Consider the following 142,349-nt stretch of genomic DNA (forward strand, 5'->3'; position numbering starts at 1 on the left):
AAAGTGGTCTGGAGGTGGAGAAGCATAGGAGATGAAGTTAGATTGGTGACTGGAGGTGAGATCAGGAGGGTCTTGCAGGCCAGGCAGGGCATGTTGGCTTTTCCTCTGTATATTGCAGCCATTGGGTTTGGAGCAGAAGGGCATGGTCTGACTCAGGCTTAGAGAGCCACACTCTGCCTGCTGCACCCACATAAAGCCCTGGTGCATGGTAGGTGCTTAAGAAACATTGGTGATTATTATCAATGTTCTTCAGCTGCACCATTGGACCCTGGAGCTCACTGAGGGCAGGGGCCAGAATGGTCATCTCATGCCTATTATAGTTGGTGCTAAGATAGTTGGTCCTAAGACTGTAGTGGGCTGGGGCAATCATGGAGGACTTCCTAGAAGAGCTGTAGCCTAAATGGACAGATAAGGTTCAAACTGAAGATACTAGGGGTCTATAACTGCAGACACTCCTCCAGACATGCCCTGTGAGATCACTCCACCTCTGAACCACGCCTGATACCCCACCCCACTATCCACAGGATAATACCTTGGCTTGGCATTCAAGAGTTCCTGTTTCAGAAAGTGGCCTCTTCAGGTATTGCTCTTGAAAACAATAATAAAAGATAAATAAAAGAAAAAAAGTGGCCTCAATCTACCCATCAGCTTTGCCTCTCCCAAGCAGCCAAACCCACGGCACATGTTCTACATTAACCACGCCGCACATTTGCCCATCCAGTGCCTTCGCTCACATTGTTTGCTCTGCCAGGAATTCCCTTCTCTGGCTCCACTTTCTAAACTACTGCCTATTCCTCAACACCTAGCTCGTGACCCAACTTCAGAGAAGTCCCCACCCTCTGATCGCACATCGTCACATACCTGGTGAACTATAAGCCACGTTGGATGCAGTTGGGTTTTGTCTCCTTGGATGACCATTGGGTACCAGTTACACCTCTTGCCCCGGTGTAATTATTAGTCGTGACCCTTTCACTCCCAGATATGTTCCAGCTGGATGGCAAATTAAACAGTCACCCTTCACCACCCACACCTTTCTCCACCCAACTGAAATCCTTTGGGTAGGAACCATGCCTTTGTCAGAGCCCGGCACAGTATTCTGAACGCTGGAATAAAGTCAGTCACTCATACCAGTGATCTTTGAGACACTGGACACTAAACTATGGGGAGGCAAAGCAGCAGAAACGTGTGTGCTTGTTCTCCTGCCACATGTGAAAGGAGGTGGAAGAAGGTAAGAAAAGATCATTTCAGAGAGGCCGGGTGCGGTGGCTCACACCTATAATACCAGCACTTTGGGAGGCCAAGGCGGGTGGATCACTTGAGGTCAGGAGTTTGAGACCAGCCTGGCCAACGTGGTGAAACCCTGTTTCTACTAAAAATACAAAAATTAGCCAGATGTGGTGGCGGGCGCCTGTAGTCCCAGCTACTAGGGAGGCTAAGGCAGGAGAATCGCTTGAACCCAGGAGGCGGAGGCTGCAGTGAGCCAAGATAGCACCACTGCACTCCAGCCTGGGGGACAGAATGAGACCCTGTCTCAAAAAAGAAAAAAAAATCATTTCAGAGAGTTACAAGTGACATGGAAAAAGTCATGAAGGGAGTGGTAGAGGCTTATTTTGGACAGGCTGGGCAGGGAAGGCCTCTGAAGTGGCGTTTGAGGTCTGAATGAATTGAGGGAGCCATGAGATAAGAATATCTGCAGGAGGAAAATCCCAGCTAGGGGAGAGAAAAAAGCAAGTGCTAAAATCCTGAGGCTGGAACATGCTTAGTGTGTTTAAAGAACAGCAGAGAGGCCAGTGTGGGGGGGGGCAGAGAGAGCAAAGTGGAGGTGGATGGGAGATGCTGGGAGAGATCAGCAAATGCAGGGCTTTGTTGCCTGCAATAAGGAATATATATATATATATATATACACACACACATACATATATATATATATATATATATATTTTTTTTTTTTTTTTTTTTTTGAGATGGAGTCTCACTCTTTCACTCAGGCTGGAGCACAATGGCAAATGGTGTGGTCTCAGCTTACTGCAACCTCTGCCTCCCAGGTTCAAGCTATTCTCCTGCCTCAGCCTCCTGAGTAGCTGGGATTACAGGCACCTGCCACCATACCATACCCAGCAAATCTTTCTATTTTTAGTAGGGACGGGGTTTCATTATGTTGGCCAGGCTAGTCTCGAACTCATGACCTCATGATCCACCCGCCTCAGCCTCCCAAAGTGCTTGGATTACAGGCATGAGCCACCGCGCCCAGACTATAGATACATATTTTTAACCAGTATAGGGTTTTGGATGGTGAAGTAACATGATCTAAGTTGTTTTTCCCCCAGACAGGCAATTTTTTATTTTTTATCATGCATATAGAAAACAAAAGTGTCACAGATCCCCTTGTGACTGGACAAAGCCACCTCAGGAATATTTCTCTGCTTAAAAGAAGCGTTGTCAGTTACAGTGATGTCAATTACAACCTGGCACAAAATCATCAAGACCATCAGGGTCACAGAATTCTTTCTGGAGGTTATCCTTACAGAACACGGTCACAGCTTCCAGTCTGAAGTCCAAGAAAACCGGAACTCTGCTTCTAAGTACAAGGTTATGGTAAAGGCCCCAACAACCTGACAATTGTGAATAGTCACATAAGTTCCCAAGTGGCATAAAAAATGTACACTGACAATCTTGCAAAAGTTCTCAACTAAAAGCAACAAGCAGGCCTTTACAGCATAATGCCCCAATGGGCTGAAACACAGGAGGGGATGCATAGGGTCTTACTTAAAAGCAGCAGAAGAAAAGCTTACAACATTAACTTTCTACACACACAAGGTCAGACCAAGAGAGAAAAGCTTTCAAGTTGCAGTGTTCTGTTATTCTTCTAGTTTACAAAATGTATTGGTGAATCAAAAATGTTAGCAAGGGCTGGGCACGGTGGCTCACACTTGTAATCCCAGCACTTTGGGAGGCCAAGGTGGGAGGATCCCTTGAGCCCAGGAGTTAAGACCATCCTGGGCAACAAAGCAAGACCCCGTCTCTACAAATTTTTTTTTTTTTTAAAGCTGGGCATAGTGGCATACACCTGTAGTCCCAGCTACTTGGGAGGCTGAGATGGGAGAATTACTTGAGCCCAGGAGTTCGAGGCTATGATTGCATCACTGCACTCCAGCCTGGGCAACAGAGTGAGACCCTGTCTTGAAGAAAAAAAAAATCGGACAGGCACAGTGGTTCACACCTGTAATTTTAGCACTTTGGGAGGCAAAGGTGGACAGATTGCTTAAGCCCAGGAGTTCAAGACCAGCCTGGGCAACATAGTGAGACCCTGTCTCTATTTATTAACCAAAATCAAGGGCTCTCCTCCTTCCACCATCTCTCAGTCATCCTGCCTTTTCAACTGGCTCTGGCTCCTTTTGTACTTCCCTGCCAAAAGCACCCTCCACATTATTTTGTGATAAGGCCTCCCCAGGTCCTAGGGAACAGAAGATAAGGCCTTCCATGGGAAGGGGCCTGGGTATGGTCACCACCACCCCTTCCCCTAAAATGAAATGGAGACAGACAGCTCTGCAAGCAGGGGGAGGGGGGTGGGCAGCTTAGCTCTTGTACCTAGAGGGGTTTGGACTTGGTGGAAGGGTAAGAAAGAGTTGGGGTTAGTCTAAAAGAACACAGCATAAAATGGAATATTAACTATCCCTGCCCTGGGGACTTCCTGGTCTCTGTTCAGCAGCCTTGGGCTGTCCCCTTTGGAAGATTCTAGGCCTTGCTAAAGAGGGTAAGGTATCCGGGAAGAGAGAATGCTGGCGGTCTACAGGGCAAGCCCTCCCTCTCTGGAGATGAAGAGAGGCAAACTCAACACGAAAGTCTTCTTGTTGAGTTTAAGAAAAAATCTTTTTCTTCAGTTGTTATTTTTTGTTTCTAAGCCATCATTTAAAGAAAAAAATGGTGTGAGATCTGGATATGGATAGACAGGCCCCAGGACCAGGAAGACCCCCCCCCCAGCACCCACAGCCTGGCAGGCTAACAGGTAGAGGCAGGGGGGCTGGCAGAGCACCTGGATTCTGTGGGGTCCAGTAACTGGGGCTCAGGAGGCAATCCTGTCCTTGCCCCTGCCTCACTCACATGCCCAGATAGGCCAGTTTGGCAGAGTTCCTGGGGATTAGGGGCTGTCCTGTGCATTGGCAGGTGGCCCACCTGGGTCCACAAGCAGCTATGGGGGTTCCTGTAGACCTGGGAGCGAGCAACAGGGCGATGGTTACCTGGGCAAAACTCATGGGAAAGGAGATGGCCAGGCATTGCTGGGGCATGGCACAGACCCTCACAAGCTAGTAGCAGGCTGTGATCTCAGACCACCGTGGGGCAGGAGGAGCAGTATGATCACAAAGAATGTGCTGTCCACTGCTTCATGCCCTTGACCTCACCCATGCCCAGCAGACAGCTGTGTGCTCATCCTGCCAGATACTCAAGAGTCCACTTGGTGGTAGCCTGTGGTCTTGAGGCCATGGAATGTCCAAGTCTGGGTGGCACCCGGCACCAGATGAACCCACTTCATCTTGGGTAATGAGACTCAGCTTACCACAGCCCGGATGTAGAGCTACTGTGAGCACGACCAGCACGCATGTGAAGGCCAGCAGGCTGGAGTCTTGAAGCACAGGCCTCAAAGAGGCACTGTCCTCCAAGTAGTGACTTGTGGGTGCCCTCGTCAAAATTGGCTGGGATGGCCATGGTCACAGGTCCACGCCATAAAGATTATGGCAGTGCACATCCACAGCACTGGGTGCTTAGTGTAGACGTAGCGGCATGTGACAGCCACGTGATGTTAACACAGAACAGCATGAGGCCATATGGAAACAGTAGAGACTGGCCACGAGGGCCACAATCTGAGAGCTGAGTCCACCGAACATGCAGAGCCGGAGTGCACAGAACACACAGCAGACAGCAGAGCGCCCACCACGGGCCTGAGCCCGGATCCACCACACACACGAGGCATGAGGGAGCCTTACCTAAGCTCCACATCCCAAGGCAGCACTTAGCCAGACTGGAACCCGTAGGGCCTAGAAGGGGCCTCTGTGGGCCACCATGCAAGGGCTCCCCTGGCTCTGCAGGGCCTATCCCCCAGCAGGTAGTACTGCAGGGGGTTGGGCCACAGGTCATCTTTAATAATCTGGGCAACCCTGTCGGCCTCTGGGAGGCTGTGCTGTGAAAACCAGCTGAAGAAGCTTCGGACAGTGTCCCGGTTCCTGTGTACGAGGGCCGGGGGTTCCTGGCCCCGGTGCCATCGGATGCGAGTCGCAATAGACACCACTCGGCCTGAGGCTCTGCATTCATACCCCTTCATTATCACCTTGTTCTGGAAGTAGGGGTTGCTCCAAAAGCGGAACTTGAATTTGCAACCTGTCCTGGAGTGCCTGAGCTCCCTCACCTCCAAATTCATCAGGTAGCAGAGCATGTCTTCATCTCGAAGGCTGATCATGGCTGACAGCTGCGGGTGGTTCAGGAAGGCGGTGACCCAGAAGCCCGGAATATTCTGGATGATGAAGCTCCTACGGGCAAGGTGCGACCTGTGCATCCGCCGAAACCTGCGCTCGAGCCGGAGGTAGGCCCTGTCGGCCTGGGCGCTCACGGCCTCCAGTGGGTCCACAATTAGGGCACCAAGGTTCAGGAGCCCCGGGCCCTCCTGGGCCTCCGCTCCCACCTCCTGCTTCTCCTCCCCCACCAGCTTCTCCCCCACCTGCTGCTTCTCCACCTCCTCCGCTGGCTCCTCCTGGAAGATGGCGCCCTCCTCCATGGTCGCGTCCTCGGCCTTCTCGCCGGCTCCCGCCCGAGCCCCTAGCCCCTCTGAACCACAGGTTTCTGGGGCTTCGTCCCGGACCCGGCCGTTTTCCAGGCTCGGAGTAGTCGCCGCGGAGGCAGCTTCCCCGCGCCCGAGGCAAAGGAGGGCGGTCCTGGGGCCCGCTGCGGGGTGGAGGGACCTGCGCCCCGCAGCTTCTCGGGCCCGGGCCGCGGGGGCCGTGTGCGCGTCCCCCTCCCGGGCAGGGCCGGGCGGCGGGCGCGCCGCGGCTTCCGGAGTCCCCGCCCTCTCGTCCGCCATCGCCTGCGGGAGCCTCTGACCCGGAGGGGCTCGGGGCGCGCGGGCGACTGCGGCCTAGGCGAGAGGTGCGGCAGGTGGCTGGAGGACAGAGGGCGGAAGGCTCCGCCCCACGCGTCCCCCTCTCGGATGTGATTCGCCGGGGTCCCCCGCAGCCGGGGCGAGCGGCCTGGAGGCCCGGAGGAGGGGTACGGGACTGCCCGATGGGGACGCGACCTCGGGCGCCAGACGGAACTGGCCCCAGATTCGTTGGCGCTGGCGGTGGAGGTGGGGAGAAGTGTGTACCAAGCAAGGGTCAGCTCGGAGCAAACACCAGGGGACAGGCCCAGTCCCTGGCCCTGGACAATTAAAACTTCCCCATCACAGCCACCACGCCAGGCGATTGCTCAATGTTCCCCATCTGCGGTGGGAAGGCAGGAGTCGCCCGGCTTCCACACTCCAGTGGCGCTTTTGGGCAGTTGTAGGACACTCAGCTTTGCACTGGATAAATTAACTCAGGTACATGCAGAGGGCTTAAGAGGTATCCCCTGCAAAGACTGACCAAACTTAAACTGGGAGCGGCAGATAATCTTCTGACACACAAAGGTGATCAACGCATTCATGTAGGGAAAGCAGGTGCTTGAAATATTCATGTGGGGAAAATAAGCAAGGTCAGAGTGGAAGAATCTGGGGTGAGAGAGGGTCTTAAATGCTACAAACCAGGGAGCAAGTGGGCATCTGCCTGGTTTCTCCAACAGGAGTTGGTTCCTCCTGGGCTGGCTGGCAGAAGCCTGGTGGACCTTGCTTCACTTTGTCCTAGGCCCAAAGACTACCCTTCCAAAGGTGGACTCTAGCCTGAAGTGCAGGGACTGAACCTGGTAGGCTAAGGGCTGGATTGGCCAGCCCTCGCAGTCCTTGATCCTGCAAATCTGTGTTCCTCTGGTCTCAGCTCCCAAACTGTGACCTGTGGAGGTCAGTACCTCTAATCCCCCCACCTCTGCCTGGAAGTCTTTGCCACCTCTTCCAGAAAGCTTTCAGCCTTTTCCTGACCAATGGATACAACAGTTCCCTCATCTAAGCCCTCAGACCTTACTGTGGTATACACTCCCTAGGGAGCAAGGTAGATTTCCTTAGGGTCCTAGCTAGGGTTTTAACCTATTGGGGTGGACAGTAAACATGTGTCAAGTGGAAGGCCAACGATGAAGGGTCAGCCCACTTCCTTTGTACACAAAACACCTGCACTTGTTAATGGCCCCACAGGCTCTTGGGCTGGACTCCAAGTGACTTGCACTGCTTGGCCGTGGACACTGGCTCCAGACCACAGAAAAGCCAGTTCAGTCTGAGCCCCTGATGGGAGGATTTCAGCACAAGGGTTGGTGCCCAAGATGGTGGTAACGACCTTCATTAGAGACCACCAAGCTCAGGTGAAGCCATGTAAGCCTCTCAGCAGTCTGCCTGAACCTGGTTGGACACAAGTGTAGGTAAGGTCAGGTCCTAGCTGTCACCAGCTGTGCACCTTGGGCAGTGACTAGGGTGAACATCTGTCCTTTCTTGGTCAACCAGCATCAATTCCTCATCCTAAGAGTGCCCCAAATTTCCTTTGAGAAACCACTCCTCCTGTCTCAGCCTTGTTGTCAGGGGCATATGGTAACTGGTTTGGGGATGGCACAGAATCCCATCAAGGCCAATGAAACAGGATGCTTACTGGGGCTTCTGTGGCAAGTCCTCTCCTGAGAGCCCGGAAAGGGCTGCTTCCTTCTGGTCGGCAATGTGTGAGAATGGCAGGTCTGGAATCCAGGCAGCATTCTGCTCACTCCCACACAAAGGGGAAATCTACTTTGTAGGGCCTGTGGATGAAGTCACAACTGCACAAGACAAGGCAGAGAGAAATAGGAATGCTGAGGCCAACCATGTTGGAGCCACAAGATCAAGCCTAACCTAAAGACTGCTCTACGTCTGGCATTTTCCAGTTACATGCAATTTCACTGTTTAAAGCCAGTTTGATTTTGGCTGACCCTTGCATCCAAGATGATTGATAGAATTATGCCACTTACCTCAAAGACATGCAAATAAGATATTTAACTTAAAAGTACAAAGCTTGTAGGTGCTGATGGGAGGGGTTTTTACTGTCTGCCCTACACTCACCATCATCTTGGATGCTAAAGATGTCTGGAGACTCCAATTCTTCCCAATTCCAGGCTGTCTCCAACCCTTTCCCAATCAGACAGGTTCACAACTCCCCAACACATCATTCAGAAGTTTTTAATAAACAACTTCATTATAAAAACCTTTTTTTGAAAATGTAATTCTGTAAAACATTGAAAAATCTACTTTAACAAAGATATGCCCTGTGCATTTTCTAATGGCACTTATACTTTACAATTAAAAACCTTGTTTTATATAAAGCCAAAAATACTCCAAGAGGTTATTCACTGTGTTTACAAAGTGCTAGAAGATTTCTGTCTTGTATTTTTCTCTTTAAATAATCTGGAGTTACAAAGCCTTGACCGCTGGTAGGGAGGGAGAAGCATGAGAAGTGGTGTCTCAGGAGTTCTAGTGCCAAATATGCAGAGGTGGAGAGGTGCACGTGGGAAGCGTGAGCTGAGGAAGTCAGCCGGCACACAAAGAAGTCGGCCTGGAATGTTTCCAAGCCCTCCAGGGAGGCACAAGACTATCATGGTGAATGAGCGCCCTTCCCTCACCACAGGCCCTACTCTCCAGAGGCGAAGGCCACGGCCAGTTCCTTCCACAGCAGGTTCAGAGCTCCAGGAGAGGCCAGGGTGGGGTCCCAGAGGAATCTGGACTTTTCTGGCCAACACCTGCCTAAGGCAAAGTTTCTTGTTACATAAATATCCTTGTTAAAAAGTAAAATATTGATCCTGTACAATATAACCTGTTAAAAAATCGTGCTTACAGACAGCTCCTAGATAAGAGGGGAGGTGGAGAGAGGACGGAGAAAACAGCTACCAAAAAGGCAGGGGGGAATTTAAAGGACTACTAGGGAAAGCTTTAGGGCAGTGGGAGAATTCCAACTTAGGACAATATCTACGAGCAAAAAAGTAATCACACCTGCTTCCCGGATTTCAATTAAGAAAATGCCATTTGTAAAAGGTTGGGGAGGGGGCAACCTCATTGGTGCTCCTTTCCCTGCCTCCCACCTCAAGATGATGCAGAGATCCTTTGAGCTGACACCTGGGCATGTCATCCCCTTACCCCCAGGGCTGCACTCAGCCCTGACCAGCTACTGTGTAGAGTGGGAGGGAGACAGCCCATTGCTGACAGAGGCTGGAGGTGGCAGGGAAAGGGGACATCACCCCTTTTTTTCCTGGTCCCTCATTGGTCTTTGCCATATGCCATGGCTCGTGTCCTGGGCAGATGTCCCTCAGGTTCTCATGGCCTCAGTAAGCATACTGAAGTGAGTTTGGGTACTGAGTATAGGATAAAGCTATTCTTATCCTTTGAACAACCAGGCCACTAAGGCTTTTTTCTTTTTCTTTTCCCCTCCACCCCCCAGATTTTGGGAAGGGAGGTTTAAGAAATGACTGGCTAGCTATGGTCCAAAAAAAAAAAGGTGAAGGCAGATATCATTCCTCTGTACCAGCAAAGTTCACAGTGATAGGAAAATTCCTTGTGGGTGCTGAGGACACTAAGGGAGGAGAAAAGGAAAGACAGGATAGATGGGAGGACACGGGAATGGGGAAGGCAAGGAGAAAAGACAGGAGGTGGGGGCAAGGCCCCAGTTACAAGGGTTTAAACAGTTGCTTTGCCAGTCCTATGACTTTCCCAGCATCACTTACGGGGAGAAAGAATTCGAGGGAGGGACAGGAAAGGGCAGGCAGAGAGGAAAGGACTCCTCTAACAGCCCAGGACTTTGTATTCTGCAGCCAGAGGCTCAGTGGCCTCTGTAAACTGAGGGTCTAGGGAAGGTGGCCGTTAAGGTGAGAAGGGTTGCTGGGTCTAGTAATGAAAACCAGATACAACAAGGAGGATGGCAACAGCGAGTCCCAACTGGATTCTCACATACTATCGCCTATAATACAAGTCCCAATAACATGCACAGCATGCAGGAGGTGGCTGCGTACCAAGGTAGACGCTTTTTAAAATAAACCTTAATTAGTCCCTGGGACTCACTGAAACTAATTTTTAGAAGCAAATCATCTAGTCTGATTCTAACCTTGCCAGACATTTTAATATCTGGTTTTGTTTTTTAAAAAGTATCCCAAGCTACCCTGCCTAAATCGAAACACACTTATTCCAAATTGCTTCCAATCAAGGGCTAGGGAGCTAAATTTTAAGGCTTTTACCTCAAACAAGGAGTACTGGCTTGGGCTAAAGCAGAAGCCTGAGTCCTGGACCTGCTCAGTTCCTGATGACAAACCAAGTGAACCTAGACAGAAGTTGGGTGAGGAAGAACTGGTGGGAGGCTGAGGCAGTTCCTTGGTAGTTTGTCCTGAAACCCTAGTGGAGAAGTCAGCAGGAGGCACCTACTGAGAGAAGTGCCCAGAAACTGCTGACTGCATCTGTTAAGAGTTAACAGTAAAGAGGTAGAAGTGTGTTTCTGAATCAGAGTGGAGGCGTCTCAAGGGTCCCACGATGGAGGTCCCTGAGCTGCCTCCCTTCCATGAGTGGGAAGAGTGAAGCCCATGAAGAACTGAGATGAAGCAAGGATGGGGTTCCTGGGCTCTGGGCAAGGGCTGTACTCTCTGCGGTAGGGAGCCCCACAAGTCAGAAGAGAAGAACTGATCATTTGTTGCAAGAAACCTTGCTGGATACTGGGGGAAAACTGGAGGCGGGGGCGGGGGCACAAGGAAGTAGAAGTGATTTGACGGACAGCAGAGAAGCCTATGCACAGTGGCCGAGTCCACTGTAAAGTGGAAGAGACAGAAGGGACATTGCGGATAAGGAAAATTTTGGTTTGGGACACAACAATGTACCCATAGATTAGGACTTAGCTATCTGCCCATTCCTTTCTGCAAACTCTTCTTCCAACAATTCCACAACTTCCTGGAAAAGGGACAGGTGGGAGGAAGACAAATGAAGGGCTCAGACCTCCTCCTTCGCTATCCACACCAACCCAGACTCTGCTTCCAAGACTAGTAACAACAGCTCATGATGTTCAAGGTGGGGACTAAGGGATGGGGAGGTGACGGATATGGGCATGCCTTTCATTTCTTCCCCTCTCCAGTTCAAGAGAAGGATGAGGGGGTCATAATGTACTTGGAGAAAAACAGAATTGCAGACCTGTGAGAAAACTGCTCCAATCTTCTTGCCTGTCTTCTGTGGACACTGCCGAGGCAGGCAGGAACAGATGCAGTCATGGAAGATGGCAGAGACTGGAGCAGTCCAAACTCAGTTTATTTCCCCACGGGGGAAAAATGTGACCTCAAGTGAAGAGAAGTCAGCAAGACCCGACTCCGCCTTGTAAACAGGACTCCAGTTAACACCAGGTACCAAATGGTTCAGGCTGGTGCCAACTGGAACGGACTGATGGGAATGGATTCACGGTGTGTAAACAGTGTTCACTGCAATCATTCTAAGGCTAACAGCTTGGCAAGGGAGGTGAAATGGTGTGTCTGAGGCGACTGTGTAAACGGTACCGTTGCTGGACAACACTGACTGAAAATGGAGGTGCTGGTACAGGATGCATGGGTGGGTGGGAAATAAAGGCCTTCTCTCCTGCCCATTGGTTGGAAGCAGGCTATGGAGCCAAGTGACCTTCTACAGCAGGGCCTGACCAACTGACTGCTGTGGGGTCTGCAGGTTGGGACCAGAAGGCGGGCTTCTTGGGCAATTTCTCTTGAGGTCATCCAAGGTGAAACCCTCTGTGTCTCCAAGAGGCCTCCCCATTCTCCAAAGAGGAGGAGGTTCTGGCGCTTTGGAGAGGAAGAGGGCTAAGTGTGGCTCCCGATTCAGGTCAAAAAAATAAAAGTAAAAAATACCTGAAGTCCTATGGTATGAGATCTTTTCACAGGGTTGGGGCTCAAGGCTCCTTCTGGAATTGATCCTGGAGCCTGAACCCCCAAACCAAGTGCTCCATACAGACACTGGAATTTTTTTTGAACCCAGCTCTGAAAGCTCAGCTGCCTTCATGGGGGACACGGATGGGGTGGGTACTAAGGCTCCCTAACAGAGCCAAAAACTGAGCTGAGGGCCTCTGTAGGGGCTACTGGAATGCTTGGTGGAAACGAGGCAGGGTGGTGCTACTCAGGCCAGACGTGAAGACAGGAGGCAAGGAGTGCAGAGGCCCAAAGTTCAGTGGTCCCCCAGCTCCTGGGGAATCTTGAGGCTGAGCTTGCAAAGTGGTGAGCAGGGGCTGTGCCTCGGCCTGGGAGTAGCCCATGACCAGGCCTCCTGTGGCCCCAGGTGGGTTACACGGGGGCAGGTTGAGTGGAAGAAAGCCCAGTAGGTGGGAGAAGTCCACATTAGCAGCGCAGAGGGCCTCAGAGAGGTTGGCGGGGCTCTTGGCAAGCAGTGCTTCATCTAGGAGGGCCGCAGCTGCCGCCGGCTGAGGTGAGGCGGGCTGGGGTTCAGCGGATGAGAGAGACAGGCTTCCAGGAAGCTCCGCCAGAAAACTATCCACCTCCACTTTGGGCAATTTGTCGGGCAAGTATGAGGTAGATCCAAGCTGGTATTTTGGAGGGAGCTGAGCTGGGGAAGAGATAGGTGAGGATTCCAGAGGGTAGCTCATACCCATGGGCAGCGTGTTGTGCACCAAGGAGTGTGGCATGCCCGTGCTGGGCATGGTAGGGATGTGGGCACCATACATGCCCATGGGCAACATGCCAGGGAAGGCCTTGGTCCCCATTACGTCCCGAGAGGCCATGCACAGCACAGGGCTCAGCTCTTCCTTCACACTGACTGTGGAGCTGCAGCTGAGTAGGCCTAACATGTCCACGGGCTCTGTCTTGATCTTAAGCAGCTCCTGCGAGTGGCTCTTCTTGACATGACGCGTCAGGTGGTCCTTACGGCCAAACCGCTGGGCACAGTACTGGCACAGGAAGTCCTTACGGCCTGTGTGCACCACAAGGTGCCGCCGTACATCCTTACGAGTATAGAACCGCCGGTCGCAGTGGTCACAGGGGTGCTTCTTCTCCTTGGCACCGCCTGCTACCCGGCGTGAGTGGGCCTTCAGGTGCTCTAGCAGGGCCTGGGTACTCTCAAAGGTCTGCAGGCACACCTTGCAGCTGAGGTCACCGCTGCTGGCAGCATGCATGGCCAGGTGGCGCCGGTAGCCCAGCTTCGTATTGTAATTCTTACCGCACTCAGAGCAGTGGAGGGCCTCTTTGTTAGGGTCATGGGTCTGCAGATGGTTCCGCAGATGGTCCTTGCGGTGAAACATCTTATCACAGTACATACACTGGTGGGGTTTCTGGGCTGAGTGGGTGGCCATGTGCCTGGGGGTAGAGACGGGGAGAGGGGAGAAAGCAGAAAAAGGGGAGATCACAAGGGATGACTGGACAACCAAGGTGTCCATTAACAGGAAACTAGATACAAAAACTATGGTAAAGGCTTGCAATGCAATACCAAACCAATTATATTCTACAGATATCCTTGCTTATCTGCAAAATAATGTGTACCGATATTCTTTGCAGCATTCCTTGTAGTAGCAAAAAAAAAAAATCAGAAACAATCTGATCGTCCAATCTATCAATAGGGAACTGGTTACATAAATTATAAGTCCATAAAATGACTAACTTTTCAAAAATGAGGCTTTATGTGTACTTACAGGGAACATGCTCCTAAAAGACAGGAAGTAGAAAAAAAGGAGGCAGAATAGTGGATACAGAATAGGACTCTATGTGAAAAGGGGAAAAATATATGTACATTTGCTTGTATATGCCTAAAATATTTCTGGAAGGATATACAAGAAACTGATACCAGTGGCTGCCTATGCAAAAAAGAACCAAACAGGTTATGGATGGGTGTCATGGAGAATTTTCATCATATAAGTTTTGATACCTTTTGAATTTTGAATTACGTGGATGTATTTCGTTTTTCAAACATTACATTTAAATAATTTTAAATGATACAATAAAGAGAAAATGAAATATATCTAAACTTCCAGTCTGGGCACAGTGGTGCACGCCTGTAATCACAGCACTATGGGAGGGCGAGGCAGGAGGATCGTTTGAGCCCAGGAGTTCGAGACCAGCCTGAACCATAGCAAGACCTTGTCTCTACAAAATCTTAAACATTAGATGGGCATGGCAGCACGCACCTGTAGTCCTAGCTACTCAAGAGGCTAAGGCAGGATTACCTGAGCCCAGGAATTCGAAGTTGCAGTGAGCTATGATCGCACCACTGCACTCCATCCTGGCTGACAGAGCGAGACTTCGTCTCTAAATAAATAAATTAACTTCCTTATCTAGAACAAATTTCCAAGATATGCAGGGCTAAGTCAAAAAAGGAAGTTCAATACAGTGCATGTAATACAATCTTTTTTGAAAATAAAAAAGAAAGGGAATATACATGTTTGAATGTCTTAGGAAAGATACACAAAAACCAACCCACCAGCTGCCTTTGGGGAGAGGAACAGGGACTTCAAGTGTGAGGACCATTCACTCTTCATGGCATGCCAGTTAGTACCACTTGAAGTGCTTGTCATGTAAACCAGTAACACTTAAAGAAATGTTTTAATGGTATGGCACTTCAGTGTCCCTTGGTTTACCTGATCCCATACGGTTGAAAAGTGGCTCAGAATCCAGGAACGGCAATTCACAGCTCCAGAGCATATTCAGAATCAACTCAGCACCCACTGTTTGCCAGGCTCTGCGTGAGTTGTGTCATTAACCTTGATCTCCAGACAAGGAAAGGAGTCTAAAAAATAAGGCGGCCCCCTCACCCGCCAGTTGGTAAGTAGCAGAGGCTGGATTTAAACAGGCCTTCGGAAGACCTGTGTTCAGTCAGGTATGCAACAGTTGCCTCTCTCGTACAGCACTCTGTGATCCTTTCCTCCTGGAGGGTATCAAACACACCCACTGCCCACATCCCACATGTGCATGCTCAAGAATGCTCATGCCTGTGTGGGTTACTGTCAACCTCCTGTAATGGAACTGACATGGTAATGTAGAGAGGGAGGTGCTTAGTGATCCACTATTCATTTCCCTCATTTTGCAGGTGAGGAAACTGAGGCCCAAGGAGGTTTTTTTTTTTTTTTTTTTTTTTTTTTTTGAGATGGAGTCTCGCTCTGTCACCCAGGCTGGAGTACAGTGGCCGGATCTCAGCTCACTGCAAGCTCCGCCTCCCGGGTTTACGCCATTCTCCTGCCTCAGCCTCCCGAGTAGCTGGGACTACAGGCGCCCGCCACCACACCCGGCTAATTTTTTGTATTTTTTTAGTAGAGACGGGGTTTCACCGTGTTAGCCCGGATGGTCTTGATCTCCTGACCTCGTGATCCGCCCGTCTTGGCCTCCCAAAGTGCTGGGATTACAGGCTTGAGCCACCGCGCCTGGCCCCAAGGAGGTTTAGTAACTCACCTAAGATCACACAGTAAATTATACGTGATGAGTCAGGGCTCCTGCCTCCTGACCCAGGACCTTTCCTGCAGCCGCCCACTGGTAACCAGACCATCATTAAGAAAGTCTAAGAAGGCTGGGTGCAGTGGCTCATGCCAATAATCTCAATACTTTGGGAGGCTAAAGTGGGGGGACTGCTTGAGGCCAAGAGTTTGAGACCACTCTGTGCAACACAGGGAAGAGACTCTGTCTCTAGAAAATGTACAAAAATTAGCGGGTGTGGTGGTGGTACATGCCTGTGGTCCTAGCTACTCAGGAGGCTGAGGTAGGAGGATCACTTGAGCCCAGGAGTTTGAGGCTGCAGTTAGTTATGATCACGCCACTACACTCCAGCTTGGGCAAAAGTGAGACCCTGTCTCAAAACCAAAAAAAAAAAAAAAGAAAGCCTAAGAATATGGCTTTGACTGGAGTTCCCTTAAGATATAGGAGCACACACACACACACAAAAAAAAAAAAAAAAAAAAAAAAAAAGGCCGGGCGCGGTGGCTCACGCCTGTAATCCCAGCTCTCAGGGAGGCAGAGGCGGGAGGATAGCTTGAGCCCAGGAGTTCGAGACCTGCCTGGGTAATATAGCGAGACCCCGTTCTCCACAAAAAGGAAAAAAAAAAAAAAAAAAAAAAAAAGACAAAAAAAAAAAAGTAAAAAAAGATATAGGAGCACACAGAGAATCTAAGCACTCCTGAGGACCACAGAACAACTGTCAAGAGGGCAATCCTGGCTACCACACTACCCTGTTGCCTATTTTAGTCCCTTCCTATTAACTGTTTTCCAGATGAGGAACTGAGGCTTTATGGTCATCTTGTTCATGTATTTACTTGTTTACTGTCTGTACCCACTATTAAGACCATAAACCCAAGGAGGGCCAGCACCCCCATCTGACTGGCTCACTCCTCTACCGCTTGCACCGAGCACTGTGCCTGGTACAGAGCAAGAGCTCAATAACGTTGGGTAGATGAATGGATAGTTGGATGACTGTGCATCAGGCCAATCTACCTCATTTCTAAAGGGCAAGTTCAAGGTTCCTCTAACGTGAAAAGGACAAAATCAAAATTGCCCTTTTTTTTTTTTTTTTTTTGAGACAGTCTCGCTCTGTCACCCAGGCTGGAGTACAGTGGCACAATCTCAGTTCACTGCAACCTCCTTCTTCTGGGTTCAAGTGATTCTCCTGCCACAGCCTCCCAAGTAGCTGGGACTACAGGCATGCACCACCACACCCAGCTAATTTTTAAAAATTTTTAGTAGAGATGGGGTTTTGCCATGTTGGCCAGGCTTGCCTCAAACTCCTGGCCTCAAGTGATCCGCCCACCTCAGCCTCCCAAAGTGCTGGGATTACAAGTGCAAGCCACCATGCCTGGCCCAAAATTGCTTTTGACCATGCCTGCCTGTCTTCACCAAAGCAACCAAAGCTGCTCTTCTCTATCTGCCTTATGTCAGGACTTTTACATTTAATTTCACTTTAAGTAGGGGTTCTTGGGCTTACAAGTTTCAGAAAAGCAGCTGCCCCAGTGGGCAACAGGGACACAGACATAGTTAAATGAGTAAGTAGCAGGCTGATTCAGTAGAAGAGGCACTGTAGGACCTCTGAAGCTGTGTCACCTTGGGTAAGTTATGTCCCTACTCTGAGCCTCTACTTTAAAATTTACAGACTGGGCCAAAAGGTCTACTTCTCCTTCTAAAGTCCGAATACTGATTCCTGATTCCTAACTTCTAGCTAAAATTCTGACCATCACCTGACAAAGGTGAGGAAAGCAATATTTTTAAAAAATGTTCAGGGCTAAGTACGGTGGCTCATGCCTGTAATCTCACAGCTTTGGGAAGCCAAGGCAGGAAGATCACTTGAGCCCAGGAGTTTGAGACCAGCCTGGGCAACACAGCCAGACCCCCATCTCTACAAAAAATTAAAAACATAATCAAGTGCAGTGGTTCAAGCCTGTAATCCTAGTTACCTGGGAGAATGAGGTGAGAGGATCACTTGAGCCCAGGAATGAGAGGCTGCAGTGAGCTGACTGCACCACAGTACTCTAGCCTGGATGACAGAGCAAGACTCCCATCTCTTTAAAAAAAAAGTTCAAGGCTGCCTGACATTAGCACCCAGATCGTTACTAAGAAGGTGTAAGAAGGCCGGGTGCAGTGGCTCACGCCGGTAATCCCAATAGTTTGGGAGGCAACCCATCAGATTCTAGTGTCTGAATCAAGCAATCTGAATCAATTTTTAGAGAGTGACTTCAACTGTTTGGCATTCAGGGTATACTTGTAGGACAAATTAACCTCCACTCTTCTGCCACAGGTTAAAAACCCACTCTAGGCAGAGTCTCTCTGCTTTTTCCTTCTGGGAACCACAGGGCAGGAAGAGATATGAGAGTGTCACCTACCTATACAGCTTGTATTTGGAAGCAAAAGCCTTGCCACAGTGCAGCTGAGGGCAGCTATATGGTCTCTGCTCTGGTTGCGGAAGGGTGTGAGGCCTCAGCTTCTCCCCATTTGAGAAAGGTGTCCCCGAAATTTCACATTGGCACTTCACTTGACTCTCCGCCTCCCGGCCCCGAGGCCTGGGAACTAGTTTCCAGCCCACTTCCTCCTCCTGCTTTGCATCTTGAATCCAGGGGGGGACGCTGGTGAAAAATGTGGTCATGGCAAGGCTAATGGCAATGGGCCATGTTATTGAGAAAGCCTCTCCATCCACTCCACACAGGCTCTCAGCTCTGTCACAGCCTCCAACGCAGCTTTCAGAAAACAATCTCTTCACCTGAAACATCAGAACACCTGGTGTTAGGGAGCCCAATATCATGAGAACATGGGCTCTGGAGGCAGACAGATCCCGTTCCAATCCCAGCCCTTCCACTTAGAAGCTGTGCGACTTTCAGCCAATTACTTACTTCCCTGAGTTGTTTCCTCATTTATAAAATGGGCATAATAATCTCTTAAATTGTAAAAATGTTTTGAGGATTACATGAGATCATGAATATAAAGCATTCAGCAGAAGGCTGGGCATCCATTAAGTCCTTAGTGGTAGCTACTATTACTAGTACCATTTAGGCTAATAAGAAACAAGATAAACTGAAGAACCAAAAGCCCCAAAACTTCAAACTTTTTCTTCTGGACCTCACTTTTATATCCTTTCCACTGAACCTAGAGATAGCGGTTCCTCCTTCTCATTACCCTGGCACCTCCTCGTCCACTACTTTCCACAATTCTCCTCCTCATGGAGGTGCTAAGGAGCAATAAAATGCCCAAAAGGCAAGAGAGGAGGAAGGGGAAGTCTCTGCTTAGGAAATTTACATCCTGGATAGTCAGCCCTGGTACCAGATGTGTTTCTTAGCAGTGCATCAACATCAGGAGGGTCTGTCTGGGAAGGCAACAGCAGATTCCTAGCATTTTCCCTAAACCAGGACTGGTCCCATCCTGACCACCACCACTTCTTTGGGTCTCTGTCTCAGGGCCCAGACCATCCCTCTTTAGCAAAGCCTGTCCAACACCCCTAGGTGCTGAGGGGCCCCTCCTACAGGCCCTCAGAGTACATATGCACATCTCCATTAGAAGAAGGTAGTAAGCTCGCATTGGAATTTACTCCTCTCCACCAGCCTGATTATGAGGGCTTGCATCATCTCTCTTTCATCTCTATATACCTAATATCTAAAAAGGGAACCTCAACTTTATTTCAGATAGGTTAACTAGTCACTGAATGCAGGCTGATTCTCAGGGACCAACCTATGCCCAGGTAGTTCTGGTTTAAACTGGGTTCGCAGCCATTCCCAAGTGGGAAGCCAAAATCTTAAAGTCTGATTCTTTCTCTTGTTGAATAGAAGGGGAGATGTGCAAGGATGACACAACTCCTTTCCGGATACCAATCCAGAGGAAGAGGATGGGAGTTACCACACTGACTCTCAAAAGGGGACGAGACCCACATTCATACTCTCGAGCTTACCACAGATTACCAACCACAATGCAACCTGCTACAACAGGGGGATTCCCTTTGAAGAGATCGTGCCAAAATTTGATCATGAGGCTTTTCCATGTGAAGAGAGAAAAAGGGGTGTCTGGGGATTATCCACGAGAATCTGGGGAGGGCTCCAACTGCACAAACTAGCTGTGGGCCACAGAATGCTTGCTCAGCTCATTAGCACCTGCTGCTTACAGTGATCATTCATCCAACAGACTGGCCGTGAACAAGATGATGGGATCAGCGGGTTCATGCCCCAGAGAGCTTTGCTCATCATTAACAAGAGCTACGTCCTGTTCAGGAACCATTCCTCTTGTGGAAGAAACACTGCGATGTAATATGATAAACATGTCCCCATCATGAGTGTAGATTTGTCTAGAAAGATCTGCACTAAGGTGGCTGCATTTTGCATGAATCACATGCTGAGGAGGGGTAGGTAGCACTAAAAACCAGTCCCACTTCAGCCTTCGAGTCATTATGGCATATGTGCCTGCTTCACTATAAACCTCAAAGGCCTGTGACGTCTGGCTTTCATTGTTTAAGTCCCCTCCTCCTTTGCAAGGGTGGAATTACCTGTAATACCAGCGATTACTATGCACCTTGGAATTGAGCAGACAGTGTGCTCGAGTGTGCATGTTTAGATTGGAGGGAATTACCCCTACCTTCAAAGTCAAATTCTACTCCCCCTTCATTTTGAAATCATGCACCTCAGCCTCTGGAAAGTTGGGAATGGCAGCCAGAAGGAAACAAGTCACATCAGTTTGGCTGATGTGAGAGAGGAGCCTAGCCCTGGAAACTCCACACAAACTCAGAAAGAGAACATTACGTCCCCACCTCCCACACGTCCACCTCATCTGTTCTGAACAAGCACAAACAAGACACAATAGTTTAGTAGGCTGCTACCGAAAGAGTGAGTAATGGGCTTCTAGGAAAGAGGCTGGTGGTGGCTAAGGAGCTTGTACTGATAGAACCAAAGGAGGAAAGCAGCAGCCATGCGCTCACCGTGATCTGCTTTTAATGGAGTTATGTCTTCACAAAGAGCCAACACCCTGATCCTACTCTCCTACACTTTTCAAAAGGCACAGGAAGTCCCTACCTACAGTCACCAGCAGCCTCTTGGATAACCAAAGCTGCTAGTGTTACCTATGAACCCTTTTGGGGATCTAGTCTGTCTCTCTCTCTGCCCTTTGTCTGCAAACTCCTCTGATCCAGAAACATTCCTGGGTTTGTCTCACATAATCAGAAGGTCTGTTCCTTCAGACTTGTCCTTCCTCAGCAAAACTGTGAAAGAATTCTACTTCTCTTTCAAAGCTGCTCTTCTGGTCTCACATTTTAATCTTAACGACTGTAGACTACAGAGAAGCTGACAGAACCTGTTTCCATAAAACAAACACAATCCTTCCCAGTTACTGGCATAACTCAGTATATTTGCAGCCTAAGATTCTTTCTAGTGCCTGATCTGAAAGGGGAAAGAACCTTGGACTTGCTATCAGAAGAGCTGCCACTTACTAACCGGGAAACCATAGGCAGTTTACTTTATTTCTCTGAACCTCAGTTTCCTCAGTTTCTAAAACAGGGATTTATTTTCCTTACCTGTAAGATTCGTATAGAGGATTAAGTGAAATAATACTCTTGAAAGTGGCTGATACAAAATGTGTGCTGAATACACGCAGTGCCTTCTCTGAGGTCTCAGCTGTGTCTGCCTTTTTTTCCGCATGAGGCCTGAGTAGTACTTCTTTTTTTCCTCTTTAATGTTACTTCTCAGGCCTCAGAGTGAGTTTCCTTCCTTTCCCAACCTCTCCCCCAGAATGCAGTCTTCCCCTTTTCCCTCACAACTAACCCTCGGCACATCCCCTTTAAAGAGCCCTTTACTTTACCTCCCTCTAAGCACCATATCCCGGGCCAGAGTTCTCTCTTGAGCAGACAGCCACTTTCCTATACCCTCTTCTATTATTAGGGCTCCATATCCCAAACAGGAATGCTTGCTAAAAACTCTGTATGGTCCTCTTTGGAAGCTGAAACTGAGACATATTTCTCTCCAGTCTGTCCATCCCCTGTTATGTGCCATGATGCCTGCTGCCCTCTGATGAAACTATAGTTTTTATGGTGTTACATCATTTCTATAGAAACTGCGTTCTTTCTCCATTATTAGCCTGTTTCCTCATCTGTAAAGCTAAAAATACTTACCTCACAGGCTTGCTGTAAGGATTATTTTAGTGAGGTATGCAAAGGGTTCAGCACAGGGCTTGGCCTGCTAGAAGTACCCAACAAAAGAGAGCTATTATCTTTGTCTTTGTATTGAGTTGCATGTTTCCACCTTCTGCTACCACACTCAAATTCTCCTAACTCCCCCTAAAAAACTGTTAAGAGATAACATCCCTGCACAAGGAAAGGGTTAATCTTTGAGTGTTCTTAACTAAAGAGACCCACAGAGGATTAACAGCTCCACTTCAGTGACTACCCTAAAATAGCTTTTATCCTCCTGCCCAAGAGTTACTTGGGGATCTGAAGAACTCAATTCAACACCTGCCGGAGGAAATAGACCCGGAACGTTCCTTGGGGTAGAATCTTCCCTAAAGCAGAACCTAAAATAGCAACTGGGAAATTATAAATAGACTTAGAGGAAAGAAAAAAAAAAAAAAAAAAAAAAAAAAACAGATCCTGATCTCGGAACCAGAAACAAATCCTAAAGACACACTGGTTGGCTGGAAAACAGTGAGAAGAGGGGAAATGGGAATGCTGTCGCCCCCTTCCCCCCGCCCACTCCAGAGTGGTGGGAGAATTAAATTACAGGGAGGCTGGAGAGTCTCAATGACTTGCATCATTCCAAGAAACATCAAACAGGATTAACAGGGGTTGGATTTACTCGCAGGCTGCTAATTCTTCTGTCAGTGTAGATGGGCCCTCTTTAGAGTCCCTTTGATTCACTATTTCCTCAGATTCCTGCTGCCTCCCACTCCTGGGGAGGCCTTGAACAAATGGCTGCAACTCATCACAACCCCATTTTCATGGGGAGAAAACCTGATTCGACACCCCCGCCCCCAATCTGGTGGCCTCACTTTAGGAGAGAAGGGTTAGAAACCCAAGGCCAGACTCACAGTCCCATGGCTGACAGGTGGAAAAACACACAAGCCAGGAGACAGGCTATGCTTGCAGGTGAAAGCACCGATTCCCCCACACACCTGTCCCCATATCCTCCTCCTAACAGGGCCCTTTCTCCCCACCAAGGTGGGCCACAGCCTGGTCCCAGGCCAGTTTTTAGACCACCCCACTGTGGTGTGGGAAAGGTTCAATTTCCCCGAGCCTGGGAGAGATGGGAGTAGATGAGGGCTGGAGAAGCAAGGGAAATTCAGGGAGAAGTTTGGAGGGAGTCTCCGGGATGGGAAGGAAGAGCCGGGATGGGAAGGAAGAGCCAGGATGGGAAGGAATCGTGAGCAAGTTTCCTGGGTCTCTAAGGGATCCCCACAAGAATGAGATGGGGGATTCTAAGGGTTTGAGGGCTGGGGGGTTGGGGATAGTCAGAAGTGAATCCTCCGAATTTCAAGAGGGTCTCAAAATGGGTAACAGGATGGAAGATGTCGAAAGCTTGGGAGTATGGCCACTGAGGAGGGAACTACAGGTGGGGCTTATCCGACTTCTCCAGACCCAGATATTTGAGGGAAGCCTCAAAGGGGGTTACATAAGTCTGAAAAATGAAACAGGGTACAGAGCGGGCTATCTGGAGCAGCAAAGGGGGTTATGTGGGTCTGGGTAGGCGTGTCGGAGGGAAGGAGCAGGTGCAGCTTATCTGCGTCCCCCAGACCCGGGTCCCTGGTAAGGTCAGCAGCGCGTTATCTGGGTCTCCAGGGAGCCTGGGGGTCGGGAGTGGGGGTCCCTCAGGACTGCGTCTCCAGGTCTCGGAAGGGAGGGGACCAGTGGCCTCCTCGGGTCCCCCAGACACAGGTATGGGGTCCAGGGAGAGTTTTCGTCACCCCAGGGCCTATCTGAGGCCGGGTTGGCGCAGACCGGGCCCCGGATCGGGGGTGTGGGCGACCGCGCTGAGGGGCCCGAGATGAGGAGCGCCGCCGCTCCGGGTACAGGGCGCGCGGACCCAGCGAGACGGCCTCCCGCCCCGCTCCCCGCCGTCCCCTGGGGCCCTCGCCGGCACTCACCGCGCTCGGGGCCCCGCGCTGCGGGCCGGGCCGCGCTCGGGCTCCGCCAGGCCCGCTCAGGCCCCGGTAGTGGCGGCGGTCGGGCCATTGTGCGGTGCATTGTGGGAGCCGCGCGAGCGGGCGCTCGGGTCGTGGAGGGGGCGGTGCCGCGGGATCTCTATGGTCCCGCCCGCCCGCGGGCTAGAGCGGCCGGGGCGGCGCGCGGGCGGCGCGCAGGGACCGCCGGGAGCGGGGCGGGCGCTTGCGTTCCTCCTTCTGTCCCCGACTGTTCGCCGCGGCTGTCTCGGGTTCCCGGGCCGACATGGGCGCCGCCGCGTGGGCACCGCCACTGCGCGTGCCTTTCCTGCTGCTGCTTCTGCCGCTCCCGGGGATGCCCGCGGGCTCCTGGGACCCGGCCGGTTACCTGCTCTACTGCCCCTGCATGGGTAAGGCCTCCCGAGCCCTCTGCTCAAATGGAGAAACCGAGGCCGGGAGAGGAGAAGCAACTCCTCTGATGCGCCCAGAGACACCTTCACAGGTCCAGGAGGGAACCTCAGAGCGGGACAGGGCATGCTCTTCTCTCTGCCCTAGTTGCAAGGGCACAGGGGGGCCAACGTGTCCAACCTTCCATTTGACAGATGAGAAAACTGAGGCTGGGAGAGGTTATGTGACTTGCTAGAGGTCTAAGCTAGCCCAGGGTCCAGTAAATGGAGTTACTGGGGCAGGACTTGATGTCACTGACCTACGCTGGCTCCTGGTGATTTTTCATTCATTCAGCAAATATTTATGGGGCACCTATTCTGTGCCAGGCCCTGTTCTCTGTGCTGGGAATACCGCAGTGAATAAGATAAACTCCGCGTCCTTGTAGAGCCTTCATTTTAGTTGGGGAAGACAACCAATAGAGAATAAGTAGGCCAGGCGCGGTGGCTCACTTCTGTAATCCCAGTACTTTGAGAGACCGAGGCAGGATCACTTGAAGCCAGGAGCTCGAGATCAGCCTAGGCAACATAGTGAAAATCCAATCTCAAAAAAAGAGCGTGGTATCATGTGCCTGTAGTCCCAGCTACTTGGGAAGCTGAGGTGGGAGGATCTCTTGAACTGAGGAATTCGAGGCTGCAGTGAGCTCTGATCTTGCCACTACACTGCCAGCGTGGGTGACAGAGTGAGACCCTGTCTCGAAACAAGCAAACAAACCCAGTAAGGGATAAACATAAAACAATAAGTACATAGTTTCATAGAGGATGATGAATACTAAGGGGAAATAAAGAGAGCAGGGTAGGGAGAATCTAAAGGCCATGCCAGGTGCACAGTTGAAATGGGTGTGGTGGATCATCATTGTGGAAGTGGATGATCTTAAGGCCCCCAGTGGCTTCCAGACTCCTGACCATGGCTTTCAGGGCCCTGCATGAGGTAGCCTCCACTGGCCATCTCCACAACTCCCTTCTCTGCTGATCCTCCAGCTGCAGCCACACTTATCTCCTTTGCGTTCCTCACACATGCTCAGGTCTTCCAGTCTGCACTGCTGCAGGTGGCAGTCCCTATGCCTGGAACCCTCTCCTCCATTTCTGCCTGACCACTGTTTCCCATCCTTTAGATCTCAACCTAAATGTCACCAGAAAGGATTTCACTGACCTCTACCCAAGTAGTCTCATTACCCTATCACCAAACTTTTTCCATCTCTTTCTGGCGATTATCAACATTTTTCATGTATTTGTTATATGTTTAGTGTCTCCCCAGTGAACTGTGAGTGCCTTGGGGGCAGAAGCCTTGTCCTTCTTGTTCATTCCTGTATCCCAGCACCTAGCACAGAGTCTGGCACATTGTGGCCTCTCAGTCATATCTGTGAAATGAACGAACAGATGGCACGCTGGGATTAACAAAAGGAAGTACACAGGGTCCTTGCTTCTGAGGCATTCACAGGCTGAGGAATCAGCCAGTACAAAGGCCAGGAAGTGGATAAAGATATTTGAGGAAAATTGAAGAACTGAAGTAACTCAGAGCCAAAGTGGGAGGTAAAGGAGGAGAGTGAGTATGGCAGGGGATTGGTGAAAGGAGCCCAGTGAATGAGGCATTCGAGTTGCCCTTCCATGTGCAGGTGAATGGAGATAAAGGTAGAAGGGCTCTTCTGGCTGAGGGACAGCAAGATCAGAGGCATTGGGTGGGGACGGGAATTGTAGAGCATGTTGGGGAAACAGCAAGAAGCCTGGAGTGGCAGAAGCAGTTGTTGCAGGACCTGAAGAGCCTTGGATATCAGACCCAAGAGTCCAGACTTGTTCTTATGCTGCCAGGTCCCCTAGTTCTCCTTGGTATCCCTGACTTTCTACCCCTGGCTCCACAACCTTTCTGAGCCCTGCATGCTCTATGCCTTCCATGCCCCAGGCCTCACCTCACCCACAATGTACCATTTCCAGGGCGCTTTGGGAACCAGGCCGATCACTTCTTGGGCTCTCTGGCATTTGCAAAGCTGCTAAACCGCACCTTGGCTGTCCCTCCTTGGATTGAGTACCAGCATCACAAGCCTCCCTTCACCAACGTGAGTACTTCCCCCTGACCTTGACCCTTCTCTGCCCTTCCTCAGTCTTGCTTACTTACACTTAACCCTCAAGTCCTCTGGGCTTTACCTCCCACTCCTCTGAGATTGCCCTACCTCCAGCCAGAACTGTCTTCACTGCAATAACAATGCCTAACATTTATCCAGCACCTGTTGTGTGTGGCTGCATGAGAATTAGCTCATTTCACCCTCATCACTTGCCTGTGAGGAAACCGGGGTTTACAGAGGTTAGGTAACTTGCCCAAGATCACACAGCCTGTGAGTAGGAGAGCTGGAATTCAAAGCCTTCTTTGTCTGACTCCAGAGCCTGTGACTTGAACCTAAAGCCTCCATTTCCTTCCCTGATTGGTCCTACCCTCTGTGCATTCCATTGGCCAAGGGTGGTAGATGCTCTTATCAATTTTAAAGGAGACATGCAGGCACAGGTTATTTAATAATATGTCCAAGGCCACAACCCAGGCAGTCTGGCTTCAGTGCCTCTCACCCCATCAAGGGGCTCCCTTGTCATGCGATGCTCACCGGCCCCCAGTTCCTTGCTTATTCTTTGTGTCTTCCAGTGACCCTGTGTCTTTGTTCATATTGTATCTCCCGGAGCCTGACAGTAGGAACTTAATTAATATTTGATGAATTGACTTAATAATTTTTCAGTAGACATCAGAAATAATACTTAGTGTGAACAAAACACTTAATTTCATTCTTACAACTTTTTCTCTGCATAGATTTTACTTTTTCCTTTGCATGCCAGTATTTACAGAGGTTGTGAGATGGAGTCTTTTTTTTTTTCTTTTTTTTTTGGGATGGAGTGTTGCTCTTGTTGCCCAGCATGGAGTGCAGTGGCGCGATCTCGGCTCACTGCAGCCTCCACCTCCCAGGTTCAAGCAATTCTCCAGCCTCAGCCTCCTGAGTAGCTGGGATTACAGGCATGTGCCACAGTGCCCGGCTAATTTTGTGTTTTTTGTAGAGACGGGGTTTCACTGTGTTGGTCAGGCTGGTCTCAAACTCCTGACCTCAGGTATTCCACCCGCTTCAGCTTCCCAAAGTACTGGGATTACAGGCGTGAGCCACCGCACCTAGCGTTTATGGAGGTTTTGAACAGCAGTCAAAAGCCTGAGTACCTGAGATCGTAGTCTGACTTGGGTTCTTACTAGTTACATGGCCTGGACAGGGTACTTTACCTCTTTGTGCCTCAGTTTCCTCATTTTAAAAATAAGCTGGTAATGATTCTTGTTACCGTCTTGTGGTAAGGACTGAATGAGTCAGTGACAGTAACACGCCTTCAGTGTTGTCATATGCCACCTCCCTCTTAGAAGCAACTGAGCTCATCAACGTACAGATCCTAGAGTCCTTAGTTAATAGAAACCATTGATGTTCTGATAGTTTCACACTCACTTTTTTTATTTTATTTTTTTAGATGGAGTCTCGCTCTGTTGCCAGGCTGGAGTGCAGTGGCGCGATCTCGGCTCACTTCAACCTCCGCCTACCGGGTTCAAGCGATTCTCCTGCCTCAGCCTCCCGAGTAGCTGGGACTACAGGTGCACCACCACGCCCAGCTAATTTTTGTATTTTTAATAGAGACAGAGTTTCACCATGTTGGCCAGGATGGTCTCAATCTCTTGACCACATGATCTGCCTGCCTTGGCCTCCCAAAGTGCTGGGATTATAGGCGTGAGCCACTGCGCCTGGCCTCGTACTATTAGAGTGTAGACATTGCCAATCCATCTCCCTCTGGCTTGCTTGCCTCTGTCTCTTTGCCTTCTCAGCCAGTTGTCTTTCTGAATCCCCACTTCCTTGCTTTCTGTGGCTTACTTACCTGCCTCAACAAGGCTCTTCTTTGCCACTGTTAGCATTCTCACTGAGGTCACCAGTGACCTCCAAATTGGCAGGGGTTATTTTCCAGTCTTTCTGTCACCTGACCTCCCAGTGGCACCTGACCCTGTGAGCCTCTCCTTCCTGAACTTCCCTGTTCCAAGACACCACCTGTCCCTGCTACAATCTAACCTCTCAGCATTTTCCTCTTTACGCTGTATCAGGGGCTCCTTTTTCTCCACCCACTGTTTAGATGTTAGTGTTTCTCCTCTTTCTGTTTGCTTATCAGCTATGTAACCTCAGATGTTATCAAGATTCTGTATGCTTGGGTTTCTTCATAAGTAAACTGGAGATGGTTATATTCCTGCCTCTTAGGATTAAATGTGCAAATCTATGTAAAGTGATGAGTGCAGTACCTGGCACTGTGTCAGCATGCAGTAAATATTAGTTGCTATTATTACCATTACTTGCTTTGCTATAAATGTCTGTTGACTCCTGTGGCTTTTACTCTTCTCCATGTGCCTCCCAACTTTATCTCTGGCCCAGACTCAGAATCTCCCCCAATTACAGGCCTGTGTTTCTTTTTTCTTTTTATATTTTTTGAGACAAGGTCTTACTGTTGCCCAGGCTGAAGTGCAGTGGCATGATCATCGCTCACTGCAGCCTCCTTCTCCTCAAGCAATCCTCCTACCTCAGCCTCCAAGTAGCTGGGATTACAGGCACCCACCACCACACCCGACTAATTCTGTGATTTTTAGTAGGGACAAGGTCTCGCTATGTTTCCCAGGCTGGTCTCAAACTCCTGCGTCTAAGCAGTCCTCCTGCCTCAGCCTTCCAAAGTGCTAGGATTACAGATGTGAGCCACCACACCCTGCAGAAATTTTTTTGGTTTTGTTTGTTTGTTTTTCATTTTTTTTTTTTTTTTTTTTTTTTTGAGACGGAGTCTTGCTCTGTAGCCCGGGCTGGAGTGCAGTGGCCAGATCTCAGCTCACTGCAAGCTCCACCTCCCGGGTTTACGCCATTCTCCTGCCTCAGCCTCCGGAGTAGCTGGGACTACAGGCGCCCGCCACCTCGCCCGGCTAGTTTTTTGTATTTTTAGTAGAGACGGGGTTTCACCGTGTTAGCCAGGATGGTCTCGATCTCCTGACCTCGTGATCCGCCCGTCTCGGCCTCCCAAAGTGCTGGGATTACAGGCTTGAGCCACCGCGCCCGGCCTTGTTTTTCATTTTTGATAAAGAGTCTCGCTCTGTCACCCAGGCTGAAGTGCAGTGGCACAATCTTGGCTCATCCGCCTCCCGGGTTCAAGTGATTTTCGTGCTCCACCCCTGAGTAGCTGGGACTACAGGCATGCGCCACTACACCCGGCTAACTTTTTATATTTTTAGTAAAGATGAAGTTTCACCATGTTGGCCAGGCTGGTCTCGAACTCCTGGCCTCAAGTAGTCTACCTGCCTTGGCCTTGCAAAGTGCTGGGATTACAGGAGTAAGCTACCACACCTGGCCAGAAATTTTTTTTTCTTTCTTCGAGATGGAGTTTTGCTCTTGTCACCCAAGCTGGAGTGCAGTAGCACGATCTTGGCTCACCGCAACCTCCACCTCCCGGATTCAACTGATTCTCCTGCCTCAGATCTCCCGAGTAGCTGAGATTACAAGCACCCACCACCACGCCTAGCTAATTTTTGTATTTTTAGTAGAGATGGGGTTTCACCATGTTGTCCAGGCTGGTCTCCATCTCCTGACCTCAGGTGATCCATCTGCCTCAGCCTCCCAAAGTACTGGGATTATAGGCGTGAGTGACTGCACCCAGCCAGAAATGTTTTAAAATCTAGAAAAATATGCCGAGTGCAGTGGGAGGCAGGCGAATCACTTGAGGTCAGAAGTTCAAGACCAGCCTGGCCAACATGGTGAAACCCTGTCTCTGCTAAAAATACAAAAGTTAGCTGGGTGTCACGGTGCCCACCTGTAAACTCAGCTACTCAGGAGGATGAGGCAGAAGAATTGCTTTAACCCCGGAGGCGAAGTTTGCAGTGAGCCAAGATGGCGCCATTACACTCCAACCTGGGAGACAGAGCAAGACTCCATCTCAAAAAAAAAAAAAAAAATGTAGAAAAATATAAAGATGAGGCCGGGAGCAGTGGCTCACGCCTGTAATCCCAGCACTTTGGGAGGCCGAGGCGGACGGATCACCAGGTCAGGAGTTTGAGACCAACCTGGCCAACATGGTGAAACCCCATCTCTACTATAGATACAAAAAATGAGCCGGGCGTGGTGGTGTGCGCCTGTAGCCCCAACTATTCCGGAGGCTGAGGCAGGAGAATTGCTTGAACCTGGGAGGCAGAGGTTGCAGTGAGCCGAGATCACGCCATTGCACTCCAACGTGGGTGATAGGTGAGACGCCATCTCAAAAAAAAAAAAAAAAAGAGAAAAATACATAGATGAATACAACCACCAACCATGTACCCACCATTGGAAGTGATAATTGTTAACACTTTCTCATCTTTGTTTCATCTTCTTTTTTTGTTAATAAAAGAAATAAAGCGTTACAGATAAAGTTGGTAAATGATGAAGTCTCTTTTTGACTCCTGGGGCTAGTCCTGTTCCCTAAAAACTGTTGTGGATATAGTATATTTGGTGTGACTCCTTTGATGTTCCTTCCTATACTTTCATTGTGGCACTGAGCATCCTGGTACCGATCTCCAGGTCCAAAGTGCAAGAACTTCTGTACTTCTCTAGAGCAGATAGTTAGAAGAGGAAAGTATATTAAAAAAACAAAAAAAATTTTTTTTGAGACGGAGTCTTACTCTGTGGTCCAGGCTACAGTACAGTGGCACAGTCACACATCACTGAAGCCTCAACCTCTTAGATGCAAGAAATCCTTCCATCTCAGCCTCCCTAGTAGCTGGGACTACAGGTGTGCACCACCACGCCCAGCTAATTTTTAAATTTTTTGTAGAGTCAGGGTCTCACTATGTTGTCTAGGCTGGTCTTGAACTCCTGACCTCAAGTGATCCTTCTGCCTCGGCCTCCCAGAGTGCTGAGATTACAGGCATGAGCTACCACACCTGGCCAAAAGGAGCATTTTAAATTCTATTAGATACTCACTGATTGGATCCCAAAGTGGTTGCCCCAAAATGTAGACTTCTGCTACCAGCCGTGTATAAGAGTGCCCATTTCCCCACAAGTTAGGCTTTTCAGTTTTTGCTAGTCTCATGAGTGAGAAGTAATTGATGCCTTATTATAATTGTAATTTGCTTTTTCCTAATTACTAGTAAGGTTAGACATCTTCTGAGTATGTTGGCTATTTGGGTTTCCTTTGCTGTGAGTTGTTTACCCCTAACCTTTGCCTGTATTTTTCTCTTGGCATCATTTATCTTTTTTTGTTATAGATTAGCAGGTGTTTTTTAACACAGGGATGTTACTGTTTGTTCTTTAGTTTGCAGACTCTCCCCCTAACCTGTCTCTATCTTAACTTTGGCGTCTTTTGATGAAAACTTTTCATTGTCATGTAGTCTGAACTGTCTTGATTTTGGAGTGTTTTTGTTTTTTTGAGACGGAGTCTTGCTCTGTCATCCAGGCTAGAGTGCAGTGGCATGATCTTGGCTCACTGCAAGCAACCTCTACCTCCCAGGTTCAAGTGGTTCTCCTGCCTCAGCCTCCCGAGTAGCTGGGACTACAGGTGCTCACTACCGTGCCCAGCTGATTTTATTGTATTTTTAGCAGAGACAGGATTTCGCCGTGTTGGCCAGGCTGGTCTTGAACTCCTGACCTCAAGTGATCCGCCCGCCTTGTCCTCCTAAAGTGCTGGGTTTACAGGTGTGAGCCACTACGCCTGGCCTGGAGTGTATTGTTTTAATAAATGTCTAAAGTAGCCTCTAGGGCACTGAGGTGGGACCTCTGCTCCTCCTTTTCCTGCAGCTCCATGTGTCTTACCAGAAGTACTTCAAGCTGGAGCCCCTCCAGGCTTACCATCGGGTCATCAGCTTGGAGGATTTCATGGAGAAGCTGGCACCCACCCACTGGCCCCCTGAGAAGCGGGTGGCATACTGCTTTGAGGTGGCAGCCCAGCGAAGCCCAGATAAGAAGACGTGCCCCATGAAGGTGGGTCCTGTGGGTTCGGGGTCCCTTTCTTCCTGTTCCATGTCCTCTAGGCCCCCAAGACTATGTCATGGCAAAATGCAGGGAAAGGACTTAGAGTAGAAAAACGGAGATTTAAGTCCTGTTTCTGGCATTTGTTAGTAGAGCAGCATCACCTCGGGCAGAAGACTTTGCTTCTCTGAGCCTTCATTTCTACCTACAAAATAGAGATGCCAGTCCCTGCTCTGTCTCACTCATAAAGTGTCTTGAGGGCCAGGTGAAAGAGTGCTTATAAACTGCAAAGTGTCACATCAGTACTAATAACTAATATTCACGTAGCACTTACTATATATGTCAGATACCATGCTAAGAGCTTTACGTGTATCAACTCATTTAATACTCACACTGTTCCATGAAGAGAATACTTATAATATCCCCACTTCATAGAGAGGACACTGAGGACGGCACAGAGAGGGTCAGTATCTTACTCAGGATCACACAGCAAACAAGTGGTAGAGCTGGGATTCAGCCTTAGGTAATTTGGCACCATTGTCTACCCACTTAACTTGAATACTTTCCTGCATCTCAGCAGGCAAATGAGAGGCTGTCATATCTTATTAGAAGAAATTTGTGCATTTCTGGCACTTTGGAAATAAGGCAACCCCCAAATATGTCTTTCGGTGTATGTTCTAAAGTCTTAGGAAAGTGGTTGGAAGAACCATGAAATTTGAGAAAGGAGACCTAGCTCACAGCCCCAGTAGTGCCCTTACTTGCTTGTAACCTTGGGTAAGTGTCTGACCCTCAGTGGGCCTTGGTTTCCATCTTGAAAATGAAGGCATTGGATTAGCCAATCTTGAATGTCTCTTGAAGCTCTAGTCCTTGGTTCAGGTCTGCTTCTCCCCAGACCGTCATCAGTGCTGCCGGGTCAGCAGGGTGTGACATGTGAACAGGAAAGACTTTCCTGCTGGAAACCAGAATTAAAGCCGAGGCATCTCCTCAGTCCCTGGCCCAGGAATTACAGAGTGACATTCCTCCTAGGCCATCCTGTGAGAGTGTTTTGGCCTGAGTCAAATCACCCAGGTTTTCCCACCTACTGGCCCCATCCCCAAATGGCTTTCCATCCCCCTCAGTAAGCTTTCCACCACTCTCTTTCTGCAGGAAGGAAACCCCTTTGGCCCATTCTGGGATCAGTTTCATGTGAGTTTCAACAAGTCTGAGCTTTTTACAGGCATTTCCTTCAGTGCTTCCTACAGAGAACAATGGAGCCAGAGGTACTTGGAGGGGGTAGGGTTGCTGGGTTTAGGGGAGGGGCATGGAGCTCGTGGGTATTCTGCACCTTCTGGCACTCTCTCGGTCTTCCCCACCCTGATGTATGAGACCAAAGGTGCCGGTGCTCTGTCTGTTGAACTTGGAATCCTGTGTGATCTGTTCCCATCTCCACGCCTGACACGGTGGAACGTTGACCTGCCATGAGGTTGAGAAAGAGTTTATCGGTTGATAAGGGATGTCATAAAAAGAACATTCTGCAGTCACATGAGTCTCAATTTCCTCCTCTAGGCGTGAGAATCACTCCTGTGTTACCTTACTCTTCACAAGGTGAAATTGGGAGCAGCTTCTAGAGAACATCTTCAGGTGCAGACCGAGAAATGATGTCATCTTGATAATTACTGGATGTGTTTATTAATTGCACTCCATTAGCCCCTGTTTAAAAAAAAATAGGTTAGCAGGGCATGGGCACAGGCTGTGAAACATTTATAGGGCGTCTGTCATGTCTGAGACATAATACTCAGAGGCCAGTGGTGATGTGTGAAAATGAGGATGACCGGCCCTGGTTTTCTAGGAGCTATGATCTCACAATGACAGTAATCAGCATAGTGTACTTGTCCTTAATGCTATAGCATGGCAGAAAAGATCGTGGGCTTAGAAGGCAGATATTGGTTAGGAGGTGCAAGGAACATACTAATTCATATGTGGTCAAAGCACTTGGCATTTAATAGGCCAAAGGTAAACAGATATAGAGAAATGAGTCTCACGCCTGTAATCCCAGCACTTTGGGAGGCCAAGGTGGGTGGATCACTTGAGTCTAAGAGATCAAGGCTGCAGTGAGCCATGATGGTACCCCTGCACTGCAGCCCAGGTGACAGAGCAAGGCCCTGTCTCAACAAAACAAAACAAGCACAGGCCGAGGAGTGAGACAGTCCTGAGCCCTGAGCCATCACTGATGGTATCTGCTTCGTAGTGCATGAAGTGCATATTCCGCACTAAGCAGCCAGCCAGTGTTGGCTGTCAGTGTTATTGCTCACGTGCTTTATTTTATTTAAGCCTTTGAGATAGTTCATGAAGTGGGTATTGTTATCAATTTCCATTTTATAGGCGAGGAAACTGAGCCCAGTGAAGTTAAATAACTTCCCAAGGTCATTGAGCTATTGAGTGGACAGCTCGGGTCTGTTTGTAAATCTTTATTTTATTTTATTTTTATTTTTATTTTTATGTATATATGTATGTATGTATGTATTTATTTATTTATTTATTGAGACAGAGTCTCGCTCTGTCGCCCAGGCTGGAGTGCAGTGGCGTGATCTCGGCTCACTGTAACCTCCACCTCCCGGGTTCATGCCATTCTCCTGCCTCAGCCTCCCGAGTAGCTGGGACTACAGGCGCCCACCACCACACCTGGCTAATTTTTTTGTATTTTTAGTAGAAACAGGGTTTCGCCATGTTAGCCAGGATGATCTCAAATCTCCTGACCTCGTGATCCGCCCGCCTCAGCCTCCCAGAGTGCTGGGATTACGGGCGTGAGCCACCACACCCGGCCTGTAAATCTTTAATAAATAACAACAGCTAAGATTCATTTAGTGCATTCTATGTGCCAGACACTGTTCTAAGTCTTCACAGGTATTGACTCACTTACTCTTTCCCTGAGTCTGTGGGTTGTTACTGTCATCTATGCTTTACACTTAGAGAAATTGAAACAGAAAGGAGTAAGGTCCCTTGCCCAAGGTCATGAAGCTTGAAGTTGCAGAGCTTGGTTTTGAACCCAGGAAGTCTGAATCCAAAGCACCAGTTATTTTATATATTTATATTTGAAACAGGGTCTTGCTTGTTTCCCAGGCTGGAGTACAGTAGTATGATGATAGCTCACTGTAACCTCAAATCCCTAGGTTCAAGCAATCCTCCCCACTCAGCCCCCCAAGTAACTGGGACTGCAGGCATGTGCCACCACGCCTGACTAATATTTTGTTTTGTTTTGTAGATATAGGATCTTGCTATGTTGCCCAGGCTGGTCTTAAACTCCTGGCCTCAAGTGATCCTCCCACCTCAGCCTCCCAAAGTGCTGGGATTACAAGCATGAGCTGCTGCGCCCAGTCCCAAAGCACCTGTTCTTAATCACCATGGATTAAATAGCTGTGCCTTTAACAGCTGCCAGTTCCTTTCTGGGACTTGCCTTTGCACCTAGTTCATGCGCTACTGAGGATCCTCAGTCATGGCAGATTTAAATCTTCTTCATTGTTGATCCCAGATAACACACTCCCATTCGTCTGCCTGCATGGTTCTCCCCCATTCACCTCCGAATGAACTGGAGCTGTTGCCAGAGGCAGACCTGCCCTCAAAAGATGGAGATTTGCCCATGTTGACAGTATGCCAGGGGGAAAAAAAGTGCCACCAACTCTAAAAGCAGCTCCAAAAGCAAATTCCAAAAAGCCAGAAAAAGCACACAATCCTAGTAGGAAGAGAAAGGACAATGGTGCATGGGGAGTGTTGTTGAAACACTTGTTTATTGCCCCATAGCTTTGTTTTAGTTCATTGAGTTGTAAGAATTACATGAGGGTTTGAGGAAGTTTGTGCCTTACAGCCAAGTTTTTGGGAAAGGAAAATTAGTAAGGAAGATGAGGTCCCTGGAGGGAGTTTAACGGAGTTGACAGTCTCTGGACAACTGCCTGCCTGCCTTCAACATGTACTTAAGAAGCACTTCCTGAGCGTCAAGGGCTGGTTTGGATGCTGGGGATACAGGCCAGAATAAGGCAGATAAGGTCCCTGCCCCAATGGAACTCACAGTCTAACAGGGGAGATAGTGAATAAACTTTTACATAGGATAGTTCCAGAGTGACATGGTGCTTAGAAGGATGTTAAACAGGTGGTATGTGATTGGCAGGGCTAAGACCAGAAGGATGAGATGGAGCCAGTTATGTCAGAGTTAGAGGGAAAGTAGTTCACAGCAGGAAGTCAGGAGCAAAGACCCTGAGGCAGGAATAAGCTTGGTATGGTGAGGGGGCAGAAAGAAGGCAATGTGGTACACAGTGAGTGAGAGAATGGTAGGATGTTGCTGTCATCTGTTGCTGCATAATAAATCACTACAAAACTTAGTAGCATAACAATAGTTATTATTTCTCATGGGACTGTGGGTTAACTGGGCTTAGCTGGGCAATTCTTTTGGGTTTTCATTTTTCCGTTTTCTTTATGGAATCCCTGCGTACAAAGTTTAAATTCAGGTTAAACATCTATTTCTTGGAATGAATAACCTTTATTCTGAGGCAATGAGTACCCTCAGATATGGTGGGAGATTTCTTTCTTTTTTCTTTTTCTTTTTTTTTCTTCGAGACAGGGTCTAACTCTGTTACCCAGGTTGGATTGTAGTGGCTCCATCACAGCTCACTGCAGCTTTGACCTCCCAGGCCCAAGAGCTCCTCCCACCTCAACTCCCCAAGTAGCTGGGACCACAGACACACACCCCCGTACCCATCTAATTTTGTTTATTTTTTGTATAGACAGGGTTTTGTCATCTTGCCCAGGCTGGTCTTAAACTCCTGGCTTAAAGTGATCCTCCTGCCTCGACCTCCCAAAGTGCTGGATCACAGATGTGAGCCACTATGCCTGGCGTAGAGGTTTCTTTTTTAATGAAGAAGAAAAATTTACATGTAATTCATTACTTCTCCAAAAAAAATTAACATTTTGATGTGTATACTTGTGTCCCCCACACATTTATATGTATATTATATATACACATACATATCTACACATATTAGCTTAAAATGAAATCAGTGTGTGTGTGTGTATATATATGTATAAATATATATATAATCAAATAATAATTAATTTTTTCATTTTGGTTGGGCTCAGCAGCTCATGCCTGTAATCCCAACATTTTTGGAGGCCAAAGCAGGAGAATCGCTTGAGGCTAGCCTGGTCAATATAGCAAGACCTTGTCCCTGCAAAAGAAAAATTTAAAAATTTGCCAGGCATGGTGGCATGCACCTGTAGTCCCAGCTACTGTGGATGCTGAGGCAAGAGGATTGCTTGAGCCCAGGAGTTCAAGGCTGCATTGAGCCATGATTGTGCCACTGCATTCCAGCCTAGTTGACAGAGTGAGACCCTATCTTAGAAAAGAAACACCCCGGCCAGGCGCGGTGACTCACGCCTGTAATCCTGGCACTTTGGGAGGCCGAGGTGGGCGGATCACGAGATCAGGAGTTCGAGACCAACCTGACCAACATGGTGAAGCCCCGTTTCTAAGTTAGCTGTGCATGGTGGCTCATGCCTGTAATCCCAGCTACTCAGGAGGCTGAGGCAGGAGAATTGCTTGAACCTGGGAGGCAGAGGTTGCAGTGAGCCGAGATCACACCACTGCAGTCCAGCCTGGACAACAGAGCGAGACTCCATCTGAAAGAAAAAAAAAAAGACACCCCTCCTTAATTAAAAAACTTGTCCTTTTGAGATGTAATTTGTATCAATATTTACCAGTTTGGTAAATATTGCTGGCAGGATCGATTCTAAACATTTAAAAACACAAGATTTCAAAAATTGTTACTGGTGTGTATATATGTATACTAGTGGAACTTTTTTTAACCATTTTTAAGTGTACACTTCAGTGACATTAAGTACATTCACATGTGCAAACATTACGACTATCCATCTCTAGAATTTTTTCATCTTCCCAAACAGATACTCTGCCCGTTAAACCATAACTCCCATTTCCATGTCCCCGCGGCCCCTGGTAAATGCTTTTCTACTTTCTGTCTTTGAATTTCTCTAGGTATCTCATAGGTACTTAGGTATCTTATAGAATTGGAATCATGCAATATGTATCTTTTTGTGTCTGACTTATTTCATGTGGCAAGGTTCATCAGTGTTGTAGCCTGTATCAAAATTTTAGTCCTTTTAAGACTGACTAATAGTCCATTGTATGTATATACCACATTTGTGTATCTCTTCACCTACTGATGGACACTTGAGTTAGCTGGGCAGTTCTTGCTTGTGGTCTTATGTGGCTGCAGTCAGCTGTCAGCTAGGGCTCAAGTTATCCTCCTTTTTTGGTAGAGATGGGGATCATGCTCTATTGCCCAGGTTGGTCTTGATCTCTTGGCCTCAAGTAATTATCCTGCCTTGGCCTCCCAAAGTGCTGGGATTACTTCATGAGCCACCATGCCCATCCAGGGCTCAAGTTATCTAAAGGCTTGACCATGGCTGGGCACAATGGCTTACACCTGTAATCCCAGCACTTTGGGAGACTGAGGCAGGTAGATCACTTGATCCCAGGAGTTCAAGACCAGCCTGGCCAACATGCCAAAACCCAGTCTCTACTAAAAATATAAAAAATTAGCTGGGCGTGGTGGCACACACCTGTAACCCCAGCTACTCGGGAGGCTGAGGCATGAGAATCGCTTGAACCTTGGAGGTCGAGGTTGCAGTGAGCCGAGATTGTGCCACTGCATCCCAGCCTGGGCAGCAGAGCAAAACTCTCTCAAAAAAAAAAAAAAAAAAAAAAAAGGCTAGACTGAGCTGCATGTCCAGGAAGTCCCCCTCATGTGTGGTGGGTGATGCTGCTGTCATCTGGGAGCCAAGCTGGGGCCACCAACAAGCATGTATACACATGACCTCTCCATATGGCTTGGGCTTCTTACAGCATGGCGCCTGTGTTCTGAGAGGGGACATTCAGGGAGTGAGTGTCCCAAGAGACAGAAAATAGAAACTGCGGGCTCCCTAACAACTGAATCTGGAAACCGGCACAGTGTCACTTGTGTTGGGTGCTATTGGGAGGAGGCAGAGCCCACCTAATGGGAAGGGGTTCAAAGACTTGATGACCACTTTTAATCTGCCACACAGGAAAGGAGATCAGAAGGTGGGCGGGGGTCAAAACACTCAGGTTTGTAGGCCCTGTGAGGCAATCTGCTAAGAAGCCCGTGAATGATTAGTAGGGATGAATTTGAATGTCTATGAACATTTAACATTAAACATTTCTTAAGATACAGGATACTTCCTTGCTATGCAAATTTGTCCTTGGAGAGGAGAGAAAAATGGAATCAGAGAGTGAAGCTTACTGTGCGATTAGGCAGCTGCTCCCCTTCTCTGACCTCAATGTCCCATCTATAAAATGAAGGGGATGGGCAAGATGAGTGGTTTTGAAGCTATCTTCAGAGTTTTCAAGAAGTGCTTGTCAGGCATGATGGCTCACACCTGTAATCTTAAGGGATTACAGGGAGGCCCAGGCAGGTGATCCCCTGAGCCCAGGAGTTCAAGACCAGCCTGGGCTCCATAGTGTCATCAAGAATCCAGCTGGGTGCAGTGGCTCACACCTGTAATCGCAGCACTTAGGGAGGCAGAGGCAGGCAGATCACTTGAGGTCAGGAGTTTAAAACTAGCCTGGCCAACATGGTGAAACCCCGTCTCTACCAAAAGTACCAAAAAAAAAAATTAGCCAGGCATGGTGGCACACGCCTGTAATCCCAGCTACTCAGGAAGCCAAGGTAGGAGAATCACTTAAACTTGGGAGGCGGAGGTTGCAATGAGCTGAGTTCATGCCACTGCACTCTAGCTTGGGCGACAGAGTGAGACTTCACCTCAAAAAAAAAAAAAAAATCAGGCTTCCATCTCTTTGTTCAGCCATCCAGCATTAGCTTTTGTGTCACCTCATGGGCCAAGATGGCAGATGAAGCTCCAGCCATCACATCCCAACTGGAGGGACAAAAGTTGCAAAAGGGCATATCCTCCCTTTTTAAGAAGCTTTTCCAGAAGTTCATTATAACCCTTCTGCTTACATCTCATTGGCTAGTATTAGGGCACATGGGCCATACCTACCTGCAAGAAGTACTTAGAAATGTCTGTCTGTCTTTCCCCCCTCGCCCCCCGGGGTATGTTTGGCTGATAAGAAGTGTCTTTATTTTAGGCTGCCATGTATGCAGCTGAAAACTGGGTTCTTGGGAAGGAGGGTAAGAGGTATTTCTTCTTTACCACATACTTTCTGAGGATCCTTCCAGCTCTGATGGTTCTGAGCCTGTGAATAGCCTGGCACAGCTCTAATTCAGCTGACACTTACTGCACATTGACTGTCGGAAGGCAATGGACCGTCATGCCAAACTATTCTCATGTATAATGGTCCAGGTATTTGAGCGCATGGCTTGTCATTCTCCCAGGCTGCTGCCGCCTCCCTGTGGGAACCAGAATGAGCCTGGAAGAGTGAGAGGGAGCCAGCCATGCAGAGACCTGGAGGGAAAGACAGTCCTTCATGGCAGGGACATCCAGAACAAGGCCCTGCCTTGTTCATGTCCCTGGGTCTTCTGCACTCAATATGGGGTTCATCCACTCGTGGTCCCACAAATAGACACTGGACACATAAATACATGCTGTATACAGAGAAGTCCCAGTTTGTTGGAGAATCTCAGCAGCACAGGCATGGTGGTGAAGAACCCCAGAGGTTCACTGGGCCCAGCAGCAGGAAAGCCAGCCCACTTCAGCTGGATAGCAGTAGGCAAAGAACCTGACCACGGGTGAGCAGTCACCGGGCAGGTGGAGCTGGTCAAGATTTTCTTTCCAGCCAAGGTCCCTGTTCCCCTGGCTTTCTTTCCAGACAGCGCTGTCCTACCGCACCAAGAGTGAGTGAGCAGATCAGCCTTAGCCTCTCGCTGCTTGTTGGGTCTGAGCTGATGTTGTCCCACTGGGACAGCTCTTTGCTGGTCCAGATCCAGGTAGAGGGGACACACATTCCAAGTCTGGAATTCACCAAAGGTCGACTGCAGGTGCTTTCCAAGAGGTCGGAGGGTGGCCGGGGGGCTCACATCCTGGATTTATCCCAATGTTCCAGCCCCTCTGGGAGATCTACTCTGGTTTTCCTTTGAAAATCCTTTGAGGTAGCATCTGAAAGATGAGCTGAAGACCTGGCCCTTAGTAGGTACTCAGGTAACATGAGTTCCTTCCTTTTCTAACCTCTGACAGCCTGATCTGGTCTTTCTGGTGAGGTCCCCAAATCTTTCTCGTTTATTCTAAAATATTTATCATGCCTACCATGGGATAAGGCCTGTGCTGGGGCTGGGAATCAGATTAAGCCACAGACTCAGCTCATTGTCAGGGGTGGAGGAGATGGGAGTGAGGGGTAGTAGTTAAGAATGTAGGATCTGGGCCGGGCGCGGTGGCTCAAGCCTGTAATCCCAGCACTTTGGGAGGCCGAGACGGGCGGATCACGAGGTCAGGAGATCGAGACCATCCTGGCTAACACGGTGAAACCCCGTCTCTACTAAAAAATACAAAAACTAGCCGGGCGAGGTGGCGGGCGCCTGTAGTCCCAGCTACTCGGGAGGCTGAGGCAGGAGAATGGTCTAAACCCGGGAGGCGGAGCTTGCAGTGAGCTGAGATCCGGCCACTGCACCCCAGCCTGGGCGACAGAGCGAGACTCTGTCTCAAAAAAAAAAAAAAAAAAAAAAAAAGAATGTAGGATCTGGAGCACACTGCCCGGATTTAAATCCTGGCTCCACCAATTCCTGGCTGTGCAACCTTGGGCATGTTACATAACCTCTGTTCCTCAGTTTCCTTATCTGTAAAATGAGAATGACAGTACACTTCCCTCCCAGAGCTCTTGTGAAAATCAAATTACTTAATATACGTAAGCAATCGGAGCATTGCCTGTCACATAATGAGGCCCAATAAACAATTCACAGTTATGTATATAAACAAAACTGGAGTCTAGGCCGGGCGCAGTGGCTCACGCCTGTAATCCCAGCACTTTTGGAGGCTGAGGCGGGTGGATCATCTGAGATCAGGAGTTCGAGACCAACCCGGGCAACATGGTGAAAACTCATCTCTACTAAAAATACAAAAATTAGCCGGCCATGGTGACACGTGCCTGTAATCCCAGCTACTCAGGAGGCTGAGGTAAGAGAATCACTTCAACCAGGGAGGCGGAGGTTGTAGTGAGCCGAGATCACACCACTGCACTCCATCCTGGGAGATAGAGCGAGACTCCATCTCAAAAAAAAAAAAAAAAGAAAACTGGAGTCTAGCAAGACAAGTGTCACCCAGCTGGACCATCAAGGAACACTTTCTTGTCACTGGTCCAAAGCCTGTGTAAGTGACACAGGCCTTGGATAGTGTATGTGGGAGCAATGGCAAACAGGCTGCTCAGGTCCCCAGCCTCACCAGCTGGCAGTTCCATGGGCAGAGAAGATGGCTGCGGGGCATATTGTTGTGCAGAAGGCAGCAAGAGAAGTGGGACAGGAAACCGTCCCTAAGGAGGTGAGGCTTGGGAGTTCTGACTGACCTTGGAGGTGTGGAAGGTGTTTGCTGAGCAAGCGGTCAGTGTTGGGTGTGGAGAATGAGTGGCATGTCTGTCAGAGCACTGTTGTGTGAGGGAAAGATTGGAATGACCTCACTGTCCAGCAAGAGGAAAATAGGTAGGTAAATTGCAGTTTATTTGTACAAAATGGAAAGCTTTTAGAGAAGCCAATACAACCACATGATCAACATGGCTAAGTCTCTGAAACATAAAGTTGAATTTTTAAAAAGTTGATTAGATTTGTATGTAACCTTTAACTAGGTTATATGCAATGTGATGATAATGATGATGAGAGCTAGCATTCTCTGAGCGCTTTCTGTGTGCCAAGGTACTGTTCTAAGTGCTTTGCTTTAATACATTAATCCTCTCAGCCCTATAAATGAATATATTAATTAGCTTGACTGTACTAATCATTTAACTACATACACGTATATCAAAATATATTGTATATCTTAAATATATACAACTTTTTTATTTTTTGTTTATTTATTTATTTATTTATTTATTTATTTTGAGACGGAGTCTCGCTCTGTCACCCGGGCTGGAGTGCAGTGGCCGGATCTCAGCTCACTGCAAGCTCCGCCTCCTGGGTTCGCTATTCTCCTGCCTCAGCCTCCCAAGTAGCTGGGATTACAGGCGCCCGCCACCACGCCTGGCTAATTTTTTATATTTTTAGTAGAGGTGGGGTTTCACTGTGTTAGCCAGGATGGTCTCGATCTCCCAGCCTCGTGATCGGCCCATCTTGGCCTCCCAAAGTGCTGGGATTACAGGCATGAGCCACCACGCCTAGCCAACTTTTTTTTATTTTTTTGAGACAAGGTCTCACCCTGTCACCCTGGCTGGAGTTCAGTGGCATAATCATGGCTCACTGCAGCCTCAACCTTCCAGGCTCAAGCTATTTTCCCGCGTAGTCTCCTAGGTAGCTGAGACCACGGGCACACACCACAACACTCGGCTAATTTTTTGATTTTTTTGGATAGATGGGGTGTTGCCATGTTGCCCAGGCTGGTCTTGAACTCCTGGGCTCAAGTGATCTGCCCACCTCAGCCTCCCAGAGTGCTGGGATTACAGGAGTGGCCACTACACCCAACCACAATTAAAAAAAAAAAAAAAAAAAAAACAGCTTTATGATGTGGGAACTGTTATCTGTTATCTCTATTATATGGATGAGGAACTAAGGCACAGAGTGGTGAAGTCACCTGCCCAAGTTAGCTAGTGGCATAGGTTGGAACAAAGCATTCTGGCTTAATCTACATTCCTCATCATTTCAGTCCATAGAAAGCACTCAGAAGAACCCTCCCCTCCTTTTTGATGCCTATAGTAAAAGTGTAAGCATACATTAAAACACATTACCCTCTGGGAAGGATGATGGCAGGATAAGCTTGTATTTAGGTGTGTGTATGTTTTGTTTTGTTTTGTTTTGTTTTTTTAAGCCTGAAACAAAGCAAAGTTAGTATCTGCTGATTTGGGTCATGGGTATATAAATTATTAAATTATTTTCTGTATTTGCCTGAATGGTTTGAAATATTTCATAATTCTTACTTAAAATTTTCATTAAGGTCATTGTACATTTATATACAGTTGTAAGAAATAAGACAGCAACCTCCCATGTAGCCTTTACCCAATTTCCCCCAATGGTAACATTTTGCAAAACTATAGTACAGTATCACAACCAGGATATTGACATTGATACAATTCACCCATCTTACTCAGTTTTCTTGTACTTACTTCTGAGTGTGTGAGCGCATGCCTCTGTGTGTGTGTGTGTGTGTGTGTGTATGTGTATGTGTTTAGTTCTGTGCAATTTTATTGTGTGTGGGTTTGTGTATCCACTACCATAGTTAAGACACTGAACGGTTCCATTATCACAAGGATCCTTGTGTTGCCAGTTTATAACCACACCCACCTCCCTAAACATATACACCCCATTCCTAACCTTTGCCAACCAGTAATCTCTTCTCCATTTCTGTTCTCTTCTCCATGTTATCATTTTAAAATGTTTATATAAATGGAACCATGCAATACATAACCTTTGAGATTGCCTACCCTCCCTGACCCAAGGATAATTCCCTTGACATCATCCAAATTGTTGCCTGTATTGATAGTGTGTTCCTTATTTTGGTGGGGTTCATATTCCATGATACAGGTGTACTGCGGTGTGTTTAGCCATTTACTTGTTGAGTGACATCTGGGTTGTTTCCAGTTGGGGACTATTTTGTGAATAAAGCTGCAAGGGACATTGGTATATAGGCTTGTGTGAACGTAAGTTTTCATTTTTCTTGGATAAATGCCTAAGAGTACAATTGCTGGGTCATGAGGTAACTGCATACCTAACTGCCAAACTGTTTTCCAGAATGGCTGTTCCCATTTCATACTTTTAAGGAAAGGATTTTGGCTGGCGGAAGGCACTTCCCCACTCCAGCTGGAGAGAAGTATACAGAGATCTAGAACTTGAAAGTGCATTGTGAACATGGAACAGCAAGGTGTTTCATGTTGCTGAGACGTAGTCTGGGTTTAGCTGAAGAGGGAACACAGGTTTGCTCCTCATTTGTTCAGTCAAGAAATATTAACCAGGTGCGGTGGCCCACACCTGTAATCCCAACACTGGGAGGCCTAAGTAGGCAGATCACTTGAATCCAGGAGTTCGAGACCAACCTGGGCAACATTGTGAAACCCCATCTCTATAAAAAAATATAAAAAATTAGCTGGGCCTGGTGGCACGTACCTGTAGTCCCAGCTACTCAGGAGGCTGAGGTGGGAGGGTCTTTTCTGGAGCCTGTAGCGGAGGTTGCAGTGAGCCACTACACTCCAGTGTGGGTGACAGCAAGACCCTATCTCAAAAAAGAAAAATAAAAGAAAAATATTTACCGAGCTCTTGGGTATGCCAGACACTATTCTGCGCACACTGTAACCACTGCCTTCCCACAGCAGAAACAGATGTGAAATAATTATGAGGTGTACTGTGTATGAAGGAGGAAGCAGGGGCTTGGGAGGGTGTGATAGGGGCACCTGCAGACCTCTGCTCCCTTCCATAGCGCAGGGACCCTTCCTGTCTTGTTTTCCCCCAGGCCCCAATACATAGTAGGCAATCAATAAATGTTTTTTAAATGTTGAATGAACGATTCAAATCCAGTGTACATAGTCCCTGTGAGTGTGACCTGGCTGTTGCTTCTGTAAGCAGCTGCACGTCCCAGTCCCGCCGTGTAGGTAAAAGGGCAAAGGCTTGGTCCAGACACCCCACCCTGGAGTGAATTACCGCACCACAGATTGGAAGCCAGCGTGACATATAAAAGGTTGGAATGCTCTACTGTAAAGTTTTAATGGTTAAACAAGCAAAGAGGGTTGTAAATTCCCTGCGGCGGGACAGTATTGCATATTGTGCCTGTTGCCGCCGCCACCAAGGTTCCTTATCAGCCCGTTGGTATTTCACAACCTCTCGTGCTTCTTGCATGTTACAGGGGCCCCTCCGCAGGGTCTCTGGGGCATGGTGCAACACCATCCTTTTTTCCGTGGGGGTGGCAGCCAGGCTTTCTGTGCGTTCTCTGACTTCCCTCATTCCATCTCCTGTCTAGATTTTCTCCAAAGGAACATCCGGTGCTTGCCCTGCCGGGAGCCCCGGCCCAGTTCCCTGTCCTGGAGGAACACAGACCACTACAGAAGTACATGGTATGGTCAGACGAAATGGTGAGGACGGGAGAAGCCCAGATTCACGCCCACCTTGTCCGGCCCTATGTGGGCATTCATCTACGTATTGGCTCTGACTGGGTAACTTCCCCCCTCCTCTCTCACTAGCTAACTTGGATGTGTCCCTGAGCAGGGCCCGGGCCCCGGCCTGTAGGGATTGGCCCTGCGTCCCAGCCAGAGCAGAGAGCTCTTGCTTGGCCTGGTTCGTGGGATTGTGTCCCATCATCCCACTGCAGTACACATCAAAATGTAACTCCGGAGTGCCTGCCGGCCAGCTCTCACTGTAGCAGCTGCTGTTTTATCCTCATTTTATAGATAGGTAAACTGAGAAATCATGCCAGACCCCAGGTCAGGCAGCAAGCCATAAAGAGGCCACAGTCCAGGAGTCCCCTGTCCTAGCTCAGTGTCTGGCTAGTAGACTCCGTATTGAAAAACAAACTATGGAGATGAGGCGTGGCTCCCAAGAAATGAAGATGTCATCCTTCCAGAATTTGGAGGCTGTTTAAATGTGCAGAGTCCTCGTATTCCAATGAGGTTTTCACCTCTGTGTGAAAATAACAGAATCAGTGTAGACTGTTGCCTTAATTGACTTAAGAAGATACGTACATATGTTAGAAATGCTCATTGCAGAAAACTTGAAAAATACTAAAATTAAAATTAACTCATAGCCGATTGATGAGGTAATCTTACATTTACCCACTAAATTCTCCCCTTTCCCCCCACCCCCACAAAGAAAGGGAGCCAGACCCAGGATATTTTATGAGTGGCTCCAACCAAACATTCAAGGAATAGTAATTCCCATCTATACTTTCCTACAACATGAAGAGATATAAGATGCTATTTTTTATAAAGCTAGCATAACACTAATACCAAACTCAGATAAGGTCAGCTCAGAAAATTATAGCCTATTCTCGCTTATGAACACAAATGCATAGATCCTAAGTGAAATATTAACAGGTCAAACCCAATAACATATTAGCACACAACACAAACATGTAAAATCTATCACAAGAATGTAATGAAATTTACTATATTAACACCCAAAGAAGAAAAATCATGTGATCATCTCAATAGAGGCCAAGAAAGTATTTGATAAAAGTCACCACCTGTTCATGATAAAAACTCATAACCAACCAGAAATAGAATGGACCCACCTTACCTTGATAAAGGCTATCTCTCGAAACCACAGCAGATGGCATACCTCCTGGGGAGCTGTTGGACGTGTTCCCACTGTAGTTGGGAATCAGATAAGGCTGCCTGTTAGCACTGCCACTGTTCAGAATTCAGTGAATGTCCCAGATAATGCAGTAAGACCAAGCAAAGTAATTTTTGTTTCAAAAAGCCAAAATCCCACCACCCAGAAATAACCACTGTTAACTCTTGGTGCATTTCCTCCCTCAGTGCTTTTTTTGAGACAGGGTCTCCAGACTCTGTCACCAAGGCTGGAGTGCAGTGGCAAAATCACAGTTCACTGCAGCTTCCACCTTCTGGGCTCACCTGGTCCTCCCACCTCAGCCTCCTGGGTAGCTAGGACCTCAGGCACACGTCACCACACCTGGCTAATTTTTGTATTTTTTGTAGAGATGGGGTTTTGCCATGTTGCCCAGGCTGGTCTCCAACTCCTGAGCTCAAGCCATCAGCCTAGCTCTAGGCCTCCCAAGATGCTGGGATTACAGGTGCGAGGCACTGCACCTGGTCCTCAATGTTTTCTTTAAAAATGTAGTTAGGGGCAGGGCACAGTGGTTCACGCCTGTAATCCCAGCACTTCGGGAGGCCGAGGTGGGCGGATCACGAGGTCAGGAGATAGAGACCATCCTGGCTAACACGGTGAAACCCTGTCTCTACTAGAAATACAAAAAAATTAGCCAGGCGTGGTGACAGGCGCCTGTAGTCCCAGATACTCGGGAGGCTGAAGCAGGAGAATGTCATGAACCCAGGAGGCAGAGCTTGCAGTGAGCCGAGATCACACCACTGCACTCCAGCCTGGGTGACAGAGCGAGACTCTGTCTCAAAAAAAAAAAAAAAAAAAAAAAAAAAAGCGTAGTTAGGCCAGGCACAGCTGCTCAAGCCTGTAATCTCAGCACTTTGGTAGGCCAAGGCGGGTGGGTCACCTGAGGTCAGGAGTTTAAGACCATCCTGGCCAACATGGCAAAACTTCATCTCTACTAAAAATACAAAAATTAGCTGGGCATGGTGGCAGGTGCCTATAGTTCCAGCTACTCGGGAGGCTGAGGCAGGAGAATTGCTTGAACCCGAGAGGCAGAGGTTGCAGTGAGCAGAGATCACACCACTGCACTCCAGCCTGGACAACAGAGTGAGACTCCATCGCAAAAAAAAGTAATTAGGGTCTTCCTGTATAGCCTGTCTTTTTCCACTTACCAGGGCAGTTGCCAGTATTTAACCCTGTTCCCTGCCCCCCATAGAAAAATGCCTGTGCTATGCTGAAGGACGGGACTGCAGGCTCGCACTTCATGGCCTCTCCGCAGTGTGTGGGCTACAGCCGCAGCACAGCGGCCCCCCTCACGATGACTATGTGCCTGCCTGACCTGAAGGAGATCCAGAGGGCTGTGAAGCTCTGGGTGAAGTCACTGGATGCCCAGTCGGTCTATGTTGCTACTGATTCCGAGAGTTATGTGCCTGAGCTCCAACAGTTCTTCAAAGGGAAGGTATGTGCGGGCCAGGTGGGAGTGCAGCAGGAAGGGAATGAAAGGAGGAGTCAGGGTGGTCCCACTGCCCACTGCATGCTTCATGGGCTCCCCTACAAGCCTTTTGCCTGGATCTACCATTCCTCTCCAGTTCCTACCTTCCTTCAAACCCCAGCTCAGAGGCCTCCTCCACAGTCTTTCCAGGTTTTCGTCCGCTCCTGGAGCTCGCATGTCCCCGCTGGGACCTTCTCGGCCCTGTATCATTTCTTCTCTTGGGCACTTTCTGGACTGTATGAGACTGGTGTCGAACCATGTCTTATTTCCTCCCAGGAGCTGTGGGCTCCTTGAAGGCAGGATCCAAGGCTGACTTACTGTTACATTCGTTGGTGTCTAGCCTGGTGCTTCAACCTCTTTGGGACTGAAACCCTGCTTTACCATCACCAGTGTCTAGGACAGTGCCTGACACTTAGTAGGCAGTCAGTTTGTTGAATGAGGATGTAGAGAATGGGCTCTGGGGAGAGATCCAGTATAGTGGAGGAGTTAATAACAAGAGACTCTGGAGTCAGAGAACTTGAATTTACCCACTGTGCAGCCTTGAAAAAGTTATTTGACCTCTCTGTGCTTCTGTTTCCTCATCTATAAAATGGGATTGAACAATACCTATCTCACAGGGCAGTTGTGAAGGTCAGATGTAAAGAAATTGAAACAGTTCCTGCTACAGAGTAAGTGCTCAATAAAGTTAACTATCATCAATAGTAGAAATTGGTGGCTGATGAAGGAAGCAAAGGATCTTTGTGCTTATAAACCCTTGAAGAAGCCATGAATAGTGAGTATTCAGTACAAGAGTAAATACTAGAATGTTATTGGTCAGTGCTTACTGTATCAGTGAAGAGTAATACTCAGGTAATGAGTGAGTACGTATTGATAAAATGACTGAATTAGTATTAAGCATTCCATAGGACTTTGTAGGATGAGTGAAAACCGTAAATGCTGTGCAGGCCTTAAGAGGCAGACACTGGGTGCCATTGGCTTTATATCAAGGGCCTCCCCTTCTCTCTCACCCCAAATACACAGGAAGCTCCAGTGCAGAGAGGAAGTGCTAAGTCAGCACATTCTAATCTCCTCCCCACCCACTGAACAGAAAATCAGAGCTGGGGCTGGGCACAGTGGCTCGTGCCTGTAATCCCAGGCCAAGGCAGGAGAATTGCTTGAGGCCAGGAGTTCGAGACTAGCCCGGCCTAACATAACAAGACCCCATCTCTATTAAATAAATAATTACAGAAGAAAGATATAATTAAGAGAAAATCAGAGCTGAGAGACCTCAGGGGTCGTCTAACCCAAACCCTCTTTTATAGCTGAGGAAACCAATGCCCCAAGAAAGGATAGAGTTTACCCAAGCAGTCCCAGAGCTAATTATAATGGGCATGACACAGAGTGGGTAAGTTTCAGAATGTGAGCGGAATTGTTTGGGGGATTTTGGCCATGATTAAACTGGTATTATTTCTTTGCTACAATCCAGATAGCAGGATGATGATTCTTGTTACATCAGAAATCTCTGTGGAACAGCAAAGCACTTTCAGCCCCAACTCTGCCCACATTCCCCTCACCTACCTACAACCCCCAACTACCTCTGTACTAAGCTGAAGCATTTGGAGAGTCCCAGGGAGTTTTTTTGTGAGTTTTTGGAGTCTGTATCTGTTGCACCTTGAATCTCTTGCCATTTTCTATTTCCTGTCCCTGTGCCGGTCTTCTCGTCCCTCCCTACCCCTCAACTCCCTTCTCCATGGGTTCAGAGGCCACCCTTATCCTGAACTAAGCCTTGCTCCTCCATTAAGCTGGTCCAGTGCTGAGTAGGGGTACCAATAAATAAAATGTGGTCCCGCCCTCCAGGGCTCACATTCTAGACCCAGGAAAAGAGACTGCAGGGAGCTAATAACGTGTGTCACAAGGTAGGTTCAGGAGCTTGCTAGAGAGATGGGCAGGTCCATTCATTCACCTGTCCACTCACCAGATTTTTCCTGGGGCAGGCTCTGTGCTGCACCTGGCCAGCAGTGGAGAGCAAACCGACACAGCTCTAGCCCCACTCAGGGGCAGGAGATGATGCTAATCAGAGAATCACTAAGGAGTGGAAACTATAAGCAGAGATGTGTGCTCCAAAGTAGAGCAGCAGGGTTCTGCAAGAGTGAAGAGCAGAGGACTCTGGCCTAGGCTGGAGGGCCAGGGAGCGCTTCCCCAAGGAGGTACCACTGAAGCCGAGATGCGAAGGAGAGCTAGGAGCTAACCAGGTAAAGGGAGGTGCACCCTGAACGGCACAACATGCGCAAAGGTCCTGAGGAGGGCAGGAGCCTGGGTAGGGGCTGGAGCTCAAGGAATGATGGGGGTGGGATAAGAAGAGGCCCAACGAGGGCCTTGTAGGCCACGTTCACAATATGTCACCCATATCTGAAGGGCAGTAGGACATCATTACTTGGAGGGTGGGAAGGACAGGTGCAAGGTTATCTCAAAAAGTTTCTTCTGGCTGCTCTGTGGTGAGCAGACCAGGAGAGGCAGTGAGGGGACCAGGAAGAGGCTGTTGCAGTCCATCAGGCAAGAGATTGTGATGATCGGGCCCAACGAGTGGCGGTCCCTCAAGAGAAGGGTTCACCTTTGGGGAATATCTCGGGGGTAGATTGGACAGACCTTGGGCTTGGATTTGGGGTAGATGGGAGACGGAGGCATCCAGCCCAGGACTGGAAGGTGTGGGGCTCTCTGTTCCCCTATGGTTTGGTGGGGAAGACCATCAGGCCAGGGCTTTAGGAAAAACAGAACTTGAGCTTAGCCTTAAGAGTCTCGTCAGGCCAGGCACAGTGGCTCATGCCTATAATCCCAGCTATTTGGGAGGCTGAGGCAGGAGGGTCACTTGAATCTTGGAGTTCAATACCATTCTGAGCAACATAGCAAGACCCTCTCCTCTTTAAAAATTGTTTTAAATTAACCACATCCGTGGTGGTGCACACCTGTAGTGCCAGCTACTTGGGAGGCTGAGGTGGGAGGTTGCTTGAGCCTGGGAGGTTAAGACCTGCCTGGGCAGTATAGCAAAAACCTATCTTAAAAAATAAATAAAATAAAAAAGTCTGGTCGGTATTTTAACGGGTGAAGAAACAGCATTCCAGGCAGAGGGAACAGCACAAGTGAAGGCATGAAGGCGTGAATGGTCTGTTTGGAGCTGAGGCTCCTGGAGCGGGGAACGGTGGGGTGGGCCTAAGCAACAGCTGGGCAATGCTTCCCTCAGTCACTGAACCACATCTTCCTCCTCTCTGCCCCTCCTTTTGTGTCTATAACTGCAGCCCAGGGAAGAAGGTTGGGGGTATGGATGGCAGGCCTTGGCCTGCAGCCACCCCAGCTTATATGCTCTGCCCTTCCTCCTGCAGGTGAAGGTGGTGAGCCTGAAGCCTGAGGTGGCCCAGGTGGACCTGTACATCCTCGGCCAAGCCGACCACTTTATTGGCAACTGTGTCTCCTCCTTCACTGCCTTTGTGAAGCGGGAGCGGGACCTCCAGGGGAGGCCGTCTTCTTTCTTCGGCATGGACAGGCCCCCTCAGCTGCGGGACGAGTTCTGATTCTGGCCTGAGCACCAGGCCCTCTGATCCTGGAGGGACCAGAATCTGAGCTGTTCCTTCCAGCCAGGCCTGGCAGCCAGAGGTGCTCCGGGATTGCAAACTCCTCTTCTCACCTGGCAAAGATGGAGAAGAGTGCCAGGGACCCCTGGAGGAGGGAGACGTTCCATATCCCAGGGCATAGGACTTCCACGTTCCTGGGAGCAGGAGCATCTCCCATTGCACGTACTTCCTGCTCTTCGGGGAATGTCTCACACCGGCAAAGCAGTCCAGCCTCCATCTTTCAGTCCATTCTGCTCTGAGCAGCCTGGGATGCTGAACTCTTCAGAGAGATTTTTTATAGAGAGATTTCTATAATTTTGATACAAGGTCATGACTACCCTAGAACTCTCTGTAGTTTTTGAAAATCAGTGGATTCTATTAACGTAGGTACCTAAAGTGACCTTAACTGAATGTGGATGAGGCTGGGGCTGGTGTGAGTCTTTTGGCAGCTTTTCAGGGTGTCCCCCAGTGTGGCCCTCAAGAGCCATCCCTACTGCCTGGCCAGATCCATTGTTGTCCCCCACTTCCTAGGCCATTTCTGGAGCTTGGGGGATGAACACTGTCCTGTGTTGTAAACACTATGCAAATGGAAGTTATTGGTCGTAGTGCTGTGCAGCGCTCTGTGGGCGACCAAGTGCCACTCACATAGCATGTTCCTGGCAAGGAGCACATACTATCAAGTCAGACTATCATGGTATTGTTCTCACAGTCTTTTGGTGATTGGTGGCCACTGCAAACTTAGCACCATCAAATCTCTTCTGATCTCTTGCCCCAGTGGGGCCTGGTTGGTACAATGTTGGCATTAGGTTGATATCCAAAGCCTGTTCTCCCAGCCTCCTCCTGCAGCTGGAGCCTTCAGGCCATATTCTCACAAGGGAACATTTGCCAAGGTTCTGACCACATAGAAGATGCCCAGCGCCCAGAAGCCATCGGAATTATCAGTGGAGAAGCACCTTTTGACCCTTCCCTTCCGATGTAATCTCTGCCAACACCATGAGGCTTAAGGTGCTCTAAGTCATGAGTGTTTTGGTCTCTCAGATGCTGCAGTTTTAATAATCCATGACTCCTGAGAGCCCATGGTTTAGAACCTTGTGGTTCTAAAATTCCATGTCTGACCCCTGTAGATCTTTTCCCCACCATGTCACCTCCATTGGCTTTTGATCCTGGAAAGGTGGCAGAGCCTCCACTGAGCCAGGCCAAGAGCTCCTTGCTGGGCCTTCTCCCTTGATTACCTGTGGGAGGAAACATTTTGTTGTCAGGGGCAGCCTGGGTCAGAGCTCAGAGGTCACAGGGTATCAAAGATCTCAAACACCAAAGTCAGCTTTTGCTGCATAGAGCTGCCACCCAACTCTAAGCAGGAGAAACTACAGAAAGGGCCTTGCTATTTTTCCCTTTTGGGAAAACAATGAAGTATTTTAAGTCCTGGGTGGACTGAGAGATGGTTTGCCTGTCCAGACTTGCTCTCAAGCCTCATCCAGAGAAAAAGCTGCAGATGAGGGAGACTGTACACTCTCTGCCACCACTAGGTTGTAAGCCCGTGGCTGGCTGGCTGATTTCATTTTGGAATTCATTTGCCATCCACAGCCTTACACTAGGCAAACACTTTAGAGTCTGGGACTCCGGTGGGGCCATCCAATGTTTCTTTCCCCCAAGACAGGGCCTTGGTCTGTCTCCCAGGCTGGAGTGCAGTGGCATGATCATGGCTCACTACAGCCTTGACCTCCCAGGCTCCAGCGATCCTCCCGCCTCAGCCTCTGGTAGCTGAGACTGCACACCTGGCTCCAAATCACCTTGATTCACATCAGCAGTAATAATCACTTGTGTTCTGAAAGAAAGAGCACCAGAAGTTCTAGCAAAATTCAGTTGTGTTCTGTGAGCTAGCACTTTTTCCTCTGACCCAATTTTCTTACCTATAAAATGTTCAAAGTCCCAGATCAACTAAAGCATGTATATAAGAGCACGTTGTAAACTTGAAAGAGACAAAGGCACAAATGTGGCTGTTGATTAATTTGACTGCCTCTCATTGCTTGTCACCTCCATGCCAGGCACTGTGCTTGCTAAGTGCTTTATGGGCATTCTCTTATTTATTCCCCAGCCCTGGGAAATAGGAGCTGTCATTATCCTTCTCTTTCTACACAAGGAAAAATTAATGCCCTGAGAATTCTCATAATTTTCCCAAGGCTGCCCAGCTTGTGGTGTTAAGCCAGAATTTGACCTCCCAGAGCCAGTTCCATTAGCCGCCATGCTCTGCTTCCTCTAATTCACAGAATGCACTTTCCACACTGTGTGCCATGGAGGCCTCCTATGGAAAAATGATCAGCCACCTTACCTTCTGTTGGGTACCTGCTGTGAGTCTGCCTATGCCAAAAGGATTAAGGAGGGGAGGTTACCCAAGAAAAAAAAGCCCACATGTAGCTTACAGCCCCCATTGGATAGTTACTCAGTACAACAGTCATTCAGCAGGTGTTTGTTGATCACCTACTATGTGTCAGGCTCTATGCTAGGTACTGGGAATGTGGGAGAGAATCAAGCATAAAGTCTTTGGTCTCAAGGAAGTTGCATTCTAGAAAGTAGCAGATGTAATAAATGTACTGTGGGAGGTGTTGATAAGTGCTATAAATAAATATAGAGTTTGGGAGCAAAAAGAGGGAGTGGATCTATTTTAGATAAGGAGCCCAGGTAAGACCTCTCTGAAGAACTGCCATGAAGGAGGGAGGGAGCACATTCCCGGCAGAGAAAACAGCACATGCAAAGGCCCTGAGACTGGAGTGTGTGCCTGAAGAGCAGCCAGGAGGCCAGCATGGCTGGAGAGGCAGGCTTAGGCAGGGAACCGAGCAGCAGATCAGAGCAGGCGAGCTGACATTCTGCAGCCTGGACAGCCATGGCAGGCAGCTTTTAGTTGGAGAGATACGGGAAGCCTCCTAGGGTTCTAAGTAGAAGAGGGGCATGAGCTGGTTCACGTTCTGAAGGACCTCTCTAGCTGACCAGTGCCGAGGAGGTTGGAGAGAGAAAAGGTGAAAGAGAGACCAGTGCAGGGCTGTTACAGTGTTGCAGGTGAGAGACTGGGGTGCTGGGCACCCCTAGACTAGGACTCCAGTGCCCTCCTCTCCCAAGAGACAAAGGCCATTGCATTGAAGGAAGTGGGAAATGATTAGATTCTGAACATATATAATTGTTTTTCAGTCTTTTTCAAAGATACAAATATTTACATAGTTTTAATTATGCAATATATACAGATTAATGTCCTATTGTTTTACTTAATAGTGTATCATGTTTTCCCTGTTGGTATGTAGCCTGGATAAATGCTCTTGATTATACAAAAATCTACCAAGAAGTGTTCCATAGTTTATTGTTTTCCTATTATGAGAATTTAGGCCAAGTACGGTGGCTCATGCCTGTAATCCCAGCACTTTGGGAGGCCGAGATGGACAGATCACTTGAGGTCAGGAGTTCAAGACCAGCCTGGCCAACATGGTAAACTATCTCTACTAAAAATACTACTACTACTAATAATAATAGTAGCCAGGCGTGGTGGCATATGCCTGTATTCCCAGCTACTTGGGAGGCTGAGGCAGGAGAATGGCTTGAACTTGGGAAGTGGAGGTTGCAGTGAACCAAGATGGTGCCACTGTACTCCAGCCTGGGCGACAGAGTGAGACTCCATCTCAAAAAAAACAAAGGAGACTTAATGTGTCCCTAGTTTTTCACTATGGTTATTTGAAAAAATATTTTTATTTGTAAGAGTTTTTCTTTATTTAAAATGTTCATTAGTAAAGTTGTTGGACAGAAAGCAAAAAAAAAAAAAGTTGACTAAGATAAATTCCCAGAAGTGAATTTGTTGGATCAAACACCTAAAACATTTTGTTATGGAAGAATTCAAATATAAATTTAAAATTGTGAGTAATAAAATGAACTCACAGTTTCAACAGTGACCCACATTTTACCAGTCTAGTTTAATTTACTCTCCTACACCCAAGTCTGTTTGCTAGAGTCTTAAGGAAACCCTAAACGTGTTTTGAAAGAAGAGCCAACAGGATTTGCTGACATGCTGAATGTGGACTGGTAGGGAAAGAGGAGTCCAGGGTGCTCCAAGATTCAGGGCCCAGGCACCAGGGAGTTGTCCCTGACTTGCAGAACGACCTTGAAGCAAATCCCTTCACCTCCGCATTCCTCACCTCAGCATTACAGGTGCTAATGGTCTAGGCGTGCTTCTCAAAGGGTGGACTTCAGAGGTTCCTTCCAGGGCTGGTTGATAAGGCAGATTCCCAGGAGCCACTCTGAACCTGAGAATCAGAATGTCTTGGGGGTAATGCCCAGGAATCTGCCTTTTCACAAGCACCTGCAAGTGATTTGGATGCCCAGTGGCCCAAGACCTGAAATTGTGGTCGTCAGACCAGCAGCATCAGCATCGCCTGCGGGAACTTATTAGAAAGGCAGAATCCCAGGCCGCCGCCCAGAACCACTGAGTCAGGATCTCTGGGGACGCAGCCCAGGAAGCTCTTAAGCTCTCCTGGGGCTAAAACTTGAGCAACACTGATCTGAAGGAAGTAGGGATCTCACTGTGTGGTCAGCCAGCCAATGGTAATGGAAGACCTCTGCAGCCCCTCCCTGGTGAGCCTCACGGGTTCCACCAGGTGTGGTCAACAAGGTGGCTTTGGGAACTGCCTGCTGCCCGGTTTGTATTGACCTCCATCTCCTACTGTATATTGGTAGGGGCTTTACAACCAGATGATCAAATCTCTCTCATTGTTTTAGGGTCAGACCAAATTTATATATAAGAAAAGGAAGGGAAGCCTGGGCGCAGTGGCTCACTCCTGTCATCCCAGCATTTTGGGAGTCTGAGGCAGGCCAATCGCTTGAGCCCAGGAGTTCGAAACCAGCCTCAGTAACATAGGGAAACCCTGTCTTTACAAAAAATACAAAAATTAGCCAGGCATGTGGTGTGCACCTGTATAGTCCCAGCTACTCAGGAGGCTGAGGTGGGAGGACCACTTGAGCCCAGGAGGAGGTCGAGGCAAAGTGAGCCGTGATGGCACCACTGCACGCCAGCCTGGACATTGGAGTGGGACCCCGTCTCAGAGAGAGAAAAAAAAGGAAATTCAGTTTTTCAAAATTAAGGGAATTCCATTTTTCAAAATCTATATCTGGATGGAGAAATGGAGACGCTGGTGTTCAATGGAACCAAAGCTGAAAACACTGTCCTGAAACATCATAGATCTCCACAAATCTGGAAGGGAGGGGAGAGAGAAGAAAAGAAGAAGAAAGAGGAGAAAGGACAGAGGGAGGAAGAAAGAGTTGAGTTCTCATTTCCATTTTCTGTTCAAAGAAGCTCAGCAAATAATCTATTAATAGTAACAACAACAACAACAACAATAATAAGCTTTCACTGGCCTGAAAATAAAGATCCTTCCTCTCCTCAGTTCTCCTTCTGTCCTTAGTGGAGTTGACAGAAGAAAACCCATAGCCCGGAGGCAAATCCTACACTCTGGATTCTGTTGTCAAAATGAATTCACATTCTTGCTTGAAACCTGGTTTATTTCAGGGTTGAGACCTTTCCCTTGAAATAACATTATTTAAGGGCAAGCAGGTTTGGTTTGTTTTTACATCTAATCCTTTATTGATCATCAGCCCAGGATGCCAAGCATAACCAGGTAAACCCTTCTCTGAAAAATCCACCTTTCTAAAAAAAATTGGCAACACATTGATCCATTTGACATTCATCTCCTCCAGTGTGGGGGATGTCTTCCCCTCTCTGACACTGCACAAGCTGGTTTAGGGGGTCCTGGGCAGGCACTGGCAGAAGGCAAAAATTATCTTTTCAGTTTTTCTCAATCCTGCTAACAATGCCCAAAGAGAAAGTCTCAGTTCAGTGCTGTCGTGTCATTAACTCCTCTCTACTGCTTGCTAATAATCTGTCCTTGTAACAGAGTAGACCTCAGAGTCAGACAATCTTAGTTTGCTGGAATTTAGTAACACTATTACTAAGTAAATTATTTATTTATTTATTTTTTTAATTTATTTATTGAGACAGGGTCTCACTCTGTTGCCCAGGATGGAGTACAGTGGCTCGATCTTGGCTCACTGCAGCCTCAACCTCCCAGGCTCAAGACATTCTTTCACCTCAGCCTCCTAAGCAGCTGGGATCACAGGCATGCTCCACCACACCAGCTAATTTTTGTATTTTTAGTAGAGCTGGGGTTTTGCCGTGTTGCCCAGGCTGGTCTCGAACTCCTGGCCTCAAGGGATCCTCCTGCCTCAGCCTCCCAAAGTGTTGGGATTACAGTGAGCCTCTGCACCCAGCCATTTTATTCATTTTTTGATCTTTTGTACTTGTGTATTTCTGTTTTAAAATGTGATTTAAAGTTTCCTTTTAAGAAACTTAGGTTACAAAAAGTGAGTTGGTTCAGAGAAAAAGTATCAAGTAAATGGTGTGGCTTGAATTATGACGATAAAGTTTGGGAGATCCTTACTCAGCCAACCCCTGAAGATAGCTCAAAACAATATCCAAGGGGCTTTTGTGAGAGAAACTCTCCTCACTCTTCACACCTCCACACTATTGTCTAAGCTTTCCCTCTGCTTAAAACATATCGTAAATGTTTCAAGATTCTATGAAATTCTTTTCTGAGCTCCCGTAGAACCTTGAAATTGTAATAAGTAACATGGGCTGGGTGCAGTGGTCCACGCCTGTAATCCCAGCAGTTTGGGAGGCTGAGGCAGGTGGATCGCTTGAGCCCATGATTTCGAGACCACCCTGAGCAACAAAGTGAGATCCCCCCCATCTCTACCAAAAGTCAAAAGATTAGCCAGGCATGGCGGCAAGTACCTATGATTCTAGCTACTCAGGAGGCAGAGGTGGGAGGATCACTTGAGCCCAAGAGGTTGCAGTGAGTCATGTTTGTGCCACTGTACTCCAGCCTGGGACAGAGGAAGACCCTGTCTCAAATAATAAGTAACATGTATTAAATGACTAACATGTATCATTTACCATGTGCTACAGTGTTCTAAGCACTTTACATCAATTAACTCACCTCATTAGAGAATAGCCCTAAGAGGTTGCTTTTCTTATTATCTTCATGTTACAGATAAGAGCACTGAGAACCAGTGAGGTTGAAGCACCCAGCTTGAGGTTGTAGAGCCTGTGAGTGGGAGAGCTGGGACTTGGGCCCTGGAAGCATGGCACACGAGTCAGTGCCCCAAAGCCACGCATTGTGCTGCCTCTCATGTCATGTCACCCATCAGACCAAATTATTTGCCAACTTGTTTCCCCAGCTGGACCAGAAGTGTCCCACAGGAATAGGGACCATGCCGGACGCATTTCCCAACATCAGCACCTAGCCCAGTGCTTGGTTTATAAAAGTGTCCTTTATGGCCGGGCACGGTGGCTCACGCCTATAATCCCAGCACTTTGGGAGGCCAAGCTGGGCAGATCACCTGAGATCAGGAGTTCAAGACCAGACTGACCAACATGGTGAAACCCCATCTCTACTAAAAATACAAAAATTAGCTGGGTGTGGTGGCGGGCATCTGTAATCCCAGCTACTTGGGAAGCTGAGGCAGGAGAATCACTTGATCAACCAGGAGGCAGAGGTTGCAGTGAGCTGAGATTGTGCCACTGCCCTCCAGCCTGGGTGACACAGTGACTCCATCTCAAAAAAAAAAAAAAAAAGAAGGGCGTCCTTTATACATGGGTTGAATGGGCCAGGTGCAGTGGCTCACACCTGTAATCCCAGCACTTTGGGTGGTCGAGGCAGGCGGATCACCTGAGGTCAAGAAATCAAGAACAGCCTGAGCAATGTGGCAAAATTCCATCAATACAAAATAAAAATAAAAAATTTAGCCAGGTGTGGTTCTGTGTGCCTGTGGTCCCAGCTACTTAGGAGGCTGAGGTGGGAGGATCACTTGAGCCCAGGAGGCAGATGCTGTAATGAATTGTGATGATGCTACTGCACTCCAGCCTGGGCAACAGAGCAAGACTACATAAAAAAAAAAATATATATATATATATATATATATATGTATATGCGCACGCACACACACACACACACACACAGAGATATATAAATAATATTGCCACAGTACCTGATGCATAGTAGATGGTTGATAATAAAAATGCGTTATTATTTAGGGAAATTGCATAACCTTTCTGAAATTCAGATTCTTCAGCTAGGAACCAGCAGTTGGCATGAAGCTGTCAGAGAGAGTCCAAAGTTCATGAAAATGCTTTGCCAGTCTTAGGAGGGCCTCAAATATGAAGGATTAAGCATTACTGGGGCTCTGGCAACCCTGCTAGGCATTGCCTGCTGTAAGTTTCCTTTACATCTCCCTCTGGCTTTTAAATGTTGTGTTTGCTCACAGTGAGACCATCTTCTCCCAGCTGTTGCCAGTAAGCAAACAGGAACTCTGAGCACTTTGCCTGCTGGGGAGATGAGCTGGCAGGAGAAACCCCCTCCCACCTCCAAGGGATTAGGCTTCTGAGGAGTAGGGCTTGGAGGGAGTTAAGCACCCAGGCCAACAATGTAGGGGCAGAGGATGGGAAGAGGCAGAGAACTGCTTCTTTGCAACAGGCCCTGGCCTTCTGTAAACTCTTGCCTCCTCTGCAACTGTAAAATGAGGGCTTTGGAACTGGGTCACCCTTTGGAAAGGGCATTAGGTTTGTAGTGTAAGCGTGTGGGTGCAAGGCCTAGCTTTAAAATTAATCCAGTGTGTAATTATGAGACTCAGTGTTCTGAATCTGTAAAATGAGAATACAAATTAAGACATTGAACCATTATGAATTAAGTCTTCCTCCCATGGTACTGGCATTCTAGTGGGGAAGAAACAGATAAGAAATAAATAACGAAAAATTAGCTGGAGCCAGGCGCAGTGGCTCATGCCTATAATCCCAGCACTTTGGGAGGCCAATGTGGAAGGATGGTTTGAGCCTAAGAGTTGAGACCAGCCTGGCAATGTGACAAAACCCTGTCTCTACCAAAAGAAAAAAAAAAAAAAAAGAACAAACGAAAATTAGCCAGGCATAATGGCACGTGCCTGTAGTCCTGTAAAACCAAAGGTGAGGCCAAGTGCAGTGAATCATGCCTGTAATCCCAGCACGTTAGGAGGCTGAGGTGAGAGGATCACTTGAGCCCAGGAGGTGGAGGTTGTAGTAAGCCATGATAGCACCATTGTACTCCAGCCTGGGCGACAGAGCAAGACCCTGTCTCAAAAAACAAAACAAAACAAAAACTCACCCACACTCTCATCATCCAATAATTAACGAATTTTGTTTTGGTTTTTTGTTTTGTTTTGTTTTGTTTTTTAAGACAGTCTCACTCCATCACCCAGGCTGGAGTGCAGTGGCACGATCTCAGCTCACTGCAACCTCCGCCTCTCAGGTTCAAGTGATTCTCATGCCTCAGCCTCCCAAGTAGCTGGAATTACAGTCATGTGCCACCACGCCTGGCTAATTTTTATATTTTTAATAGAGATGGGTTTTACTGTGTTGGCCAGGCTGGTCTCCAACTCCTGGCCTCAGGTGATCTGCCTGCCTTGGGCTCCCAAAGTGCAGGGATTACAGGCATGAGCCATTGTGCCCAGCCCAATTAACCACTTTTATTTTTTAAACAATTAGCTGGGGCCGGGCACGGTGGCTCATGCCTGTAATCCCAGCGCTTTGGGAGGCCAAGGCCGGTGGATCACTTGAGGTCAGGAGCTTGAGACCAGCCTGGCCAACGTGGTGAAACCCCAACTCTACTAAAACTACAAAAATTAGCCGGATGTGATGGTGTGTGCCTGTAATCCCAGCTGCTCGCGAGGCTGAGGCAGGAGAATCGCCTGAATCTGGGAGGTAGAGGTTGCAGTGAGCTGAGATCGTGCCACCACACTCCAGCCTAGGCAACAGAGCAAGACTCCATCGCAAAATAAGTAAATAAATAAAAAAATTACCTGGGCACAGTGACTCACGCCTATAATCCCAGCACTTTGGGAGGCTGAGGCTGGCAGATCACAAGGTCAAGAGATTGAGACCATCCTGGCCAACATGGTGAAACCCCGTCTCTACTAAAAATACAAAAAAGTTAGCTGGGTGTGGTGGCGTGCGCCTGTACTCCCAGCTACTCGGGAGGCTAGGAGCATTGCTTAAACCCGGGAGGCGGAGGTTGCAGTGAGCCAAGACTGTGCCACTGCACTCCAGCCTGGCAACAGAGCGAGACTGTGTCCAAAAAAAAAAAATTAGCCGGGCATAGTGGTGTTCACCTGTGGTCCCAGGTTCATGGGAGGCTGAGCTGGGACGATTGCTTGAGCCTAGGAGGTGAAGGCTGCAGTGAGCCATGATTGCACCACTGCATTCCAGCCTGGTGACAGAGTGAGACCACATCTCAAAAAAAAAAAAAAAAAATTAATGTATGAGGCGGTAACGAAGACTATGAATGAGAATGAAGAATGAAATAGAGTAAAGAGAAAGAGAGTAACTGGAATGGTCAGGGGAGGCCTCTGTGTCCAGGTCACATTTGAGCAGAGGCCTGAAGGAGTTGAGTGAGTGAGCCATGTGGGTATCTGGGGAAGACCATTTTAGGTAGAAGGAACAGCAAGTGCAGAAGTCCTGAAAGGGAGATGGTTTTGGCGTCAGGGAGGTGGGCAGGAGGTGAGGTATGACAGTGAGAGAGGCCAGATCATAGTGGACCTCACCTTTGGTTTTTCATGGGTTCTGCTTTGTTTGTTTGTTTTTGAGATTTTTATTTATTTACTTATTTTGCGATAGAGTTGTGCTCTGTTGCCTAGGCTGGAGTGTGATGGCACGATCTCAGCTCACTGCAACGTCCACCTCCCAGATTCAGGCAATTCTCCTGAATCTTCCACTCTGCCATCAAGGCTGGATTGTAGGGGTACAATCATGGCTCACTGCAGCCTCAACCTCCGAGACTCACATGATCCTCCCACCTTAGTCTCCCAAGTAGCTGGGACTACAGGCATGCACCACCATGCCTAGCTAATTTTTAAATTTTTGTAGAGATGAGGTCTTACTATGTTGCCCAGGCTGGTCTTGAACTTAAGAGTTCAAGTGATCCTCCTGCCTCAGCCTCTCAAAATGCTGGAATTATAAGCATGACTCACTATACCCAGCCTCGGCTTTGGTTTTTGTTTGTTTGTTTGTTTGTTTTTTGGGATGGAGTTTCACTTTTGTTGCCTAGGCTGGAGTGCAATGGTGCGATCTTGGTTCACCGCAATCTCCACCTCCTGGGTTCAAGCAATTTTCCTGCCTCAGACTCCTGAGTAGCTGGGATTACAGACATGTGCCACCACACCTGGCTAATTTTGTATTTTTATTAGAGACGGGGTTTCACCATGTTGGTCAGTCTGGCCTCGAACTTCCGACCTCAGGTGATCCACCTGCCTCGGCCTCCCAAAGTGCTGGGATGACAGGCGTGAGCCATCGCCTTTGGTTTTATGTGAGTGACCTGAGAAACCATTGGAAGGTTTTGAACAGAGAGGAGTGACACATCTGACTTAGGTTTTATATTAGTTATCCATTGCTGTATAACAACCCCCAAATGTAGTGTCTTAAAACAAAAATCATTTATTATCTTTCAGGTTCTGTGGGTCAGAAATTTGGAAGTAGCTTGGCTGAGCAGTTCTGGCTCAGGATGTCTCATGAGATTGTAGTCAAATATTGGCCAGGGCTACAGTCATCTGAAGGCTTGACTGTGTCTAGAGGCTTCGTTTCCAAGGTGCCTCACTCCCAGGACTGGCAAGTTGGGGCTGACCATTGGCAGGAGGCCTCAGTTCCTCTCCATGGGGTTGCTGGAAGGTCCTTGCAACATCGCGGCTATCTACCCCCAGAGAGTGATTCAAGACACCAAGACAGAAGCTGCAATGTCTTTTTTTTTTTTTTTTTGAGACAGTCTCGCTGTGTCACCCAGGCTGGAATGCAGTGGCATGATCACAGTTCACTGCAGCCTTGACCTCCTGGGCTCAAGCAGTCCTCCTGCCTCAGCCTCCAGAGTAGCTGGGACTATAGGCATGTACCACCGTGCCTGGCTTTTTTTTTTTTTTTTCAGACAGTGTCTTGCTCTATTGCTAGGCTGGAGTACAGTGGCACGATCTTGGCTCACCGCAACCTCTGCCTCCCAGGTTGAAGCGATTCTCTTGCCTCAGCCTCCCAAGTAGCTGGGACTACAGGCACATGCCACCATGCCCAGGTAATTTTTTGTATTTTCGGTAGACACAGGGTTTCACCATATTGGCCAGGATGGTCTTGATCTCTTGACCTTGTGATCCGCCCGCCTCGGCCTCCCAAAGTGCTGAGATTACAGGTGTGAGCCACCACGCCCGGCCCTGGCTAATTAAAAAAAGGAAAAAAGTTTGGTTAGAGGCTGGGTGCAGTGGCTCAAACTTGTAATCCTAGCACTTTGGGAGGCCGAGGTGGGCGGATTACCTGGGGTCGGGAGTTCAAGACTGTCCTGGCTAACATGGTGAAACCCTGTTTCTACTAAAAACACAAAAAATTAGCCGGGTGTGGTGGCAAAAGCACCCATAATCCCAGCTACTCTGGAGGCTGAGGTAGGAGAATCACTTGAACCTGGGAGGCAGAGGCTGTGGTGAGCCAAGATCAGATCACTGCACTCCAGCCTGGGCTACAGAGACTTTGTCTCAAAAAAAAAGAAAAAAGAAAAAAACCATTTTTTGGTAGAGATGGGATCTCACTGTGTGGTCTAGACTAGTATCAAACTCCTGGCCTCAAATTATACTCCAGCCTCAGTCTCCCAACTGGGATTATAGGCATGAGCCACCATGCCTTGCCATTTTTCTTGTAGCCTGTGTGCAGGCTAGCCCTATTCAATATGAGAAGGGCGTAAGTACAAGGAGGAGGTGAGATCATTGTGGACCATCTTAGAGGCAGGCTACCGAAAGTTTTTTATTTGTTTCTTTTAATTAAAATAGAATAAAGTTTACCCTTTTCTTTCTTTTTTGACGTAAAGATGTATAGGTCTATGAATGTTAACATATGAGTATATTTGCGTAACCACTACCACAAACAGGATATAGAAGAGTTCCATCACCCCTCAAAAAACCCTTGTGTTCCCCTTTGTAGTGACACACTCCTCCCACCTTAACCTGCGGTAACTACAGATCCATCATGATAGCTTTGTCTTTTTTTTTTTTTTTTTTTGAGACGGAGTTTTGCTTTTGTTGCCCAGGCTGGAATGCAGTGGTGTGGTTTCAGTTCACTACTGCAACTTCTGCCTCCTGGGTTTAAGTGAATCTCCTGCCTCCGCCTCCCAAGTAGCTGGGGTTACAGGCACCTGCCACCACGCCCAGCTAATTTTGTATTTTTAGTAGAGATGGGGTTTCTCCATATTGGTCAGGCTTGTCTCGAACTCCTGACCTCAGGTGGTCCCCCCTCCTCAGCCTCCCAAAGTGCTAGGATTACAGGAGTGAGCCACTGCACCCAGCTGATAGTTTTGTCTTTTAGAGAATGTCATAGCAATGAAATCATTATTATGTAACTTTTTGAAACTGGCTTCTTTCACTCAGAATAATGCCTTTGAGATTCATCTAAGTTGTTGCAGGAATCAGTAATTCATTTCTTTTTATTGCTGAATTATGTTCCAGTGTATGGATAGGTCACAGTTTATCAATATACCCATTGAAGGGGTTGTTTCCAATCTGGGGAAATTGTGAGTAGAGCTGTGTCTCAGTCCATTTGGGCTGCTATACCAAAGCATCATGGGCTAAGCGGCTTATAAACAACAGAAATTTATTGTTTACACTTTTATTTTATTTTATTTTATTTTATTTCATTTAATTTCATTTCATTTTGAGACAGAATCTCGCTCTGTCGCCCAGGCTGGAGTACAGTGGCACAATCTCAGCTCACTGCAAGCTCCCCCTCCTGGGTTCACGCCATTCTCCTGCCTCAGCCTCCCAAGTAGTTCGGACTACAGGCGCCCGCCACCTCGCCCAGCTAATTTGTTTTGTGTTTTTAGTAGAGACGGGGTTTCACCGTGTTAGCCAGGATGGTCTTGATCTCCTGACCTCATGATCCGCCCGCCTTGGCCTTCCAAAGTGCTGGGATTACAGGCATGAGCCACCGCGCAAGGCCTGTTTACAGCTCTTGAGAAGATCAGGGCGCCAGCAGATTCAATATCTCGTGAAACCTTGCTTTCTGATTGGTGCCTTCTCATCATGTCCTCCTCTGGTGAAAGGGACAAGGCACCCCTCTGGGGTCTTTTGTCAGGGCACTAATCCCGTTTATGAAGGCCCTGCCCTCATGCTCTAATTCCCTTCCAAAGGTCCCACATCCTAATCCCAACACCATCACCGGGGGGTTAGGATTTCAACAAATGAATTTTTATTATTATTATTATTTCTTGTCACCCAGGCTGGAGTACAGCGGCGCTATCTCGGCTCACTGCAGCCTCCGCCTTCCAGGGTCAAGCCGTTATCCTGCCTCAGCTTCCCAAGTAGCTGGGATTACAGGCACGCCACCCCCACACCCGGCTAATTTTTGTATTTTTAGGAGAGATGGGGTTTCACCATGTTGGCCGGGCTGGTCTGGAACTCCTGACCCCAGGTGATCCACCTGCCTCAGCCTCCCAAAGTGCTGGGATTACAGGTGTGAGCCACCTTGCCCAGCCAATAAATGAATTTTTGGTTTTTTTTTTTTTTGTATTTCATGGTTTGTTTTTGTTTTTGAGACAGGATCTTATTCTGTCTCCAAGCTGGAGTGCAGTGGCATGATCTCGGGACTCACTGCAACCTCCACATCCTGGGTTCAAGCAATTTTCCCACCTCAGCCTCCCAAGTAGCTGGGATTATAGGCATGCATCACCACACCTGGCTAATTTTTATATTTTTAGTAGAGACGGGGTTTTGCCATGTTGACCAGGCTGGTCTCAAACTCCTGGCCTCAAGCGATCCACCCGCCTTGACCTCCCACTTTGCTGAAATTACAGGTGTGAGCCACTGAACCTGGCCTCAACGAATGAATTCTGGGGAGACACAAACATTCAGATCTCAGCTGCTCTAAACATTCATATACCATGCTGTCAGCTAGCCTTCTGATTATACAGGTGTTACACCTTTCAATCTTGTCCTACATGTCCCTTAGGCCCTGTTTATTTGTTTATTTCTTTCCATCTATTTATTTATTTTATTTTTGAGACAGAGTCTCACTCTATCGCCCAGGCTGGAGTGCAGTGGCATGATCTTGGCTCACTGAAACTTCTGCCTCCCGGGTTCAAGCAATTCTCATGCCTCATCCTCCTAAGAACCTGGGACTACAGGCATGTGCCACCACGCCCAGCTAATTTTTGTGTATTTTAGTAGAGACAGGGTTTCACTATGTTGACCAGGCTGGTCTGAAACTCCCGATCTCAATTGATCTGCCCTCCTTAGCCTCCCAAAGTGCTGAGATTACAGGCATAAGCCACAGTGCCTAACCAATCTTTTTCTTTCTGTTGTTCAGATTAAGTAAATTCTATGGATCCATCTTCAAGTTCACAGACTTTTTCTTGTGACATCTCCATTCTGCTGTTTAGCCCATTCATTGAGTTTTTTGTTTCACTTATTCTTCAGATGTAAAATTTCCATTATATATATACATATATATGATATAATACGTCTTTATGAGAAAGCTAAAGGGAGCAAAGAGTCTTCACCCTTCCTTCTTGGAGTATTTTTTTAAATTGTGGTAAAATATGCATAACATAGCATTAACCATTTTAGCCATTTTTAAGTGTACGGTTCAATCTGTTCAGTGGCATTAATACATCCACATTGTTGTGCAACCATCACCACTATCTACCTATAGAACGTTTTTATCCTCCCAAACTGAAACTCTGGACCCATTAAACAATAATTCCCCATTTCCTCCTTGGAGTTTTTTTGTTTGTTCATTTGTTTGTTTTTTAGACACAGGGTCCCTCTCTTTCCCTAGATTGGAGTGCAGTGATCATAACTCACTGCAGACTCCAACTCCTGGGCTCAAGGGATCCTCCCACTTCTCCATGTAGCTAGGACTACAGGCATGCACCGCCATGCCTGCCTAATCTTTAATATTTTTTGTAGAGGCAGGGTCTTGCTATGTTGCCCAGGCTGGTCTTGAACTCGTGGCCCCAAGCAAGTCTTGAACTCGTGGCCCCAAGCAATTCTTCCACCTCAACCTCCAGAAGTGCTGGTGGTGATTCAGTCAGTGTTCTTCTGCCCCAGTTTGCCTGCTACTCTTGACTCTTCAGAGCCCTCAGCTGGCTGTTCCCTGGGCTCTGCACAGGGTTTACAACTGTCTTCAGCAGCAGAGACACAAAGGCTTTGAATCAATCCCTCTGGCCATCCAGCAGACAGTGGACTGAACGGGGCAAGGCTGGAAGTAAGGAGACCTGCAGGGAGGTCAGAGGAGGCTTCACAGAGGTGACCTCTGGATTGAATCTTAAAAGATAAGTGGCTGTTTTCAGACAGGCTAATTGTGGGTAGACCATTCAGGACAGAGAGATGGATGTGAGTGATGTCTTTTTTTTTTTTTTTCCTTTGAGACGGAGTCTCACTCTGTCTACCAGGCTGGAGTGCAGTGGTGCGATCTTGGCTCACTGCAACCTCTGCCTCCCGGGTTCAAGCGATTCTCATGCCTCAGCCTCCTGTGTAGCTGGAATTACAGCTGTGTGACACCACGCCCATCTAATTTTTTATTTTTAGTAGAGATGGGGTTTTCCCATGTTGGCCAGGCTGGTCTTAAACTCCTGGTCTCAAGTGGTCCGCCCACCTCGGCCTTCCAAAGGGCTGGGATTACAGGTATGAGCCACCGCGCCCAGCCCTTGAGGGCGCGCCCAGCCTTGATGTCTTGAGGGGCAAAAGACTGCAAAGTCTGGAAAGTAACACTTTGGGTTGTCTGAAGTGAAGAGGGAAAGGCTGGGCAGGAGGAAGGGTGAGTGCCATGAGAAAGGGGCCAGCGGAATGGGCTGGCACTAGATGTTGAGAGGTGAGTGGTTGATTTCTGATTTCTACGGGTTGAAGAAAAAGACCCAATAACATTTTCCACTAGTGTACAAGGAGGGGGAAGCCCCCACCCCCAGACCTGAGACAGGATGTGGGGATGCTTGTAGGTGTCTAAGGCCTTGGCAGGGAAGGTGGCATCTAATCTGGAAAGGCCAGTGGCGCAGTTCCTGTGGAGAAAGAAGGGTGTGTGATTTTGCAGCTGCTGAACGGGAATGTCATTCTGCTGCAGCCTTTCTTGGGTTGGATGATCAGGAAGAGGGGTCAAGGGGATGTCTGCTTCTGAACCCAAGAGAATAAACTGAACAATTCCCTAGGGCTTACTGTAAATGAGGGAGCAGAGGTAGGGGTAGCAGAGGTAGGAGAGGATGCGAGATCAGGTGTTTAAAGGTAGGAGTGACAAAGAGTGTTTGTTATATCCCTTCTTTGGTTTTTGTTTTCTGGGTTTGTTTTTTGTTTTTTGTTTTTCTGATTTTCAGACAGGATCTCATCCTGTCACCCAGGCTGGAGTGCAGTGGCGTGGCGTGATCTTGGCTCACTGCAGCCCTGACTCCCAGGGCTCAAGTGATCCTCCTACCTCAGACTGCTGAGTAACTGGGACTACAGGGACACACCACCATGCCCAGCTAATTTTTGTATTTGTTGTTGAGTCAGGGTTTTGCAGTGTTGCCCAGACTGGTCTCAAACTCCTGGATTCAAGCAATCTTCCTGCCTCAGCCTGCCAACATGTTGGGATTACAGGTGTGAGCTATTGCACCCAGCTTATCTCTTTTTATACTTTTTAAATGTAGTACTTTAGTCATACAGGTAAGAGTTAGAAAAAAAAAAAAAGGAAAAAAATTAGTATTAGTTATCTATTGCTGCAACTAAGTTACCCTTAAACTCAGCAGCAAAAGACAACGTTTATTATCTCACACATTTTTTGAGGACAAGGAATCTGGAATCAGCTTTGCTGGGTGATTCTGGCTCAGGGTCTTTCATGATGTTACAGTCAAAATGTCAACCGGGCTGCCATCATCTGAAGGCTTGACTGGGGCTGGAGGGTGCACTTCCAAGATGCCTCACCCATGTGGCTATTGGCTGGAGGTCTCAGTTCCTCACTGGCTGTTGACCAGAGGCCTCAGTTATTCTCCTTGTGGGCCTCTTCATAGAGATGCTATCAATTTGGCAGCTGGCTTCACTCACAGCAAGGGATCCAAGAGAAAGATCCAAGACAGAAGCTACTGTGTCTTTTATAACCTAATCTCAGAAGTGTCATATAATATCATTTCAGCCATATTCTATTGGTCACACAGACCAGTGCTGGTTCAGTGTGGGAAGAGACTACACAAGGATTTGAATACAAGTAGGTGGGGGTCATTGAAGGCCGTCTTCAAAGCTGGCGACCACAGCATGTGAAAGTATTACCAATTCAGATTCTTTTGTGAATGTAAAGAGATCACTGAGACATATTATTAATAGAGGAGAAGGCAAGTTGCCTTTTTATATAATCTCACTTAAAAAAGAAGCATGAAACCTACGTATTTCTATTATATACACATACAAATGTATAGAAAAAGATTGAGAAAGATACTCTTAAAACTGGTAATGGCCAGGCACAGTGGCTCGTGCCTATAATCCCAGCACTTTGGGAGGCAGGTGGATCACCTGAGGTCAGGAGTTCGAGACCAGCCTGGCCAATGTGGCAAAACCCCGTCTCTACTAAAAATACAAAAATTAGCCGGACATGTTGGTGTGCTCCTATAATCCCAGCTACTCAGGAGGCTGAGGCAGGAGAATCGCTTGAACCCGGGGGATGGAGGTTGTAGTGAGCTGAGATTGTACCATTGCACTCCGTCCTGGGCAACAAGGGTGAATCTCCATCTCAACAACAACAACAACAACAACAAAAAAAAACCAAAAAACTGGTAACAATGTCATCCCTGGGGAGGGAGATGGAATTGTAGGCATATTATGAAAAGGGAATCTATCAGGGCCGGGTGCGGTGGCTCACACCTGTAATCCCAGCACTTTGGGAGGCTGAGGCCGGCAGATCATGAGGTCAGGAGATCGAGACCATCCTGGCTAACACGGTGAAACCCCATCTCTACTAAAAATACAAAAAATTAGCCGGGCGTGGTGAAGGGTGCCTGAAGTCCCAGCTACTTGGGAGGCTGAGGCAGGAGAATGGCATGAACCTGGGAGGCGGAGGTTGTAGTGAACCAAGATCATGCCACTACATTCCAGCCTGGGCGACAGAGCGAGACTCTGTCTCAAGAAAAGAAAGAGGAAAGAAAAGAAAAGAAAAGAAAAGAGAACCTTTTTTTTTTTTTGAGACAAGGTCTCGCCCTGTCACCTAGCCTGGAGTGCAGTGGTGCAATCTCAGCTCACCACAACTGCTGTCTCCCAGGCTCAAGTGAGCCTCCCACCTCAGCCTCCCAAGTAACTGAGAATATAGGCACCACTACACCCAGCTAAGTTTGGTATTTTTTGTAAAGATGGGGTTTTGCCATGTTTCCTAGGCTGGTCACAAACTCCTGAGCTCAAGGGATCCGTCTGCCTCGGCCTCTTGAAGTGCTGGGATTACAGGCATGAGCCACTGTGCCTGGCCAGGACAGGCATCTTTTTTTTTTTTTTTTTTTTTGTGAGACGGAGTCTCACTCTGTCGCCCAGGCTGGAGTACAGTGGCATGATCTCAGCTCACTGCAACCTCTGCCTCCCAGGTTTAAGTGATTCTCCTGCCTCAGCCTCCTCAGTAGCTGGGATTAGAGGCACCCACCACCACGCCCAGGTAATTTTTGTATTTTTGGTAGAGACATAGTTTCACCACATTGGCCAGGCTAGTCTCAAACCCCGGACCTCAGGTGATCTGCCCTCCTCAGCCTCCCAAAGTGCTAGGATTACAGGCGTGAGCCACCATGACCCACTGGACCTATCATTTTTATACTACGTATTTTTCTTGATGGTTTGAATCATTTGCAATAACAATGTGTGTTCCTGGGTTACCGGTCTAATTTTCTGTTGCTGGATAACAAACCACCCCAAACTTAGTGGCATGAAACAACAATCCTTTTACTCCATTCACAGATTCTGTGGGTCAGGAATTTGCACAAGGCACAACATAATTGCTTTGTCTCTGCTCCCTGAGGTTTGGAGCCTGAGCTGGGAGATGAGAACAGCTGGTGATGACTCACATTTCTGGTGCCTGGGTTTGGATGACTAGCATGCTGGGCTCAGCTACAGCCATTGACTAGAACACCTACAAATGGCCTCTCACTGTGGCCTAGGCCTCCTCGCAGCATGGAAGCTGTGTCCCAAGAGGAAATATTCCAGGAAGAAGCATTTGGAGAGAGAATATTCCAAGAGAACCAGGCAGAGCTGCATGTTTATTTATGACCCAACCTCAGAAGTCATATAGCATCACTTCTGCCATACTCTGTTGGTGACATCAGCCATGAGCCACCCAGATTCAAGGAAAGGGGACATAGATTCCCCCTCCAGTGGGAGGAGTGTCAAGGAATTTGCAGCCACTTCTTTAAAAGCTGCCACATTTAGTTATATAATTTATTGTATTATTTTATTTTTGTAGAGACAGGATCTCACCGTGTGGCCCAGGCTGATCTTAAACTCCTGGCCTCAAGTGATCCTCCTGCCTCAGCCTCCTAAAGTGCTGGGATTACAGACGTGAACCACCATGCCTGGCCATGGAATTTAAAAATCTATTTTAGGCCAGGCATGGTGGCTCACGCCTGTAATCCCAGCACTTTGGGAGGCCGAGGCGGGCGGATCACCTGAGGTCAGGAGTTCAAGACCAGCCTGGCCAACATGGTGAAACTTTGTCTCTACTACAATCACAAAAATTAGCCAGGAGTGGTGGTGCACGCCTGTAATCCCAGCTACTTGGGAAGCTGAGGCACGAGACTCACTTGAATCTGGGAGGTGAAGGTTGCAGTGAGCCAAGATTGTGCCACTGCACTTCAGCCTGGGTGACAGAGTAAGACCCTGTCTCAAAAAACAAAACAAAAAAAAATGTATTTTAAACACAGAGTGAACAATAAACGTTAAGGCTGCCTTTCCTAAGATGGTGGGTCGGGAGTACCCAGGCACATGCTCACATCCCAGACTCTTAGCTCTTTCTGTCTTGTTGCCTTTATTGCTTTGAGTCTGATAATCTCAGAGAGACCTGAGATAACTTGGCAGTTGTAACTTATAATTCTTTTTTTGTTTCTTTTCAGTACCTGGAACCAAACCCTTTAGGTAAATATTTACATATAGATTCATTTGTTCCCCTTATTCCCAGAAAAGATTTGAGGAAGCTTACAGGAATTCATACAGTATAATCATATGATTAAAAATATATAAATAGATCAAGAAACCAAGGGAAAGGGAAAGGAAAGACTGAAACAGTAAGTTGAAACCAGAGGGGAAGTTAGTTCTTAAAAATATATGCTGCAAAGTCTTAAGTAAATATTTGACATTGCAGGGCTGGAAAGCATAATGTATGTTATCTGATCTAATTACCCAACTGGCTCTTGAAATCCCGCTCTGACATCCCTACAGTAGCCATCTAGCCTCAGTTTGCACATTTCCAGTCATGGGGAGCTCAGTACATTACAAGGCAATTCCAACAATTAGAAAGTATGGACCCAGGAGTCACAAATTCAAATGCTTCCAAGGGCCGGTGTGGTAGCTGTAATCCCAGCACTTTGGGAGGCTGAGGCAGGCGGATTGCCTGAGGTCGGGAGTTCGAGACCAGCCTGGCCAACATGATGAAACCTCATCTCTACTAAAAATGCAAAAACTAGCCAGGCATGGTTGTGTGCACCTGTAATCCCAATTACTCAGGAGGCTGAGGCAAGAGAATCACTTGAACCTGGAAGGTGGAGGTTCCAGTGCACTGAGATTGCGCCACTGCATTCCAGTCTAGGCAATAGAACGAGATTCTGTCTAAAACACACACACAGACACACACACACACACATACACAAATCCCCAAATGCTTCCAACAACTAGAAGAATGAGGCAGGTCAATGTGGTGGAGTGGGTGTTGGGGGACCTAAGTCAAAGTGCAACGCACACACCTCCTTTAATAGTAGCAACTGCTACTCCTCCCAGCCAATTGTTGCCATGTGGGACTCAGGTCCAGTGTAGTCGGATCTTTAGATGTTTCAAGAGAAGTTGAAAAATCCCAATTTTATAGGAAATTTCCTTTTTTTTTTTTTTTTTTTGAGACAGGGTCTCACTGTGTCACCCAGGCTGGAGTGCAGTGGCACGATCTCAGCTCACTGCGACCTCTGTCTCCCAGGCTCAAGCTCAAGCAATCCTCCCACCTCAGCCTCCTGAGTATCTGGGACTACAGGTGCACGCCACTATGCCTGGCTAATTTCTGTAGAGACAAGGTTTCACCACGTTGGTCTCAAACTCTTGAGCTCAAGTGATCCACTTGCCTTGGCTTCCCAAAGTGCTGGCGTTACAGGCATGAGCCCGTGTGCCAGGCAATTTCCCAATTTCCTGGGTTTTAAACTGGCAATTAATTCTCTATTTTATTGTATTGTATTGTATTTTTGAGACAGAGTCTCACTCTTTTGCCCAGGTTGGAGTGCAGTGACACAATCTCGGCTCACTGCAACCTCCGCCTCTCAGGTTCAAGTGATTCTTCTGCCTCAGCCTCCCGAGTAGCTGGGACTACAGGTGCCCGCTGCTACACCCAGCTAGTTTTTGTATTTTTAGTAGCGATGGGGTTTCACCATATTGGCCAGGCTGGTCTCGAACTCCCAACCTCGTGATCCGCCCACCTCGGCCTCCCAAAGTGCTGGGATTACAGGCGTGAGCCACTGCGCCCGGCCTAATTCTCTATTTTATAAAACACCAAACAGCCCAAAGGAAATACAACTGCAGACTTATGCTGTCTGTGGTTCACAGGCTTGTGAACCCAAGGCAGCCAAAGTCTCAGGCTTCAAAGCTGGGTTAAAACAGGCTTTGAATCTCACTCTGCGACTTACTCATTGCATACTTGTAGCCTCAATTCTCATCTGTAAGATGGGAACAATAATAGCACTTACCTACCTCTTTTTTCCTTTTTCAGGGACAAAGTCTTGCTCTATCTCTCACTGCAGCCTCAAACTCCTGGGCTCAAGTGATCCTCCCACCTCAGTCTCCCAAGTAGCTAGAACTACTGGTACATGCCACCATACTTGACTGAATTTTTTTTTTTTTTTTTTTTGTAGAGACAGGCTGGTCTCAGACTCCTGGGCTCAAGCAATCCTCCCACCTCAACCTCCCAAAGTGCTAAAATTATAGATGTGGCCTGGCCAACAGAGCAAAACCCCATCTCTACTAAAAATACAAAAATTAGCTGGGAGTTGTGTCGCACACCTGTAATCCCAGTTACTTGTGAGGCTGAGGCAGGAGAATCACTTGAACTTTGGAGGCAGAGGTTGCAGTGAGCTAAGATTGTGCCACTGCACTCCAGCCCGGGTGACAGAATGATATCCTGTCTCAAATAAATAAATAAATAAAGCTAAATTTTTTTTTTTTTTTTTTTTTTTTGAGACGGAGTCTTGCTCTGTAGCCCGGGCTGGAGTGCAGTGGCCGGATCTCAGCTCACTGCAAGCTCCGCCTCCCGGGTTTAGGCCATTCTCCTGCCTCAGCCTCCGGAGTAGCTGGGACTACAGGCGCCCGCCACCTCGCCCGGCTATCTCCTGACCTCGTGATCCGCCCGTCTCGGCCTCCCAAAGTGCTGGGATTACAGGCTTGAGCCACCGCGCCCGGCCAATAAAGCTAAATATTAATAACTACAATAAATAAACTATTTTTAACTGGTCACAGTGGCTCACTCCTATAATCCCAACACTTTTTGGGAGCCCAAGGCAGGTGAGTTGCTTGAGCCCAGGAGTTCAAGACCAGCCTGGGCAACATAGGGAGACCCTGTCTCTACAAAAATACCAAAATTAGCTGGGTGTGGTGGTGTGTGCCTATAGTCCCAGCTACTTGGGAGGTTGAGGTGGGAGGATAGCTTGAATCTGGATGTCAAGGCTATAGTAACCTGTGATTGTGCCACTGCACTCCAGCATGGGTGACAGAGCAAGACCCTGTCTCAAAATCAATCAACCAATCAATCAATCAGTAAAATAAATAAACTGTTTTGAGGGTCTCTCTGGGACTTTCATCCAGTAACCCCTGCTCTACCTATAAAGGCATTTTTTTTTTTTTAAGACAGAGTCTCGCTGTTGCTCAGACTGAAGTGCAGTGGCGTGATCTCAGCAATTCTCCTGTCTCAGCCTCCCGAGTAGCTGGGATTACAAGTGTGCACCACCATGCCTGGCTAATTTTTGTATTTTTAGTAGAGACAAGGTTTCACCATTTGGTCAGGCTGGTCTCAAACTCCTGATCTTAGGTGATCCACCTGCCTTGGCCCCCCAAAGTGCTGAAATTAGAGGCGTGAGCTACCCCACCCGACAAAGGCAATTTTTTTTTTTTTTTGAGAGAGAGTCTCGCTCTGTTGCCCAGGCTGGAGTGCAGTAGCGCGATCTCGGCTCACTGCAAACTCTGCCTCCCGGGTTCAAGTGATTCTCCAGCCTCAGCCTCTCCAGTAGCTGGGACTACAGGTGCATGCCACCATGCCTGGCTAATTTTTTGTATTTTTAGTAGAGACGGGGTTTTACTGTGCTGGCCAGGATGGTCTTGATCTCCTGACCTGGTGATCTGCTGGCCTCCGCCTCCCAAAGTGCTGGGAGTACAGGTGTGAGCCATTGTGCCCAGCCCAAAGGTAATTTTTTATAAGACTGGTTGAGGTACATTCCAAGGTTTCAGGACTTTGGTTTTTTGTTTGTTTGTTTTTGTTTTTTGAGACAGGGTCTCACTCTGTCACCCAGGCTGGAGTGCAGTGGTACCATCTCGGCTCACTGCAACCTCCGCCTCCTGGGTTCAAGTGATTCTCATGCCTCAGCCTCCCAAGTAGCTGGGATTACAGGCATATACCACCATGCTTGGCTAATTTTTGTATTTTTATTTTTATTTATTTATTTTTTTGAGACGGAGTCTCGCACTGTCACCTGGGCTGGAGTACAGTGGCGCGATCTCGGCTCACTGCAACCTTTGCCTCCCAGGTTTAGGCGATTCTTCTGCCTCAGCCTCGAGAGTAGCTGGGGTTACAGGTGCACACCACCACACCCGGCTAATTTTTGTATTTTTAGTAGAGACAGCATTTCATCCTATTGGCCAGGCTGCTCTTAAACTCCTGACCTCAAGTGATCTGCCTCCCTGGGCCTCCCAAACTGCTGGGATTACAGGCATGACCCACCGCGCCCAGACTGTGACTGGTTTATTTAACATAATACGCTCAAGATTCATCCATGTTGTAGCATGTGTCAGAATCTCATTCCTTTTTAAAGTTGAATAATACTCTATTTTATGTTTATGCTACATTTTGTTATCCATTCATCTGTTGAGGGACAGTGGGTTGCTTCTACATTTTTTTTTTTTTTTTTTGAGACAGAGTCTCACCCTGTCGCCCAGGCTGGAGTGCAGTGGGGCGATCTGGGCTCACTGCAAGCTCCGCCTCCTGGGTTCACACTATTCTCCTGCCTCAGCCTCCCCAGTAGCTGGGACTACAGGCGCCCGCCACCACGCCCAGCTAATTTTTTGTATTTTTAGTAGAGGTGGGGTTTCACCATGTTAGTCAGAATGGTCTCGATCTCCTGACCTCAATATCCGCCCACCTCGGCCTCCCAAAGTGCTGGGATTACAGGCGTGAGCCACTGCATCCAGCCGATTCTACATTTTGGCTATTGGGAATAATGCTGCTATGAACATGGGTATACAAAAATCTCTTTGAGACCCTGCTTTCAATTCTGTTGGGTATTTAAAGTGGAATTGCTGGATCTTATGAAAATCTATTTTTAGTTGTTTTTTTTTTTTTTTTTTTTTTGAGACGGAGTCTCGCTCTGTCGCCCAGGCTGGAGTGCAGTGGCCTGATCTCAGCTCACTGCAAGCTCCGCCTCCTGGGTTCACGCCATTCTCCTGCCTCAGCCTCCCGAGTAGCTGGGACCACAGGCGCCCGCCAGCTCGCCCGGCTAGTTTTTTGTATTTTTTAGTAGAGACGGGGTTTCACTGTGTTAGCCAGGATGGTCTCGATCTCCTGACCTTGTGATCCACCCGTCTCGGCCTCCCAAAGTGCTGGGATTACAGGCTTGAGCCACCGCGCCCGGCCCTATTTTTAGTTTTTTGAGGAACACTTCAACACCTCTACCATTTTACATTTCCACCAACAACGCGTAAGGTTTCCAATTTCTCCATCCTTGTCAACACATATTTCCTGTTTTTTTATTTTTATTTTTTATAATAATCATCTAATGGGTTTGTGGTGTTAGCTCATTGTGGTTTGATTTGCATTTCCATAATTAATAATTTTGGATATCTTTTCATGTGTTTTTTTGCCATTTCTTTTTTTTGAGATGGAGTTTCACTCTTGTTGCCCAGGCTGGAGTACAGTGGCACGATCTCTGCTGACAGCAACCTCCACCTCCTGGGTTCAAGTGATTCTCCTGCCTCGGCCCCCCAAGTAGCTGGGATTGCAGGTGCCTGCCACGAAGACCAGCTAATTTTGTATATTTAGTAGAGGTAGGGTTTCACCATGTTGGTCAGGCTGGTCTCGAACTACTGACCTCAGGTGATCCCCCCACCTTGGCCTCCCAAAGTGCTGGGATTACAGGCGTGAGCCACCAAGCCTGGCTATTTTTTTTTTTTTTTTTTGCCATTTCCATAGTTTCTTTGGAGAAATGTCTATTCAAATCCTTCACCCATTTTTTTATTCTTTGTTTTTTTGAGACAGACTTACTGTCACCCAGGCTGGAGCACAGTGGTGCAATCATGGCTCACTGCAACCTTGACCTCCCAGGATCAAATGATCGTTCTGCCTCAGCCTTCTGAGTAGCTGGGACTACAAGCTCACACCCATGCCAGGCTAATTTTTTTTCCTTGTTTTTTTTTTTTTTTTTGTAGAGACAGAGTCTTAACATGTTGCTCAGGCTGCCTTGAATTCCTGGTCTCATGCCATCTCCTGCCTTGACTTCTAAAAGTATTGGGATTACAGGTGTGAGCCACTGCACCCAGCTTTTGTCCGTTTTTTAAATTGGGTTGTTTATATGTTTGTTGTTGAGTTGTAGGAGTTCTTTTTGTTTTTTGGAAACAGAGTTTCGCTCTTGTTGCCGGGCATGATCTTGGCTCACTCCAACCTCTGCCTCCTGGGTTCAAGCGATTCTCCTCCCTCAGCCTCCCGATTAGCTGGGATTACAGGCATGTGCCACCAGGCCCGGCTAGTTTTTGTATTATTAGTAGAGATAGTTTCACCATGTTGACCAGGCTGGTCTCAAACTCCTAACCTCAGGTAATCTACCCGCTTCCCAAAGAACTGGGATTACAGGCATGAGCCACCGCACCAGGCCAGAGTTCTTTATAGAACCTGGATATTAACCCCTTAATATATGAATTGCAACTGTTTTCTCCCATTCTGTGTGTTGCCTTTTAAATTCTGTTGATTGTGTAAGAAACTTTCTTGAAGACCACCAGAGAGCAGTTAAAATTTTTTTCCTAATGAGTATAGATATCCTTTTACTTTCTTATATTTTCATGAGCATTTCCCCATATCATTGGATGCTGTTGAAAAATATCATTGTTTTCTTTCTTTCTCCCTCCATCCTTCCTTCCTTCTTTCCTCCTTCCTTCCTTCCTTCCTTCCTTCCTTCCTTCCTTCCTTCCTTCCTTCCTTCCTTTCTTTTCTTTCTTTTTCTTGAGACAGAGTCTCACTGTGTCACCAGGCTGGAGTGCAGTGGTGCGGTCTCGGCTCACTGCAACCTCTGCCTCCTGGGTTCAAGTGATTCTCCTGCCTCAGCCTCCCAAGTAGCTGGGACTACAGGTGTGCGCCACCATGCCCAGCTAATTTTTATATTTTCAGTAGAGATGGGGTTTTACCTTGTTGGCCAGCATGCTCTTGATCTCTTGACCTTTTGATCCACCCGCCTCGGCCTCCCGAAGTGCTGGGATTACAGGCGTGAGACATTGTGCCCAGCTGAAAAACATTATTTTCAATAACAGCATAATATTTCTCCTTACTGACATCTCTTAGTTTATTCTCTCCATTCCTCTAATATCGGACATAATATTTCCCTGTTGCAAATGAAGCTGAGGTGAACAAGCTTGTACCTAAATCTTTGGGAGTATGTCTCATTATTTTCTCAAAATTGATTCCTAGAAATGGAATGGGCTGACTCAAAGGTTTTTTAGTCATCACGATTTTTTTTTGAGACAGAGTCTTGCTCTGTCTCCCTGGCTGGAGTGCAGAGGCACAATCTTGGCTCACTGCAAGCTCTGCCTCCTGGGTTCACATCATTCTCCTGCCTCAGCCTCCCGAGTAGCTAGGACAACAGGTGCCCACCACCACGCCTGGCTAATTTTTTTGTATTTTTAGTAGAGACGAGGTTTCACCATGTTAGCCAGGATGGTCTTGATCTCCTGACCTCGTAATCTGCCTGCCTCGGCCTCCCAAAGTGCCGGGATTACAGGCATGAGCCACTGCACCCGGCTGTGATTTATTTTCTTACCATTTGTGGCAATTTCTCAATACCATCAGCAATGGGATGTCAGTGCTCCTTGCCAACATTGTGTATGATGCTTTTTTTCTCTCTCTCTTTTTTTTTAAACCAAAGTCTCACTGTGTCACCCAGGCTGGAGTGCCGTGGCACCATCATGGCTCACTGCAGCCTCGACCTCCTGGGCTCCAGCAATCATCCTGCCTTAGCCTCCTCAGTAGCTGGGACTACAGGCATGTGCCACCACCACACCTGGCTAATTTTTAAATTTGTTGTAGAGATTGGGGACTCACTATGTCATCCAGGCTGCTCTCAAACTCCTGGGCTCAAGCAATCCTCCTGTCTTGGCCTTCCAACATGCCGGGATTTTAGGTGTGAACAACTGAGCTCAGCCAAGTATGATGCTTAAAAAAAATCTGCTAATTTGAGAAGTAAATGATGATAATATATTTATTTTTTGTTTTTGAGACAAAGTCTCACTCCATCACCCAGGTTAAACTGCAGGGGCATGATCTTGGCTCATTGCAACCTCAAACTCCTGGGCTCAAAGGATCCTCTTGCCTCAGCCTCCCAAATAGCTGGGACTATAGGCATGCACCACCAGCTATTTTTTTTTTTTTTTTTTTTTTGAGACAGAGTCTTGCTCTGTCGCCCAGGCTGGAGTGCAATGGCGCGATCTCGGCTCACTGCAACCTCTGCCTTCCGGGTTCAAGCGATTCTCCTGCCTCAGTCTCCTGAGTAGCTGAGATTATAGGCACTCACCACCATACCCAGCTAATTTTTTGTGTTTTTAGTAGAGACCGGGTTTCACCATGTTAGCCAGGATGGTCTTGATCTGCTGACCTCATAATCTGCCTGCCTCGGCCTCCCAAAGTGCTGGGATTATAGGAGTAAGGTGGCCCACGCCACTGTGCCCAACCGCTAATTTTTTAATTTTAATTTTTAGGGATGAAGTCTCTCTACATTGCCCAGGCTGGTCTCAAACTCCTGGTCTCAAGGGATCCTCCCACCTTGGGCCCCCAGGATGCTAGGATTACAAGTATGAATTACGTCGCTTGGTCAAACGTACGTTTTTAAATAAGTGTGCCGCGGGCAGTGCACCAGCCACTGTGCTAAGCACAGATGATACAAATAAGTAACATAAAACCCGGTCCTGGGACCTACTGGGGTAGTCTTGGTCTGTCAAGGGATTTTATGACCTCCTCCTGGCTCTAAGACTTTAATATCACTGTTTTCTTGGCCAGGCACGGTGGCTCACGCCTGTAATCCCAGCATTTTGGGAGGCCAAGGCAGGTGGATCATTTGAGGTCAAGGAGTTCGAGACCAGGCTGACCACGATGGTGAAACCCTGTCTCTACTAAAAATATATTTAAAAAATTAGCTGTCCATGATGGCACATGCCTGTAATCTCAGCTACTCGGGAGGCTGGGGCAGGAGAATGGCTTGAACTCGGGAGACAGAGGTTGCAGTGAGCCGACACCGCACCATTACACTCCAGCCTTGGCTACAGAGCAAGACTGTCTCAAAAAAAAAAAAAAAAAAAAAAAAAAAAAAAGTACTGTTTTCTTTATCTCAGTGTTACTATGTATGGGCCTTACAGCTGGGAAAGCATTTCACACCCATTCCCTGGGTGAACCCTCACAGCAACCCTGAGGGAAGCAGGCAGGGAAACGAGGTCCTAAGGGTGAACTCACTTGCCCAAGGTCACACAGCCAGTTAAGTGCCTGAGGAGGAAGCAATTAGCAGCCAACTCCTGTCTGGCTTTCTTCAGAAAACATCAAAGATGTGAATTTAGAAGCCATTAGTTTGATCCTCAGCTCTTAGAGCCTCCCTCAGGTCCCAGAGTTCCATCCATTCTGAACCTGGGCACTCCGCCAAGTGAGACGCAGCAAGCACAGCTCAGGTGTTGGCTTTAGTCCAAGCCCCGCATCTTGTTTCTTCCTGAAAGGGGCGCTGGGATGCCACCTCCTTGCATTCTAATAAATAATTCCTTTTGCAGTCTTTTTATACAACCCCTCTTCAGCCCTCCTCCCCAAATGGTATTAAATTTCCAGGAAGACTGAACTCTCTCACCAGCACGACTTCTCACGTTTACAATGATTGCTTTGCTGGAGGACACCATGACCCTACTGATAAAGAAAGGAAAGACAGCCACCATTCATGGAGAACCTACTAAGTGCCAGGCATTGTCCCACAGTGTATCTTTTTTTCTTTTCTTTCTTTTTTTTTTTTTTTTTTTTTTTGAGACAGAATCTTGCTCTGTTGCCCAGGCTGGAGTGCAGTGCTATGATCTCAGCTCACTGCAGCCTCAACTTCTTGGGCTCAAGCAATCCTCCCATATCAACCTCCTGAGTAGCTGGGACTACAAGTGTGCACCACCATGGCCAGCTAATTTTTGTATTTTTTGTAGACACGGGGTTTTGCCATGTTGCCCAGGCTGATCTTAAACTGCTAAGCTTAAGCAGTCCACCCACCTTGGCCTCCCTAAGTGCTGGGATTACAGGCGTGAGTCACTGTGCCCAGCCCCAGACCATATTTTAGTTAATCCTCACAACAAACCTAAGCAGTTGCATTTCTAGCTCCACTTTGCACATGAGAAATGTGAGTCCCAGAGACGTCAAGTCATGTGCCCTGGGTCACTCAGCTAACACATAAGGAATGGAGCTGGGATTCAAACTTTAAACCGTCTGGACCCCACAGTCCATGCTTGTCATTTTCATAGTGCAGAGATGCATTGTCCAGTATGGTAACCACTAGCTGTGTGTGACCGCTTAGGCATAAATTAATTAAAATTAAATAAATACAATTCAGTTTTTCAGTAGCTCTAGACTTATTTCAAGTGCTCAGTAGCCACATGTGACTGTTGGCTGCCTTATTGGACAGCACAGATATAGAACATGTCCACCACGGTGGAAAGATCTGTTGGTCAGTGCTGCTCTCGAATGTGAGAGAAGAAAGAAAACATCATGATTTTACCCTTGCATGGGGAGCCAGGCCATCTGCCACTTGTCAGCTTTGTAGGGAGTCCATTGGAAGTTATTTCTCCTGGATGAGATCATAATAAAACCATCCATGAGGCCGGGCGCGGTGGCTCACGCCTGTAATCCCAGCACTTTGGGAGGCTGAGGTGGGCAGATCACGAGGTCAGGAGATTGAGACCATCCTGGCTAACACGGTGAAACCCCGTCTCCACTAAAAAATACACGAAAAATTAGCCGGGCGTGGTGGCGGGCACCTGTTGTCCCAGCTACTCGGGAGGCTGAGGCAGGAGAATGGCATGAACCTGGGAGGCGGAGCTTGCAGTGAGCCACGATCGCATCACTGCACTCCAGCCTGGGTGACAGAGCAAGACCCTGTCAAAAAAAAAAAAAAAAAAAATTCCTTGGGTTTCTGGGCTATGTTTTACCTTTCTCCTGGTTTGGACTCCATTCAGCCTTACCCATGATAGATGCAAGCATGTCCTTTCCCACACTCCTCTGCTGCCACCCAATCGCCAGGTATATGGTGCCTTTCTCTGTCATACAGAATTTGGGTTCTCTTAGCCACTAAAATGGCATCCTCACAGGATAACTCAGATGGGGACTGAGCAAAGTTTCATAACACAGTGGGCTTAATTCCAGCTGGGTGGTCCCTGGGTGACATGCCTGCCACTGGAAGAGGGTCCTCACTAAGTGATGTTGAGGAGGAGGGCTAATGGAGCTTCTTGCCAAAGGGGATGTCTGGTTATAAAGGGATTCTTCCCCCCCCGCTTAACAACAGAACCCCCTCCTTATGTCTGGGGACTCTTTACTTTGTGAATCAAAGGCAGTCTTCCTCCTACCATAGAAGCCAAAAGGTCAGATGTTTGTCTTTACAGCTTCTACTGCAGGTAAGAGATGGGCATGTGATCAAGGAGTGACCAATTAGGGCTTGGGTTACAGAAGTCAAGACTGGGGAATCCTTATGGAGAGGGAGGGTGAGAATGGTCTTGAGACAGTGCCCATGGCCAGGTGACCATGGTGAAAGCAGGGCAACCAGTGTTCTCACCAGACAGGTCTAGTAGTACGTGGTCCCGTGTGGCCTTGCCTTCCTTATTCCTGGCCACTTCTAGAAACTTCTTGGTGATTTTGTGGCCTTCCTGTTACCCTGCTAATAAATTCCTTTTCTGCTACCATCAGAATTGGTTTCTACTACTGACACAATGGTGCTCGCTGGAATTACACCACATCATTTGTAGGTTGGAGTTTGCTCTGGGGGAGGTAGGAAGGCAGGTCTCTGCTCTGGTCCATGTGATCTCTCCAGATCAGGACCCTTTTTTCCAGCCCCACTGGCCTCCTCTCTCTTGTTGCATCCTCATCATCTCTCCCCTTCATTGAACTGAGCAAATTTCCAGAATTGAGAGGTTTGGAAGCCCTGCTCTGACTTTTCAAAACTTCTTTCATTCCCTGAGTCTCCTCCCCAAGATTCTGGAGCTCAGAAAGTCCTTTCTCTATTTTTCAATTGAAATAACTTCCTCTGAGCAGTAAACACTTCACAGTCCAGGTTAGATGGAAAAGAGGACACAGTATGGAAAGGAAATGCTAGGAGTAGAAACATACTGGTAACATAGAAGTTACCCCATCATACTAGGGTGACCAGTCATCTTAGTTTGCCTGGACTAAGGAGTTTCTTGGGACATGGAACTTTTGGTGCTAAAACAGGGACAGACCTGTACAAACTAGAACAAGTTAGTCACCCTACACTGTACAGCTACAACTACTAATCCCATTCTAATACACAGCTTTATTCAGCTTGCCAAGGACAGAATCATCAACAATGCTTTACCAAAGTTCTTTTTTCTGCCAGGTGCAGTGAGTGGGTCATGCCTGTAATCCCAGCACTTTGGGAGGCTGAGGCAGGCGGATCACTTGAGGCCAGGAATTCAAGACCAGCCTGGCCAACATGGCAAAACCCTGCCTCTACTAAAAAATACAAAAATAAGGCAGGTATGGTGGTACATGTCTGTAATCCCAGCTACTCAGGAGGCTGAGGCATGAGAATCACCTGAACCCGGAGGTAGAGATTGCAGTGAGCTGAGATTGTGCCATGGCACTCCAACTTTAAAAAAAGAGTTGTTTTAATTTTCATTTCTTTAATATGAGTAAGCATACGTATCTTTCCTTTTCCTGTGTTTAAAAGCAATATTTTCTATTCCTTTTCTCTGAACTATCTGTTCATACCTTTTACCTACCTATTTTAAAAAAACCTACCTATTTTTAAAAAATGTGCAATTTTGTTACACGCATAGAATGTGTAATGATACAGTCAGGGTATTTAGGTTATCTATCACCCAAGTATTTATCATTTCTACGTGTTGGGTACATTTCAGGTTTTCTAGCTATTTTGAAGAACACAATACATTGTCGTTAAATAGCAGTAAAGACATCCAGTTAAACATAGTGGATTGATGACATGTATTTATTTTTTTCTCCCTCGAAACCCACCTATATGGCAATAAGGAATAAAAAAAAATGTATTAACCCAGAACATTAATAGGAATGAAAAGGAGACATGAGTGGCTCAGGAATTTCAGCAAGTTTTTGGAAAACAGAGACAGAAGGGGAAGTAGTAACTGACTTACTAGGGGAAGGAAGTTATGACCCAAATGTCTGCAGGGAATATTGATTTGATGACTAAAAGGTGAACCCAGATTCTTTCATAGAAGAGATAGACACTAAAAATAAAGATATGATGGAAATCTCCCACAGAGTAGAACAAAAGAGCCAAAAAGACGGACAATAAGAGAAAAACAGAGAAAATTAGAAACTCAGTTTGGAAAGTATAACTTCTGACTAAGAGAAATTCCAGAAAGAGAAAAAAAATGGAGGGGAAAGCCAAGTCTGGTGGCTCATTCCTGTGATCCCTACACTTTGGGAGGTGGAGGCAGGGGGATTGCTTGAGCCCAGGAGTTGGAGACCAGCTGGGCAACACAGTGAGACCCCATTTCTACAAAAAATAGAAAAATTTGCCAGGCGCGGTGGCTCAAGCCTGTAATCCCAGCACTTTGGGAGGCCGAGACGGGCGGATCACGAGGTCAGGAGATCGAGACCATCCTGGCTAACACGGTGAAACCCCGTCTCTACTAAAAAATACAAAAAACTAGCCAGGCGAGGTGGCGGGTGCCTGTAGTCCCAGCTACTCAGGAGGCTAAGGCAGGAGAATGGCGTGAACCAGGGAGGCGGAGCTTGCAGTGAGCTGAGATCCAGCCATTGCACTCCAGCCTGGGCAACAGAGCGAGACTCTGTCTCAAAAAAAAAAAAAAAAAAGAAAAGAAAAGAAAAATTACTCAGGTGTGGTGGTATGCACCTGTAGTCCCAGCTACTCGGGAGGCTGAGGTAGCAGGATCACTTGAGGCTGCACTGAGCCATGATCATACCACTGCATTCCAGCCTGTGCAACATAGCAAAACACTGTTTCAGGGGGGAAAAAAATAGGAGGGGAGAAAATTATCAAAGAAATAATACAAGAAAATTTCCTAGATTAGAGGGATACAAGTCTCCAGATTGAAAAGGCCCAGCTAACACAAGTGAGGAAAAGCCTTACTGAGGGGAATCATCATCAAATACAACATTATGGATAAAGATGATAGCCTAAAGGTTTTCAAAGATTAAAAAAAGAACAAGACACGTACACAAAAGAACAAGACAACAGGATTAAGAATGGCATTAGACGTCTTAAATCTGGGTACTAGAAACAATAATGCAATGCTTTAGAAATTCTGAGATAAAATAATTTTCTGCCTAGATTTCTTTTATCTCTCTCTCTCTCTCTCTTTTTTTTTTTTTTTTTTTTTGAGATGGAGGCTCCCTCTGTCACCCAGGCTGGAGTGCAGTGGTGCGATCTTGGCTTACTGCAACCTCTGCCTCCTGGGTTCAAGCGATTCTCCTGCCTCAGCCTCCCCGAGGAACTGGGACTACAGGCGTGCACCACCATGCCCAGCTATTTTTTTTTTTGCATTTTTAGTAGAGATGAGGTTTCACCATGTTGGCCAGCCTGGTCTCAAACTCTTGACCTCAGGTGATCTGCCTGCCTCGACCTCCCAAAGTGCTGGGATTACAGGAGTGAGCCACGGTGTCTGGCCTTCAGCCTATATTTCCTTTTTTTTTTTTTTTTTTTTTTGAGACAGAGTCTGGCTCTGCCGCCCAGGCTGGAGTGCAGTGGCCGGATCTCAGCTCACTGCAAGCTCCGCCTCCCGGGTTCACGCCATTCTCCTGCCTCAGCCTCCCGAGTAGTTGGGACTACAGGCGCCCGCCACCGCGCCCGGCTAGTTTTTTGTATTTTTTAGCAGAGACGGGGTTTCACCGTGTTAGCCAGGATGGTCTCGATCTCCTGACCTCGTGATCCGCCCGTCTCGGCCTCCCAAAGTGCTGGGATTACAGGCTTGAGCCACCGCGCCCGGCCTATATTTCTATACCCTGCTAAACTATTAATCAAGTGTGAAAACAGTATAAAGGCATATTTAGACATACAAGGACTAAATATATTTGCTTCTTTGCAACCTTTCTCAGGAATCTACAGAAAGATGTGCTGCACAGAGATGACATAGTAAATCCACAATCCAGAAGTTTGAGACACAAGGTCCAGGGCACAGGGAATCCCAACCAGGAGTAGGATGTAGGAAAGTCCAGTATGACAGCTGTGCATTAGGTCTGGAGAGCACTGGTCCGGACCAGAGCTGAAGTCTTCAGGAGAAAAAAACAAAAGAGAACTCATGAACTTTTTTTTTTTTTTTAAGTTATTGTTTTTGTGAGATGGAGTTTCACTCTTGTTGCCCAAGCTGGAGTGTAATGGGGTCATTTTGGGTCACTGCAGCCTCCACCTCCTAGGTTCAAACAATTCTCCTGCCTCAGCCTCCCATGTAGTGGGGATTACAGGCGCCTGCCACCACGCCTGGCTAATTTTTTTATTTTTAGTAGAGACGTGGTTTCTCCATGTTGGCCAGGTTGGTCTTGAACTCCTGACCTCAGGGTGATCTGCCTGCCTCAGCCTCCCAAAGTGCTGGGATTACAGGCATGAGACACCACGCCCAGCTGAATTATTTGTTATGTTACACATCTGAAAAAAATCACTCCTGGTTATTTGTCTAATTTATTAACCACATAGGAAAAAATTAACAATACCTGCAAAGAAAGCTAATGAAAGTGGGGAAAAAATGAGGCAATTATTAGCCTCAGGAAATACCAAAAGAGGCTGGGTGCAGTGTCTTTTGGTATTTCCTTTATTATTTTATTTAAAAATAAACTTCTTCACTTTAGAGAAAGTGTAAATCAAATTATGTGGGAGTTTTAATGGGCCAGGCCTGAGAATGGCACACATCACATTTAATTGGCCAGAACCTGGTCTGAACTGTAAGGAAGGCTGGGAAATACTGTCTAGCTCTGTGTCCAGCAGCAAGAAGAAATAACGTTTTTGAGAGGAAGTAGCAATATCTGCCACAACAGGCAAAAAAGTAGGGGTGGGCAGGTGAAGAAGAGCATCTCAGCTATTCATTTATTCAAGGAGCAACACATATTTATTGAGTACCTACTATTGACTAAGCTTGGTTCCAGGCTTGGTGGATACAAGAGTGAACAAATAAAAGACTGCTCTTATGCAGTTTCTATTTAGTGGGGAACAGCAGGTGTAAATTCCATGGGGGATGGAACCTGCCCTTCTAGGCCAGTGTGGCTGGAATAGAGTTTTAACAATTTTTGCAGGAAGTAATAAGGACTTCACATTTGATTCTAAGAGCAATGAGGCTCTATTAAATCGAGTATTAACCAGGAAGTGGCATGATCTGTTGTATTTATTTATTTATTTATTTATTTTAATGTTTTATATTTGAGGCAGAGTTCTGCTCTTGTTGCCCAGGCTGGAGTGCAGTGGCGCCATCTCTCTCACTGCAACCTCCGCCTCCCGGGTTCAAGCGATTCTCCTGCCTCAGCCTCCTGAGTAGCTGGGACTACAGGCATATGCCACCACACCTGGCTAATTTTTTTTAAATTTTTATTAGAGAGGAGGTTTCGCCATGTTGACCAGGCTGGTCTCGAACTCTTGACCTAAGGTGATTCACCTGCCTCGGCCTCCCAAAGTGCTGGGATTACAGGCGTGAGTCACTGCACCTGGCCGCATGATTTGTTTTAAATAATTACTCTGGCCACCTTATGGAAAATGAATTGTCCGGGCAGAGCTGGACGAAAGAATGGAAACAGAGAGAGAGACCAGATATTTCAGGCAGGCTAGAGATGAGCGTGGTCTGGCCTTGCCTGGTGCGGTTGTGAGTGATTAGATTGGGTGAAGTACAAGAAAGATACAACAAGGATGCCTGTAGGTGTTTGTATTGAGTCACTGGGGGCACCCTAAGTGGGAGTTATCTCGGTAGGACTTTGAGACACCAGTCAGATAATGGATGTGAAAGCTTTTAGGAAAGGTTGAATGGCGGCTGAAATAGCGTATGTTCCATTTTACAGATGGGAAACTGAGGCACGAGATACCAGAGGATGGAGTTAGGCCACGTTGTGCGCCACTCTACCCGCTTAGGTGGGTGAGGAGATGAAGGTGTGTTGGGCCCCGCTAAGCTCCAGCACCGAGCTGAGCCCCGCCCGGACCCCGCCAGCTGGCTTTCCCTGTCCGTTGCTCGTGTGCCAATAAAGTTATTGAAATTGACACTGGTTGCTAAGGAAGTGGGTCGCTGAGCCAGGTTGCTAAGGAAGTGAGCGGCCACTGTCTCTCCCCATCCGGGGCAGCGGGGAATGGCTGAGCCAGGGGTTCGCCGCCCCCGCCGCCGCCGCCGCCGCCGCCGCCGCCGCCGCCCGCTTTCGGCTCGGGCCGCAGGTGAGTCGGAGGGGCCGGGCGCCCGCCGAGCAGGGCTTATCCTGTGGCCGCCTGGGATTTTCCCTGCGACCCGCGCCCGCGCCTCCGCCTGGCTTTGCTGTCCCGCGAGCCGGAGCATCCTCTGCCCTGCCTCTCGGGCATCCTCTGGTCGTCCGGACGGCCTTGCCCCTCCTTCCCCGGGCGAGGTCGCGGCCCGACCCCCAGACACGGCCACCCTGGGTCGCAACCCACCTGGGGGCCCTGGAGCGGTGGTCAGGGCCCCAGTTTGGGACGAGGGCGGGGAAGCGAGAGCCTGGGGTCCGAACCACTGCGCTGTCCCGGGTTTGCTGTGTGACCTTGGGCAAGTCTTTTCCCCTCGCTGGCCTTAATTGACCTGTTTATTCAAAGGGGTGCTAACACTTGCTGCTCTGAGTGGTTAAGGTGATGAGACGTGTGTGTGAAAGTGCCCCAAATGGGGAGAGGGAGAATTTTTAGGGCACCCTAGCATGGGAGACCAAGAGGGCAGTTTGAAGTCTGAGTGAGTTAGAGACGTGGCATTTCCACTTAGTAATTGTGTGGCCCTGGGCAAGTTAATTTCTTTGAGTCTAGTTTTTCTTATCTGTGAAACGGTATAATAGACTACTGTGGAAATCAACGAGACTGGGTATGTCAAGTAGCTTGGCACATAGTAAGTGCTCAACTAGCTATTATGAGGCGTCTAGGGGAGGAGGGCAAGACTCCCAGGAGGAGATGACTTTGGGACAGGTAAGGTGTAGGTGTGTAGAGTGCCAGCCCATATGGGTAGTCCTACTGCAATGCCAACTCCCAACCCCAGTTTTACTTCTCCATTCTGCTCAGAGCAAGGGAGGTAGTGGACTTCTACAAGTAGTCCAAACTCTTTGAGGTCAATCCTTTGTAGATAGCTGGGGTCATGGTCTCATTTTCTACTTGGGCTTCGTTGATCCTTCCAGAAGAAAAAAGGCATCTTTGTGTCCTTTGGGAAGTGCTTACAGCAGTAATAACTACAAGCATATGATTAAGAAGCACTTTACCAGGCATATTGTTTCATTTAATCCTTACGTAGACTTTGCCAGGTACCTGGTGATACCATCCTCATTTTGCCAATAAGGAAACTGAGCTTCAGAAAAGCGAAGGTAAGGACCTGGTTAAGAATCTTTTTTTCTTTTCTTTTTTTTTTTTTGAGATAGAGTCTCAGTCTGTTGCCCAGGCTGGAGTGCAGTGGCACGATCTCAGCTCACTGCAACCTCCTCCTGGGTTCAAACGATTATTCTGCCTCGGCCTCCCGAGTAGCTGGGACTACAGATGTTCACCACCTTGCCCACTAATTTTTGTAGTTTTAGTAGAGACAAGGTTTTGCCATGTTGGCCAGGCTGGTCTCGAACTCCTGGCCTCAAGTGATACGCTTGCCTCAGCCTCCCAAAGTGCTGGGATTATATGCATGAGCCACCACACCCAGCCATTGCCTAAGAATTTTGTATCTATTGAGTGATGGAAGTGGAGGTGTTTCTAGGTAAATCCTGTATTTTATCCCCCATTCACTGTTGCCTCTGATTTTGCAACAGTTGCTATTATAAGGCCACAGGGGTATTCTTTTTTCTTTTGTTACTTTTAACTGACTGGAAGCTAAAAGGCAAGGAAACAAGATCTCAGGTAAAGCTTTATTTAAAGAGATACCATCCAAAGTGAGGATCTCAGAAAAGAGTTGGAATCTTTTTTTTTTTTTTTTTTTTTTGAGGTGGAGTTTTGCTGTTGTTGCCCAGGCGGGAGTGCAATGGCGCCATCTCGGCTCGCTGCAACCTCTGCCTCCCTGGTTCAAGCAATTCTCCTGCCTCAGCCTCCCAAGTAGCTGGGATTACAGGCATGTGCCACCACGCCCGGCTAATTTTGTATTTTTAGTAGAGACGGGGTTTCTCCACGCTGGTCAGACTGGTCTCAAACTCCTGACCTCAGGTGATTGCCTGTCTTGGCCTCCTAAAGTACTGGGATTACAGGCGTGAGCCACCGCGCCCAACCTGAGAGTTGGAATCTTTAAAAAAGGGCTTCTCTGTCCCTCATTCTCTCCTTGTTAAAATGAGGGGACTAGGCTAGATTATACTGAAGGCCCTTTCAGTGCTGTTTTGCAGTTGTGGTTAAAAGCCTGCAATCAGACTACCTGGGCTAAAATCTTGACTCTGCTACTTCCAAGCTGTGCGCTACTGAGCAAAGAGGTGCTACTTTACCTCTGAAATGATGGTCAATACCTCTGAAATGATGAGATGACTTTTTGGTAACGGGTCCTGTGAGGAAGAATTATTCGTAGTTCATTTTGAACCCCTTGGTGGTGTAGTTCCCTCATCTGTGAAATGGGGATAGTAATAGTACGTATCATGCATGTCTGTTCTGAGGATTTATTTGAACTTAATATATGTAAAGTGCCCAGCATATTTGATAAACATTAGCTATTGTTATTTGGGCTTAATGTGGTACTTGTACTGTATTTTCCATTTATGGCTGGTGAATGATTAAATTAAAGTATGTGATAATACCAGGTCTGTCAACCATAATGTCATTGCAAGCATGAAACAGTAGCCATCATGGCATTATATAAATGTTGATATTTTTATATGGTTGCCCCAGGAACCTGTAATCCTGTGCCACGATGGGTTGCAAAGAAAGGTGAAAGCTGGCTGGGCGTGGTGACTCATGCCTGTAATCCCAGCACTTTGGGAGGCCGAGGTGGGCGGATCACGAGGTCAGGAGATGGAGACCATCTGGCTAACACGGTGAAACCCCATCTCTACTAAAAAAAAAAAAATACAAAAAATTAGCTGGGCATGGTGGCGGGCCCCTGTAGTCCCAGTTACTCGGGAGGCTGAGGCAGGAGAATGGCGTGAACCCAGGAGGCGGAGCTTTCAGTGTAGCCGAGATCATGCCATTGCACTCCAGCCTGGGCAACAGAGCAAGACTGTGTCTCAAAAAGAAAAAGAAAAAGAAAAAGAAAGGTGAAAGCTGATGGTTTGGTAGCTCAACACCCAATTCAGTAAATATTTGCTAAATCCGCTTATGCTAGGTACATGGAGGATGTGGAGATCAATCCCATCTCCATATCCTTCAAGGAACTCAGAGCTTAATTTGCAAATTACTGCATTTGACGTCTTTAAATGAATTCATATCTTATGTTTGCCCTGGCTGCAGAGTAAAGCCACTGATTCTAATCTGTTTTGTTGTGTCCCTAGACTTCTGTTAGGTGCCTGGATTAGAAACCTCAGATTGCTTCCTAAGCCTTTTCATCCACTAATTTGCAAGTCCCTCCTCTTATGTAACAAAGAGTAACAATACTTGACAATAACAATATGGTGCCTAATGGCTTACACAAATGCTTACACTTGCTCACTCATGCTTTTACTCATTTAATCTTATCTGTGTCCCTTCAAGGAAGGTAAGGTGCAGATGAGGATCTCTGTTTTATAGTCGAGGAATCTGAAGAGAAGCCAAGAAGCCATGATGCTATTGAGTGGCCCATTTCACGTTGAAATCCAGTCTTCTGACTTCAAATTCAGTGTATTTACCACTGTCCTCCCCAGATTGTATTTATTTAGCATTTCCTGAGCACCTAGAATGTGTCAATTCTGTTTTAGCCTGGAGATATCATGGTAGAAAGGTACATGAGTTCCTTGCTCTCATGCAGCTTATATTCTACTGGCAGCAAACAGAAATATACACCAATAAATGAACAAGGGAATTTGGATAAGGAATAAGTGCTGGGGTGAAATCCCATCTCTATTAAAAATACAAAACTTAGCTGGGTGTGGTGGCACGTGCCTGTAGTCCCAGCTATTCAGGAGGCTGAGGCACAAGAATTGCTTGAACCCGGGAAGCAGAGGCTGCAGTGAGCTGAGATTGCGCCATTGCACTCCAGCCTGGGCAACAGAGTGAGACTCTGTTTCAAAAAAAAAAAAAAAAAAAAAAAAAAAAGGAAAGAAAAAAGGCCTTGCTAGGGTGGTGACATTTTTGCTGAGATTTGCTCCCAGGGAGGGGCCAGCCATTTGAAGATATGTCAGAAGGAAGAGCAAGGGTAAAGGCTGTGAGGTGGCAACAAGCTTGGTAAGTTCCAGAAACTGCAAGAAGGCTTATAATGGCTGGGACAGGTGAGTCGAAGGCAGAGTGGGGAGGTGGATGGATGTAGGGGATGGGAGTGGTGGGGAGCACTCAGATCATGCAGGGCCTTGTCTGCTAGAGTAAGGAGTTGGGATTTTGTTCTAAAAGCTGTAGAAATCTTTGGAGGTTCTGGAGAAGGGGAGTGGCATGATTTATTTTCATTTTTTTAAAAAATCACTCTGGCCTCTTTGTGGCAGTGAATTTTAGAGGGCATAGGAGTGGCAGCCAGGAGGCTAGTTAGGAGGTTAGGTGAGAGAAGATAGTGGCCTTCTAGATTGGTGGCAATGGAGATGGTAAGAGGACGGATTGGGGATGTGTTTCGGAGGTAAAACCAGCAGGATGGTGGGGTGACGGTGAGAGAATAAGGATGACTCCTGGGTTTTTGGCCTGAGCAATTAAGTAGATGTTAGAGATGCCATCTGCCTCTGAAATGATGAGAGGACTTTTTGGTAAGGGGCCCTATGAGGAAGAATTATTCATAGTTTATTTTGAACCCCTTAGAGGAGAGGCACAAGGTATACACATCATACTTTATAGTCTATGGGAAGGAAATCCCCAGATTATGCTGAGAGAAGCTAGTCAGGTACAACTGATTGCAGCTTGAAGTTCCTACTGTGAACCAAAAAAAGTCCTGCTGCTTTTCTACAGTCTGGCTCTTTGCCAGCCTGTGGAGCGGCAGGTGTGGGCTTTGCCAGGGCAGTACCCATCTGTCTTTCTGTCTTGTGCTGTTGGCATTGCAGTGCTGACTCGGGATCTTGGCTGAGGGAGCCTGGCCAGCGTTCAAAGAGGGAGCAGAATCACTAGTGAAGTTCATTCGGTGCCCCAAATGGCCACACTCTCCCTGCCAGGTTCTTTCCTGGCCACCAAGTGACAGTTCTAAAGTTTTAGAGCTTTTGACTTGAGAATCCCTGGAAAACCTATTGTATTCTACCAGAATTCCTAGAGGATTCTTGAATCTCTTCTGAGCAAGGGAATTCGAGCTTCATTGTTACACATTCCAGTAACTGTACTTGTAAATCTGGGCATTACAGGGTTGTATATTCAGCATTGTGAATAGTAAGACTAATAGTCTTATCACTGCCACTTGTTTATTTAATTAAATTTAATAAATTTATTCATTTTGGAGACAGGGACTCCCTCTGTCACCCAGGTTGGAATGCAGCAGTGTGATCCTGGCTCCCCAACAGCCTTGAATTCCTGGGTTCAAGTGATCCTTCTAGCTTAGCCTCCTGAGTGGCTGGGACTGCAGGCATATACTGTCATGCCTGGCTAATTTTTAAAAAGTGTTTTTGGGCCGGGCGTGGTGGCTCACACCTGTAATCTCAGCAGTTTGGGAGGCTGAGGCGGGCAGATCACGAGGTCAAGAGTTTGAGACCAGCCTGAACAACATGGTGAAACCCCTTCTCTACTAAAAATACAAAAATTAGCTGGGCATGGTTGTGCACACCTGTAATCCCAGCTACTCAGGAGGCTGACGCAGGAGAATTGCTTGAACCCGGGAGGTGATGGTTGCAGTGAACTGAGATCATACCACTGCACTCCAGCCTGGGCGACAGAGCGAGACTCTGTCTTAAAAAAAAAAAAAAAAAAAAATTCTGTAGATGGCTAGGCATGGTGACTCACACCTGTAATCTCAGCACTTTGGGAGGCTGAGGCATGTGGACCACCTGAGATCAGGAGTTCAAGACCAGCCTGACCAGCATGGCGAAACCCCATCTCTACTAAAAATACAAAAATTGTCAGGTGTGGTGGTGCTTGCCTGTAGTCCCAGCTACTTTGGAGGCTGAGGCGGGAGAATCACTTGAAGCCGGGAAGCAGAGGTTGCAGTGAACTGAGATTGTACCACTTCACTCCAGCCTGGGTGACAGAGTGAGACTCCATCTCAAAAAACAGAAATTTGTAGAGACGGTCATACTATATTGTCCAGGCATCTTGGCCGCAAGTGATCCACTCACCTTGGCCTCTCAAAGTGCTGGGTTACAGGCATGAGCCGCTAATTTTTTTAGAAAACCTGGTCTCATTCTGTTGCCCAGGCTGGAGTGCAGTGGTACAGTCATAGCTCATTGTAACCTCCAACTCCTGGGCTCAAGCGAGCCTCCCGCCTCAGCCATCCAAGTAGCTGAGACTACAGGTGCATGCCACTACACCCAGCTAATAAAAAAAAGAGAGACAGGGTCTTGCTATGTTGCAGGCTAGTCTCAAACTCCTGGCTTCAAGCAGTCTTCCTGCCTCGACCTCCCAAAGTGCTGGGATTACAGACATGAGCCACTGTACCTGGCCACCACTGCTGTTTGTATAACTTTGCAGTTTAGAATGCTTTTTCCTGTGCATTCTCATTTACTAATTGTCAATTGAGATTATGTGGACTACATATTATCCCCAGTTTACAGATGAAGACGTTGTGGTGTGGTCACTTGTTTTTGTCAGTAATATTAAACATTTTCTAGGTGCTGAGTTAGGGAGATCCTTGCTGCTCAAAGTGTGTTCTCTGTGACAGACGTACTGTGTCCCCAGAACCTTGTCAGAAATGCAGAACCTAGGCTGGGTGCAGTGGCTCACGCTTGTAATCCCAGCACTTTGGGAAGCCAAGGCAGGAGGATCACTGGAGGCCAGGAGGCCGAGACCAACCTGGGCAAAATAGTGAGACCTCATCTGTAGTTTTAACAAAAGAAGAAGGAAACAACAACAGGGCCTAGATCTAATAAATCAGAGCCTGCCTTTTACCAAGATCCCGGATGTTTCCTGTGCACGTTAAAGTCTGAGATGCTCTCATCTAGGTAATCAGTAGCAAACTAAGACTTACCAATGATAATGACAATGAAAGTAGTAGTCGTAGCTAAGATACATTAGCAAAGCAGTGTTGTAAGCACTTAACACATGTTGTTTCATTTAGATTTAGACCTCAGAGCAATCCTGTAACACAGGTTTCCAGAAGAGGAAAGTAGAAGCTCAGAAAAGTTCAGTAACTTCCCCACATCTGCTGACTCCAGGTCTGTTGTTCTTTCTACCATGCGCATGTTCATCTGTTTTTCAGGTGGGCAGTGACCACATCGTAGCTGTCTTGTCAAGGCCTTTCTCTTCCATACCTACGTAACTCATTTTAAATGATGACCCCCCCCCAAAAAAAAAGTGACTTCAAAGAATGTTTGAGGAAATAAAGAATGTTTGAGGAAATAAAGAATGTTTGAGGAAATCAAGGGAAAAACTTCTGAGCTAGATGGGTGTCGGTTACTTGGCTGATGAAGCCGCAAACAGATATCTCGTTTGGTAAGATAAGCTGCCTCTCACGCTTCTCAGTGATCTAACTTCAGGGCCAGGACTGCTGAAGCAGGTAGGAACTGTGAGCTTGTATTCTGAGTCATTTAGCTCTAAACTGTTTCTTGATTCTGGTGATAAATATCTACACTGGGTGAGAAGATAGTGGATAAAGTCCCATATAACACCCGCTGACTAATTGTTAAAAGATTCCATCTCACTGTGCCTCAGTTTTCTCTCTCTGCCCTGTGGGCTCATTATTTTCCTTTCAACACCTCCTATCTTTCTAGACTCTCAGAAAGATTTATTGGTCAAGGACTATGCCATTATAGGAAATTTTGACCTGAAAGGATGGTGGGAACTGGGTAAAGGCAGGATTCTGCTACTTGCTGTGTGACTTAGAGCAAGTGACTCAACCTCTCTAGGTCTCTCTTGTGTAAAAAAAAAAAATGTGTGTATATATATGTATATATCTGTAAAATAAAGACATAGGACGGTTCTCCCCAAAGCCCTTCCAGCCCCGCCCACAAGACTGAACCTTGAGTTGGGTGATATTTTGTTTTTTCTTGGTGACTTCACACTGGGCTTTCTCCCAGAGCTTTCGGGTGTGGCTTTTAGAGTGTATTTCTTGGCAGAGAGCATTACAATCAGCTCATCTTATCAGCATCACACATCTGCACAGCAGCTTGGGATGTTCATGTTTAAGGTTCAGTTAATCATGGTGACACATTGTGTCATCTCACTTCGTCACACTGATTGCGGACATTGAGCTCTTCACACAGGAAGATCTATCTTTAGCATGCTGATTTATTTAACTCATAATTTGCATTAGAGAGTGAACCAGTGATAATCATGGTGGGTGTGGCTTTTATTTTTAAAGTTTTTGGCAAGACATTTGCAGCACTTGCATTTTGTCATGCTTGAATATAGTCTATAAATGGAAATGGGCTCAAGTGAAATAGAAATTGCCATAGATTATTGGGAGCTTGGGACTTAACCACTCTAGAGTCCTTCATGTCACCTTCAGCAGTGCTTTCAGGAAGGGCTTGCTTGGCCTTTTGTTGTGTGACATAAATTAAACAGAAACTAAAAGCTCATAGCACAATCTCTAGCAGCTTAGCAGACTGTAGTAATCATTATAACACATTTCAGAACATAAGCAAAAAATCTAGCTGGCAAATCATAAAAGATTCCATCTAGGTAAGATAAAATATCAGTTCAAGTTACCTAAAGATAACCACAAGAAGATAGTCTTTGGTGGAAGTAGTTACTGGTTTTGCAAGATCTGCAATAATAAGTTAGACTCTAGCCTAAGAAATATATGTGTTGTTTTTCCTTGTTTAGTTCTTCAGCTGTCAGCCTTTTTTAAAAATGTAATTTTTTCCCGATTACAAAAATAATAAATTTCCATTGAGGAAAAAATGAGGAAAATACTGAACAGATTAAATAAGACTGACTTTAAGATCCACCACCCAGAAATAGCTACTGTTAACATTTTACTGTCCATATACAAATGTATTCCTAAATACATTTTATCTCATGGGCTTGCAGTTCTTACCTGTTTCCTCCGTTGTTGTTATTTAGGCTATTTTCAATGTTTAAACGTTATGAGTAATGCTTCAGAGAACATCTTAATGATGATTATTTTGTGCAAACCTTTGTCTGCATTACTGATGGTTTCTTTAAGCTTTAATGTTAAAATTGTAAATTACAAAGGCAACCCCCTGAAAGAATGCTTTTAACATGGCAGTGTTCACCTAAAGCTGCAAAGGCAGACATAATTACAGTTCGGTTGGGGAATATACCCAAGGTGATGATACCCTAACTCAGGTTTTGCTTACTTGACTACTTGCAGATATATTTTTAGAAAGTTGTATTCAAAGTGTATTTCCCATTTTCCATTTGGAAACGTTCACTTAACATTATGTCATAACCATTTTTCCATATTTTTGTACTTAGTTATTTAAATTTTTATTTTATTTTGGTAGAAACAGGGTCTCACTGTGTTGCTCAGGCTGGTCTCAAACTCCTAGGCTCAAGCAGTCCTCCTGCCTTGGCCTCCCAAAGTGCTCAGATTACAAGTGTGAGCCACCAGGACCAATCTATTTTTTTGTTATTTATTTATTTTTGAGATAGGGTGTCACTCTGTTGCCCAGGCTGGAGTGCTGTGGCATGATCATAGCTCATTGTAACCTCCAACTCTTGGGCTCAAGTGGTCCTTCCACCTCAGCCTTCTTGTTTTTGTTTTTTTTTTTTTGAGACGGAGTCTTGCTCTGTCGCCCAGGCTGGAGTGCAGTGGCAGGATCTCAGCTCACTGCAAGCTCCTCCTCCTGGGTTCACGCCATTCTCCTGCCTCAGCCTCCAGAGTAGCTGGGACTACAGGCGCCCGCCACCTCGCCCGGCTAGTTTTGTATTTTTTAGTAGAGACGGGGTTTCACCGTGTTAGCCAGGATGGTCTCGATCTCCTGACCTCGTGATCCGCCCTTCTCGGCCTCCCAAAGTGCTGGGATTACAGGCTTGAGCCACCGCGCCGGGCCTACCACCTCAGCCTTCTAAGCAGCCAGGACCACAGGTGCGTGCCACCACTTGTGGCTAATTTTTAAATTTTTCTTGGAGGTAGAATCTCACTATGTTGCTCAGGCTGGTCTCGAACTCCTGGCCTTAAGCGATGCTCCTGCCTCAGCCTCCCGAAGTGCTGAGACTACAAGTGTGAGCCACTACACCTTGCTATGTTTTTGTGTTTAGTAGTTATTACTATACGTTAGTAGTTTACTAGTAACTACTACACTTTCCCAGGCATTGGACATTGAAGTTGTTTCCACCTTTTTATAATCACATATAATGTGTTACACAGAATATCTCCTTCTCTCTCAGCCTCATAAGAGAACAATTCTAAATAAGTGGTTTGTGAAAAGTTTGAACTTTAAAAAATTCTAACAGAGAACTGTACATTTCCCTTCTTAGAATCCTCTAAAAGTATTTTTTTTTTTTTTTTTGAGATGGAGTCTCACTCTCTTGCCTAGGCTGGAGTGCAGTAGCACAGTCTCAGCTCACTGCAATCTCCACCTCCTGGGTTCAAGCGATTCTCCTGCCTCAGCCTCCTGAGTAGCTGGGATTACAGGTGCACACTACCACGCCCAGCTAATTTTGGTATTTTTAGTAGAGACAGGGTTTCACCATGTTGGTCAGGCTGGTCTTGAACCCCTGACCTTGAGATCCGCCTGTCTTGGCCTCCCAAAGCGCTGGGATTACAGGCTTTAGCCACGGCGCCAGGCCTAAAAGTATCTTTTTAAAAACAGCTTTAGCTGGGTGTGGTGGCTCATTCCTGTAATCCCAGCGCTTTGGGAGGCCTAAGTGGGAAGATTGCTTGAGGCCAGAAGTTTGAGACCAGCCTGGACAACATAGCGAGACCCCATCTATACAAAACATATAAAAATATACCCAGGTGCAGTGGCTTGCACCTGTACTCCCAACTACTCGGGAAGCTGAGGCGAGTTCAAGCCCAGGAGTTCAAGGCTACAGTGAACCATGATTGTGCCACTGCATTCCAGCCTGGGTGACACAGTGAATGAGTTCCTGTCTCCAAACAAAAAAACCTTTATTTAGATATATTTTACATATCATGAAGTATTTTTTTAATGTAATAGTTTTTCTCACCTTCTTTTGTGTCTTCTTTTTATCCATTTTTTCTTTCTGATGAAGAATTCCCTACAAGTAGGACCCAGAACGTAGGCCTTTGTCATTTCAACCCTTCATTATCTGAATAGGCTGTTGCATATCATTATAACATTGGACAATGAGCCAAGACAGTTCTGATGGACTTTTGAAAAGGGATTTTTCAAAAAGCATTTAACTCATCATATTAGTAAAATAAATCCTATGATTTATGGGAAATTCTGCTGGATCAACTTTGAAACTGTTTACTGTAAAGGTAGCATGCGTAGGCATGAATCTTGATAAAACAAGATTCTGATTCAGGGGATCTGAGTGGGTCCTTATATTCTGCAGAGCTGAACCAGGTGGAGTAGGAGGAGAGTTAGGGTGACACGCAAACACAACATCCTAAATTATGTTGAATGCAGTGGTGAGAGCTATTCTCTTTAAAACTCTCTTGGTTCTTCTGTGTCAAGAAGAATACTGTATTTGTTTGGTACTAGTCTGTTTTTTTTTTTTTTTTTGAAATGGAGTCTCACTCAGTCGCCCAGGCTGGAGTGCAGTGGCACAATCTCGGCTCACTGCAACCTCTGCCTCCTGGCATCAAGCAGTTCTTTACCTCAGCCTCCTGAGTAGCTGGGATTACAGGCCCCTGCCACCATGCCTGGCTAATTTTTGTATTTTTAGTAAAGACAGGGTTTCACCATCTTGGCCATGCTGATCTTAAACACCTGACCTCATGATCCACCTGCCTTGGCCTCCCAAAGGGCGGGGATTACAGGCGGGAGCTACCATGCCCGGCCACTAGTCTGTTTCTTAACAGTTGTTAAGTTCCCTTTCAAACCAATGGTGATCAAGCCTCAGGCCTCAGATAAGCTACAATATTTAGCTAGAATTTAGTAACATTGTTGTCTGTTCTTATATTTATTTTCAGTTACTTTCTATTCATAACAAGTGATACTGATTTTCCATTCATGGTAGTTATATAAAGTTTCTTTTTAAAATAAGTTTGTGTTAATAGAAGTAGATTTAAAGAAAAAACGGTAAGTAAATAATAGTGCAGTTGATGATAGACATGGCGAAAATTGTGAAGGAACAATCTGATTACTGACATTTAGGACATGCTGATGTGGAAAAAGGCCATGGACTTTGGAGCCAGGTGGACCTGGTTTCAGCTTGCTTTACCACTTATTAACTCAGTGTACCACTTTACTTCCCTGTCTAAGTCTCTGTTTTTTCCTCCTGCAAATTGGGTCAAGGTAGAGTTACCACTTGTGGGCCAGACGCTTGCTGCCTGTCTTCATCTAGTCCTTACACTGCCCCAGGCAGCAGGTGTTAGTGATATTCCCATTTTACAGATGAGGACATCAGCTCCGAGGGGTAAGAAACTTTCACAGAGCCTCAGAACTAGGAATGATAGGCTGGGCACCATGGCTCCCAGCACTTTAGGAGGCCGAGGCAAGTAGAACACCTGAGGTCAGGAGTTCGAGACCAGCCTGGCCAACATAGTGAAACCCACTCTCTACTGGAAATACAAAAGTTAGCCGTGCGTGGTGGTGGGCACCTGTAATCCCAGCTGCTTGGGAAGCTGAGGCAGGAGAATCGCTTGAACTCGGGAAGTGGAAGTTGCAGTGAGCCGAGATCGCGTTACTACACTGCAGCCTGGGTGACAGCAAGACTCCATCTCAAAAACAAACAAAACTAGGAATGATAGAGCTGGGTTTCAGTCCCAGGTGTGTCTGAATCTCTTTTTGGCTATTCAGGCTACCTCTGCCTGTTAAATACAGGTTTTGCTATGGCCCTCTGCCCATAGGATTATTCACAATAGCCAAGAGGTAGAAGCAGCCCAAATGTCCATTAATGGATAAATGGATAAAGAATATGTGGTACAGGCCAGGTGCGATGGCTCACGCTTGTAATCCCAGCACTTCAGGAGGCCAAGGCGGAAGGATTGCTTGAGCCCAGGAGTTCCAGACCAGCCTGGGCAATATAGTGAGACCTTGTTTCTATAACAAATAATAATAATAAAAAATTAGCTGAGTATGGTGGCACGTACCTGTAGTCTTAGCTACTCAAAAGGCTGAGGTGGGAGGATTGCTTGAGCTTAGGAGTTCAAGGATGCAATGAGCTGTGATTGCGCCACTGCACTCCAGTCTGGGTGTCAGAGCGAGACTGTGTCTCAAATAAATAAATAAATTAATTAATTAAAATAAATATGTATATGGTACATACATAGAATGGAATATTATTCAGCCTTAAAAAGAAGGCAGTTCTGACACATGCTTTAGTATTGATGAACCTTGAGGGCATTGTGCTAAGTGAAATAAGCCAGTCACAAAAGGACAAATACTGTTATGATTCCACTTATCCGAGGTAGCTAGAGTAGACAAAATCATGGAAACGTGGTTACCAGGTGCTGAGGAGAGGGGGAAATGAGGAATTGTTCAATGGTTGTAAAGTTTCAGTTTTGCAAGATGAAAAAGTTCTAGAAATATGTTATACAACAATGTGAATATAGTTAACACTACTGAACTATATACACTTAAAATGATTAAAAGGGTAAATTTTATATTATATGGGGTTTTTTACGGTAATTTAAAAAAAATTTAAATGATAAGCCGTTGGTTAGAGGGTGATTTTTTTTTCATTTGGAAAATCCCAATTATACATAAAACTAGAATAATGCAATGAATCATGAACCCATTACCCGCCTCCAGCAGTTCTCAGCAGTTGGCAATCCTATTTTACCTATAACCTTCCATGCACCCTACCCCTGAAAAAGATCCCGGACAGCATATAACTTTGTCTGAAAATATTCTTGTTTATCTCTAGAGGATAAGAACTTTGTTTTTAAAATAATAACATTTTTACACATAAATAACAATAATTTCTTACATTGTCTCATATCCAGTGTTCCAATTTCCTTGATTGTCTTATACTTTTTTTTTTTTTTGGAGATAGAGTCTTGCTCTGTCACCCAGGCTGGAGTACAGTGGCATGATCTAGGCCCACTGCAATCTCCGCCTCCCGGGTTCAAGCAGTTGTCTTACCAAAGCCTCCCTAGTAGCTGGGATTACAGACATGCATGCACCACACCCAGCTAATTTTTGTATTTTTAGTAGAGACAGGATTTCATCATGTTGGACAGGCGGGTCTTGAACTCCTGACCTCAAGTGATCCGCCGTCCTTGGCCTTCCAAAGTGCTGGGATTACAGGCATGAGCCACTACGCCCGGCGTCATTTTTTTTTTTCTTGAGACAAGGTCTCACTGTATCACCTAGGCTTGAGTGCAGTGGTGCAATCAGAGCTCACTACTGCCTCAAACTCCCAGGCGGCTCAAGCAAACTCCTGGGCTCAAGCAATCCTCCCAACTTAGCCTCCTGAGTAGCTGGGGCTACAGGCATACACCACCACACCCGGCTAATTTAAAAAATTTTTTTTGTAGAGACAGGGTCTTGCCATCTTGCGCAAGCTGGTCTTGAACTCCTAGGCTCAAGTGATCCTCCCGCCTTGGCCTCCCAAAGTGCTGGGGTTATGGGTGGTGAACCACCTAGCTTGGTCCTTGTACATTTCTTAACAGTTGGTTTGTTTGAATCAAGATCAAAAAAGGATCTGGACGTGGTGGCTCACCATGGTGGCTGGTATTACATGGTGGACCTGTAATACCAGCACTTTGGGAGTCCTAAGTAGGAGAATCACATAAAACCACAAGTTTGAGACCAGCCTGTGCAACAAAGCAGGACTCCCCTCTCTGCAAACTATTTTAAAAATTAGTCCAGGCATGGTGGCTCATGCCTGTAATCCCAGCACTTTGGGAGGCTGAGGCAGGTGGATCACTTGAGGTCAGGAGTTTGAGACCAGCCTGGCCAAAACAGTGAAACCCCGTCTCTACTAAAAATTAAAAAAAAAAAAAAAAAAAAAAAATTAGTCGGGTGCAGTGGCGCACACCTGTAGTCCCACCTGCTCTGGAGGCTGAGGTGAGACAATTGCTTGAGTGAGGAGTTCGAGGTTGCAGTAAGCTGAGATTCTGCCACTGCACTCCAGCCTGGGCAACAGAGCAAGACGTTGACTCTTAAAAAAACAACAGAATGTGAAGACCTTGACTCTTAAAAAACAATAGATTGTATACAACAGTCCTACCTCTGGGAGTGGATCCTACCAACTACTCCCACTTATCTAAAGGTATATATGTTCAGTATAGCTACTGGAGTACTGTTTGCAGTAGCAAATGACCAGAAACAATCAGAAGGTCCCTCAGTAATGGACTGATTGATCAAAGCCTTTTTTGGCTGGGTGCAGTGACTCACGACTGTAATCCCAGCACTTTGGGAGGCCAAAGCGGGTGGAATACCTGAGGTCAGGAGTTCAAGACCAGCCTGGCCAACATGGCAAAACCCTCTCTCTACAAAAGATAAAAAATTAACTGGATGTGGTGGGGTGTGCTTATAGTCCCAGCTACTTGGGAGTCTGAGGTGGGAAGATTGCTTGAGCTCAGGAGGTCGAGGTTGCAGTGAGCTTTAATTGTGCCACTGTACTGCTACCGGGGCAACAGAGACTCTGTCTCAAAATGAATGAATGAATGAAAGGAAGGATGTAAGACAGAAAAGAAAGGAAAAAGAAGCAGCTGGGCATGGTGTCTGATGCTTGTAATCCCATACTTTGGGAGGCTGAGAGATGGAAGGATCACTTGAGCCAGGAGTTTAAGACCAGCCTGGGCAATGTAGTAAGACTTTTGTCTCTACAAAAAAATAAAAACAAAATTAGCCAGGTTTGGTGGCATGTACCTGTAGTTCCAGCTACTGAGGAGGTTGAGGCTGGGGTGAGCCGACATCATGCCACTGCACTCCAGCCTGGAGTGCAGAGCAAGAGTCTATCTCAAAAAGACAAGCAAAGAAAACAATACAAAATGAGTTAAGGCGAGTTCTCCAAGATTTATCTAGGAAGGAGTACAATGGTGTATAGTATACTGCTACTTGAGTTAAAAAGGTTTAAAAAAAAAGATGAAGATGAAGGAGCAATGCAGATATGTTAGGAAGGTTTACATGTTCACTGTATACTCTGTACAGCTTGAATTGCTTTAATCTGTTCATAGACATACACATGTATATATGCATATATATATCAGGTGTTTTAAAAATATATGGGTTTATATATGGTTTTTAAAATAAGACAAATCTGGTTTTGAATCCTGACTCTTCCACTTAATTATTGTGTAACCTTGGGCAAATTAATTTCCCTGAGTCTCTGATCCTTATTCTTTAAATGAGGCTAATGCCTGCCTTCCTCCTAAGGTGATTTTGAGGATTAAAAGAGGACTACACATTAAGCTCTTGGTATACTGTGAGTTGTGACTATTGAATTCAATAAAACCCAAGAACCGCATTGATTCTGAATGGTAGGTGTTGTCCAATAGACTTGAATATATTTTTTTGAATGTATTTTATGAATGTTTTACAACTGAATGCCAAAAGAGTTTCTTTTCCTTTTTCCCTACCTAAGTAAATGCTTTGTTTGCCTATTTGTGTCATCAAATGACAGAGAGTACATGGCACCCATTTGAATTCAGGGCAGGCATTTATTGTTCTTATTACTTGACTGTGACCTTTTTAGGTTTCTTTCCAGAGAACTAGTGTGTCTTCTTTAGACATTTAAGCTGAAATCAAAGTTCTGGACTTTTCTCCAAAGAAAACATTGCATTTTGCTCCCCCAACCTTAATTATAAAAATCAAAATACGTGGCCGGGCGCGGTGGCTCAAGCTTGTAATCCCAGCACTTTGGGAGGCCGAGACGGGCGGATCATGAGGTCAGCAGATCGAGACCATCCTGGCTAACACAGTGAAACCCCGTCTCTACTAAAAAATACAAAAAACTAGCCGGGCGAGGTGGCAGGCGCCTGTAGTCCCAGCTACTTGGGAGGCTGAGGCAGGAGAATGGCGTAAACCCGGGAGGCGGAGCTTGCAGTGAGCTGAGATCTGACCATTGCACTCCAGTCCGGCGACAGCGCGAGACTCCGTCTCAAAAAAAAAAAAAAAATCAAAATACGTGCACCCATCAAAAAATACAAAGAAAGCAAAACAATAACCTGCAGGCTCACCACCCTAGAGGTCAATATTGCCTGCATTTCCTATCTATTAGTACTTTTCAATGTTAAAAGCTAAGCGTTTGACATTCATTGGTTTAATCCTTTAGAACAGTTCTTTAAGGGAGATGTTGTTATTAACCATACTTTGTGGAAGAAGAAACTATGACTTAGTAAGTTTCTTGAGATTTTATAGCTAGTAAATGGCAGAGCAGAAATTCAAAGCCAGACCTGTTGAACACCGTAGCTGATGCTTTTAACAATGTCTTTATGCTGTGTTCCCCAAATCTGCTTCTGCACATGTGCATGTACACATAAACATTAACTATATCATAGTAATTCTGTTCAGTAGCCTTTTTCTTCACTCAACAATGTGTCTTGAATATTGCCCATATCTAAATACCTAGAGGTTTGTTGCCATTTTTAATGACTTCATAGTTTCCCATTGTAGAGATGTGTCATCATCTAACCACTCCTTTATTGATGAGCATTTAAGTGCTTAGAGATGGTGTTGTGACAAACACAAATGTGTATTACATCGTTGCACATGTATTTAGTTGTATTTACTTACTCAATTATGTCTTTAAAATAATTCCAAGAAATGGAATTGCTGTTTCAAGGGAGTATTCACATTTAGAGTTTTGGTGTTGATTGCCTGACTGCCCTCAAGTGTGTTGTGCCAATTTGAGATGCTGTGGCTCTTATATGTTCTCTCTGTAAGGGACATTTTGAAACTTTTTAGACAGTTCACACAACTATTTGGCTTACAAAAAAGGTGACCCCCGCTTTTTTTTTTTTTTTTTTTTTTTTTGAGACAGAGTTTCACTCTGTCGCCCAGGCTGTAGTGCAGTGGCGCAGTCTCCGCTCACTGCCAGCTCTGCCTCCCGGGTTCACGCCATTCTCCTGCCTCAGCCTCCTGAGTAGCTGGGACTATAGGCACCCGCCACTATGCCCAGCTAATTTTTTTTGTATTTTTAGTAGAGACGGGGTTTCACTGTGTTAACCAGGATGGTCTGGATCTCCTGACCTCATAATCCACCCACCTCGCCTCCCGAAGTGCTGGGATTACAGGCGTGAGCCACTGCGCCCGGCCGACCTTATGTTTATAAATAATGCCTGTAATAACAACATAATATATTTTATTGGTTTCTTATTTGACATCTTTGCTCTAAATGCTTTTTAGAGCTGACACTACGTGACTTGCTACATTTACATAAGAAAGTTAAAAATTCCAGTGCTATGGACCTAATAGAAACTGGTTTACAAAGCTTCATCCTAAATTTGGGATAAGCAGGTCCCAAATTTAGATCCCTTAGTAGGTCCCCTCATTTATCAATTAAAACATTTTTATTATCTTTTTTTTTTTTTTTTAATTGAGATGGAATCTCGCACTGTCCCTTGGGCTGGAGTGCAGTGGCATGATATCAGCTCACTGCAACCTCCGCCTCCCGGGTTCAAGCGATTCTTTTGCCTCAGCCTCTCGAGTAGCTGAGACTACAGCTGCCTGCCACCACACCTGGCTAATTTTTGTACTTTTAGTAGAGACGGGGTTTCACCATGTTGGCCAGGATGGTCTCAATCTCTTGACCTTGTGATCCACCCGCCTCGGCCTCCCAAAGTGTTGAGATTATATGTGTGAGCCACCATACCCGGCCCATTTTTATTATCTTATATTCGTGGTGGTCAGCACAAATGGATAGATAAAATGGGAAAAATGAGTAACCCCTGTATATTTAATTTCACAAAAGCCTTTCCCTTTCTCTCTTTCCCTTTATTTTATTTTATTTTTTGACTAAGTAATATATTTACATGATTCAAAACTCAAGAGGTATTAAAGGGTATACACACTTTGGGAGGCTAAGGTGGACGGATCACCTGAGGCCGGGAGTTCGAGACCAGCCTTGCCATGGCAAAACCCCATCTGTACTGAAAATACAAAAATTAGCTGGGTGTGGTGGTGGGTGCCTGCCATCCCAGCTACTCGGGAGGCTGAGGCACAGGAATCATTTGAACAGGAGGCAGAGGTTGCAGTAAGCCAAGATTGCACCACAGCACTCCAGTCTGGGTGACAGAGTGAAACTCGGTCTGAAGAACAACAACAGAAAAAAGGGTATATAATGAAAAGTTTCTCTTCTACTTTTGGCCCTCATCCACCCGGCTCTTTTAGGGAAAGCCACTGTTGTTATCTGGCAGTTGTTATATGGTTCTTGTGAATTCTTTCAGATATTTTTTATGCACATATAAGCAAATGTAGAGCCATTTCCTCAATATGTATAAAATATCTTTTTAAAAGTTCTGCAGGACAGTGGTGTTATTTTTCAACCCAAGATGGATAATCTTGTTTTAAAAAGTGTGTAACTCCCGTTGTGAAACTGGCCATCATAGGAACCAGAAACCTAGAATTGGACTTGCTTTCCTGATGTGATTCAGGGATTGCAAACATGGGGTCCTGATACTTCAAAAACAATTAGAAATAATTGTAAAAGGGAGTAGTGTTGATGGTGATGAAGTGGATATAGAGTAAAAACAGCTGCTTCCCCAGAGAGACGCCTGTCCAGGGAATTGGTTTAGGCTACTTAGCAGGGAGTCGCTTTTATCTTCTTGCTTGAGTGTTGCAGTGCTTTTCTGATTGCTCATGTGATCTTTGGCTTGGGCTGCATTTCAGACACTCTGAGTATTTGAACCCTGGGCCAGGCAGTTGGCAGGTGGTTGCCTGATCTGATCTTACAGGACATTGCTTTGGAATGCATTGATTTGAGGTGCATTAGTATGCACTCTGTGTGCCCACAGGTTGCACCTCCTTGCAGGGTTGTTCCTGGGGAATTGCCAAACCTCTATTTTTTCCCATTTGGAGATACCATATGCTCATTAAAGAGAATTTGGAAAACACAGAAATGTTGAAAGAGCAGGGGAAATCACCAGTACTATTACCCAGGGTTGACCACTATTGATGTTTTTACGTGTCTTTATGTTTATATAATTGTGACTGCATGCAGTAATTCAATTTTGTAAACTGCTTTTTCATTTATAATAAGCACTTTCTATGTTATTACAGAGCTTCAGCAAATGGCATTTAAAAAGATAGGCTAGTGTGTCAGGCCTTTCTTAGTCAAATCATACATACGTGAATTTGGTCATAGAGATGTCTACAAGAGCCAGCCAGGAAGTATAAGTGAGCAAAGCATGCTAGATGTGAAACAGGAGAGAGTAGGGTTGGGGAGGATTCCTATTGCTGCCACTTGGGGTTCAGGTCAAGGGCTGTCAGATATTCCCATGTTTCCAGAGAAGTGGAAATTTTTTTTTTTTTTTTTTTTTTTTTAAATATGAAATTGTTAGGCTGGGTGTGGTGGCTCACGCCTGTAATCCCAGCACTTTGGAAGGCTGAGGCGGGCAGATCACCTGAGGTCAGGAGTTTGAGACCAGCCTGACCAACATGGAGAAATCCCATCTCTACTTAAAAAAATACAAAATTAGCTGGGCAAGGTGGCGCATCCCTGCAATCCCAGCTACTTGGGAGGCTAAGGCGGGAGACTCACTTGAACCTGGGAGGCGGAGGTTGTGGTGAGCCAAGATCATGTCATTGCATTCCAGCCTGGGGCAGCAAGAGTGAAACTCCCTAAAAAAAAAAAAATTGTTGTTTTTTTGAATTAAAAAAAAAAAGAGTTCAGGCCTGGTGCAATGTCACACCAGTAATCCCAGCACTTTGGAAGTCCAGGGTGGGTGGGTCACTTGAGGCTGGGAGTTCGAGACCAGCCTGGCTAACATGGCAAAAGCCCAGCTCTATAACAAATACAGCAGTTAGTTATGCATGGTGGCGTGAGCCTGTAATCCCAGCTACTCAAGAGGCTGAGGCAGAAAATTGCCCGGGAGGCGGAGGTTGCAATGAGCTGTGATTGTGCCACTGCACTCCAGCCTGGGTGACAGAGTGAGACTCTATCTCAAAAAACAGACAAAACAAAAATTCAGGGAATAATGTAAGAAATAGAATCAACAAAGTAAGAGAAATGTTAACATTTTCTCTTATAAGCTTGAAAGCTTCCTCTGTTTTTGTTTTTTTAAGAGAAAGGATAAAATATTACAGATAAAGTTGAAATATCCTTCCTATCTCTACTCCCATTACTTCCCATTGCCCAGTTTGGGCAGCCACTATCATAAATTATTATATATCCTTCTATTTCTTCTCTTCTCCCCTCCCTTCCCCTCCCCTCCCCTCCCCTCCCCTCCCCTCCCCTCCCCTCCCCTCCCCTCCCCTCCCTTCCCCTCCCCTCCCTTCCCCTCCCCTCCCCTCCCTTCCCCTCCCCTCCCCTCCCCTCCCCTCCCCTTCCTTCCCCTCCCCTCCCCTCCCCTTTCTTCAGAGACATGGGCTCGCTCTGGAGTGCAGTGGTACAATCATGACTCACTGTAACCTCCACCTCCTGGGCTCAAGTGATCCTTCCAGTCTTCTGGAGTAGCTATAGGTAGTAGGCCACCATGCTGGGCTAATTTTCATTTTTGGTAGAAATAGGGTCTTGCTCTGTTGCCCTGGGTGGTCTCAAACTTCTGAACTCAAGTGATCCTACTACCTCAGCCTACCAAAGTGCTGCAATTACAGAGGTGTGAGCCACTGTACCCATCCTATCCCACTTTTTAATACTTATACATACATAAATGCAAATCCATGAGCACCATATTGTTTTGTAAGTTCCTAATCATAACTGTCACTCTGCAGCTTTGTTTCTCACTCAAGCCTATTTATTTATCCATATTAAATATGTAACCCTAATTCAGAGGTTGACAAACACTTCCTGTAAAAGGGCAGGTAGTAAATATTTTAGTATTATAGTCCATATTGTCTGTCTTGCAACTACTCAACTCTGTTCACCTCTGTAGTTAATGCAGCAGTAGATAATATGTAAACTAAGGGACATTGCTGTTCTAATATAACTTTGTTTACAAAACCAGGATCTGGGTCAGATTCATATCATGGGCCGTAATTTGCTGATTTCTGCTCTAATTTATTCCTTATATCTTAAAACTACTGAATGGTATATATGTGTGTGTGTGTGTGTGTGTATATATATATATACACACACATATATATTGTTATTATTATTATTTTTTTGAGACAGAGTCTCACTCTGTCACCCAGGCTGGAGCGCAGTGGCACGATCTCAGCTCACTTGCAACCTCCAACTCCTGGGTTCAAGTGATTTTTGTGCCTCAGCTTCCTGAGTAGCTGGGATTACAGACGCATCCCACCACGCCCGGCTAATTTTTGTATTTTTTAGTAGAGATGGAGTTTCGCCATGTTGGCCAGGGTGGTTCAAACTCCTGACCTCAGATGATCCTCCCGCCACAGCCTCCCAAAGTGCTGGGATTACAAGCGTGAGCCACCACACCAACCATATTGTTTATGATATGAATATACCATATTTTATTATTCAATTCCCCTATAAATGGATGTCTAGGTTGTTTCTAGATTTTTTTGCTTGCTTTTTGGGACAGGGTCTTCCTCTGTGACTCAGGCTGGAATGCAGTGGTGTGATCCTGACTCACTGCAGTCTTAACCTCGTGGGCTTGAGCAATCCTCCTGCCTCAGCCTCCCAAGTAGCTGGGACTATAGGCATGTGTCATCATGCCTGGCTAATTTTTAAAGATGGGGTCTCCTTCTGTTCCCAGGCTGGTCTCCAACTCCAGGGCTAAGGCGATCCTCCTGCCTTGGCCTCCCAAAGTACTGGGGTTATAGGTGAGAGCCCCCACACTTGATCTGTTTTGTTTTGTTTACAGATAGTGTCTCCCTCTGTTACCCAGGCTGGAGTGCAGTAGTGCTATTATAGCTCACTACAACCTCCAACTCCTGGACTCAAGGTATCCTCCTGCCTCAGCCTCCCAAGAAGCTGGGACTACAGGTATGTTCTACCACACCCAGCTATATTTTTTAAATTAAAAAAAATTTTTTTGAGACAGTCTTGTTCTGTCGCCCAGGCTGGAGTGCAGTGGCGCAATCTCGGCTCACTGCAAGCTCCGCCTCCCGGGTTCACGCCATTCTCCTGCCTCAGCCTCCTGAGTAGCTGGGACTACAGACGCCCACCACCATGCCTGGCTAATTTTTTTTGTACTTTTTTAGTAGAGACGGGATTTCACCGTGTTAGCCAGGATGGTCTCCATCTCCTGACCATGTGATCTGCCCGCCTCGGCCTCCCAAAGTGCTGGGATTACAGGTGTGAGCCACTGCACCCAGCCAATTTTTAAAATTTTTTTTAGAGATGGTCTCACTGTGTTCCCCAGGCTGGTCTTGAACTCCTGGCCACAAGGTATCCTCCCACCTCGGCCTCGCAAAGTGCTGGGATTACAGGTGTGAGCCACCACACCCAGCCTGTTTCTAGTTTTTCTACTGTGATAACCATGCTGCAGGAAGCAATCTTGTCTATGTTTTCTTGTGCACATATACAAAGCTTTTTACTAGGATATACATATATAGAGAAGTGGAATTGCTGAGGATTTTGTTGTTGTTGTTTATTTTTACTTTTGGAAACAGGGCAAGACCTAGCACCAGGCTGGAGTGCAGTGGTGCAGTCATGGCTCACTGTAGCCTTGACTTGGGCTTACGTGATCCTGTTACCTCACCCTCTCGAATAGCTACGACCACAGGCAAGTGGCACCATGCCCAGCTAGTTTTTAAATTTTTGGTGGAGATGGAGGTCTCCCTATATTGCCGAGGCTTCATGTTCTTTTTTTTTTTTTTTTTTTTTGACAGAGTCTCACTGTCACCCAGGCTGGAGTGCAGTAGTGCAATCTCGGCTCACTGCAGCCTCCACCTCCTGGGTTCAAGCAATTCTCCCGCCTCAGCCTCCCAAGTAGCTGGGACTATAGGCACATGCCACCACACCCAGCTAATTTTGGTATTTTTAGTAGAGACGGGGTCTCAGACTCCTGACCTCGGGTGATACGCCCGCCTTGGCCTCCCAAAGTGCTGAGATTACAGGTGTGAGCCACTGCGCCCAGCCCATGTTTTATTTATTTATTTATTTATTTTTGAGACATAGTTTTGCTCTTGTCACCTAGGCCGGAGTACAATGGCGCAATCTCAGCTCACTACAACCCCCGCCTCTGGGTTCAAGCGATTTTCCTGCCTCAGCCTCCCGAGTAGCTGGGATTACAGACACCCGCCACCGTGCTTATCTAATTTTTGTATTTTTATTAGAGACGGGATTTTACCATGTTGGACAGGCTGGTCTCGAACTCCTGACCTCAGGTGATCCACCTGCCTCAGCCTCCCAAAGTGCTGAGATTACAGATGTGAGCCACCACGCCCCGCCTATGTTGTTTTAAATACCAGGTGGGCCAAATAAAATGTTTCAGATAGAATGTAACCAGTTTGTGACCTCTCTCTTAGGCTTTCCATAGGAAGCCAGTAGTTACTGAGAATCCAATTCATACCTAGTTCTAGACTTTGAGGTGAGACTCTGTGACTGCTAGCAGGGTGAGGATGCATGAATCTAAAAACAAAAGAATTGGAAAACGGTCTGGAAGAGTGTGGCTGCTGTGACAAATGTGCATTTGATTTCCTCAGCAGATAAAAGAGATGAGGTTGGGGAATGACTCAATATTTCATGTTCAATAACCATTCAAACAGTGGGTGTTAACATTGAATGACAAGTTCTAGCAGAAAAGGTCTTCAGGATGAAGGTGATGAGCTGCTGATCTGTGCTTCCTTCTTTCCTGGCAATTCTGTGAGTTCCTTTAAAGATTTATCACTCTGTAATTAGACCCACTGGAAGAATAACAAAGGTAATAAAGAAAGAGTATCAGGGCATCCTTCCAAGAAAACTCTCTCCTTTGAGGAAGACCCAGAATAAGATTTTAAGCCTTGGTGGCAGGAAATTAACTTAGTCCATTTTCCTGAAAGAGTGTGTCAATAATACATGACTAGTTCAGTCTAGCTGGGTGAGTTCAGAAAAGAAATGGTGTTCTGTGTTCAGAGTTGAGGAGATTTAATTAAGGGGACTCATGCTTTGGGAATTCCTTCCTTTTTGAAGATTTTTAAGATTAATGTAGGTCATTATCATGCCTTTGTTTCTATCATTTTGGAGAGCTCAAAAAATACACGGAGCTATTACAAAGCAGCTGAACCTCAAGGTCAGCTTGCTGCAGGCTTACTTTCTTCTTTTCTTTCACAGGCTTGGAACCCCATTGTTTTGACAGGTAAAAGTTGGACAGCTCCGCCTTCTCAGAAGTCTTGTAATGCAGAAGAATCAGTCCTCTGCACTGACCTGTCTCCCTGTCCTGCTCTGCCATTCAGTTTCTCTTACTCTTTCAGGTCTAGGATCTTGTCTGGCAGGCTCATGCACTGCAACAGAGGTCTTCCCAGAGGATTATCAGGGGCTAGGATTTTCCCTTTGCACCTAGATCAGCTTTGGCAGGCCTCTGTTGAAATGGAGGGAGAGACAGGCCGTAGCTCAGGAACCATTCCCCTGAAATGAAAAGATGCAGGAAACTGGGCATTCTAACATCTGTCTCTTTCTTCCCATCTGGCAAAATTCTAATAGCATCTAGAAGAAGCTTGTCCAACTGTGGCCCAGGGTGGCTTTGAATGTGGCCCAACACAAATTCGTAAACTTTGTTTAAACATTATGAGATGTTTTTGCAATTTTTTGTTTAACTCATTAACTATCTTGTGTTAGTGTATTTTATGTGTGGCTCAAGACAATTCTTCTTCCAGTGTGGCCCAGGGAAGCTAAAAGATTGGATACCCCTGATCTAGAAGATAACTAATACATTCCTGAAGGGCTTCCTTTTGTATAGTTTTCTTTACATGGCTTGAGATTTAGTTCTTATTGAACATCATTTAGGTATTTAGATCTCAATTTAATCTGAATTTGTTTTAGGATGATTGTTGCAAATTGAACAATAGAAATGTTATTTTAGAGTGAGCGCTGTGGCTCACGCCTGTAATCCCAGCACTTTGGGAGGCTGAGTGGGGTGGATCGCCTGAGGCCAGGAGTTCGAGACCAGCCTGGCCATCATGGTGAAACCCCATCTCTACTAAAAATGCAAAAATTAGCTGGATGTGGTGGCGGGTGCTTGTGATCCCAGCTACTTGGGAGGCTGAGGCAGGAGAATTGCTTGAACACGGGAGGCAGAGGTTGCAGTGGGCTGAGATCACACCACTGACTGCAGCCTGGGTGACAGAGCGAGACTCTGTTAAAAAAAAAAAAGTTATTTTAGGCTGGGTGCAGTGGCTTACATCTGTAATCCCAGCACTTTGGGAGTCCAGGGCGGGGGGATCACCTGAGGTCAGGAGTTTGAGACCAGACTGGCCAACATGGTAAAACCACATCCCTACTAAAAATACAAAAATTAGCCATGCATGGTGGCGGGCGCTTGTAATCCCAGCTACTCGTGAGACTGAGGCGGGAGAATTGCTTGAACCCGGGAGGCAGAGGCTGCAGTAAGCCAAGATTGCGCCCTTGCACTCCAGCCTGGGTCACAAGAGCAAAACTCAGTCTCAAAAAAAAGAAAAATAGAAAAAGAAATGTTTTTCTAGTGATGTTTAATGAATAAAATTAGGCCTCATTCTTAATCTCTGGAGTGACCCCCTGACAAGGGTTTTGGATGAACCTGTATTGTTATTTTAATCTAGCTTTATATTGGTTTACAAAGTACTTCCACCCTTATAAGCACCTCTTAGTCTCATAATCATCCATAAAAAAGAAGAATTGCACCTATTTTTTCAGATTTTACAGAAAATGGGTTCAGAGAGGTTAAGAGGTCTTCTGTTTCTTCATTCTAGACGACAATGTTTTATTACATGTAACGACTAGAAGAAATATGAAAAGCAACTTTTTGTGTTTCCACTTGCTTAGCAGCAGAACAGTCTATGAAGATCAGTGGGGAAATATGTTGATGCTGTCTATTTATTAAGCTACAGCATTTATGCCCAAATGGCCCATCACTGCTTCACCTTCTCCCACCATGGGAGAATGGCCGGAAATAGGTCATTCTCACAACTAAAAAGAATGCTGTCATTGTTCTGCATATTTTTTAAAAATTGCAATTGCATATATCCTTTGATTCAGCAATTCCACTTCTAGGAATTGATGCTTACAGATATACTTTCCCACACATGAATGATTGTGTGTCCTAGGTTTTTCACAGCAGAATATCAGAAACAGCTGAAGTGCATCTGCAACAGTGACATAAATTAAGGTGTATGCATACAGTAGAGTATTATGCTGCTGTTGCAAAGAATAAAGCAGCTCTGTATTTACCCAGGGAATGAACTCCAAGGACACGGTTTATTATCGTATATAATATGTTTGTGTAAAAAGGGAGGGGATAAGTGTGTATTAATACATATTTGCTTATTATGTATCAGCGATTAAAAATCTAATAACCCTTGTCTGTGGGCAGCAGAACAGGATGGCTAGAGAACAGGTCACAGAGAGAGAGAGACCTGTCACTGAAGGGCCTTTTGGTAAAAAACAAAACAGCCAGGCATGGCCTGTAATCCCAGCACTTTGGAAGGCTGAGGTGGGTGGATCACCGGAGGTCAGGAGTCAGAGACTAACCTGGCCAACATGGGGAAACCCTGTCTCTACTAAAAAAGAAACTACAAAAATTAGCTGGGTATGGTGGTGGGTTCCTGTAGTCCTAGCTACTCAGGAGGCTGAACCTGGGGAATTGCGTGAACCCATGAGGTGGAGGTTGCAGTGAGCCGAGATAGCACCACTGCACTCCAGCCTAGGCGACAGAGCAAGACTCCGTCTCCAAAAAAAATGGGGTGGGGGGCGGGGGGAGGTGTTAACATTTTATAAAGTAAAAACAAAAACAGAGAGAGTTTCATTTGGTGCTGGAAAACTCAGGGAGCAGAAGAAAGGATTAAATGGGTCCTTTGGGTGGGGGTAGGTAGTAAGCAGGTCAGAGTACTTTACCGGTATATACGAAGACCCCAAACTCCTATAAATCTCAGTGCAGGAATTTTTAATTTTTCTTTTTAAAGGACAGTCTCACTTTGTCACCCAGCTGAAGTGCAGTGGTGTGATGGCAGCTCACTGCAGCCTTGACCCCCTCAGGCTCAAGTGATCTCCTCCCACCTCGGCCTCCCACGTAGCTGGGACTATAGGTGCACACCACCACACCTGACTAAGTGCAGGGATTTTTAAAAATATGTAATTCATGCTTTGTTTTGTTTTTTTAAACAGAGTGCCACCATGCCCGGCTAAATTTTTGTATTTTTTTTTTAGTACAGATGGGGTTTCACCATGTTGGCCAGGCTGGTCTCGAACTCCTGCTCAGGTGATCCATCCTCCTTGGCTTCCCAAAGTACTGGGATTACAGGTGTGAGCCACCATACCTGGCTCCATTTTCTTATTTGCATTCTAATTCTATTAAATTTATTGATTGATTTTGTATTTTTAGTAGACCGTGGTGGCAGGTGCCTGTAATCCTAACTACTCGGGAGGCTGAGGCAGGAGAATTGCTTGAATCCAGGGGGCGGAGGTTGCAGTGAGCCGAGATCACACCATTGCACTCCAACCTGGTCAATAAGAGCAAGACTCCATCTCAAAAAAAAAGGAAGTTATTGCCGGGTACGGTGGCTCACGCCTGTAATCCCAGCTCTTTGGGAGGCCGAGGCAGACCAATCATGAGGTCAGGAGATGGAGACCATCCTGGCCAACATGGTGAAACTCCATCTCTACTAAATATGCAAAAAAGATTAGCTGGGCATGGTGGCGTGTGCCTGTAATCCCAGCTACTCGGGAGGCTGAGGCAGGAGAATCGCTTGAACCAGGGAGTTGGAGGTTGCAGTGAGCCAAGATCACATCACTGCACTCCAGCCTGGCAACAGAGCAAGATTCTGTCTCAAAAAAAAAAAAAAAAATTGTTGATTGAATGAGTGATTTTTATGTAATGCATTATACCACATCCTTATTTATTTGCACACATTTTACACAAGCCAGTTTTTATTGATGATTGTGGGATTGAAACGTATTTTTAGCACAAGCTAGGAAATTCAAACACTACAAATGAGTATGCTGTGAAAAGTTTTTCCTTTTTTTTTTTTTGTTTTTGAGACGGAGTCTTGCTGTGTTGCCAGGCTGGAGTGCAGTGGCGCGATCTCGGCTCACTGCAACCTCCACCTCCCAGATTCAAGCAATTCTCCTGCCTCAGCCTCCTGAGTAGCTGGGACTACAGGTATGCGCCACCATGCCCAGCTAATTTTTGTGTGTTTTGTAGAGACGGGATTTCACCATGTTGGCCCAGATGGTCTTGATCTCTTGACCTTGTGATCCACCTGCCTCAGCCTCCGAAAGTGCTGGGATTACAGGCGTGAGCCACCACGCCTAGCCTTTCCTCTCTCTTCGAGCTTCTGAGTCTCCTAGGCCCACAGTTCCCCTGCTAAGTCTGCTACTGTTACTACCTTTAGAAGTATATTTCTAACAATATTGTATTCATATCAAGCGTATAACATGCATATATCCCCCCTTTTCTTATGTAATGTTTGTTTTTTAAATAGAGTTTATTTTTAGAGCAGTTTCAGGTTCACAGCAAAATTAAGCAGAAGGTACACAGATTTCCCACATACATCTGTCTCCACACATGCAAAGCCTCCCCCATTATGGACATCTCCTACCAGAGTGGTACGTTTGTCATAAGTAACAGACTTACATTGACACATCATCACCCAAAGTGCATAATTTACATTAAGATTCATTCTTGGTGTTATAGCTTCCATTTTTCACACTATGTAAACTATACAGTACACACTATCACCTACTGTTTTTCACTTAACAACATATCTTGGTATAGGATTACATTTAGATTACCACTTTCTTTTTCATAACTGCATAGGATTCCACTATACTGAATATATTTAATTTAATCAGTCTCCTCTTGATGGGAACCGAGGTTGCTCACAATCTATTGCTACCACAATAATATCCTTGTATATATATCATTGTTTAAGATCTGTATCTCTAGGATAAACTCTTAGCAGTACAATTGCTAGGTCAAAAAGTATATGCATTTTAAATGTTGATAGATAGTTCCAAATTGCTCTACCCAGAGGTTGTAGTATTTCAACAGGTTATAGTAGTTCAAGAGGATATAAGACTTTTTTTGATTTAAGAAAAGATTTCATTCTGTAGTGTAGGCTGGCGTGCAGTGACATGATCATAGCTCACTGCAGCCTTGAACTCTGGGCTCAAGCAATCCTGCCTCAGCCTCCTAAGTAGCGAGGACTATAGGCACACATCACCACCCCGGCTAATTTTTATTTTTTTTAATTTTTTTAAATTTAATTTTTTTTTTTTTTGAGACGGAGTCTCGCTCTGTTGCCCAGGCTGGAGTGCCGTGGCCGGATCTCAGCTCACTGCAAGCTCCGCCTCCCGGGTTTACGCCATTCTCCTGCCCCAGCCTCTCGAGTAGCTGGTACTACAGGTGCCCGCCACCTCGCCTGGCTAGTTTTTTGTATTTTTTTTTTAGTAGAGACGGGGTTTCACCGTATTAGCCAGGATGGTCTCGATCTCCTGACCTCGTGATCCGCCCGTCTCGGCCTCCCAAAGTGCTGGGATTACAGGCTTGAGCCACCGCGCCAGGCCTAATTTTTATTTTTGTATTTTTATTTCACTTTATTTATTTTGAAACAGAGTCTTGCTCTGTTGTCCAGGCCAGAGTACAGTGGCATAGTCTTGGCTGTCTGCAACTTCCGCCTCCCAGGCTCAAGCGATTCTCATGCCACAGCCGCCTCAGTAGCTGGGATTATAGGCACTCGCCACCACGCCCAGCTAATTTTTGTATTTTTCGTAGAGACAGGGTTTTGCCATGTTGGCCAGGCTGGTCTCAAACTCTTGACCACAAGGGATCCATCCACCTCATTCTCCCAATGTGCTGGAATTACAGGTGTGAGCCACCGAGGCTGGTCATTATTTTTATTTTACTTTTTTTTTTTTGAGACGGAGTCTTGCTTTGTCACCTAGGCTGGAGAGCAGTGGCATGATCTCGGCTCACTACAAGCTCCGCCTCCTGGGTTCAGGCCATTCTCCTACCTCAGCCTCCCGAGTGGCTGGGACTACAGGCACCTGCCACCATGCCTGGCTAATTTTTTGTTTATTTAGTAGAGATGGGGTTTCACCGTGTTAGCCAGGATGGTCTCGATCTCCTGACCTCGTAACCCACCCACCTCGGCCTCCCAAAGTTCTGGGATTACAGGGGTGAGCCACCACGCCCAGCCACTTATTTTACTTTATTATTTACTTATTTATTTACTTATTTATTTATTTATTTATTTATTTATTTATTTATTTTGAGATGGAGTCTCGCTCTGTCGCCCAGGCTGGAGTGCAGTGGCCAGATCTCAGCTCACTGCAAGCTCCGCCTCCTGGGTTTACGCCATTCTCCTGCCTCAGCCTCCTGAGTAGCTGGGACTACAGGCACCCGCCACCTCGCCTGGCTAGTTTTTTGTATTTTTTAGTAGAGACGGGGTTTCACCGTGTTAGCCAGGATGGTCTCGATCTCCTGACCTCGTGATCCGCCCGTCTCGGCCTCCCAAAGTGCTGGGATTACAGGCTTGAGCCACCGCGCCCGGCCTACTTTATTTTTAAGATAGAGTCTCACTCTGTCATCCAGACTGAAGTGCAGTGGTGTGATCGCAGCTTACTGTACCCTCAACCTCCTCAGCTCAAGCAGTCCTCCCATCTCAGCTTCCCAAGTAGCTAAGACTAGAGACATGGGCCACCATGCCTAGCTAATTGTTTTTTTGTTTTGTTTCGTTTTGTTTTGGAGAGATGGGGGCTCACTATGTTGCCCAGGGCTGGTCTCAAACACCTGTACTCAAGTGATCCTCTGGCTTCAGCCTCCCAAAATGCTGGGATTACAGATGTGAACCACTGTGTACAGCCTAATTTAAAAATTTTTTGGAGACAGGGTCTTGCTGTGTTACCCAGGCTGGCCTGAAACTCCTGGTCTCAAGGAATTTGCCTGCCTCAGCCTCCCAGAGTGAGACCCAGACTTAAAAGATTTCCAGCTGCCTCAGCCTATAGCATAAGATCAAATATTGATTGAGAGGAGGATGGGCTCACCGACAATACTGGTGGACTGCAGGTTTTCATTTTTACCACTGAAGCTGGTTAAGATCCTGTGAGGAAATACACAGTGTAGTAAAGTTATCAAATATGGCTGTCAGGTTAGCGAGATGAAGACTATTTAGGTGTGTCAGCTTCTGTCAGGCAGCCCCCAGTGACAACAGTACTGTGTTTACTTACTTTTGCTTTTTTTCTAGAACCTTAGCATCCTGAGACATTTTGAATTGACACCCCTCAAGATTGACTGGATCAGAGTTCATCATGTCAAAGTTGAAAAGCTCAGAGTCAGTCAGGGTGGTGGTTCGCTGTCGCCCCATGAATGGCAAGGAAAAGGCTGCTTCGTATGACAAAGTGGTGGATGTGGATGTTAAACTGGGGCAGGTATCTGTGAAGAACCCCAAAGGGACAGCCCATGAAATGCCCAAGACCTTCACCTTTGATGCCGTCTATGACTGGAATGCCAAGCAGTTTGAACTGTACGATGAGACGTTCCGACCACTTGTTGACTCGGTCCTGCAAGGTTTCAATGGAACCATTTTTGCCTATGGACAAACTGGGACAGGAAAAACCTACACAATGGAAGGAATCCGTGGTGACCCTGAAAAAAGAGGAGTCATTCCCAACTCATTTGACCACATCTTCACCCACATCTCTCGATCCCAGAATCAACAGTACCTGGTCAGGGCTTCTTACTTAGAGATCTACCAAGAGGAGATCCGAGATCTGCTCTCAAAGGATCAGACCAAAAGGCTTGAGCTCAAAGAGAGGCCTGACACAGGAGTGTATGTGAAAGACCTGTCTTCCTTTGTCACCAAGAGTGTGAAGGAGATAGAGCACGTGATGAATGTGGGGAACCAGAACCGTTCTGTCGGTGCTACCAACATGAACGAGCACAGCTCGCGTTCTCATGCAATTTTCGTTATCACTATCGAGTGCAGCGAGGTGGGCCTCGATGGTGAAAACCACATCCGTGTAGGGAAATTGAACCTTGTAGATCTTGCTGGCAGCGAACGGCAAGCCAAGACTGGCGCCCAAGGGGAGAGATTAAAAGAAGCTACCAAGATCAACCTCTCCCTGTCCGCTTTGGGTAATGTCATCTCTGCTCTGGTGGATGGCAAAAGCACTCACATTCCGTATCGGGACTCAAAGCTTACCAGGCTCCTCCAAGATTCCCTTGGTGGCAATGCTAAGACTGTGATGGTGGCCAATGTGGGGCCTGCTTCTTATAACGTCGAAGAGACTCTGACCACTCTGCGATATGCCAACCGTGCCAAAAACATTAAGAACAAACCAAGGGTCAATGAGGACCCCAAGGATGCCCTCCTTCGAGAATTCCAGGAAGAGATCGCTCGGCTCAAGGCCCAGCTGGAAAAACGGTCCATTGGCAGGAGGAAGAGGCGAGAGAAGCGGAGGGAAGGTGGTGGCAGTGGTGGGGGTGGGGAAGAGGAGGAGGAGGAGGGAGAAGAGGGTGAGGAGGAAGGGGATGATAAGGATGATTACTGGCGGGAACAGCAAGAAAAACTGGAGATTGAGAAGCGGGCCATTGTAGAGGATCACAGCTTGGTTGCAGAGGAGAAGATGAGGCTGCTGAAGGAGAAAGAGAAAAAGATGGAGGACCTGCGGCGGGAGAAGGATGCTGCCGAGATGCTGGGCGCCAAGATCAAGGTACCATACCTATACCCCTCCTTAGGCCCTTGCCGCATCAGTGCTTTTGCTTTCATCAAACAACAACAAAAAACGTAACCATATGAGGGATGATGTCTCTCTCAGTTTTGGATTTCCAACAGCCCATGATACCCAGTACTCCATAAACCTTTGTTTAATCGACGTGAATATGATTTTTTCACATTTACAAAAATGAAAATTGAATTCATAATGAGAATAATTATTACATATGCACGTAGTATAAAGAACAGCAATAAAAGTAACACCATGTACCCCCCACCCAGTGTAAGAAATAGAACAACATCCGTTTTTCTTTCTTTTTTTTGAGATGGAGTTTCACTCTCGTCACCCAGGCTGAAGTGTGGTGGCGTGATCTCGGCTCACTGCAACCTCTGCCATCTGGGTTCAAGTGATTCTCTTGCGTCAGGCTCCCGAGTACCTGGGATTACAGGTGCCCGCCACCACGCCTGGCTAAGTTTTATATTTTTAGTAGAGATGGGGTTTCACTATGTTGGCCTGGCTGGTCTCAATCTCCTGACCTCAGGTAATCCACCTGTCTCGGCTTCCCCGGGTGCTGGGATTACAGACGTGAGCCACTGTGTCCAGCTTTTTTTTTTTCTTTTCTTTTCTTTTTTTTGAGACAGGGTCTTGCTCTATCAATCCTGGAGTGCAGTAGCCCAATCACTGCAGCCTCGACCTCCTAAGCTCAAAGGATCCTCCCACCTCAGCCTCCCGAGTAGCTAGGACTACAGGCCAGCAACTTTGCCTGGCTAAATTTTTTAAATTTTTTTGTAGAGACACGGTCTCCCTATGTTGTTCAGGCTGGTCTCAAACTCCTGGGCTCAAATGATTCTCCCACCTCGCCCTCCCAAAGTGCTGGGATTACAGGCATGAGCCACCGCACCCAGCTGATACCCATATCTTTAGTAGCGCCTTGTGTTCCCCTCCCCCACAGATAACCATCATCCTGAATTTTATGTTTATTGTTTCCCTGCTTTTCCTTATAGTTTTGTCTTGTATATGTATGTATCTCTCTCTAAAGAAAACATGGTTTCGTTTCATATACTTTTTTACTTTTATATAAATGGAATCCCACTCATGCCATTCGCTTTTATTTTTGCAACATTATGTTCATGAGATTTATCCATGTTGATGCCTGAAGCTGTGGTTCACTCATTATTACTGTTCCAAGTATTCCATGGTATTCCATTCTCCTGACGTGTGGGTTGTTTCCAGTTTCTGCTGTGAATGCTTTTGTGCTTGGCTTCAGGAGAACATGGACGTGCAAGATTGTCTTGTTTGGCACTATTAGGTCTTACGATATTTGCAGCTTCAACTTCTCTAGACAAGGACAAGTTGTTTTCTAAAGTGGTTGTGCAGATTGAAGCATCTAGCAGCAGGGTATGAGTTCTGGATGCCCCTCATCCTTACCAGCACTTGTGATGATCAGACTAGTGTTTGGATATAGTATAGCCTCTTGGTGCAGTTTCAGTATATAGTACCCTGATTACACAAGATATGGAACACTTCCATCACCCCCAAAGTGTCCTCATGCTGCTTTCTTATAGTCAGCCTCCTCTCCCAACCCCTATGTGCTAATATATTTCCCTACATCCACTCCATTTTCCACCCAATGGCTAGTTAGCATTCTGGAGTGCTGAGCTCCCATTGTTTTGAGCCTTCTTTCTGGTGGCAATTCACTATGCCTGCAGTTGTCTGGACTCTGAGCTTCCACTGGGCTTTAATGGCAGAGGACAGTGCAAAGGTAGACTTGGAAGTCTCAGGATGGGCACTGGCTAACCGCAAGCCAGATTTCCTTGGAAATGTTCAGTTCTGTTTTATTGAATTCATGCAAACTTTGATTTCTATCCTAAAATGTCTCCATGTTTACAAATTTTAAAATTAGAAGTTCTCTTTGCCGCCCCCCTACCCCCACTGTATGAAGCTGTACTTTTTTTTTTTTTTTTAATTAAATCAGTGGCTTCATAGTAGCCCTTTCACAGAGCTGGGTGCTATTTTACTTCAGAGGCAGGGTTCTTAAAACCTTGAAAGTCCCTTCTAGGACTTTTAAGACCTGATGTGAAAATGGAGTCGTATACAATACACTTAGGAGGTAACTTTGTTCCAGGGAGGGGTTCTGAGATGCCATTATGTCAGAGCCCTTCATGCCTTCTCACTGCTGCATGGTAAGTGTGACTGGCTGTGCCCATATTTTGTTTCATTTTGTTTTGTTTTGAGATAGGGTCTCACTCTGTCCCCCAGGTTGGAGTGCAGTGGCGCGATCTTGGCTCACTGCAGCCTTGACCTCCCAGGCTGAAGCAATCTTCCCACCTCAGCCTCCGAGTATCTGGGAGTACAGGCGCGCACCACCATGCCCAGGTAATTTTGTGTATTTTTTGTACAGACGAGGTCTCACTATGTTGCCCAGGCTGGTCTTGAACTCCTAGACTCAAGCAGTCCTCCCACCTTAGTCTTCCAAAGTGTCAGGATTACAGACGTGAGCCACTGCACCCGTATGTCCGGCCTGGGTATGCCCATATTTAACTTGCATACTGTCTTTTAGGATCAGATCTGTTATTCAAGGCCAGGAGCACCTAGAATCTCTAAATAACCCCTCAGAAAAAGTTGAACTCTCAGAGTCTGAGTGTGCAAGATACAGCATCAACTCAAGGTCACTGCATCTCTTAGACATTTTGACTATGGAGAATGACATTACTTCCGTCTTTCTCAATCCCTGGATGCTGTGAAATCATAAAAAAATGTTAGAGGCTGGGTGCGGTGGCTCACGCCTGTAATCCCAGCACTTTGGGAGGCCAAGGCAGGTGGATCACTTGAGGTCAGGAGTTCAAGGCCAGCCTGGCCAACATGGTGAAACCCCATCTCTACTACGAATACAAAAATTAGCTGGGCGTGGTGGCATGCACCTGTAGTTCTGGCTACTTGGGAGGCTGAGGCACAAGAATTGCTTGAACCTGGGAGGTGGAGGTTTCTGTGAGCCAAGATCATGCCAGTGCACTCTGGCCTGGGCACTCTGGCCTGGGCGACAGAGCAAGACTCCATCTCCAAAAAAAAAAAGAATGTTAGAGCAGTTAGGTATTGTTAGGTATGTATGTGGAGCTTAGCAATCTAGTCCAGCCCCTTCATTCGAGAGATGAGGAAACAGGGTCAGAGGACTCACCGAAAGAATGTCAGCAGAGCTCCAGTGAGGTTTGTAAGTTTCTTAAAGAAAAGTTGTGCAGTTTTGGAGTCCCGTACTTTTCAGTTCCAAATCATTCTCATGGCTTCAGCCCCTATCAAAATGCTGAAGGTTGCCAATCTGCGTATCTAGCCTAGCACTGTCTCCTGCCATCCAGGCCTAATAACCTTCTGCCCACTGGGATGCTCACAGCCACTCATAGCCTGCTCTTGCCTTCCTTATCTCAGGGAAGCCAGACCCCTGGGAGTTATCCTTGCCAGCTGTCCTAAAGCCTCTGGATCCTGCCTCATCAGGGTGTCTTGGACTCATCTACTCTGCCCTCCCCAACTAGGGAGGAGGCCTAGCCCAGGCCTAGACCCCTGCAATGGCTGCCTGTCCTGTCTCCCTCCATCCTGCCAGCCCTTTGCCATTCTTTCCATTGCAGGGGAGTAATGTTTCTAAAACACACATCTGAGTGTGTAGCCTCATGCTCAAAGAATATGTCAGTGGTTCCCTGAACTTCTCAGGATCAAGAAGTTTAGTCTCCTTGACAGGGATTTAGGTCAACTTCATCACTTCCTACCTTCCCTCACAAAACAAAAGCTTTTTTTTCTTAACTAATTCCTATTGTTTCACTTCAACTCTCTGTGTAGCTGGTCCTGTAGACAGAAAGCTTTCTCTGACTCCCTCTAAAAGTCTGAATTCTCTGACTGGGTGCTGTGCTCACGCCTATAATCCCAGCAGTTTGAGAGGCCAAGGCAGAGGATCGCTTGAGGCCAGGAGTTCAAGACCAGCCCAGACAACATAGCAAGACCTCATCTCTACCATCAGTCAGCCAAGTGTGGTGGTGTACACCTGTAGTCTCAGCTGCTTGGGAGGCTGAGGTGGGAGCATCACTTGAACTAAGGAGGTCAAGGCTACAGTGAGCTGTGATCGTGCCATTGCACTCCAGCTTGGGTGACAGAACTAGACCCTGTCTTTAAAAAATTTTTTTAAATCCCCACAAAGTCTGAATTCTATCCCATCAGTGTGTGTCTCCCATTAATTACTGTGTCCTTTCCTCATGATGGCGTCTGGCGCCATATGGTTAAAGCTGGCTTGCTTGTCTGTTTTCCTCAGTGGACTCTGAGCTTTGTGATTCTCATTCACATTGTATCCCCAGGACCTAACATAAAGGAGCTGCTTAGTATGTTCTAAGTGGGATTAATACTTTGTAGAAACAAGCAAAAAAAAAATTTTTTTGTTAAAGCTAAAATTCATGTGTCTGGAGAAACTGTATTTTCAGTGTTACCAAGAAGCCTCTAGTGAAGCTGCCCCAGTCCCTCACCAGCTGAGCACAGTGTATTTTTTCCCAGAGTTTGTCCTTTTTGGCTCAGTCCTGAGCTCTTTATCTTTCACGGGTGCCCCTGTGAGGAATTATGTTCTGAGGGAAACCGTTGATGAGATGGATTCTACTTTGTTTCTCACTCAGGCCATGGAGAGTAAGTTGCTTGTTGGAGGAAAAAATATAGTAGATCATACGAATGAACAGCAGAAAATCCTGGAGCAGAAACGACAGGAAATTGCAGAGCAGGTAACTTTTCATTCTTTTTCAGGGAGAATGGGTGGGGTAAGGTGTGTTTATGCTGCAGAACAAACATCTCTCATGTTCTACTGTCTTCAAAGAGAATAAGAGCAAGGTGTGTCCGCCTCATCCTAGCTGGCGACTCTGATCCTAGCTTGGGGAATTCAGCATAGACACAGTCTCTAGGGCAAACTGATGAATTTTGTCATGTTGCTCAGAAACGTCGAGAAAGAGAAATCCAGCAACAGATGGAAAGTCAAGATGAAGAGACCTTGGAACTTAAAGAGACATACAGCTCATTGCAGCAAGAGGTGGACATCAAGACCAAAAAACTCAAAAAGGTATGAAAGGAATGAGCCAGATGGAGGTGCCTTGAGACTTGGGGAAAGGGAGAACTCTACCCTTTGTACAGACACCCTCCTCACCTGCCTCTCCCCTCATTCCAGCTCTTCTCCAAGCTTCAGGCAGTGAAGGCTGAGATCCACGACCTCCAAGAAGAACACATCAAGGAGCGCCAAGAGCTAGAGCAGACTCAGAATGAGCTCACCAGGGAGCTGAAACTCAAGTAAGTGCCAGGTCTTCCACAGTGCCCCCAAGCCACTTGCTGAGTCATTGGTCTTGTTTGTTTAGTTAGAAACAGCCTTGGCTGGGCGTGGTGCCCCATGCCTGTAATCCCAGCATTTTGGGAAGGGGAGGCAGGCAGATCACCTGATGTCAGGAGTTCGAGACCAGCCTGGCCAACATGGTGAAACCCTGTCTCTATTAAGAAATAAAAAAATTAGCCGGGCATGGTGGTGCATGCCTGTAGTCACAGCTACTTGGGAGGCTGAGACAGGACAATCGCTTGAACCCGGGAAGTGGAGATTGCAGTGAGCTGTTATAGTGCAACCGCACTCCAGCCTGGGCGACAGGGTGAGACTCCGTCTCCAAAAAAAAAACAGCCCTGAGGAAAAGGGTCCTTCTCCAGCTCATCTCCTGCCACCCCATTTTCTGTTCATTCCTGAGAAAGTAACTTTCCATCCCTGGATCCCATCTGTTAACTGAATGACTTCACCAGGTGATCTCCAGGTTCCCTTCTAACCCTACCTTCTTGAAGCTTTTAAAGATTCTGGTCTTACATCTGTCTAATGATAAGAGGGAATATTTTATTAACTTGACTTTTTATTATGACAATTTTCTGAATGGTATAATGAATACCCAAGTACCCATCACCCAGATTCAAGGATTAACAAGCTTTTGCCATCTGTCTTTCACAAAAATATTTTAAAGCAAATCTTACCTCATGTTATCTTACTCCTACATACTTATATATATATATGATCACAGTGGTTTTTTTTTTTTTTTTTTGAGACAAGGTCTTGCTCTGTCACCCAGGCTGGAGTGCAGTGGCACAGTCACAGTTCATGGCAGCCTGTAACTCGTGGGCTTAAACAATCCTCCCACCTTAGCCTCCCGGATAGCTGGGACTACAGGTGTGTGCCACTATGCCCAACTAATTTTTTTAAAAAATTCATAGAGATAGGGTCTCTCTATGTTGCCTAAGCTGATCTCAAACTCCTAGGCTCAAGCAATCCTCCTGTTTCAGCCTCCCAAAGTACTGGGATTATAGGTGTGAGCCTCCACACCCAGCCCACAATACTGTTTTTAAAAAAGCTTAATTGAGACATACTTCACATACCATACAATTCACGTATTTAAAGTGTACAAATCAGGTGGGGCACGGTGGCTCCTGCCTGTAATCCCAGCATTTGGGAGGCCGAGGCGGGTAGATCACCTGAGGCCAGGAGTTCAAGACCAGCCTGGCCAACATGGTGAAACCCTGTCTGTACTAAAAATCCAAAAATCAGCCGGGTGTGGTGGTGTGCACCTGCAATCCTAGCTACTCAGGAGATTGAGGCAGGAGAATCGCTGGAACCTGGGAGGCAGAGGTTGCAGTGAGCTGAGATCACACCACTTTACTCAAGCCTGGAGACAGAGCGAGATTCTTGCCTTTAAAAAAAAAAAAAACTAAAAAAATTAAAAAATGATAAAGTGTACAAATGAGCATTTTTAAAAAAACATATATATGCATAGGGCTGTAAAACCACCACTACAATCTAATTTTAGAACATTGTTATCACTCTCCTCTAAAAGAAACTATCAATTAGTAATCACTCCTTATTACCCCCTTTCCCAACCCGAAGTAATCACTAATCTGCTTCCTGTCTCTTTGGCTTTGCCTATTCTGGCCATCTCATATAAATGGAATCACACACTGTGTGGCCTTTTGTGCCTGGCTTCTTTTGCTTAGCATGACACTTTCAAGGATCATCCATGCTGTAGCATGGATCAACAGATATCTGATAGTCCCAACATCAATTGTTCTTTATTATGACTGAATAATATTGTACTGTATGAATAGACCACATATTTATTTATTTTTCAGTTTATATACATTCAGATTATTTCCAGTCTTTGACTATTATGGATAATGCTTCTATAAGCATTCCTGTATAAGGTTTTGTATGGATGTGTGTTTTCATTTCTCTGGGATATATTCATAGGAGTGGAATTGGTGGGTCGTATGGTAACTCAGTGTTTAACTTCTTGAGAGAATGCCAAACTGTTTTCCACAGTGACTGCACTATTTTACATTTCTACCACCAATTTCTCCACCTTTTTTTTTTTTTTTCTTTGAGGCAGTCTCGTTCTGTCGCCCAAGCTGGGGTGCAGTGGTGTAATCTCAGCACACTGCAACCTCCAACTCCTTGACTCAAGCGATCCTTCCACCTCAATCTCTGGAATAGCTGGGACTATAGGGGCATGCCACCCCACCTGGCTAATTTTTATGTTTTTTGTAGAGATGGGGTTTCACCATGTTGCCCAGGCTGGTCTCAAACTCTTGGGCCCAAGCAGTCTGCCTGACTCAGCCTCCCAAAGTGCTGGGATTACAAGTATGAGCCACCATGCCCGGCTTCTCCACATCCTTGTCGATACTTATTATTGCCTGTCTTTTTTATCATAGACACCCTAATGGATGTGAAGTGGTACTTCATTATGGTTTTGATTTGTGCAATTCGCTGATGACTAATGATGTTGAGCATCCTTTCACGTGCTTGTTGGTCATTTGTATGTGTTTGGAGAAATATCTATACAAATCCTTTGCCCATTTAAAATGGGGTTGTTTTTTATTTTATTTTATTTTTTTTTGAGATAGAGTCTCGCTCTGTCGTCCAGGCTGGAGTGCAATGGTGCAAACTTGACTCGTTGCAACTTCTGCCTTCTGGGTTCAAGTGATTCTCGTGCCTCAGCCTCCCGAATAGCTGGGATTACAGGCACTCGCCACCGTGCCAAGCTGATTTTTGTACTTTTAGTAGAGATGGGGTGTCACCATGTTGCCCAGACTGGTCTTGAACTCCTGACCTCAGGTGATCCACCCACCTTGGCATCCCAAAGTGCTTAGATTACAGGCATGAGCCACCACTCCCAGCCAATAATTAAGTTTTAAGACTTTTTTTTTTTTTTTTTGAGACAGAGTCTGGGTCTGTCACCCAGGCTGGAGTGCAATGGCGTGATCTTAGCTCACTGCAGCCTCCGCTTCCCAGGTTCAAATGATTCTCCTGCCTCAGCCTCCCGAATAGCTGGGACTATAGGCGTGTGCCACCATGCCCAGCTAATTTTTGTATTTTTAGTAGAGACGGGGTTTCACCATGTTGGCCAGGCTGGTCTCGAACTCCTGACCTCAGGTGATCTACCCGCCTCAGCCTCCCAAAGTGCTGGGATTATAGGCATGAGCCACTGTACCCGGCTGAGTTTTAAGAGTTCTTTATATTAAGGCCGGGCACGGTGGCTCAATCCTGTAATCCCAGCACTTTGGGAGGCCGAGACGGGCGGATCACGAGGTCAGGAGATCGAGACCATCCTGGCTAACACGGTGAAACCCCGTCTCTACTAAAATACAAAAAAAAATTAGCCGGGCGAGGTGGCGGGCACCTGTACTCCCAGCTACTCGGGAGGCTGAGGCAGGAGAATGGCGTGAACCCAGGAGGCGGGGCTTGCAGTGAGCTGAGATCCGGCCACTGCACTCCAGCCTAGGCAACAGAGCCAGACTCCGTCTCAAAAAAAAAAAAAAAAAAAGTTCTTTATATTAATATATTATGAATACTACTCCTTCACCAGATTCATGATTTGAAGGGACTTTCTGTTTTTCTGAGTTGTTTTTAAACTTTCTTGATGGTATTACTTATAGCACAAAAGATTTCCATTGTGATATAGCCCAATTTAATTGTATTTTCTTTTGTTTATTGTACTTTTGGTATTATATCCAGATTTGCCTTTTCTGGACCTTTCATATAAGTTTATAAATGAAATAATGTTGGAATAATGTGGCCTTTTGTGACTGCTTTCTTTGTGTGTGTGTGTGTTTTGTTGTTTTTTTTTTCTGTTTTAAATGATAAGGCCTTCCTCTGTCAACCAGACTGGAGTGCAGTGGTGCCATCATAGCTCACAGCCTTGACCTCTTGGGTTCAAGTGATCTTCCTGCTTGAGCCTCCTGAGTAGCTAGGACTTCAGTTGCATGGTAGCACACCTGGCTAATTTTTAAAAATTTTTTCATGAGGATGGGTCTTGCTTTGTTGCCAAGGCTAGTATAATGTTTTCAACAGTCTTCCATGTTGCAGCATGTATTAATACTTTATTCATTTTTTATGGCCAAATAATATTCTGTTGTATAAATATACCACATTTTATTTATCCCATTCATTATTGGATGGACATTTGGATTATTTCTACTTTTGGGTGTTATGAATAATGTTGCTATGAACATTCATATTAAAGTTTTTTTGTGGACATATGTTTCATTCTCTTAGATCCTCTAAGAGGCTTATAGTTTTAGGTCTCACATTTAGGTCTGTGATCCATTTGAGTTAATTTCTGTGTATGGTGTGAGGTAGGGTTTCTTTTTTTTTTTTTTTTTTTTTTTTTTTTGAGACGGAGTCTGGCTCTGTCGCCCGGGCTGGAGTGCAGTGGCCGGATCTCAGCTCACTGCAAGCTCCGCCCCCCGGGTTTACGCCATTCTCCTGCCTCAGCCTCCCGAGTAGCTGGGACTACAGGCGCCCGCCGCCTCGCCCGGCTAGTTTTTTGTATTTTTTAGTAGAGACGGGGTTTCACCGTGTTCGCCAGGATGGTCTCGATCTCCTGACCTAGTGATCCGCCCGTCTCGGCCTCCCAAAGTGCTGGGATTACAGGCTTGAGCCACCGCACCCGGCCAATGAGGTAGGGTTTCAAGTGCAGTGTTTTGGATGCAGATATCTAGTTGTTCCAGTACCATTTGTTGAAAGGGCTCTTCTCTCCCCATTTCATTGTCTTGGCATACTTATTGAAAGTCAGGGCTGGGCGTGGTAGCTCATGCTTGTAATCCCAGTATTTGGGAGGCTGAGGTGGGCAGATCACCTGAGGTCAAGAGTTCAAGATCACCCTGGCCAATATGGTGAAACCCTGTCTCTACTAGAAATATAAAAATTAGCCAGGCGTGGTGGCGCACCCCTGTAGTCCCAGCTACTTGGGAGGCTGAGGCAGAAGAATTGCTCCAACCCGGGAGGCGGAGGTTGCAGTGAGCCGAGATCGCGCCACTGCACTCCAGCCTGGGCCACAGAGCGAGACTCTGTCTCAAAAAAAAGAAAGAATGTCAGTTGACCATAATTAAGCATTTATTTCTGGACTTTCAATACTGTTGCTTTGGTCTATATATCTATCCTCATGCTAGTACCATTCTGTCTAAATTACTGTAGCTTTGTAGTTAAGTTTTGAAATCAGTAAGTGTGAGTCCTCCAACCTTGTTCTTTTTCAAGCGTGTTTTGGCTGTTTAGGGTCCCTTGCATTTCCATATTCAGGCATACTTTGTTTTACTGCACTCTGCTTTGTTATAATTCACAGATATTACATTTTCTACAAATTGAAGGTTTGTGGAAACCCTGCATAGAGCAAGTCTGTTGGCACCATTTTTTCAACAGCATATGCTCACTTCATGTCTCTGTGTAAGCATTTATTAGCAATAAAGTATTTTTAAAGTCTGTACTTTTTTTAGACAAAATGGTATTATACATTTAATAGACTATAGTATAGTGTAAGCATAACTTTTATATGCACTGGGAAACCAAAAACTTGTGTTACTTGCTTTATTGTGATACTTACTTTATTGCAGTAGTCTGGAACCAAACCCACAATATACATGAGGTATGCCTCTACGTTTTAAAGTCAGCTTGTCAATTTCTGCAAACAAAGCCAACTGGGATTTTGATATTGATCGTATTGAATCTGTAGATCAATTTGGGCAATATTGTCATCTTAACAGTATTAAATATTCAGATCCATGAACATGAGATATATTTCCATTTATTTATTATTTCTTTAATTTTTCTCAAGAATGTTTTGTAGTTTTCAGTGTATAAATCTTACACTTTTGTTAAATTTATACCTAAGGGTTTTTTGGGTGCTATTGTATATGACATTGTTTTCTTAATTTTGTTTTTGGAATATTAATTACTAGTATATAAAAATATCCGCTGGGCATGGTTGCTCACATCTGTAATCTCATCACTTTGGGAGGCCAAGGTGGACGGATCACCTGAAGTCAGGAGTTCGAGACCAGCTTGGCCAACATGGTGAAACCGTGTCTCTACAAAAATACAGAAATTAGCCAGGCGTGGTGGCGGGTGCCTATAATCCCAGCTACTCGGGAGGTTGAGGCAAGAGAATCGTTTGAACCCTAGAGGCAGAGAATGCAGTGAGCCGAGATTGTGCGATTGCACTGCAGCCTGGGTGACAGAGCAATAATCTGTCTCAAAAAAAAAAAAAAATTATATGTGTATATATAATTGCTTTTTGTCTACACAATGATATTTTTACACCTAAAAAAATTAAGTTTCTTAGTATTTTCTAGTACCCAATCCACATTCAGATTTTCTTGGTTTGCTCATATTAGGAGCTACATATTAGAACTACATGTTACATTTGGTTATTAAGTCTCTTAGACTTATTTTAATCTGAGGCAATTCTTTTTATTTTTTATTTTATTTATTTATTTATTTATTTATTTATTGAAGACAGAGTCTCACTCTGTCGCCAGGCTGGAGTGCAGTGGCGCAGTCTCAGCTCACTACAAACTCCGCCTCCCGGGTTCAAGTGATTTTCCTGCCTCAGCCTCCCGAGTAGTTGGGACTACAGGTACATGCCACCATGCCCAGCTAATTTTTGTAGTTTTAACAGAGACGGGGTTTCACCATGTTGGCCAGGATTGTCTCAATCTCTTGACCTCGTGATCTGCCCACCTTGGCCTCCCAAGGTGCTGGAATTATAGGCATGAGCCACCGCGCCCAGCCAATTCTTTTTATTTTAAAAAATATTTTTCAGTCGAGCATGGTGGCTCATACCTGTAATCCCAGCACTTTGAGAGGCTGAGGCGGGTGGATCATGAGGTCAGGAGTTCAAGACCAGCCTGGCCAAGATGGTGAATTCCCCATCTCTACTGAAAATACAAAAATTAGCCAGGTGTGGTGGCGGGCCCCTGTAATCTCAGCTACTCGGGAGGCTGAGGCAGGAAAATCGCTTGAACCTGGAAGGCGGAGGTTGCAGTGAGCCAAGATTGCACCACTGCACTCCCGCTGGGGCACAAGTGTATATATACATACACACACACACACACGCGCACACACATATTTTTCATAGTTGACTTGTTGAAAAGAGTGAGTCGGATAGCCTGTAGAAATTCCCACGTTGTAGGTGGGAGTGGTGCCTTGTGCCTGTAGTTCCAGCTACTTGGGAAGCTGAGGCAGGAGGATTGCTTGAGCCCAGGAATTCAAGGCTGCAGTGAGCCAAGATTATGCCACTACACTCCAGTCTAGGTGACCGAGTGAGACACCAACTCAAAAGGAAAGAAAAGAAAGAAAAATATACCACATTCTGGATTTGTTGGTCTCTTTCTTCATGGTGTCAGTTAACTTGCATCTCTATCCCCTTTATTTCGCTTTAACTGAAAACTGTCTCTGAAGCACGGGTTCCCAACCTTGGCTACAAACTGAGAAGTTTTAAAAGTTAGTGATGTCTAAGCCTCACCTCAGAGATTCTGATTTAATTGGCCTAGGGCAGTAGTCCTTAAACTTTAGCAGGCATCAGAATTACCTGAAGGGATTGTTAAACACAGATTGATGGGTGTCACACCCAGAGTCTGATTCAGCAAGGCTGCGGCAGGGCCTGAGAATTTTCATTTCTAATAGTTTCCAGGTATTGCTTCTGCTGGTTTGGTGAATGCACTTTGAGAACTCTTGGTCTCTCATGAGGTCTGGGCAAGATATTTTTCAAAACTCTGGAGGTAATATTAATGTGCAGCCTGGCCTGAGAAATGTGGAGCAATGGTTTCAGCCAACAGATGATCTCTTTGTCTGGATCTATTATTTCATTAGTGGGATTACAAAATGACCATGCCTGGCCAAAGAAGAACTTTTCAAAGGGATTTTTTTTTTTTTTTTTTTTTTGAGACAGAGTCTCGCTCTGTCGCCCAGGCTGGAGTGCTGTGGCCGGATCTCAGCTCACTGCAAGCTCCGCTTCCCGGGTTTACGCCATTCTCCTGCCTCAGCCTCCCAAGTCGCTGGGACTGTAGGCGGTAGCCACATCACCCGGCTAGTTTTTTGTATTTTTTTAGTAGAGACGGGGTTTCACCGTGTTAGCCAGGATGGTCTCGATCTCCTGACCTCGTGATCTGCCCGTCTCGGCCTCCCAAAGTGCTGGGATTACAGGCTTGAGCCACCTCGCCCGGCCCAAAGGGATTCTTTTAATGACCAAATTTTAAATTGGGAAAAGAGCCCTTAAAATTAAATGTTTGCACAGGGTGCGGTGGCTCAAGCCTGTAATCTCAGCACTTTGGTAGGCCGAGACGGGCGGATCATGAGGTCAGGAGATCGAGACCATCCTGGCTAACACGGTGAAACCCTGTCTCTACTAAAAATACAAAAAACTAGCAGGGCGAGGTGGTGGGAGCCTGTAGTCCCAGCTACTCAGGAGGCTGAGGCAGGAGAATGGCGTAAACCCGGGAGGCGGAGCTTGCAGTGAGCTGAGATCCGGCCACTGCACTCCAGCCTGCGCGACAGAGCAAGACTCTGTCTCAAAAAAAAAAAAAAAATTAAATGTGGGCAAGGTGCGGTGGTGCACACCTATAATCCCAGCACTTTTGGAGGCTGAGGTGGGCTACTTGCCTGAGCTCAGGAGTTCAAGACCAGCCTGGCAACATAATGAAACCCTGTCTCTACTAAAATACAAAAAAATTAGCTGAGCATGGTGGCATGTGCCTATAGTCTCAGCTACTCCAGGGGCTGAGGTACGAGGATCGCTTGAACCTGGGAGACAAAGGTGAACTGAGATTATGCCACTTTACTCCAGCCTGGGTGACAGAGTGAGACTCTGTCTCCAGAAAAACTAATTAATTAATTAAATGTGTGTGTCGGTCTGTCCTCTTTGTAGGTATGTACATCTAGAAAAAGATCAGGACAAAATATACCAAAATAATAATAGTTATCTCTGGATAGTGAAATTGTGGGTGACTATGTTTTTTACATTTTCTTTTTGTTGTTGTTTTTTGAGACAGAGTATTGCTCTGTTGCCCAGGTTGGAGTGCAGTGGTGCAATCTTGGCTCAGTGAAACCTCTGCCTCCCAGGTTCAAGTGCATTTCTTTTTTTTTTTTTTTTTTTTGAGACGGAGTCTCGCTCTGTCGCCCAGGCTGGAGTGCAGTGGCGCGATCTCGGCTCACTGCAAGCTCCGCCTCCCGGGTTTACGCCATTCTCCTGCCTCTGCCTCCTGAGTAGCTGGGACTACAGGCGCCCGCCACCTCGCCCGGCTAGTTTTTTGTATTTTTTAGTAGAGACGGGGTTTCAGTATGTTAGCCAGGATGGTCTCGATCTCCTGACCTCGTGATCCACCCATCTCGGCCTCCCAAAGTGCTGGGATTACAGGCTTGAGCCACCGCGCCCGGCCGTTCAAGTGCATTTCATGCCTCAGCCTCCCAAGTAGCTGGGATTACAGGTGCAGGTCAACCACACATGGCTAATTTTTATATTTTTAGTAGAGACAGGGTTTCATCATGTTTATCAGGCTGTTCTCGAACTCCTGACCTCAGGTGATCTGCCTGCCTCAGCCTCCCAAAGCACTGGGATTACAGGTGTAAGCCACTGGGCCCAACCTGTTTTTTACATTTTCTAATGAGTAAATAGGATCATTATAACCAGAAGAAAGCCAAATATGTGTTATAAAAAATATTTCTGAAATGTCAAAATAAAGAGAAAATTTTAGCTCCCCAACATATTGTTTTTTCTAAGGAGTCTATTTTCTTTATTATCTCTCTCTCTTTTTTTTTTTTTTTTTTTTTGAGACAAAGAGTTTTGCTCTTTGGCCCAGGCTTACTTGGTGCTCTTTGGCATGATCTCGGCTCACTGCAACTTCTGCCCCCCGGATTCAAGCAATTCTCCTGCCTCAGCCTCCTGAGTAGCTGGGATTATAGGTATCCGCCACCATGCCCAGCTAAGTTTTATATTTTTAGTAGAGACGGGGTTTTGCCATGTTGGCCAGGCTGGTCTCGAACTCCTGACCTCAGGCGATCCACTGTCTCGGCCTCCCAAAGTGCTAGGATTACAGGCGTGAGCCACTGTGCCCGGCCTATATCTCTTTTTATATCTTTTGAGTAAACAGTGAGTCAACCTGTTTCCCACAGTACCCTCTACCTCTGTGCTGTTTGCTCTGTGTCCCTTCCATGTTCATTTCCTTTTGGCATTGTTTTGTCCTGAGGCTTTAGAAGAGTAAAGGCAGAGATGTAATGGGAGACAATCATCACCATAGAGAGACACCACTAGTGGGTTCCAGTTTCCTTGTTTGATGTGTTTCCTGGGCACTTGTCAGGCAGAGACTGTTCGTAGGAATGGTCTTCATTCTCAGTGCTCTCAGGGGCTGAAATCCACTCAGTCCTGCTTTTTATCCTGGCCAGTTAGAATGGGAAATTTTCCAGCTTGGACAACAAGCCATGGGATTGGAGTAAGGCAGTTTAATTTATTCTGTTTTTGGCATTTTGGAGGTTAATGACCTTCGTTAGCACCACCAGTGGCCCTCTAAAAGATACTTCAGGTAGCAAATGTTCACTCCAGTATAGCCCAGGCATCACCTCCCTCTTGAGCCTGTTCACATCCTGCCCCTTCCCAGGCAGAAGTGACCTCTCCATATTTCTAAGACAGACCGCTGTCAGTACCTATTATACCTAACAGGGCTGCACCATTACCCTTTGTTTCAGGCAGGAACCAGATGTCATTTGTGTCTGTATCTCAGCTCTTTGTATGATGTTAGGCCCATAGTACCTGCTGAGTAAATGTTTGCTGTGTGCCTTGACTCTTACCTAATTATTCACCATGCATGAGACCAGATAGCTGACACTTCATATGTATTCTGTGTCTGTTTTCACCTGTTATGTGTGCTCTTATAGGCATCTGATTATAGAAAACTTTATCCCTCTGGAAGAAAAAAGTAAAATTATGAATAGAGCCTTCTTTGATGAAGAGGAAGATCATTGGAAACTACATCCTATAACCAGACTGGAGTAAGTCACTATTAACTTTAAGTATATTTTCAAGTATGAGGGGAAAAGAATGAGTGATAACAAGACCCCTCCAGTCAACAAAGGGGTTTGGTAAGAACACAGTTTGGCTTCTTTAAACTCAAAACCCACTGCATTTCTGATTTTGTAGCTGCCATAGATCCACCAGGTAAAAGTGATGATGAGTGTGGTTTTAGGAATTAGGAGACTTTGTCACTAGTGAGTGAGCAAGTGACCTTTCCAAAGTTCCTGCATTTCTGTTTCTCCAGCTGTGAAGTGAACTATGCTAGGTCACAGGAGGGGCAATTCAGAGCTGTTGTCTTTGTGTGTCATTCTGACCCACAGTATTGAGAAGGATTCTCACTCTAAGTCTGGGTCCTGCTGGAAAGATGGGAGACACCTGGCAGGGATGCAGAGGTGGGGGGTATTGACAGCTATGCTTTGTGAATGCCGTCTAAGAACTGGGCGATGATTAAAATTCCTTCTGGCTTAAAAGATGCATGATGCTCTGAATCAGAAAGCAGCTCAAGCAGAAAACAGAAGCAGTTCTCGTCCCACTTATGTCAGCCCGCAGTCCAGGGAGATGCTTGCTTCAGATTCTATCAGAGTCTTCGAGTTCTGGTTCCTCAGGACTCCAGCCAGGGCTTTAACACTGCAGTTCATTTCCAGGAACCAGCAGATGATGAAGCGGCCAGTCTCAGCCGTGGGATATAAGAGACCATTGAGCCAGCACGCGAGAATGTCCATGATGATTCGTCCAGAGGCCCGATACAGGGTGAGAAGATCCTTTTGTAACAAATAATAAATAAGCCAAGCACAGTGACTCACACCTGTAACCCCAGCAGTTTGGGAGGCCGAGGTGGACAGATTGGTGGATCCCAGGAGTTTGAGACCAGCCTGGACAATGTGGCGAAACCCTAACTCTGCTAAAAATACAAAAATTAGCCAGATGTGGTGGTGTGTGCCTGTAGTCCCTGCTACTTGGGAGGCTGAGGTGGGAGGATTACCTGAGCCCAGGAGGCAGAGACTGCATTGAGCTAAGATCATGCCACTGCACTCTAGCCTGGGTGACAGAGTGAGACCCTGTCTCAAAAAATAAATAAGTAAATATAATAAAAATAATAACGAATAGGCCGAGCACAGTGGCTCACGCCTGTAATCCCAGCTCTTTGGGAGGCTGAGGTAGGTGGATCACCTGAGGTCAGGAGTTTGAGACCAGC

At 46.6% G+C, this 142,349-nt stretch overlaps 4 protein-coding genes across 10 annotated transcripts in view; 2 read left to right on the forward strand and 2 right to left on the reverse strand.

The window, feature by feature from the left end:
- Positions 1–2,315: 2,315 nt before the first annotated feature.
- LOC102116739 (putative testis-specific Y-encoded-like protein 3) lies at positions 2,316–6,171 on the reverse strand. The gene has a single exon (XM_005568658.5). It carries the CDS (start codon positions 6,068–6,070, stop codon positions 5,009–5,011), a length of 1,062 nt encoding a protein of 353 aa, XP_005568715.3. The 5' UTR covers positions 6,071–6,171; the 3' UTR covers positions 2,316–5,008.
- Positions 6,172–8,292: 2,121 nt separating this feature from the next.
- On the reverse strand, positions 8,293–23,755 carry PLAGL2 (PLAG1 like zinc finger 2). Its single transcript, XM_005568661.4, has 3 exons — positions 23,653–23,755; positions 17,934–18,307; positions 8,293–13,440 (listed from the first exon to the last, which is right to left on the reverse strand). Exons 2-3 carry the CDS (start codon positions 18,191–18,193, stop codon positions 12,210–12,212), a joined length of 1,491 nt encoding a protein of 496 aa, XP_005568718.1. The 5' UTR covers positions 18,194–18,307; positions 23,653–23,755; the 3' UTR covers positions 8,293–12,209.
- A 136-nt stretch (positions 23,756–23,891) lies between these two features.
- POFUT1 (protein O-fucosyltransferase 1) lies at positions 23,892–55,892 on the forward strand. Of its 5 annotated transcripts, none has more exons than XR_006689859.3 (8): positions 23,892–24,077; positions 26,043–26,164; positions 31,904–32,086; positions 33,221–33,333; positions 46,175–46,367; positions 48,710–48,952; positions 50,959–51,216; positions 52,342–55,892. XR_006689859.3 is itself a non-coding variant. In XM_074005020.1 (8 exons), the coding sequence occupies exons 4-8, from the start codon at positions 31,982–31,984 to the stop codon at positions 52,528–52,530; spliced, it is 843 nt and encodes a 280-aa protein (XP_073861121.1). In that variant the 5' UTR covers positions 23,892–24,077; positions 26,043–26,164; positions 27,594–27,714; positions 31,904–31,981; the 3' UTR covers positions 52,531–55,892. The 5 variants fall into 5 exon arrangements, 4 of the variants coding, with proteins under 4 accessions (XP_073861121.1, XP_045218664.1, XP_045218665.1 ...); XM_074005020.1 differs by lacking the exon at positions 50,959–51,216 and adding an exon at positions 27,594–27,714; XM_045362729.3 differs by lacking the exon at positions 50,959–51,216.
- A 34,930-nt stretch (positions 55,893–90,822) lies between these two features.
- Positions 90,823–142,349, forward strand: part of KIF3B (kinesin family member 3B) — a 58,101-nt gene continuing 6,574 nt past the window's right edge. The window contains exons 1-8 of one of the 3 annotated variants that reach the window (XM_045362733.2): positions 90,823–90,929; positions 91,993–92,062; positions 123,317–124,784; positions 129,431–129,532; positions 129,742–129,864; positions 129,970–130,088; positions 141,019–141,132; positions 141,799–141,904. In XM_045362733.2, coding sequence (XP_045218668.1) covers positions 123,381–124,784; positions 129,431–129,532; positions 129,742–129,864; positions 129,970–130,088; positions 141,019–141,132; positions 141,799–141,904 — 1,968 coding nt within the window. In that variant the 5' untranslated portion in view covers positions 90,823–90,929; positions 91,993–92,062; positions 123,317–123,380. Of the gene's footprint in view, positions 90,930–91,992; positions 92,063–113,820; positions 113,943–123,316; positions 124,785–129,430; positions 129,533–129,741; positions 129,865–129,969; positions 130,089–141,018; positions 141,133–141,798; positions 141,905–142,349 lie in introns of all 3 variants that reach the window. The other 2 variants (XM_065522979.1, XM_045362732.2) reach the window with 2 other exon arrangements.

This window comes from Macaca fascicularis, chromosome 10, assembly GCF_037993035.2.
Source record: "Macaca fascicularis isolate 582-1 chromosome 10, T2T-MFA8v1.1".
NCBI classification, from domain to species: domain Eukaryota; kingdom Metazoa; phylum Chordata; class Mammalia; order Primates; family Cercopithecidae; genus Macaca; species Macaca fascicularis.

Coding starts and splice junctions, on each gene's coding strand:
- LOC102116739 (XM_005568658.5), bottom strand. CDS start 6,070: ATGGCGGACGAGAGGGCGGGGACTCCGGAAGCCGCGGCGCGCCCGCCG.
- PLAGL2 (XM_005568661.4), bottom strand. CDS start 18,193: ATGACCACATTTTTCACCAGCGTCCCCCCCTGGATTCAAGATGCAAAG. Junction 13,441..17,933: donor TCCAAATACAAGCTGTATAG/GTAGGTGACACT, acceptor CTCTACCCCCAG/GCACATGGCCACCCACTCAG.
- POFUT1 (XM_045362729.3), top strand. CDS start 23,954: ATGGGCGCCGCCGCGTGGGCACCGCCACTGCGCGTGCCTTTCCTGCTG. Junction 46,368..48,709: donor TACGTATTGGCTCTGACTGG/GTAACTTCCCCC, acceptor TGCCCCCCATAG/AAAAATGCCTGTGCTATGCT. Junction 48,953..52,341: donor AACAGTTCTTCAAAGGGAAG/GTATGTGCGGGC, acceptor TTCCTCCTGCAG/GTGAAGGTGGTGAGCCTGAA.